The sequence below is a fragment of the Ictidomys tridecemlineatus genome, chromosome 10 (assembly GCF_052094955.1).
Source record: "Ictidomys tridecemlineatus isolate mIctTri1 chromosome 10, mIctTri1.hap1, whole genome shotgun sequence".
Classification (NCBI taxonomy): Eukaryota; Metazoa; Chordata; class Mammalia; order Rodentia; family Sciuridae; genus Ictidomys; species Ictidomys tridecemlineatus.
The window spans coordinates 88,541,073-88,685,251 of NC_135486.1; the positions used below are offsets into that span (position 1 = coordinate 88,541,073).

General features: G+C 34.4%; 1 long non-coding RNA gene across 1 annotated transcript; it reads right to left on the minus strand.

The window, feature by feature from the left end:
• Positions 1 to 25,157: 25,157 nt before the first annotated feature.
• LOC144367039 (uncharacterized) lies at positions 25,158 to 110,406 on the minus strand. Its single transcript, XR_013426245.1, has 4 exons — positions 110,309 to 110,406; positions 86,365 to 86,458; positions 30,123 to 30,264; positions 25,158 to 27,315 (listed from the first exon to the last, which is right to left on the minus strand). It is a non-coding gene; the product is annotated as an uncharacterized LOC144367039 (long non-coding RNA).
• Between the last annotated feature and the right edge of the window lie 33,773 nt (positions 110,407 to 144,179).

Genomic DNA, 144,179 nt, shown 5'->3' on the forward strand with positions numbered 1-144,179 from the left:
GCTCAGTATTTAAGTGTCCCTGGGCTGAAACCCAGGTACAAAAAAAAAGATAAAATGCCACACACCCACTCACACATATTTTCTTCCTCTGAGAAATTTTTATTATCAAGATGCAAGTGAGCAAAACAAATTAAAAGAAGTTTTTTGGTAGTATTATAAAAATTCAGTAGGAAATATTACATATTATATTAACCATGGTCTCTTTATAAGGATAAACCAGTAATTTTCATTTAAAATGCTGGCAAAGATATATGTATTTTAAAAAAAGGAAATTTTATACACTATTAATAAGAACATAGTATGGAGTTTCCTTAGAATGCTAAAACTATAATACAGCTCTCCCACTTCTGAGAATATATGCAATGGAAATTAATCAGCATACCAAAGCACATGCATTTTTATTGCAGTACTATTCATAATAGCTAAGACATGAAATCAGCCTAGGTTCTCATCTACAAATGAAGAAATAAATAAAATGTGGTAGACATGCACAATGGAGTATTATTCAGCCATGAAGAAAAAAATCCTGTCATTTGCAGCAAATGGATAGAACTAGAGGACATTATGTTAAGCAAAATAATACAGACATAGAAGATAAAAAATAAAAATAAAAAATTTGCCTGAATGTAAAATGGTGATTACTAGAGTTTGGGTGAGATGGGAAAGAAGAGTGAGATAAAGGGAGGTTGATTTTGACTAGTGCACACTGTATAAATGTTTAGAAATATCACCATATCACCCAGAACTCATTAATATTTACAATCAATACAAATCAATCAAAAAGTAAAAAAAAAAAACACAATTATTTAAGAAAGAAAATTTTTGTTGTGTTTAGAAAAAAAAGAACATTTTCTTCAGGAAGTTGAACCTAGGCAATATGACATGTTTTTTCTTACTTAGCTGCCAGATGATGGAAAGTCAAATGCAGTAAAGAATTATATTAATTCTACCATTTTAAACATCTAAGAGTATCTTTCCTCTTTGATTCCTTTAAATGGCTTCAATCTATTTTTATTACCAATCTCCGTATTTTTCTTTATATTTAATTCAGTTATTTCAAGTACATTTTGAAAGAGACAAACTCTAGTCATGATGATAATAAATAATAATATAACTAGAAAACAAATCATGTAGTCAAAATTTCCAGTAAATTAAAATATAATATAGTTAATGATTGAATATTAAAAACATCTTGTCATTGGGAAAAAATACCCCCCAAAAACACACTTCTACATATTTTCCTTTCTCTGTATGTCTTTAAACCACAATGAATGTCCAGAAAGTCAACACAGGATTCATATCCTAAGCACTTGAGACCACTTGAGAACCACGTGAGACTCTGAGGTAAGTCAGAGACCCAGAAGGATCACATACCCCAAATTCTAGCCAAAAAAGGAGGAAGACCAGGATAAGTCTACGTAAAACTTGGTAACCAGTGAGGTGATACAAAGATACAGAGAATGAAACAACTTTGAAGTCTACCAGACTTTATTGAACCAGTGCAGAGTTTAGTTAGACCACAAGTGACAATGACCCTTCAGAATCATACATATGTTGATAGCACAGACCTGGGAATAAAAGTGCTCCAATTATTTTTTGCATGAAAAATATGAATGTATAACACACTTTAAAAGGCTGATTAAGGAAGAGCTCCAACTTACATGAACTGAAATAATGATTAAAAACCCAGGGGGAAAATACTATGAACAGAAAGCATGCTAATTTTGACATCCATCCTCTGTCAAGGAGTCATTTACTGAACAATTTACTTTTATTCTTACATGAAACATAAAATTTGCCTAGAAAATATTAAAGACAGAGAAAGTGGTATATAGGGTATATAGAGTAGGTAAAGAATTGTCTCCCTGAAAACAAAATCAATGCACATAGCCCTTTAAATAAATTTTTCTAAAATTCAATCTGATAATGAATTCATATTTAGACAAACATAGGTAACTATAGGAAAAAACAAAGGTGAATGAGACACATCACTGTGCTCTGTGATCTAATCTACGTTGGATGCTTCCTGCATATCCAAATTCCTTCCTTAATTCTTTACTCACTTTCTTCCTTCCTTCCATCTTTCCTTCCCTCCTCTTTCTCCTTCTTCTTTCTCTTTCTGTCTCTCCCTTCTTTCTTTCTTTCTTGGCACTGTTATTACTATTGTTTGTTTTCATTATTCCAACCTACCCCTTTACATTTTCTCCTACTTGTCAAAATATCTTTAATGCTTCAACAAACTAAAGTTTTTTTCTCTCAATTTTAGGGTTTCACTTATTTCATCTCCCCAATGAAAACTGGTCTCCCCAAACCCTCTCTACCTACTAACACTCTACCAGTCTTTCTGGCTCCAACACGAATTGTTCCCTGACATAGACCTTGACATTTGACCAAAGGCATTTAAATCATGGATCAGTCACTTCCTACCTGTGTGACTTCAGATAACTTTTCCAGTTTCTGTTTTCTCATCTGTAAAACAGAGATAACACCCCAGAATGTTGTTTTAAATATTAAGTGAGATAATTAAATAAATTGCTTAACTTGATATGATAAATGGTAAAGGCCTATAAGTATCTGCTACCATCATATCATTTTCTCCAATAACTGGAGAAGTGACCATTTTCTTCACAAAAATCACAAATATTTATTATTTTCTAATGTCTTTTATTAATATAATTTTCCCACTGTTACTTTTCCTACCACATTACATTTTCAGATGCATATGAATTGTACAATAAGCAGGAAATATACATTGAGTATTTCAGTGCATCTTTCAAAAATTAGTATTTCTGTTTTTATCTTGATAGAAATCTGATGTGTGGTTTATCAGAATCCTGTGTGCCTAGATTTCTACTGCCCAGAAAAATCTCACATTGTGCTACCTCTGAAAAATCCTCCCAGTTATCAATCTCTAGCTCAGATTCACCTATTTCCCATCCATAGCCTTTGATAGACATAATTTCTCAATTCATGGAGTATTCATAGGTCGTCAGTTTTAAGTCACTTTATAATAACCTGCTTCACTGTATAGTTAGTTATTCATGTATATTCTTCACATGCTCTAACCCACTCCTTCAGTCTGGGGAAAAAACCTTCAATTTTAGACCATTGCATTTCATAGTTTATCCAAACAATAATTCATCCCTTAATTCTTTCATTGTTCATCCCCTTACTCTCACAGGATACTAGTGACTTAATGCTTATAATTGTTGAGCATCATATCAACAAGTGCAGGACTGACAGATAGGAAATCAGTATTTGAGTCTCAATTCTCCACTTGTTGTCTCAGTATTTCTGACATGGCTTCTTCAACTGTAAATGGTTTTTGTATAGATTGAATTCTACAAAAAATATAGAAATATTACAGAATCACCTAGCAGAATCACTACAGATGCTTAATGAAGGTCAATATTTTTCTCTTATCTTGCTGACACCTTATGTGTTAAAAATAAACACCAGGAATGCTATAAAGTAAACCATTTTTTGCTTTAGTGGAGATCTGAATTGTGGAGAATGCTGCAGAGAATATCCCTGGATCAGTAAAATTTTTGTAAAAGTAACCATAGTGCAGAGCAAGGGCTAGAGAGTGACAAAAATGAAAACCAACACAGCAAACATCAGCTCCCTTGTTGGAAACTGTTGATTACTGTTGCTGTTTTGTAAGGAGAAAAGAACAAGTTCCTTCTTTCAACAAACTTACATTCCTGGTAAAATAGAATTTCCTTCCTGTGACCTCAGAGCAAGCTGTATTCTCCACAGATCCCAATGTGAGCCTGCATTTCTGATTTCTGCTGAAATGTATGTGTGTATGTGTGTGTGTGTGTGTGTGTGTGTGTGTGTGTGTGTGTGGCCTTACAGAACCTGAATTTCCCCCTATTCTTTCTGTTTGCTGTGTCAGCAAGATTGACAAGACCAGATTCACATCCAAAGTCAAGTCTCACTTAATTCAGGGCCTCCAAACTCAAATCTAATCTATCAAAAATAGAATACAGCAAATATTTGCTCTCTGTTTTTCCAACCTAGATTTAAAATTACTTTAAAATATCAGAAAATCCAAAGGTAACCTCTCTGCTGCTAAAATTACATGAAGAATATATAAATTCAGTAGAATCTCTATTTCGTGTTTTGGTGATTCAATACTAACAAATGGGGAAACCTCAAACTCTCATTCTATTGTTAAAGTTCCAAAATCTACTGCTGCCTTTACAGGTCTTGAAATAAATTTACAATTAAAAAATGTACAATAAGTAAAAGTTTTGGCTTCATTTTTCATAGTTTTATAGAGAAAATTTAGATTTAAATAAGTTAAAAAGCAAAACACCAATAAATAATTTTATTTAAAAGCTAGAGTTTAAAGGGTTAGGGATGTAGCTCAATGGTAATGCACTTTCTTAGCATATGTGATGCATTCTGAAAAATTAAAATAAGTGAAAATAAACATTTAAAAATGATTCTTCTCACATGGGAAATCAGATGCACAAATCTCTAAATTTGGTCCTTCTTTATCATATTGCACAATTTCGCAAATTTAAACAGCTTTCAGACACACAAAAAATGTATCCCTCTTCCATGGTTTGTCTATCCAGAGCCATTATATTTGCTTGATATAATTATAATATTAGAGCTAATGTCTAATTTACAAACTGCCATGGTCCAATTGTTTTCTGAAGAAACTCACATGCATTAATCATTTCATATTACCTTTAGCTATATCTAATGTCCTATATTTGCCTTATAATACCATTTCTTAAAGACATGCTTATAGCATGATTCAAGTTTATGAAGGATATATTCATACTGATTTACCAACTAAGCAAAAAACTAAAATGTCAGAAAATTATCAAACCATGATGCTTTTTACTTTTTTTTGGGGGGGGGACATATTTCACCATTTACAGTAGTCATCTGGGCCCTTGTTGTTGTTTTTTTTTTTATTATTAGTTGCTAAAGACAATACAATGATCTTGACATATCATACATTTGATTCATTTTTTTTAAAGTTAAATTGTTTTGTTTTTATGGTTTTGCATAGAACAGAATAGAACAATATATTGTCACATAAGGATTGCTTTAGCTTTCTTCAGAAAGCAAAATAGACACTAAAATATGAATGAGTCATATATACTTATTTATCATTTGCTGTGGTCAAGAGATAATTTTTTTGGTGAGGAGGGTAATGAGGATTGAACCCAGGGGCACAGTACCACTGACCCACACCACCAGCCCTGTTTTGGTTTTTTTTTGTTTGTTTGTTTGTTTTGTTTTTGTTTGTTTGTTTTGTTTTGGTTTGTTTTTTTTTTTTTTTGAGATAGGGTCTCTCTAAGTTGCTCATGACCTCACTAACTTCAATTTATGATCCTCCTGCCTCAGTCTCTGAGCCACTGGAGTTACCATGCATACACCACCACACCTGGCTCAAGTGATAAATTTTTAAATGCAGAGCAAAATATATGCAATTAATTATGAAAAATAATTCTTAAAGGCACTATGGCTGTCTCCCAAATGGCTGTACAACACAATAGCATGAAATAATCACTTTGTATGACCATAGCTTCTGAGAGTAAGGCACTCAGACAAGACATTGCATATACAACTTATCTCTGATCTTGGATGTCAAAGGTGAGGGGCCAGAATCATCTCTAGGCTTGCTTGCTTACATGTCTCACAGTTGATGCTACTTGTTGTAGTCTATCCATATGATTTTTCTCAGAGTGTGAGGGCTGATTTCCAAGGAGATCATCTTAACAAAGAGCCAAACCAACACCTTCATCATTTTATGACTTAGTCTTGAAAGTCCAAGCCCACCCAGGATCAATGGAAATCAGTTTCTTAATTTTGGCTCTTGATGCCAGTAACAAAATTCAGAAAGAGCTTATGGGATTGGAAATATTTCTGTAGCCATTCTTGAAAAGTCCACCAAGAAGCAAACACCCATATTAAAGTAGAGAAGGTTCCCATCTCTCCCAGAAGTTTCCCTCGTCCCTTTTCCAGTCAGTCCAACCCACTGCTTCCCCAGTAAATGATTCTTTTGGTTTAGGCACCATGATAATTTTGTCTTCTCAAAAATTTCATACAAATATAATAATATAGATTTTAGTCTTTTAAGTCAGCTTCCTTCTCTCAGTATATCTTTTAGACTCTTGAAGATTATTTCATATATTAGAACAATTTTTTTCTCTACCTAATGAGAGCAGTATCCCATTAGATGCAGGCAATTTTAGTCTATTAATTTCCATTCTCCTATTTATGGACATATGTGATATTCCTACTTGGGGAATATTAGAGTAATGACACTGTGAATATTCTTTATGTATCCTTTGATGAATATGTGCTTTTATTTCTCCAGAATGAGAAGAAGAATCTAGAAAAATTTACCAAGTCATAAGGTAAGTGTATGACTAATTTTATGAAAAACTATAAAACCATTTCCCATAACAGTTGTGTAATTTTACACAGCCATTAGCAATGTATTCTCAGTCATATTTGCTGTTGTCCATTTTTTTTATTACCATTCTAGTAAATGTGTAGTGATAACTTCTGGTGTTTTGATTTGGATTCTATTAATTACTAATGATGTTAGGCATTTTATGTGCTTATTGAACATTTATATTTCCTCTTTTATGAAATGCCTTTTCTAATTTATGCCCATATTTGTTTGCCTTTTTGCTATCACAGTTCTTTGTTCTGTTAATAAAGGTTTGTTTGTTTGTTTGTTTGTTGTTTGGTAAGATACATGTTTTTGAGAATATTTTCTTCTATTTAATGACTTTTCTTTATTTTAAGGATTGCTTTTGATGAGCAGAGGTTCTTAATTTGATGTAGTCTAATTTCTCAATTTTTCTTCTTTTATTGATTACTTTCTCTGTCCTAGGCAATACTTGCCAGCATTACATCATGAAAATATTATTCTATATATTCTTCTATAACCTTTAGTATTTCAGCTTCTCTAATTTGGTCTATAATTTATGTCAAATGAATTTGTTTATATGAGCTGTATCCCATCGTTCTTACTCCCAGATTGGGATTTACATCAATGGCTCCCCTGGGCAAACAAGCCTTCAAACTAAGGCTGAATTACATCAGTTTACACACAGCAGATTGTGGGGCTTCCCAGCCCCTATAATACACTATTTTAACCAGTATTATGTGTACATCTCAGTGGAATTAAATACTTACACATTGTTGTATAACCATTACCACCATTTACTAGATTATTGAAATGACTAATTACTATTTTATAATAAAAATACTAAAAATGTTTCCCAATTATTTCAATGAATCTATGTCTTGACCTTTGCAGTAACAAGTGTACCAGAAACTGAAAAGGAAACATTTTTTTTCTCATGATCAAGAAGTTAATCTTGCCAGGCGCTGTGGTACATGCCTGTAATCCCAGCATCTCAGGGGGCTAAGGCAGGAGGATAAAGAGTTCAAACTCAGCCTCAGAAAAAGTGAGCCACTAAGCAACCCTAAATAAAATACAAAATAGGGCTGAGGATCGGGCTCAGTGAGTGGTCAAGTGCTCCTGAGTTCAATCCCTGGTACCCATTCCTCCCAAAAAGGAGTTAATCTTAAATGATGAATCATTAGATTTTATTAGATTATGAAATGGTAAATAAATTCAAGTAGATGTATTTTAGATATTAGGAAATAATATTTTGGTAAGTGTATATGTATATACATGTATATCTATATATGTAGGTATGTGGGTGCTTGCGTGTATATATTTATAAAAGTTATAAAACTTATAATTTTAGAATAATTTTTTTAGAATGTATACTCATTTCTATTACAACTATTCCACTGAAGTTGGCATAAAGAAGAAGATTGATCAACGGATATCAGGATACACACACATACACACACACAAACACACACACAAATATACATGTGGGTGGGTGTGTTTTAGTCTGCTTTTTCACTGCTGTGACCAAAAGACCCAAAAAGGACAATATTAGAGAAGTAAAAGTTTATTTGTGGTCACAGTTCTGGAGATCTCAGACCATACATGGTCGACTCCAATACTCCAATCCTCAGGGTCCAAGGTAAGGCAGGATGTGATGCCTAAGAGTATGGTAGAGGAGAGCAGCTGGAATCATGGTACCAGCAAACAGAGAGAGAGACCTCTGCTCAATAAGGAGAAAAAAAATGACCCCAAAGGCACATCTGCAATGACCAACCTCCTCCAACCATGCTCACAGTTAGTACCCACTCAGTTAATTCTTATCAGAGGATTAATGCATTGATTATATCAAGTCTCTCATAATCTGATCATTTCATCTTTAAGCTTTCTTGCATTGTCTTACACATGTGCTTTTGGGGAACATCTCATATCTAAACCATAAAAATATGGAATATTTTATATATATTTTATATATCTTATTTAAATATTTTTTGACCTAGCAGAACATCATTAAACTCATTTCTGGCTTTCATGTTTAATATGAGGACAATTTACCCTACTTTTATAGCAGAATATGTTAATACTAACATGATAAATGCCCTAACTACAGCTCTTTTCCTAGGACTTCATAATCCACCAATTCCTAGAAATTTCACTTGTAATTTTATTGCTAAAACTCTTATCCTAACTGCCCCATTCTTTTGATTTCAAATATCTTATCCACAATTTCAGTATGATCAACTTAAACACATATTATGAACATTTTTTTTATCTCTAATACATCTCCATACACTGGCTCTTGCTTTTCTCCTATGTTAAATTCCCTACTTCTTGGATCCTTTGTTTTCCTGAAATATGTCCTTTAGGAACATTCTATGAAAGGGTAAGAAATCTAGTGTTTTCTGTTTTGTTTTTTTTTAAGGTTTTTCATTTTGAAAAAAAAAGATATATATATATAATCAAACCTCATCATTGACTCTTTATTTTTCTTTCTTGGAAAGAGCTATAAATTGAAAAGAATTTTTTCTTAGAATTTAAAAATACTTAGTTCTCTGTTTTGTAGCTTTCCTTGTTGGAGTTGAAAAGTCTAATGAATGTCATTATGATTCTAATTTTTCTGTGCATTAATAATTTTTTTCCCTCTAAAATTGTCTAGGATCTGTTTCTTACAATAAGGCTCTATGACAGACATTTTTACATTTGCTATATCCTTCAATTGGGAAGCATTTCATGGCAATCACTTTTGGGAATTAATTCATTCTTGGGTAAATTTTTGCTCTCTATTTTTTTTTCTTTCAGAAATGTCTGTCAATTTATTTCTGGGTTTCTTTAGTTTTCAATTGCATTACCTATTCCAAATGGTTTGCTATCTTTCTGATATTTATCTTCTCTATATTTTCAAATTTGTCTTCCAATCTTACTCTTTAAGGTTCTTATTTTTTAATGCTGTTTATTCATATTTTTTCTTCTTTTAAGAATATTTATTTTATAATATTTTCAGCCTTTTTGTGGTGGTGGTGGTGTTCAAGATATATAAATGCATAAAAGTTACTATTTATAAAAATAAGGTATAATATCACAAATATAAGTCAAATGACAGTGAAATATCATCTCATGACTTTTAGGATGGGCTATTATTAAAAATAAAAAAGAAAATATTTATTGGTAAGGAGATGAAAATACTGAAACCTTTACATAGTGTTGTTGGAAATGTAAAATGGAATAGCTCCCATGAAAAACAATATGACAAAAATTTAGGGTGTGGGGAAGTGCCTGCCTAGCATGCATGAGACCTGGGTTCAATCCCCAGAATCACACACACAAAAAGAAAGATTTAAATGAAATAGAAATCCTATATGATCCAACAGTAATTTTGTTGTTGTTGTTGTTTTATTTAGTTTGTTTTAGGGCTTCCTCTGTAATCTATTTCTTTCCTCATGTCTTCCTTCCTTACTTCCATCTTTTCCTTAATTGGTTTGGGTTTTACTTCTTCTAATTTGAGGCTTCCCTTGAGTGTCTGGTGATTGATTGGACTGTCATTTTATTTGAGGCACTAAGAACTGGTTAGAAGACCTATGTATTAGAGTGGGAATTATTACATGGTATGTGTAATATAGGGCAAACAAGCAGATCTCTGGCCTTTTTTTACTGAGGAAGACTCCAGATATCTATGTGACATTTTAATTATTCATTGTTTGTTTGTTTAATCATTCAGCTTCTCCAAATTAGAACTTCCTAGTTTTCTGTTTGTGGAGGGGAGGACTTTGTGTCTGGGTTGGAAAAGGAAGCTCCTTTTTCTTATGCTCCCAATTTTTATTCCACACAGCATCTCTACTGCCTGTTGTATCTAGTTCCACCAAATCTGGAGCCTTTTTGGCTTGTTTCTGCAGAAAACAAGGAAGGCTGTCGTCTCTGACAGGAGTAAGGGCAAAGGTCTACCTCTGCAAGAGCAGGATAGAAAAAAGGACTTGAAAATGGATTTGTGCCCATGTCTTGTTTACAGCTGCCTTCTGAGGGGTCTGTGCAGCTAAGTATTGAACCCCTCAGAGATTGCCCAGAGCAAAATGACCCAACCTTATCAGTACTATTGACTTCCACAGGTCTCAAATTATTTTTCTATTTTGATAAGTCATACATCACTCCCTAAACTTTATCTTTCCAAAACTAGTGTGTTTTCACCTGCTAAGATCTCACCATTCTCTATAAAGTACATTAAACATATTTATGAAAAATTCCTTAACTATCATTATATTGGAGTTTTAGTAGGAAGAAGAGATAAACATATCTTATCAATACTCCATGTTTTAACCAGGACTCTTTGTTTGAAGTTACTTAAGATCTACCCATATGATAATGTCAGTTTATTTTTAATTTGATTCTGTTTATTTTTTGGTGCTGGGGATTGAACCCAGGGACTTTTGCATGCTAAGCAAGCACTCTACTATGGAACTGCACCCTCAACACTGATGATATTAATTAGCTATCCAATGGAGAACTTAGTCCAAGTAGATTGGTATTTTAGCTAATGAAGATGAACCCTAAAGAAGAGAAAAATATGTATAAAGTGACTCCTATGCTCATGAATTTTAAGCATAACATATTTTCTTTACATAAATTCAGAGTATAAGAATGTGTGTTCTCTTTTTAATTATTTTATGTCAAATGTTATTACTTCAGCTATCTAGATGTTGGATAAATAGAGACACATGATAGATAGATAGACAGATAGATGGAAAGAAAGAAAGATAGGGAGCAAGATATATCCACTGCTGCTGAGGGTCTTTAAATGTGACAGAGCTATTCTTAAAAAATATAAATTAAAATGCAAATAAGTGAAGAAATTCTTGTCGCTGCTGTCAGTTTCTTATTGGTAAGGGATAAATATAGCCTAAAAATCAAATTGTTATGAAACTCACTCTTCTTTACCAGTTGAACTGAATATGGTTGGCAATTACAGAATACTACATGGTGGTGGATGAACTTAGAACTGAAAATTCCCTCAGCAGATTGTGCAGCAGTTGCATTCGAAACCCAAGACACACAGAGAACATTGATGTATAATTATTCATGCCTTTGACTCCTTTTTACACGTGTTATTTTTCTTGGCTTAAGATGGTTTAAGAATTAGAATGCCTTTAGTCTTTTATGTACTTATGAAGTTCAGAATTGGCAGAGTTTGTAGATTAAGGACTATAGAAGAAGTGACTATAGAACAAACCCTAGATTATCTGAGCTATTGAACATCCTTCTGTTAGAAAATGAAGTGTTCTATTCTACCCACCAAAACAGATATTAGAAACATTCTTGGTATGAAAGCATTTCACATCTTTCAGTAAGGATGCACAATTAGGAACCAAATCTACTGATGCACTTTTTACGAAGGTAATGTCTATTCAAAGATCAGATATTTTGATGCTAGTAATATTTAAAGTCATTTTTTTAAAAAGTCCAATAAATACGTAGTGTAAAACAGATTCAGAAGTAAATAAACTTCTGAGATACATTTCTATAATAACTAGGCCTTCATCTCAGAACAATGTCACTGTCAGCATAGAAAACTCAAAGTTATCTACAGACCATGGAAAAAAGAAAAAATGAAGATACACTCCAAAATTATTTTTAGAGCTTACATAGAGATCAAAACTCAAGTTTATTTTTTAAATCATCATCTGTCTGTTTGTTTGTTTGTTTGTTTTAATTCATGTAAACAGACCACTCTAGTTTTGCTTTCATATTGAAACATATTCTCAGAGTCAAGTGGCCCAACACTGAAAGAGAATGGAAATTTTTCTCTAAGCATGTTGGACAAGCTAATCTTTAAAGTCCTTATAATCCAGGAGCTATGACCTTTTTCTCTGAAAACAAAATTCAAGTAGTCATAAAATTTAGGCTTAGATTATATTTTTTGTTTTGCTCTTTTAGGTTTTTCTTAAAAATTAAAATAATATATGCAAGTAAAAATACACAAAAATATGAAAACTCTGACCCAATGCTCAGACCTTCTGCTCCAAAATGTTTTTCAACATAAATTCCAATAAACTTCAATCAGATTTCTGTGGAAAAACATCAAGGATACATCAGTAAAATTTTCAAATGGAGGAATAAGTTTTAAATTATATAAATGTAAAAATCACTAAAATAGTTAATACCTAAATTTTATCTTCTGAGAAATAAATGAAGTATTTGAAAATGTTCTTACTTTATCCAAATTAGTTTCCAGAAACCCTGATGGGGTTTTAAGAAACTTACATATTATTCTATATTCAAGCTGACAAATGAATTAGATTTTGTGAGAGAATAAAATGTCCACAGGGTTCATTCCAAAATATTCTACCTTAACTCTGAAATAGACATTCTATCAAGACTCACCCTAGCTACTTTCACTCATGATTAAACAACTCCCAAGTGATATATATGTGTGCCTTTTCAAACATTGACAGGGTTTCTAAATAAGTATAGGGCTGTTTCCAGATTATAAACTACAGAAACCTGTATAAAGTAATAACTCATCCACTTACAGTCAATATTCTTTTCTATTTACCTAAATATTGTTTGCTTAATGATGCTAAGTGACAAAAACCTAGAAAGGAGATGGCTTTGTAAACAAGGTCAGTGTCATAAAAAATTAATAGAGAAGCTTAATGTTTTTTTTTAATGATATTGAATAATTGTTATCATGCTACAGAACAGTTGAAGATAAATGAGAGAGGTCAAACATGTCAAAGAAATTTCATCTCTTCTCCTGCCAAATGACCCAATCTGGGAATGTATCTTACCTGCTCTACACCTCAGTTTCCCAGGAAATGGGAAGTAAATCCAGAGCCACAATAGGGGTTTCTAAGGGAAACAAATCAAATAATGAGTAGAGTGCTTAACTCAATCACTAGCGTCCTACAGACATTGGGGCTATTACTATCATGACTATAAATAGTACTAGATTTACATAAACAAAATGAGTATTTGCAAAGTCATATGGAAGCAAGGAATTGAGCAACAACCTACTTTTCTCAGGTCCTTTAATTTCTGTATCTCCCTCTTTAGAGATCCTTTGTGGGGAAAATTGTGAGACTGGATTTTGAAATTTACCCAGAGGAATTCCTCAGTAGATAACAAAAAGAAAGAGAAAATCTACAAGGATCAGATTAATACTTGCAACTCAGGAGCTGGCACAAGCTACTGCCATGTCCTTGGATAATTTCCAAAACAAGCCAAGAAATTTTGCTAATCGCCCCACCTTCTTTCAGTAACCCCATCCTTCTTATTCCCTGTACAAGTATAGAGATTTCTTTCCAACCAGACTTACCCCCAAAATAAAAATGTACCATTTCAAAATTGAACATGACTAGATTGTTTAAAAAAATTATCTGTGAATTGTCTGGAAAAGTTGGAATGAGGCTTAATCCTTTTGGGATTAAGCTGTTTATAGTTCTCCCAATTCACCATCTGTTTAGACCTTCACATCTTGTGCATGCCAATTTCTCAACATATTCTTCATGTATTTACCTGACCTGGAAATTCCTCAGTATCCCTCAAGACACAATTTGAGTTTTATTTTTCTTCTAAAGTATTCCAGAATGCCCCAGGCATAGTCAGTGCTTCATCTACTGTTTCCAAAGCCCTTCGTTTTGTATTTAAAATCATAGTATTTATTAACTTACTGATTAACATACATATCTCCCCCATTAGACAAAAGGTCAGGTGCTAATTCTTGCTTATAACTTTTCATGTGCTTACCCCAGCCATAGAGGGTAACAGGTCCCCAGTAAGTGGTACGTGCATGAATGCTATTGATTATTCTCTTCTAAAATCAAAACCATTAATTGGCTTTGGACCTTACAAAATATTCACAAAAGCAACATATTCCTTATTTACTATTGCAGAATGAATATAAATGAACCTAAAACCACCTCAAGGCTGGAACAATGGTGTGTCCTTTGTGGATATATTGTGGAAAAGCAGAAACATACAGAGGACAGGATAGAGGTTTTGAAATTGGAGGTAAAAAGTTCAAACATTGTTCCCTGATCCTTCAGCTAAGAGTTGAAGAGTTTTACACATGTTACTTTCCTTTGTGAATACTTAGTTTTTCTCTTCTATACAAGTAGGAAATGAATAGTGCCTAATTTATAGAGATGTTGTGGGCATTAGAAGAACTGATACATAGAAAGAATTGAGCATGATGACACTGAATAAATTCTTTTCTTTTTTTGTGCACTCTATCAAAATATTTGGACTGGATTATTTATAATGAACAGAAATTTTTTTATCACAGTTCTGAGGGGTGGGAAGTACAAGATTAAAGCATTGGCAGATTCTGGTGAAGGTTGCTTTCCACTTCCAAGATGGCACAATGTTTCATCATCCTCTGGAAAGGAGGAATGTTGTGTCCTCACATTATGGAAGACAGAAGTGCAAGATTGAAAACTGTGTGAAGCCTCTATTATTAGGGCTTTATTAGGATTAAGTTTAATCCCACTAAGGCCCCATCTCTAAATATTAACACATTGGAAATTAAGTTTCAACATTTGAATTTTGGAGAGCACATATTCAAACCACTGCAGCTGCAAAGACTCCTCCTCCAGGACCTCAGTTGTGGAAGTGAGAGAATACTTGCTGTGGAGGAGGGGTGGAGATGGAAATTGTATACCACTAACAAGATATGCAACACAGGGCTACACATGGACATTAATTAAGAAAAAGCTATAACATCAACCTTCAATTTTTATTGCCCCAAATGAGAGATTTCCGAAGTGTATCTATTATTAGTAGTCATGAATATGAATATTACATCACTGATTATCCATTGATAAACTGAATTTTGTCATGACAGAGAATTTATTTATGTCATTTTTATCATATTCAGTGAATTGGAAATAAAAGTAAATTTTAGTAATTTATTTTCAAACAAAAATCCTACAGTCATAAAAGTGTTTTAAAAGATCTATATGGCATTACAGTTAAGGAAATTAATTTATATAGTCAACTTGTTGTTATAAAAGTACTGAGTCTTAGTTTTCTACACCAGAAAAGTTGAAATAGTAATGATAGTCCTACCAAAGGATGTTATAGAGATGAACAGTTTTTCAATGTGAAAACAAAAATATATACAAAATAAAAGTGGTGGTGTTAGTGATATGATAGACAGCCACATCTTATTGTGGGAATCAAATTCAAAATTAAATATTTCATTTTACTCAGCAGCTACACACTGATAAGCATCTAAGTCATATGCTCTGTGTGTTTTGTTTCAACTTTTTTTTTCATGTCCAGAAGATAATTTTTTACTCTCTGCTCTATAAAAACTTTAATAGTTTTTGGATAATCGAGCTAAGAAAAGTCATAGCAAGATTATATAATAATTTTATTTGATACTCATGACAATGTTTTCAATTAAAAAAATAATGAACATATTTATTTAACATCTGTATACATTGTGTAATGATCAAACCAGAATAATTAGTATGTGTATCACTTCAAATATTTATCATTTATTTGTGATGAAACATTCAAAGTACTCTCTTCTAGCTATTTTGAAATGCTATAACATTATTGTTAACTAGAGTCGCCCTATTGTGCAATAGAACACTAGAATTTTTTCTTCCTAGCTAACTTTGTACCCATTGACCAACCTCTCTTCAGCCTCCTGCACCCACCAGACTGTGATGACCACTAAACAATCTGTATTTTTAAATAAAGCAATTACTGTAGGGTCAAATAATTGTTGTAGAAAGAAAAAAATGCTTAAACTATCAAAACATAAAAGCAGACTTTTTCAGAATCATTTTAGTTATTACAGAATCAATAACTATTCTTAACCACAGGATTTTATCATGCAATTTGATGCAGCTTGGTGAATTTATTATGTCTCCTTGAGAAATATTGACTGTTTCTACGGTCTACGAGGATTATGATGCTCATATAAGCAGGATGTTTAGTTGAGCATACTGTCTTACATTTTCCATTTTACACACTGGCCATGTTCCTCACCTCTGCATAGTAGAATAAATCTTTTCTTGGCATGCACTGTAGCCAGAGAGCAAGGCTATGTAGCACTGTGCCAATGAGGCCTGGGCTAGGGTCTGACTCCACCAGGGGCCAGTTTGTTTATGTTCTGCTCTACAACCAGACTGCACCCCTACTTTGGCTATGTGTCAAAGAGTTGGAAGAGAAATTCTTCATTGGTGCACACAGTTCCTGCCCATAGGAAAAGCTACTCAGAGCTTGTGCCTTGCTAGAGGAGATTTGGTAGGATTATTTCAAATTACAGGTCATTATGGTATGTTAATATTAATTTACTGCATTGATCATTATCAGACATCCTATTTTAACAACTAATTATGATTTATACCAGAAAAATGTATTGCTAAAAAGGCACCAAATTTCACTGATCTAACAACAATAAGATGAAAATTCAAACATCACTCTTTGAGATAGCTCTTAAAACCCATCTAAGATTAATTCTTTCCCTTTCTTTCTTTTTTCTTTCTTTTTTCCTTCCTTCCTTTCTTTCCTTCCATGTCTCTCTCTCTCTCTCTCTCTCTCTCTCTCTCTCTCTCTCTCTCTCTCTCTCTCTCTCTCTCTTCCTCTCTACCCTCTCTGAATCATTATAAAATTATTTCAGTTTCAGAACCAGAAAGAAATCTTGATTTATTCATGAGACTACTTTCAGTACTTTACCTTTTTCCACGGGAATTAACATTATACCCACAGAGGTCACCTTAGGTTGCAATGCCAGGTCAGGTTGTATGCACTGAATAGAAGATTTTATGAAAGTAAGTTGCTGTTACTATTTTACTCCAGATTTTCTTAATGGGAAACTTCCTAAACAATCATGTATTTATGTAATCATCAAGTAAATCAACACATTTATTGAGCACATTTATTGAATACACCATACAAATGTTTTAGGTGCCAATTTTAGTTGGGATCTTGCTCAAACACAAATTTTGATTCAGAAAAATCAGGGAGAGCATTTCCAATGAGCTCCTTTCCTGGCTCAAGGAACACCTGAAATGTTTTGTGAATTTAAAATAAGCTCAAAAAAGATTCATTTCTCTTTCAGTGCTCATAAGAAAATGTCAGTTTTCAACTAAAGTTTGGATTTCCAATTTCATAACAAACTAGTTGGACATATTATTGAAAGAACTGTATTAAACTAGCAAAAAAAATCTAAAAGTTTTATTTTTTAGATAGCATATAATCATTGTCTTACGACTAGCAAACTGATACCCAGTAAAAGTCTTCTTATACTTGACTACATGAAAACAAAAAATATACCTTATTTATCCCCTTGTATTCAATTGTGTAGTTCAACTTGTATTGCAAATGGACTACAAGGTTTGAATGGCCCTAAAAACACTGAAGCTGTATTTTCTTCCTAAAAATTACATATAGTTGCAGTAAGCTTTTTCTATTGGTATACTTTAAACAACTATAGTGTTTCCTAAATTGCTCAAATAAGTACAAATCCACTCATCAGAAGTTTCACCAGGAGAGATTTCTATCTTGAAGGTGAAGTTTATCATGGTTTATCATGCAAATTTCTAGAGAAGATGTCATGGGATAATATGTGAGAATCCTATTCATCATTTAATTTTCCACATCTAGAAAAAAATTGGGTAGAAACCTACAACCTTAAAATGTCCTCCTAGATTCAACATTGCTAGCAATTAGAGAAATACAAATCAAAACTATTCTAAGGTTTCATCTCATGCCAGTCATAATGGAAGATATTAAGAATACAGACAACGATAAGTGTTTGCAAGGATGTAGAGAGAAACACGCACTCATGCATTGCTGGTAGGACAGTAAATTGGTGCAACCAATCTTGAAAGCAGAATGGAAATTCCTTAGAAAACTTGGAATGGAACTACCATTTGACCCATCTATTCCACTCCTCGGTCTATACCCAAAGAACTTAAATCAGCATACTATAGTAACACAGCCACATCAATATTTATAGCAACTCAATTCACAATAGCTGAACTATGGAAGCAACCTAGATGCCCTTTAATAGATGAATGGATAAATAATCTGTGGTATATATACATAATGGAATGTTTCTCAGCATTAAAAGAAAATAAAATTATGGCATTTGCAGGTAAAAGCATGGAGTTGGAAAACATCATGCTAAGTGAACTAAGCCAATCTCAAAAAATCAAGGCCAAATACTGATTCATAATGGGGGGGGGAGAATATGGGAAAAATGAAGTAGCTTTGATGGGGGAAAGGGGAGGGAAGGGTGGAGAGGGGGAATGGGGACAGGAAAGATGGTGGAATGAGATGGACATCATTACCTGTATGACTGCACATATGGTGCAATGCTACATTGTGTAAAACCAGAGAAATGAAAAGTTGTGCTGTAGTTGTGTACAATGAATCAAAATGCATTCTGCTGTCATATATACCCAATAAAAATAAATTAATTAATTTAAGAAAAATTAAAATGAAAATGCCCTCTGAGTAAGGGGCATAGGTTTCCAGTCTTATTTGGCACCACAAAATCAGGAAGGCCCATATTATCCAGACATAGTCTTAATGTCTGTCACAGACAGCAACTGCATTTCAGCTTGATGAATGATACCTATTTTCTATTTTTTAATACAAAAACTTTGTGTTCTATCTTATTGAAATCTGTGTTTTTCACAAGTCTTCTATGAAGATGTAAAAACGCAAGGTGATGATAGCAGATCTGTCTCTGAGATTAAAAAATGAAGGATACCTCTAGATTTTTTAAGTTGTATAACACAAATTTAAGTATATATGATGGGATTTTTCTCAGGATGCTTTTACATGATTCTATATAATGAATGCATTGAGTTTCCTAGTATATTTTCCACATCTTTGCTTCAAATTCTATTTAAAATGGAAAAGCAGCTCCAAATTTGGAATTTTATGTTTAACTATTAAGTCTATTGATGACTATTAAGCCAAAAAGTGTACATTTTCTCCCTAAAATCCTGCTTTGTGGCATCTACTTATGCCTTTAAATCATATGCCCTGCAAACATTATTATCTTCTTCAAAGAGCACCTTCTGTCAGTTTGTTCTCTAATGCAATAAGAAGAGGCTGCTCCTTCTAAATTCCAGGTTTACATGCAGCTAAATACAATATAAAGCATAGCCATATTTGCCATTACCCTGGAAAATGTTTAGAAAAATTGTTTAATGTCTGAGGGCAATGTTAAAATATGCAAAAAATGATATGCCCACATGTTCCTGCATTCATCCTTGTGAGGGAAAAGTAGCCGAACATTCTTCGCCAGCCTCTTCAATTTTACTGTGAGAATTCCCTTGTGCTGTAGGTTCATTCAAAACCAGCAGGATCACTTTACACAGTTTTTCATTGTACTCCAGGGAAGTTTATGGAAATGTTACAGAAATAAGCTACAAATGGGAACCTGGCTTCCTGCCAAACTGCATCTCTCTCTCTCTCTTGTTCTAACATTTTTGCTCCTTCAGCACTTAATGTATTCTATATTATATACAACATTTATCGAAGACTAATTTCAAAAATACAAAATATTGCAATTATACCTCAAAAGATGTGAATAACTGATGATTCTCTCATACAACATGTCATTTAACTGTGTCCCCGGGCATAGACCAACTCACTTAATCCTCATTATAACCCATGAGATACCTTCTTTCATTGTCCCCATTTTACAAATGAGGACATTGTAGCATGAGGGAGTTAAAAGATTGGCCAGGGACACTGGGCATGTCAGTGACAGAGGTAGAACTAGAACCCAGGCCAGCCACCACCTAGCAACAGAGTCTAGGTCCTCTTCCACCTCAGAACTTTCCATGGATGATCCAGGGCAATTTCTTTCTTTTCCTAAGAAACTTGTGAATCAGAGAACTATTGTGAAATAGGGGGATGATGGGTTTACTTTTGTCTTATTTCATATTATCTAGATATTACATTATAAATATCTAAACAATTACATTACAATTATTCTTTCAATGATGGGTAATTTCTTATAGTTTTGATTTATACAATGGGACCAAAATAACACATACTACAAAATGGTACTTAGATACACAAAGTGTGATATTTGTCTAGCATATTTTTCACTTTATAATCACAAGGATTTTCTTTAAAGGATATCCTTCAAAGATTCCACGGATTAATTTTTTTTAAGGAAAACAGAACATTAGAAAGAATGCAAAGTGAAAAAGGAAGGAAAGTAAAAGCATTTTTCAAAATTCTGTTTCACATGAATGTCTGACATTTTAAATTTCTATATGATGCTTATTAAGGTGCCCTCACTCATAAAACTGAAATTGGAAACAGGAATTCTCGTGAGATTACTGAGCTTTCTAGGATTGATAGAAATGTAAAACCAGGAATATATTCCCATCGTGCTTATCCCTTATGAAGGTAGTTTAGTTGAACAGAAGATTCACAGCCAAAAATTCCTGAGTAGTACTCCCCAGTCCTGACACTGACTTGTTCAGTGACCTTGGCAAACTACCAGGCCACTGTGATTTCATTTCCTCTTGTGCAAAATTAGCAGAACACTTACCTACATCCCAGATGTTGGAAGACTTAATTAATGTCAACGTTTGTGTAAAAATGAAATGCTGTTTATCCAATAAATGCCAAGTAATCCAGACATTTTACTCCCACTTTTGGCAGGCACCATAGAGGAGAGAAGAAAAAAACATTAAAACACTAAAATAGTTGGTCATATTAGAGATTCTCGAGTTTTTGTTTGGAGTTTATTAAAAATTGAGCAATAACTATAGTAATCATCAACAATCAAATAGGAGGTTTTCTGAATATAGTTTGTCAAACTTTACATAAATTGCCCTTGACAAAAATTTACAGCCATGTATACTAGTTCCCTGATGGAGCTATGCTAATAAGGATAAGGTCAAGAGTTTTACCCACAGTGAGCCTGCTATCCCACTATGTTCCAAAGCTATTCACAGAATATCTACACCATCAACCAGACATCTTAGAAAAGCAAGCTGCAGATCACAGAGAGACAAAAAAAAAATGGTGTCAGTATAACTCTGTCCATATTTCTGAGAAAACAACTTAGTGTTTGTGTTATTTTTTGCCTCACTATCTTATAACTACCAACACATGCAATTAATCGTTTGTTCATTCATATAATTCAATAAAAATTTATTGAGTGTCTACTATGTGTGAGGCATTGTCCTACGTATTCACTAGGAATATATTGGTGAGCAAGACAAAAATAGGCCTTGGAATCATGAAACATACTCTAAAATGGAGTGTAGACATGAAGCAAGTATTTATAATCAAATATTAAATCATCATGAAGGGGAGAGTTTAGAGGAACCTAACAATTTATAGAAACCTGTAGATGTCTCTCTAAGGAGATAAATATTTCAGCTTTGATCCGATGATGGAGAAGAGTGTGGTCAAAGCAGAAAAAAAAAAAAGAATATGCACAACAAGCCATGAAAATGAGAGAAGGCATGAAGTTCAACTTGTCTAGCTCTTGTAATGAAGTAATGGGAGGATGGAAAATTTATCTTTTATCCTAAGGAAACTGGTAAGTTATTGAAAGGTTTTATGCCAGAAAGTCAAATGACTAGATTCGTGTTTTCAATTTTGTTTTGTTTTTCTAAATATAATTACTCTAGTTGGAAGATGGCAATTGGATAGGAGCAAAGAACTAGCAGTAAGTGTCCAAGTGGGGAGATAATAAAATAATTTCACCAGAGTCAGTGGTGGGCAGGATGAGGATAGTAACAGAAATAATGTAGAACAGATTGGTTTGACAAATGTTTGGAAAAATAGAAGCAGCTGACCATAGAACCTTGGTGGGTGTTTTGGATGTGGGACTAAGGGAAGGGGATGAGAAAGGAAAGCAGGATGCAATAAATATTCTCAGGTCTAGAGTCTAAATAGGGTTTAGTGAAAACAGGAACATGAACTGAGCAAAGGAACACTAAAAGTAAAATCGTCTCAGAGGAAAGATGTGTTTAGATCCAGAGTCATTAAGTTTGCAATGCCTGAAAGGCATCTTGCCAAAGATATTTCAGAGGAAATTTAACAACCAGTCCACAAGAGCCTTCAGAAAGGAGGTAAGGACTTGGAAGTCTTCGACATATAGATTGGAAGTTGAACCAAAACAGTAGATAATATTTCTCAATGAAAGAGTGTAGAGTGAAAGTAACATAAGGTCTAGAAAGAGATTAAGAAGCATCAGTAGTTAATTAAAGAGGAATAGAGGACTACAAAGGAGGTTGAAGAGGACAAGAAAGCGGAGGACAAGGAAAGCCAGAGAGTTGCCCTCAGAAGGATGAGCATGTGTCAAACAGGTTTTCTCATACCCTGCTGATGGGAAAGCACATTAGTATAATTTTTATGACAGGCATTTTATTGGTAGCTGTCAAAATTAAGAACCCACATATCTTTCAACCTATAATTTAACTTTTCAGTTTTACTTTCTATATAGATATACATTGACAAAGTGATACATGGACATCAATATCTTTTGCATTAATATTTATAATAAGACTGAAAATAACCTAAAACTTATATAATAAGAATCTAGCTAGCTAAATTACTGTACAATCAAAGAAAAGAATATATTGCAACTATTCGAAACTGTCCTTTTTATATGGTCTCAGTTGAATCAAACAAGCAACCACATTTCATTTATTAAGTAGGTTATCACATAATAAATAATACACATTATCTATGAAAGTGAGAAAATGGGAGAGAGAATAGACAGAACTCTAACTATGAAAGGAAAGTGAGAGATATGAAGAAAAGTTGTTGGATAACATGGAATCAAGGGTGGCTTGGTTGAGACGATTAATAAACATATACAAGTGTTGCCTTGAGAAAGGTAGCATAGAGGAAATGTTGCAGATATAGCAAAATATGTGTATGTTAATGTAGAAAGGGATGAGATCCAGAGTACAGAGAGAGAATTACCTAGTAGAAGAAGAAGGACATCTTTCCCAAATGTAATGATGGAAGAAAAAAAATGGATGTGCATGCAATCAAGTTATAGATTTAGTTAAGAGATGTTTAGCGATGAAAAGAAATCACATTTTTTACACTTATTTTTATTACCACATATTTTATTAACATGTTTGAATTTTTCCACTGACTTAATAATACTGAACATTTTCAACATATTTATTAGCCATCTATCTGTATTTCATCTTTTGAGAAGTGTCTATTTAGATCATTTGCCCATTTTTTAATCGATTCATTTTTGTTGTTGTTAAGTGTTCCTTAGTTCTTTAATATTCCGGATATTAATCCTCTGTCAGATGATCATCAGGAAAATACTTTATCTCATTGTGTGGGTTGTCCCTTCATTCTGTTGGTTGTTTCCTTTGCTGTGCAAGAGTGTTTTAGTTTGATGCATTCCCCATTTGTCAATATTTTGCTTTTGCTTCCTACACAGAGTCCTCTCCAGAAAATCATTGTCTCTCTCAATATCTCAAAGTGTTTCCCCAGTGTTTATCTCTAGTAGTTTCAGCGTTTTGAGTCTTACATTAAGATCTCCTCCGATACACTTTGCATTGATTTTTGTACAGGATGAGAGGGAGGGGTCAAGTTTCAGTCTTCTAAATGTAGATTTCCAGTTTTACCAGCATCATTTGATGAAGAAGTTGTTCTTTTCCCATTGCATGTTTCTAGCATCATTGTCAAGAATAAATTTGCTCTAACTATATGAGTTCATTTCTGGGTTCTCTAATATGTTCCATTGTTTCTATGTGTCTGTTTCACAAAATTACATTGTTTAATTCCATATTCTTTCTGGGGAAAACATCAGATACTCTGAATGGGTAAAAATATAAGTGGAAAAATAGGAAATATAACTGAGGAAATCTAGAATTGCTGGATGAAGTCTACAAGCCAATTGAGGTTTTCCTATAATAATTCTTCTCCCTTTATTTATGACTTACCTAAATCCTATTACTTCTAGTTCAAGAAGGTTGATCAAAAACACCCATACTTTTTCTCCCAATTCTCCACTAAAAAAAAGAGTAAAATTTAAAAAAAAAATGTTTTCTGCAGTTCTAAGAACGAGAATGGAGACCATAAATAAACTTAAGATGTTAATTAATTCCTGATTAAGGAACAATAGAATGAACTAATTTAAAAAGCCATAGGGCTGAATAAATAAGAGTCTGAAATAGAAAGGGTAGGGAGTGTAGGAAGTGCTAGGAAAATCACATTTGCTGACTAGAATACAAACAGAATTGGGACATTAAATGAGAGAACTAATTGCAAGATTTTTTATCAACAACTGGGACACAAAGCAATAAGGAAGATTATGGTGGTAGAAAGAGCAAAGGTACAAATAATAAAGTTCACTGTTTAAAGATTTCTCATTAATACTACCACAAGAAAATTGAAGAAATGCCTTCAAAGTCCTCATGGCAGAAATTCTGAACTTAAATTTCTGTATCCCATGAGAGTATCAAGTATGTAAGAAAAATAAAGTTATTTTTTAGAGGAAAAGTAATTTCAATTTGGCACTGATCAGTTAACCTAAATCCAAGTAAAATGTCATCAGGAAGAATTACTTTAGTATAGATGTTAGTTTAAAATTTAAATTTTAGTGATACAGTGAAGCTACCATTTATCAATAAGAAAATGAAAGACAAATGGAAACACCAAGAAAAACAAAAATCTGTCTAAGGAATCATGCCACAATTCAAGGAGAGCAAGAAACACCATCAAAATTTGATAGACAAATAAGTTCTAAAGTTATATTTTAAATTACAAAAGTTATTACTAATAGAAGTACTAAAATATAGTATTAAGAAAAATGAAGAAGCAAGGAAGGGGAGATGAAAATAATTTAAAATAAATTAAAATTCTTAATCTTTCACAGCAGGAAATACAAGATCAGTCTATCTTTCTATATATGTAATAATTAAGCATAAAAGTTCATGCCAAAATCAAGTCAGCTTTCTTTTCCTTGTAATAGTGAAAACACATTTTGGAATAAAATAGGTTAGGGTTTAAATACTGAATGTGTTACTTGTAAACTATGTGTCTATGGGCAATTTACTTAAGCTGTGGGAACCTTAGAGAAGTAAATTGTGGAGTCAAGGTTAAAGAGCCCAGCATAGTGTTTTACATATGGTAAACTATCAATGAAAAAAGCATTACTAATTTAAAATACAAGTTCAGTTGTGTATATTTTAGGCATACAACATGATGCTATGGAATACATACAGAGAGTAAAATGTATAGTATAGTGAAGTAAGTTAACATCATCTCATACAGTCACCCCTTTTTTTGGTAGCGAAAGCAACCAAACCTACCAATTTAGCAAAAATCCCAAATACAATTCAGTTTTGTTAACTTTAGTCCTCATGCTGTACACTAGATTTGCTCACCCTATGTATCTGCTACTTTGTGTCTTTGACTACATACTCCCATTTCTCCCCTCCCTCACTGGACCCCACTGCTTTATTCCTGCATAGTTGATTTTATTCTTGATGCTTGCTATTATTTATAGAATCATTTTGAAACAACTCAGCTCTTGGTAAATTTGATTGCAACTTGTTAAGCAGGATGGTAAATTCATTATGAAAATTGCAGAATGGGAAGGTCTGCTATTTCACATTAACATTTAATGTCATTAATTGCCTGAATAAAAAGGAAAATGACTTCTAAAGAGTGATTTAGTGTCTCCAAGGAAGAAGAGGGGGATGGTGATTCCCAGTCCATAACACCCTGGTCCCTGGAGGGTCACCAAAATAGTAATTAGTTATCACAGATGAAAAATTTCAAAAATACTTTACCAGAAGCTAAATAATATGTCAAATTTCTTTGCTTTTGCTTCAAATAATATTAATTCATTTGTGGGAACATGGGTTAGTTTGGGTTTTTTTTTTTTCTTATTCTAATTGGCTGTTAGTTTTATGTGCCTTGATTAATTAAAATTTGATATTATATTTACTACTTATTAAATGAAGTTCCTTTGGTGAGGAACAGTTCTTTGATCAGATGGAGCCCACATAAGAAAAATAATTGAACTGGCCTTTTAGATTATTTCTTCTCTACACCTCTGGTTATCACAAAAAGGGGTTCCTCTGGACATCCTTGATCCCTTGTTCCATCTTTACATCTTGTGGATGGCCAGAGCTGTGAGCTTTGAAGGGGGAACTAGATGTACACAGTTTGGTCTCTTGTGCTCCTGTCTTGACAAGTGGATACTCACAGTCAGCTTTGTACTCTTAATGCCCTGAGTGCTACAAAGAGACACTCTGGACACTTAGTGCTACCTGCTGTGGAAGGTGAACTCACTTTGCATATTCAGAAACTTGAGAAAGTCACTGTAGCAATACCTCAAAGCTTTTTCTTTTAATCTCAGCTTATCAGTCAGAACTTTACATTGTATCCACCTAAATTTGCTGCAGTCTCTCCCCAACTTTCACCCTATTTTCTTACTCATTCTATCACTCTGTCATTTTTTTTAACTAAGGGGGGAAAAGATTCTGATTTCTTAAGTCTTCTAAAATCTGGAAATAGTACTAGTTGGGAACAACTACACTCAAGACTTAGACATCATCGAAGCAGCTCATAAAACAATTACACACCAAGCAAAAGAGATAAACAGGAAAGTGAAAATTTAAATTTAACATATAAATCTCTGGCTACCCTGTAAGGCAACACTTATAACACATAATTAACACAATTTGGTATCTGCAATAAAATTCTATTGAGAGATAAATTGACATGTTTTGATTGTCTTGGCAACCTGTCTTAGTTTCCAAAAAGTGATAAAGTCAGCAACAAGGCCCCAGATGTCCATCTTCACCTCCTTGCCCTGAACTGTGGAACTTCAGTACTTATGGGAATCAATCCATATGTTTCTCATTATTATGAATTTAATAACAGATCTGTAGCTGCTGTTTTCTATGATTCTTGCAACCTCTTTCCATTTTGACCTGTGGAATAAATATTTGGAGGAAACAAAACAAAATATGTAGGAAAAAAAATGTATGATCAGGTTCAGTCTATAACAACTTTGGAAGATCAAACTACATACTAAAATTTAACATTAATTTACTGATCTTAATACTAACAAAAATGTATTTTTTCTTCATTAGTTACGTTTATAAAATATAACATCTCCTAGATATTCTCTTAAAGTCTACATTATTCTAAGAGCTTCTTAATTTAAAATGTTTTTGATACTTATTAGAAAAATAGAATTGTTCTGTTTAGAGTAGGTCAAGTAGAGTTTAATTCTGTTAACAAAAGCATTTTTAAAAAAATGTTTGAGATATTAGCTAAACTTGTTCAGAAACATTTTTAAAATAATTATATATTATTAGAGCTCAAAGAGGAAAGGAATGGGGAAAAGAAGGAAGGGAGGGAAGGAGGAAGAGAAAGAGGGAGGGAGGAGGAAGAAGGGCAGGAAGGAAAGGAGGAAGGAGAGAGATTTAAAGACAATCCAGAGTTAGCTATAGGCTCTGTTATTCACATTCCCTACTGAAGGCACCATCAATTTTAATTTTATTTTTAGTTTTTTAAAGTTATAATATGTAGTTAGATCTATGTATTCTAACTATTTTTTAATGTGAAAGAATCAATTCAACAGCAAAAATGGTATGGTAGCAATGCTATTTAGAATCAACTTCATAGAGTCTTTTAATTTTTGTCAAGAACATAAATAATTAATCAGTGAACTATGGTCAGTGCCTATATACAACTAAGAACTCAGCTTCTCATAATAGTTATAAAATTATTAAGAATTGGCTGTCATTAAGTTGTTACTTAACCTGCAACCCATATGAGAAGATTTCCTATTTTAAGGAAAATTGTTATATTATATTAGAGGGAAATATCAAAGGACTTCATTATAAGAAGATGATCTTATTGATTTGATAACTTTGAGCCATCATTGTCTTTAACCAATTGTAGAGCATGCAGATTAGCTGCAGGAGTCAAAACACATTTGCATCTTCATTTTGGTTCATTGTTCTAAGTCCTCAGGTTTGCAGCTCCTTGACCTTTTGTGCTTGAAATGAATAAGGTGGCCACTAAACAGTTCACTGTGAGTCTAAGTCCTACTATCAGCAATCGATCTAGTTATTTCTGAGCTCTAGTAACTCAAAATTCAGAGTTAGGGCCACTTGGGCCTTCTTTGTTTATGTAAAATTCTACCCATAAAAATCATTAATTTTCCCTAGGTTCTATATTTGAGTCTCAAAAATAATTTTTAAACATAATGTTGTGTAATTAACTCCATGTCAATTAACAACTTAACTCAAGTATACATTCCACCACATTCATGTTTAGATGTAGTGATTCTTCAATTAACTAAAGATTCTGAGATTGAATATATCTTACTTGGCTTCCAGGTAACATTAACACTTCCTCTGTAGAAGCCTACAATTCTAGCAGGCACTTTGGTCACACATAAATAAACTGTACTTCTTTTTTTACACTATGTTTACTCAAATTGTTTTAAAAATAAGCATTTGCTAATATTTTTAGAATGAAAATTTTAAAATTCCTTTAAGATAATGTCCATTACAATATTTTAAAACTCCTTTTCAATTATTGAACTTCAGTACTATGTGTAATTTAAAGGTATTAAAATGATAAAAACCAGATATGTGTACTTATTCATAAAAGTTTGCAAATTTTCAAGTAACTTAAAAGAGTTCATTACTTAAAATAGTATTAGAATGAATGAAACAAAACAGTTTAATTGGGAGAGAAGATTCAAAAATTTTGCCCATTTTTCTAAAGTTAGATCTATAAAATATTTAATTATATTCTGTTTTGAAGAAAAATTAATTTTGGCTAAGTATTACATTATATTACCGGACAGTGTTAAAGGATTAAATAGAAAGTCCTTTCATATAAAAGCATTTAATTATAGATTTAAAATTTTATTTTTTGAAAGCAGCTTTTTCAATCTGTCTAGATTTACATTGCATCATGAGTATAGCCAAGCATTTATTAGTAAGCAAGAGTAAACTTTTCACCTCCCACCACCATGAAATAGTACCCCACTAACAAACATAGGAGGCTTATACAAACATATTGTGATGTGCTAGTTTAATTGTAATCAGAAACCATCTGAAATTGTTCAAATTGAAGGAAGAAATTCTGTTGATTTAGAACCCCAGAAAGGTAAACCAATTGGTCTTTGAGCTTATAATGTATTTTCATCTAAAAATATTTGTAATCTTAAAAATATAAAAAAATAAAACCAACTCAATTATTTACTTATGTCATCTGCATTCTAGAAAAAAAGTTCAATATAAAAAACAGAAACTGGGTGTTCACACATATGAACCTATTGAACTGAGTAAGAGAAAGTATGAAAGAAAATTCAAATGAAAAGGAAAAAAATAGAATTCAATAAAACAACTTATAAATCACTGGTTTATCCAGTTTTTCACAATGGTTGTATTGGCATTAAGTAGATACAAGGTGTGTGTCTATAACAGATATACAACTTATTTAGCACTACAAATATTTGTTTAATATAAAAGAAAAACAATCACCTAGTTCCACAGTGTGCCAAGTATCCTGAAATGCAGACACAGAATTAACTCCTGGTTTGTACAAAACACTACACAACATGCAAACTGTTATGCATCTCACAATGATCCAACCTCACATAGAAAGAATACAAATAAGCCTTAAAATATCAGAAATTTGTTTGAAAATAATACATTTGCAGCATAAAATTCTGAAGTCCAATAGTTTAAGTAAAACAGTGATTACATCGTACATATGTGGGAGATCTTTCTAGGATTTTCTGATCCTCTTCCTGAAAGGAACACAAAATCATTGTCAATGGCTCATGTCCTTTACTTCTTTCCCAAAGCTTTCATGCATTGGACTTGTCACATCATCATCTTCTTGGTTATGTCCTCAATGGGAAAGAGAGAAAAATATGAAGAAATCCAGAAAGTAGATGCCACATTTCTTGTTGTCTATTATTATCCTTCCTTATTTCTCTGACCGGTGACAGGCTACCTTTACCATCATCCCCTTGCCAATTCCCATATTTAATATGGTGTTAAAAAGTCTGAATTTATTAGAAGAAATTCATATAAAAAGCTAATTTGTAAACACATGAGTTAATAGTTGTTTGGATTACTAAAATCCATTACTTCCATATGAAAATTTTTTTGTTTCTCTACTTTTCATATTTTTGCCATCATATTGTTATATTATCAGAGCAAAAATATCAAACTAGAATATTTTCAACATTAATGAAAGAAAATGCAAACTATTCCAAGGAAACAATAGAAAGTTGGATATTATTAATTATAGTTTAGATTAAATTCATTTACAAGAATGTTATCTCTTGTATTGTTGCAAGTTTTTTTCCTACAAAGTTATTCTTTATTATTTGCTATTATTTGCATATAAACTTATTCTACGAAAGGAATTGAAGCAACATACAAAGCTGTGTATTTAAACAGATTAAAAGAAAACAGGAGAGCAGGGAACAGAGCATGAAATTCAAAGGGTCCCAATCATGTATGTGATATAAACATTTTATGCCTAATTACCAAGTGAAATTATTTATGTCATAGAAACAAGCCAGGTTTTAAAATTCAGCTTGAGAAAGAGCAAAATCTTCCTGAAATTTACATATTCTGAAAGAAATACAAAATCACTGTCAATGGCTTCTGTCCTATACTTCTTCCCCAAAACAGTCATACATCTGAAAATATACACACACACACACACACACACACACACACACACACACACACACACACACGAGGCCAAATCTACTCTGTACCCTGAAGCTAAATCTGGTTTTTAGATCATCGTGGCTAGGAGATAGGAAGAAATGAGACTCTCGTCCTCTAATTCAAACTTATTCCCCTAATAAGAGGGGTACAACGAGGATGTTGCATGCTGTGTAGAGGGAATGTCTGTGTGTGTGTGTGTGTGTGTGTGTGTTTCGGGATTAACATTTATCAGCTTTTTCTAGCAGCAGTAGGAAGACTTGAAGCCTACATTTCCCAAACTGGTTCCAGAGCCCTCAAGCTGCTTCCATACACACATTTCCTAAGACCTCCGCTCCCTGCTTTCCCCTTTGCATTAAAACCCAAGTTCTCACGGAGTTAGATCCCCTGACTCTATAGGTCTTAAGCTAAACTCAATCTCAACCTAATTTCTCCCTTCCTGGCTGAGTAATATCCCCTCGGATGTAAGCAAGGTGAATATAACTTCCTCCTGCTTCAGTCGCTCTGTCTTACCTCCAGGGCAGTGGTTCTCAAATTCTGTGAGATCCTGAGGTTTCAAGATCTGTTTACAAACTTAAATATGACTTCAAGACCCCAAAGACCTTTCATTAATGTAAATTACAGCAATCAATATTTTCCATATAAGAAATTAATGCTGAAAGTGTTTTAAATATTTATTTACTTAGAAACAGCAGTAATAAACCCTCAATAATAAGTGTAACATAAGTAACATTTTTTTTTTTTTAATATCAGGAGCACTCAACCACTGAGCCTCATCCCCAGTCCTATTTTGTATTTTATAGAGAGACAGGGACCAATGAGTTGCTTAGCGCCTCCCAGTTGCTGAGGTTGGCTTTTGAACTCGAGATCCTCCTACCTCAGCTTCCGGAGCCACTGGGATTAGAGGCCTGCACCACTAGTAGCATTTTTTTTTAAAATAACTACATTTTCTAAAAACACAGTAAGTGAAAAAGTGGAACTGTTTTACATTTTTGTAACTCTCTTTAATGTTGGGCTTATCCATCCATTGTGAAATGTAGTCTGGGTGGAAATATACTAAAACCTGTCCTACAGATGTATAGCTAGAAAATTTAAGCAGTTACTCAGCTAATTGTGACTATTCTTTGATAATAAAGGGAAACTTGATAAAGAATAGATCTTGAGGTGGTTGCAATATGAATCCTGAACATAACAATGAGTTTTTTATTTATTATTTAGTTCATTTATTTTACCCACACATGATTTGGTATATTATGGAACTATCAGTTTATTGTGTTCTACGTCTCTTCCAAATGCTACTATATTTTATGATGTAATATTTTAAAACTTTATTCATTAATATCACCATAGTTCTCTTCGGAAAAGTCTTGAAGTATTTTAGGAAGCTGTTAAGATCATGAGGTAGATACAAGTTTTTCAGAAGTCCAATTTTCACTTGAAAAGCTCAAACTTTATCACAGACCACAAATGACTTCAATTGTTTTCCTTGAAGTGACAAGCTCATTGTTTATTTTCAAGAAAATGTCTGCCAAATATCCATGTATGAGTAACATATGCTTTTAGCCTGTCAAGCATACTTCAAAATAAAAAAGTGCTGCATACCCAAAGCAGCTAGTCAGTCCACAATTCAGAAACCACACAAATTGGTTTTCTGGGCACTATCTTAACCCTACTATACAGCATAAGTAAACCATGTGTACAAACCATTCCATCACACAGAATATTAAAAATATAGAGACCCAAGAGTTGCTGTTTGGTAAAATTAATATCTCATCCAGGTTATTCTTTTTTTAATATTTTGATTTTTAGTTGTAGTTGGACATAATACCTTTATTTTTTATTTTCATGTGGTGCTGAGGAATTGAACCCAGCACCCCACACATGCCAAGTGAGTGCTCTAACACTGGCCACAACCCCAGCCCCCAGGCTATTCTTTACCAGAAAAAAAAATTATTTTTATTTTCCTGATTGAAAATGCATACAGAGAAGAGTGAATATGACTATTACACTTTGGTTCTTGATTCAAGAACCTGTAGTCTTTGCCCATCTTTACTCTGTATCATCAGTACAAACAGGCACAGTGGAAAAAAGCAAGTAGCATTTTAGTATTACCATGCAAATAGCTTGACTTTCTGGATCTCAGAGATTCTATGGACCAGGATTTGAGAATCATTGGTCAAGGATTTTCATATCTCAACTTTTCTTAGGATGAAGAAATGGAAAAGAGGGACTTTTCTGTGAAAGAGAAACAGGTAAAGAAGGTCTCAGAAGAAACCTTGGGATTCCAGTCCTGAGGCAGGAGAGATGAGAAATTGTTAGCTGTGCTATGGTTTGCTTGGCTACTCTCCTCAAAAGGTTCCTATTGAAATGTGTGGTCCTTAGCCTACGAGACTATTGGGAACCTAATGTAATAAGGAGTTAGGCCGTGGGGATCTTTGTCTTACAAATTCAAGCCATGAAATCCCCAGGCACAAATGTGAGAGCAAAGTAACAAAATTTATGAGCATAACAGAAAGAAAGCAGAGCTCCCAAAGAGAGGTTCCAAGAGATGGCTGTCAACGGGTGTCTGTTGTCTAGGGAGTGAAAGCGTGTCTTATGGCCCAGCCCAGTTGTTTAGTGGGGTAAGGGATGCCAGCATGGACCAAATGAGCTCTTCAAGCTGTGTGGTTAATAAACCAATCAGAGGTGCATCATTTCAATCCCTTATTTACATAATTAAGAGGAAAGGTCCAACCTTTTGACTCCTCTGTTGAGAGGAAGCACTTCAGGTAGGGGTCTACTTTGTGGTTCGCCACTGCAGAGTAGAAGCAAGTGTAACTAAGGAGGGGTTGCTATAGTGGAAGCTTTGAGGAACAGAAATAGGTGTCTAAACACGATGGAGTCACTTGGTTGAATCTGTCAGAGAGCAGAAAATCACAGGATATTCTTCAGACCTGATGTCTCCTTTCAAGTTGTTATGATGTCTCCCTCCCCTCCTTTCCCTTAACATAATGTTTCATTCATAGTAAGGGCAACTCCATAAGTACCCGGTTAAAAGCAAATACAAGTGAAGGAATACATGTTTTGGCCTATTATTCTTTGTGACTTCTCTATTCAATTTCTCCACTCTCCTAGAAGAAAAATTTCATCAGCAGCATTCATCTTGATTTAGATTTTTTAAACACACTTAAGAATTTTTTTTTGACTTGGAATTTTGTCAGAATTTCTGACTTGATGTGTTTGACCACATCAGATACCTCATGTAAATGGACTTATATAACATTAGTCCTGGGACTGGGTTATTTCACTTGTCCTCAAGATTCATACATGTTGTCACATATTTTAGGATTCTTTCCTTTGTTAAGGCTAATATCCTGACCATTTATGCTGCACATTTTCTTTATTTATTTATTCATCTTTCAGTGGACATTAGATGTTTTCCAGGTCTTGGTTGTTGTACATAGTACTGCAGTGACCCCTGGAATATAATATCAATTAAGATACTGATTTTTATTTCTTTGTATTTATACTCAGAGATGGGAATTCTGAATCATGAGGTAGCTCCGTTTTTAATGTTTCAAAAAATATCCATACTGCTTTTCACAGTGACTATGACACCATTTAGCATTCCCATCAACAATATACAAGAGGTATATATGTCTCCAGATCCTTACCAACATGTTAGTCTTTTGTTTTTTGATAATAGTCATTCTAACAGTGTGAATTTGCCTTTAATTTTCATTTTCCTGATTATTACTGATGTTAATCATCTTTTCTATAGCTATGGGCTATTTGTATGTCATCTTTGGAGAAATAACTATTCAGATTCTTAACTTATTTTTTAAAAATCAATTTTTTAATTTTGTTTTATTTTCATGCCAGTGAGATGCGAGAATTCTTTATGTATTCTTTATGTCCTTACTTGATAAATGTTTCACAAATATTTTCTTCCAGAATATCAGTTGCTTTTTCTACTTTGTGTATTATTTCCTTTGCTATGCTAATTTTTTTGGTTTAATATAGTCCCACTTACCTATTTTGCATTTCTTATCTGTGTTTCTGGGGTCACATCTATAAAATATTGTGAGATCAATATCACAAACTCTTTCACATGCTTTTCTTCTAGATGTTTGAGTTTTCAAGTTGTAGTTTTAGGTTTTCAATTGATTTTGTGTATGGCATAAAACAGCAGTACAATTTCATCCTTTTGTACATAGTTACCCAGTTTTCCAGTGTCATTTATTAAAGAGGCTATCCTTTATCCATTGACCATTGTAGAAACCCTTATCAAAACTCAATTGAGTATAAAAATGTGGATTGATGATTTCTTTTTTTTATTAGTTGCTCAAAACATTACAGTGATCTTGACATATCATACATTTGATTCAAATGGGGTATGAATTTTTATTTTTCCACGCGTACAGATTGCAAGATCACATTGGTTATACAGCCACATTTATATATACTGCCATACTCTTGTCTGTTGTATTCTGCTGCCCTTCTTATCCCCCCCCCTCCACTTCCCTCCCTTCCCATCACCTTTCTCTACCCAATCTACTATGAAACATTTCTCTCTCTCTCTCTCTTTTTTATTCCCCCTCACATCATCTTATATGTAATTTTGCATAACAATGAGGGTCTCCTTCCATCTTCCGTGCAATTCCCCTTCTCTCTCTCATTCCGATGATTTCAAAGCTTTATATTCTAATCCACTGGTTGGTATGTCTATTTTAATGCCACTATCATGTTGTTTAATTATCATACCCTAGTAATATATGTTGAAGTCAGGAAATGGGGTGCTTCCAGGTTTGTTCTTCTTATCTGAGATTGTTTTTTCTCCACTTAGGGTCCTTAGAGGATCTATAGGAATTTTAGTGTTCTTTTTCTATTTTTGTAAAAAAACAAAAAGTTATAAGCTATGCATTAAATCTATAGATCACTTTGGATAGAATGATCACTTTAACAGTATTGCCTTCCATTCCATGAACAAAGGATCCACTTGTTTGCTTTTCTTTAAATTTCTTTTATCAATGCTTCCATAGGTTTTAGTGTAAAATCTTTCACCTCTTTAGGTATATTCTTAAGTATTTTATTGGTTTTGGTGCTATGGTCAATGGGATTGTTTTTCTGATTTCCCCATTTGTTGTTTTCTATATATAAGATTATGTCATCTCCCCAGGGAGAAGTTGAGATTTGAGAGTTTTATTTGTTTGTTTGTTTTGTGTTGTGTTTAGTTGTCATTATATACAAAAACAATGGATTTTGTACTGCAAAAGTTTACTGTATTTATGTATTAGTTCTAGCATTTTTGGGGGGTGGCCCCTTAGAGTTTTCTGTATATAAGATTATGTCATCTGCAAACAGGGATAATTTTCTTCCTCCCTATCTGACTTGGATGTCTTTTATTTCTTTGACATGCCTAATTGCTCCAGCTAGAACTTTCATTACTATGTTGAATGGAAGTACAGACATTCATTCATTGCTGTAGATCTTAAGAGGAAAGGAGTTGAGTTTTTCATTATTGTGTCTGATCTTATCTGTGGGCTTTTAAAATTTAACCTTTATAATTTGAGGTAATTTATCTCTATTCCCAGTTTGTTTAAGAGTTTTATTTATCAAAGTGTGTCAAATTTTGTCAAATGATTTTTCTGTATCCGTTGAGATAATGATGTGGTTTTTATTCTTTATTTTGTATGTCGTATTAATTGATGTTCTCCCTTGGCCATGTGTGTGATCCTTACATCTGCTATTGAATTCAGTTTATTGGGGCTTCTTAATAATTTTTAAATCTATGTTCATCAGGAATATAGGCCTGTCATTCTCCTTTCTTTGTAGGATGGTTGACTTTGGTATTAGAGTAATGCTGGCTACATCAAATCATTTTGGAAGTGTTTCCTCCTCTTCAGTTTCTTGGAGAAGTTTGAGCAGGCTTGGACTTAATTCTTTTTTAAATCTTTGGCAGAGTTTATCAGTGAAACCACCTGCTCCTGAGCTTCTCTTTGATTAAATGTTTTTGATGACTGATTCAACTTCATTATTTACAGATCTGTTCAAACTTTCTATTTCTTCATGATTCAATCCTGGTAGGCTGGGTTTCTAGGAATTTATCCATTTGTTCTACATTATTCAGCTCTTTGGTGTATAATTGTCCATAGTATTCTCTTATGATCCTTTTTATTACGCCAACATCAGTTGTCTCCTCTGTCATTCTGATTTTATTTGAGATTTCTCTCATTCTCGTCTTTGTTCTTTAGCTTAGCTAAAGATTTGTTAATTTTGCTTGCTTATCTTTTCAAGTTTCATTGACTGTTTCTGTTTTTTATTTTTTTCTATTCTCTATTTTGTTTATTTCTGGGGTAATCTTTATTCGCTGCAACTGTAACCTTAGTTTCTTCTCTATTTCCTTGTAGTGTAAGATGATGTTATTTGCATCTTTTTTTTTTCTTTTAAATAGAAATTTTCAGGATCAATGTCCTCCTTCATCCTATGCTTGCCACATTAATTGTAGTATGTTGCATTTTGTTTTTGTTTGTCTCAAAACATTTTCTCATTTTCTTTTGATTTCTGTTTTGATCCTTTGGTTGTTCAAATGTCAAATCCCACATATTTTAAAATTTCCAATTTTCCTTCAACTACTGAAGTCTAGTTTCATTACATTATGTTCAGAAGAGGTACCTGTTGTGATTTTAATTTTCTCAAATTAGTTGACCTATTTTGTGACCTAATACATAATCTGTCCTTCAGAGTGTTCCATTTGTTTTCTTGAGAAGAATGTGTATTCTGCTGCTATTGGGTGGAATCTTCTATTAATGGCTGTGAGATCCATTTGCCCTATAGTGTTGTTCAAGCCTACTTTGCAATTATCATTTTTGCTAATTATTATTTTAACATAATTATTCTATCTATTATTGAAAATGGCATTTTAAACTTTTATAATATTATTGTATTGCTATCTACTTCTCCTATTAGTTCTGATAATATTGTTTCATATAAGTGCTCTGATATTGGGTACATGAATATTTGTAGTTGGTATATTTTTTCCTGTAAATCAATCTTCTCTTCATTACATAAAATTCTTTGTATCTTTTTAAGAATTTTGATTTGAGCCTATTTTGTCTGATGCACTATAGCCACCCAACTCTCCTTTAGCTGCCATTTGTGTAGAATATCTTTTTTCCGCCTCTTTACTATCTATGTATGTCATTATATATAAAGTGAGTTTCTTATGGACAGCATATAGTTATATCTTGTTTTAATTTTATCCATTCAATTACTCTTATGATTGGAGAGTTTAGTGCACTTACTTTGAAGAAATCCTCAATAGGGAAGGACTACCTATTGCCATTTCATTAATCTATCTTGTAGTTCTTTTGTCCTTCTTTCTCTCTGTACCTTCCTTTATATTTCATTGATATTTTACAATGATTTCTTTGTGTATATATGTGTGTGTGTGTGTATGTGTGTGTGTATGTGTTTGTGTGTGTGTGTGTATGTAAATACTATAGGTATTTTCTTTGTTGCTGCCATAAGGCTTATGTAAAATATCTGGTTATAACACTGCACTTTAAAGTTGATATTAGCTTTAATCATACATAAGAATTCTACATTTTACAACAGCTGCAGCACTAACATGTTGGGTATAGTTATTTTAATTTCTTGTAACTTTTGATATTTATATAATACAATTATGCAGTCTTCTGTGCATGTCTCTATTTTTACCTTTACCGATGAATTTTATACTTTCTTATACTAACTTGTTTTTGTTCAACATCCTTTATTCTCAAGTCAAATATTTCCCTTTAGGATTTCTTGTAATACAGATATAGTGAGATAAAATCCTTCAGTTTTTATTTGTCTGACAATGTCTTTACCTCTTGTTTTTATATTTGAAGGAGCTTTTTATCAGCAATAGTATTCTTTTTTATATTTATTTTTTAGTTATAGGTGGAGACAATACCTTTATTTTATTTTTATGTGGTGCTGAGGATCGGGCCCAATGCCTCAAGCATGCCAGGCAAGCACGCCACCTCTGAGCACAACCCCAGCTCTCACCAATAGTATTCTTAATTGGAATATTATTTTCTCCTTTCAAAATTTGATATATCTTTCCACTCTCTCATGCCCACAAAAAAATCTGCTATGGTTATAGAGGTTCCCATGCACATAACAAGTTGCTTTTCTTTCTGCTTTCAAAATTCTCTTGTCCTTAATTTTGAAAAATTTAGTAAAATGTACCTCCGCATTCCTTTCTTTGGATATATTTTATTTGAAATCATTCATGGAACTGGATGCCCCTTTTGCTCCACAGATTTGGGCAATTTTCAGTCATTATTTCTCTGTGTACATTTTCTGGTCCTTTCTCCTGATACTCTCACAATGAATATGAAGTTGATAGTGTTTAATAAATCCTATCAGTTTTCTTCATTCTTTTTTGTTATTTTTAAAATTACTCTTCACTCCTCGGACTGAATAATTTCTTATAAACAGAACTTAAGTACACTGAACTTTTATTTTGCTTAATCTAGTCTACCAGTGAAGATCTCTAGTGAACTTTATAGTTAAGTTACTATCTTCTTAATTTCAAGAATATCTGGTACTTTTATTTTTAATTCTAATTAGTTATACACAATAGTAGAATGCATTTTGACACATCATGCATAAATGCAGTATAACTTATTCTTCTGGGTGTACACAAGTAGAGTTACACCAGTCATACATGCACATAGGATAATAAGGTCTGATTCATTCTACTATCTTTCCTACCTCTATGCCCCTTACCCTCCCTTCACTCATCTCTATATAATCCTAATTACCTCTATTCTTCCCTAGCCTTCCCCTTTATTGTGAATTATCATCTGCATGTCAGAGAAAACATTTAGCCTTTGGTTCTTTGGGATTGGCTTATTTTGCTTAGCATGATATTCTCCAGTTCTATCTATTTACCAGAAAATGCCATAACTTCATTCTTCTTTAAGGCTGAGTAATATTCTATTGTGTATATATTCCAAAATTTCTTTATACATTCATCTGTTGAATGGCGCCTAAGTTGGTTCCATAGTTTAGCTATTGTGAATTGAGTTTCTCTAAACATTGATATGGCTGTATCACTCTGGTACTTTTAAATATTTTATCTTTGTTGAAATTCTCATTTTGTTCAAGAATTGTTCTAGCCTGGTGTGGTGGTGCATGGAGAGGCTGAGACAATAGGATAACAAGTTCAAAAGTTCATGGCCAGCCTCAGCAATGGTGAGGAACTTAGCAATTGAGTGGAACTCTGTCTCTAAATGAAATTAAAAATAGGGATGGGGATGTGGCTTGGTGGTTGAGTGCCCCTGAGTTCAATCCCCAGTGCCAAACAAAAAAAAAAAAGAAGAAGAAAAAATTGTTCTATTTACTTTTGTGTGTACATTTTTGACAGTTATTCTAAATTCTCTATCAAATAAATCATACAATTCTATTTCTTTTGAGTCAGTCTCTTGAAATTTACTTTATTCTCTTTTGGGAACATATTCCTTGATTCCTTAATGATACACATTAGACAAAACAGCCACCTTTCTCTCTTCATGAACTAGCCTCATATAGATGACCCTCATCAATCTCAGTTTGGCCAGAGATTCTATGTGCGTACCCAACCATTCTGAAGTCCAGCTCACTTTTTTTGTTGTTCCTAGTGGCCCCATGAAATCTAGGGTATACTGGATTCTACCTAGAGTATACTGGATTCTTCAGTATCAAATGATACTGAAGCCTAGTTGTTTCTTAGAAAGTCCTCAGAAAACTTGGATCAATGGATATCCTGTCCAACTTTTTCTCTCCCAGGGAGAAGTTGTGATTTGAGAGTTTTATTTGTTTGTTTGTTTTGTTGTGTTTTTTGCCTCTTTGTTCTTTGCTGAGTCATGGAAACTAGTTGCATGCTAATTTAAGTAACCATCTATCTTCTCACTGACCTCCAGTGGATGATCCCATCAGTCCTGAAGGCAGGTTTAACAGAGTGTAGTCTTCTGGCTAGTCCCAGGAAAAGTTGGATCATTGGACATATGGTGAACTTCTTCCCCAGCTCCTAAAAGAAACTTGGAGATTGAACATTCACCATCTCTGTGTTGATCTAAGGGTGGGGATATGAGGCTATTGCACCTGCCAATTTATGCTACCATCTCTGGCTGTAGGCAACTAGACTGTGCCAGGTCACATAAGCACTTTGAAATGGTAGAAACAGAAGCCAGTCCTTATGGTAGCCCGCAGAAAATCTGACACGTGGTCTGTGGCTTTCGCTCTGTAAATAGAAGACGGGAACTCATGTTTATCTGCCAATTATATGGAACCATATTAAGGTTGGGTGGGCACTATGCCAGAAAGTGTTTCAAATTTCCTTACCAGCTCGGATGTATATAGTTTCATACACACCCAGATTGTAGCGGCCTTTCAACTTCTTTTTGGATTTCTCACAAAAGGAATTTTTCTATGCTATTGGCTGGTATGATTGAGGGGAAGGAAGGTCTAGGGTTTCTTACTGTTTCATCTTCCTGATATTCCATTATAATTTTAAATGCAGACATCTTTTGGATTATCAGTTGCACTTTCATTTTTTGTCTGTACGTACACACTTGTAATGATTTGGATGTAATGTGTACCCCAAAAGCTCATGATATGAGACAATGCAAGAAGGTTCAGAGAAGAAATGTTTGGGCTACAAGAGACTTAAGGCAGTAAATGAATCAATTAATTGAGTGGTAACTGAAGGCAGGTAGAGTGTAGCTGGAGGAGATGAGACATTGGGGGTGTGGCTTTGTGGTATATATTTATATCTGGTGAAGGGAGTCTCTCTCTGCTTCCTGATCACAATGTGAGCTGCTTCCCTCTGCCATACTCTTTCACCATGATATTCAGTTTCACCTTGAGCCATTAGGAACTGACCTGGCTGCCTATGGACTGAGACTTCTGAAATCATAAGACTCCAAATAAACTTTTCCTCCTTTATAATTGTGTTGATCAGGTCTTTTAGTCAGAGTGGCAAAAAAAAAAAAAAAGCTGACTAAAACAACACTAATTAAAATATTTAAAATATATAAGATAACAAATAACATGGATTACAATATAATTTATAATAGGAAAAATATGAGATGATGAATATATACATCAGTGGGAACATCTTTAAATTAATATATTGTTTTCATAAACTACTATGTTGTCATGAGATAGGATTATATTGTTATAAAATAGGATTATATAGTCTGATATTGAAAATTTTATGATTTATTAATTAACTTTCAAAAATCCATGTGCAGTGTGGTTAAATAGTTCAATTGCATTTAAGAACATAAAAGGACAGTGCACATACAGATTTATACAAACATATTTTTTCAGTTTGCCTAAGAATGCATACAAATTTATTACCTATGGTAATATTTTCTTAAAAATTATTATGAGGTGAGATTCCTTCATCTTTTCATTTAGTGACTGATATAAATAACTAACATACACATATTGTGAATTTTAGGTCTGAATTTACATCAGGGTTTGGCAATTAGCAGATGTTCAACCAGGGCCCATTGCTTTTACTTTGTCTTTCATAATTAATACAAAACTCAACATATTTTTTAAAATAATGTTATTCATATATTTAGAAAATGTATGAAATTTGATGCATAACAATCTTTATTGTTACTCTATTTTTAATGTGTATATATAGAATCTATACCTCTTGTGCATACAATTTATTATTTTCTAGGTTGAAATTGGTTTGAAGTAAAAAAATGTATTTAAAGTTTTTTTTCTCTTAAAGCATCTTCTGGTTTAAATTGGAGTATATATTTATTGTAGAAATTTTAAAAATAGTCTCACTGATATTATTTCTTTAGATAAAAACACAAAGTTGCTACCAATGATGCTAATGCTGTCTGATTAAGCTCACTTGCTAATATCCCAGTTAATAAAAAATAAGAATGTCTTCACCAAAGTCATATGAAAGAGAAGAAAATAGAAGAAGAGAAGAGAAGAAGGGAATGGAAAAACCCTCTCTTCTTGGGAGGCCAGCATGACATAGGACAGAACAGAAATCAGAAGTGTGTTAGAAAGAATGATCCCTCTCATCTGCATGAACTCTTGCTATACCTGAATTATTGCCTTTCTACTCAAGATGATATTTTCCTTGGTATTTTAAATTATTTAGTCTGGTTTACGTCACCTGTCAAAATCACAGTATAAATTGCCTAATTTCAGAGTATTCCTATGGCAACCATTGAAAACCAAATGTAGCCTAGCATTAAGTTATTCCAAAGTGTTCGAAGAAAAGATTTAGACTTTATAGATACTGACCATGCTGCCATATGTCTGCTGCCCACTGCACCTCATGGCAACAAGGGAGTCATTGTTAAAGGCAGCATAAATTCCTTAGGAGCAAGTCCATAGAATGCTTTCCTGGAATGTAGGTAGACCCTAGTAAATACACAAAGCTTTTAATCAAACTTGAAAGCTCCTTGGGGACTGCCTAAAACTAGAAGTTTCAACTAAACTTGTGCTTAAGACATGTTCAGGCAGAGGGGAGTTTTTTTTAAAGCAGCGAATTAAAATCCTTGTACAAATGGATACAACCTGAATGGTAAGAGTACAGAATCTTACTTGTATAATGCTAAAGCTGGAGAGGGGGGGGGGCAAGAACAGCTACAGAGGAATTCTCTGACATAGCCATTTCATTTATTAATAAGTAAGCATTAAGTTTTGCTGACTTGCCTAAATTGATGCAAGAAGTTAGCACAATATTCAGAAAAAAGATCCAAGTTCTATCTCTCCCATGGAAGCTGCAATAAAGTGAATGAAATGGTATTCATTTGAGAATATATTCATCTTTAACTACTCAAAAGAAAGATAATCATGGAAAACTTGAAATAATATAGAACTAATTCTAAATCTTGTCTGGGTCACTGGACTCCCTTTCATACCAACCATTCATCAGAACCAAAATGCTTACCTAAACTCACTCTTTTTTTCTTTCCTAAATGGATTTAGCAAACTCTCAGAATAAAGAATAGTTTTAAAACACTAAAAGCTCGTGGGTTTAGTGGGGATAGGAATGGAAACTATTAGTGGTCTGAGTAGAGTGATATTTTAAGGCAGTGGAGAAGGACCCATTATGAAGGCTTCTTGGGAGAGATATTTGAATGCATTTTGAAGGAAAAAGTAGGAGATAGCCATGTAGATCAAGGAGAGAGACATCCAGACCTCATGGAAAAGTATCACGAGTTTAATATGGAATTGATACACTAACCTACCAAACATGATAGCTTCTCCTCACCAAACACTGTAGAGTTTCATTCTTTCCCCATGATTACAGGGTTGACCAGTAGTTGCAGCTTACTCCTTCTTCCCAGCATCACAAGCACCGTGATGCATAGAGTTAGCCCAGAAAAAAATCCAAATCCAAAATTTTTTTTAAAAAAATTACTATTAAATAGGCATCATTTTCACACCATCTCAAAGTTGAAAAACTGCAAATCCAATCTGGGATTAAAGAAGACTCACGATATAGAAAGCTTTGATTGCCATGCTGAAATTCAACTTGAGTTGAATGTTGACCACAAGACTTTTAAAGCAGTCAATTCTGTGGCCATGTGAAAGGCAAAGTGAAATAAGTATAAGGACATCTTTTCAAAAATTGAGAAAGTGAGACATTATTAATATAGATTGCAGGCTGCCCAGAGATCTTGGTTAGAAGAAATGAAGAGTTTGGCAAAAGGTGTAGGACAATCCTAGTGACAATCAGAGTTTTTTCTTGCAGGCAATTCATTTATAAGGCAGAAGAGACACAGGGACAGTAGAAGAAAAGCCACCCTCTGTTTATCCTTCCTGTTCAACCTTGAGTTGTAGAACTAGAGGATTTGTCCAGCCAATGTAATTTTCTCAGTCCAGTCACATCTAAGAACTTATGATATTTCAAAGTTTGCAGCATTTTTTTAAACTTTGCATTTTAATACCTTTGTAAATGTTTAAAGAAAAGTCATGGACTATGAAGTTTTTGTAGTATTCAATTACCATTTTGATGTCAACATCATTGTTTATTCTCTACTTAACAATTTCTTAACTTTTTCACATACTTGCAAAAACCTGACTTCAAATTCTTATTATATAGACACAAATATTAAGCAAATTTGTATTTCCACATACTACAGTGATACAGGCAAATCAGTGTTTATAACAGCTCAATTAATAATACCTAAACTATGGAACCAACTTGATGCCCTGCAACAAATGAATGGATGAAGAGATTGTGGTATAAATACACAATGGAATATTACTCGTCTAGAAAGTAGAATGAAATTATGGCATTTTCGGGTAAATAGATGGAGCTGGAGAATATCATATCAAATGAAATAATCCAATTGCCAAACCAAAGACCAAATGTTTTTTTCTGATATGCAGATGCTAATTCACAAGATGGGGGTTAGGGAAGAATAGAAGTACTTTGGATTAGATAAAGGGGAATGAAGGGAAGGAAGGAGGAATGGGAATAAGAAAGATAGTAGAATGAATAGGATATTACTATCCTATTTACATATATTATCATACAACCAATGTAATTCTACATCATATAAAACCAGAAAAATGAGAAGTTATACTCCCTATATGTATAATATGCCAAAATACATTCTACCATCATGTGTAACTAATTAGAATAAATTAAAAAATTAAAATTAACTTGTTTCCAGCATTGCACTTTAGCTAATGTAAGATATTTAAGTCTTTCTTTTTTGGAGGGGGGTGTGCATGGAGATCCAATCTAGGTATTTCTTTGAGACTTTTGCACTGGGACCATAACTAAATGTCATTATACGAAGCATGAAAGTTTTACAGCTGCTAAGTCTTCTCTAGTCATCAGCAATCAGAAAATTTTAAGAGGTTATGTAGGGCCACCTTTATCATATTTGTTAATTGTGTCAAGCTGTAGAGTAGGTGTTTGTATAAATTGTTTTACATTAATTGATCATTTTCATTCACTCAGATTAATTCCTATTTTCAGAAAACTATTCTCATGTTCATAAAAGTGAGCTCAGATTTTTTTTTTTTGAAAACAGGGAATATAATTTTGAAATAAACTCTATATAACAAAGAACTTCTTCCCATTCTGCTTCACAGAAGTAATGAGATTCCAATATTTCCAAAGAAATTTCCTGGACTGAAAGGAATAATTAACTGAGTTTGCTGAACTTGTCCACTTTTCACAGATTAGTAATGCTTCTGCTTTTCTCCTTAAAGTCTAAATCTTTCTCAGTTTAATGGGGTTACAAATGTTACCATTAGGCTTCCCATCTTGAGTCTACTAAATCACAATGTAAATAAATATTTATAATGCTACTTTGGGTCCTGGTGGAGGCATTAGAAACAAGGGAGAAAATGATATCTTACTTTCCAAAACATAAAAATAAGATTAAATAATTAGTATATTTGGCCACTGAATATTGACAGAGAGCCTTCTCAGAGTCACAAAAGGTCTACCTCTAATATGAACCAATTAATGAGTTTTTCTTCATCTGTTTCCTTCCCTACTTTTCTCCTTTTTAAAACAATTAGTTAACTCTAGTGGATGGTCTGGCACACCACCAAGATTCCCCTTTCTGAACTGAGGCATTTGTTTTCCCAGCTACTTAAAATGTGGGAGCTGATGGCTATCTGCTGGATCTCCCTTCAGGAACTGATCTCAGCTTAAAACTCCTCAAAGGTGACAGTGGAAGTCAAGAAAAATAGACTGGTGTGCTCAAAGTGCTGAAAATAAATAGAATTCTAGAATTCAACAACCTACTAAGCAAACATTTAAGGGTGGGACAAAAGAATCTGAGATAAGAGAAGATACAGAGAATTTGCACTTAATTGCTAAAAGAACTATACAAGGAAACATTTAAGGAATTTGAACCCAGAGAAGGGAGTGAGATGCAGGAACTAAGGAATGATAAGCCTGTTAGAAAATCTGTACAACACAACAGTAATCATAAAGACCTAAGTGTAGAAAAACATAGTAAAATTGCTGAACAATGATATTATAAGATTTGATAGAAGGTGATCTGATTTAAAGTACACCGAGATTCCTATGTCAACTGGGAGGACAAAAGGAGTAGAGATTAACTTCAAACACAATAAACCAAGTATTCATATAAAAAATGTAAGGGTACCACTAAAAATATTGAATGTATAATTTCTAGACAAATACTAGGAAATAAAGTGGATCTTCATCAATCCACCATATGGCATAAAAGGAAAAGCTATGATGAAAAACTAAGTACTCTGAAGGTCACCATGAGCCCTGGGACTACCTGAGGTCTTAATTTCCCCAGGGACCAGGAGTGTTAGCTACTGATGGCCCATCCTTGATGGTAGATATCTTGTTCCAGTTGAATCCCCCTCCCCCACGCTCCCACCTCCGCAGTTGACAGTATACATTAACCGATGCAATTGCTGGTGCCCAGTTCAGTTGTGTTACAATGAGATGGCTCTTCAGAGCCATATCAACTCCAGAGCTCCTCATGGGACTAGCTGCAGTATTGCTGCAAATGCATCACAAGTTCAATTTCTTGCTCTGTCAAGTCCTACTTCCTAAATATCTAGTCTTAATTGCAAAATCAGCCTTGACATGTATTATCATGTGACTTTAAACTCATTTTGCCTCATTTTCTTTATCTGTAGAAATAGATTGCCATGGTAGTTAAATAGGAAGTGTACCAATAATGTTAGATAATGTTGTTCATGCTACTGAAAAACCAGCCTCAATTTCAGAACAAAGCCTATCCAAGGAAGAGACATGACCTTTGTCCTTGGAAAGACCCACAGAGCCCTCCTAGGCACATTCCCACCCTGCAAAGTTGTTTATCTACAAATAACAGGAGTGATCTGCTGCACCAGGTAACCCTGACTCAGTCAGAATAGGTGGGGATCCATAGCAAGCTCCTAGCAGCCACCAATCAGCATGAGACAGGGAAATACCTGGGATGCCAGATGACCCTCCCAGTAGTTTATGGTGTTGAGAAACCATGTAGTTCAGCACAAACACCCCTCTTGGCTTAAGCCAATCAGTTCAAATGAATACCCCTTTTGTACTGACCAATCAATCACCCCTACCCAACTTGTTCCAGCCAGTGAATGTGCTAATCATGTTTTAGAGTTGTTATCTGATTTTCCTGCGGTGTGTGATGATTTGCTAAGAGATGTTATGATGTATGTGGGGGTCTCTGCCTTCTCCAAAGAATGTATAAAACTGCTGGAAACCCTGGGCTCAGGGCCTCTCAGCATCACCAGTTGCTGTGTGTGTGCGCAGAGGACCCAGCTAGCTCGCAATAAACACCTCTTTGCTGTTTACATAGATCTTGGCCTCTGGTGGTCTTTTGGGGGTCCCAAATTCGAGCATAACACTACATGGAAATACAATACTAAGAAAATTGAAAGGACAAAGACTAAAGTAGAATAGCTTTGTTTTACCTAAGACTTTGAAAAGAAGTAGTAGTGAAGTTTGAGCTTGGAAAATGAGAACAGGAAACAGGTGAAATATTATATTGAATAGAGGAATGACTATGAGCCACATCACAAATACATAACAAACTACAAATAATTTGCTTGAGATGGTCTATAGACAAAAGTGGCAGGAAGTAAGGATGGAAAGACTGGGCTTGCCAGTGTAACTTGGATTTTATTCTGAGGTATGCAATATGAGATTATAACGACTTTATAAATAAAGGAATGACATCATCAGACTTGAATTTTTAAAAATCTATAAGCTAACCACAGTGGGAAGGACGTATTTAAAAACTGCAAAAAAAAAAAAAATCCAGAAGCCAGAAGATATGCATAAAAAAAAAAAAACTATTGCTTTGGTCCAAGCAAAAGAAAGAACCAGGCTGAACTAGGTCAGAAGTAGAAAAAAGACTGGATGACAGAATTCATAAAACATCCAAGGCAAAGTAAAAAGAATTTGGGATGCATAAGTGGAAAGAAAGGGGAAAAAAGTGTCAAAACCAGTCTCCAAGTGTCCCAGCTTAAGTAAGGGATTGAAAAATGAGAAAGACAAGTTTCATTTTGAACATGATCAATTTTTAGATATTAGATTAGCAAAATATTATGTAAGGGGATTAGAGTGAAAGAGGCTTTAAATTAAACTTCATACAGGACAATACTGAAACAGTGGTGTCATTGTACAAGGAGAAATAGTCATCTATCAGTGTGTCTGCAAAATAATTTTCTTACCTGGTAAGGTTAGCCTATTCCTTTCCCATGGAAAGCAAGCACTTAGACATTGAACACATAACAAGTCACAGTACTTCATTCCAAATACCTGAATAGAGATTTCAATGGACAATTCAGACTGCTTTCCACGCACTGCTCACCAATAATTTATAATATGCACAAACAGTCTTCTCGATTAGATTTATATCCATGCATTTAAATTAAGATCCACTTAGTCTGATGCCTCAGAGTCTAGCTGAAAAGATGCCAAAAGTTTGGCTTTTAAGTTTTCAGGCTTTGGGGGGATTAATTTGTCCACCAGAAGCACAATAATTCCATATGTCCAAGTTTGGATGTATTCACTACTTCCGAAAGAAACAATGATGACACTATATTGACTTTGAAAATGAATCAAATAGAAGGAAAAATCATAATGCAAAGCCAAATTCGGATTCATTTGCACATATTTGGGACTTAAAAGATTTTTGTCATCATTTAACTGGAGCCCTGATGGAAACTATTTATGAGTCATTTCTAGAAAGCTCTTTTCAGGATGCTCAGCTTTGAATTGCACCAAAGCCCTGTTTTGCTTTCCCGGATCATATAACAGATTGCCTGACTTTCTGTAATTGTGTCGCTGAAGCCCCTGTCAGCAGGACAACTGTAAAACCATCTTTAAATCTACTGAAAACATGAAGCCCAAGATGAAATTTAGTACTTTAACTCTCAACTGAAAAAGACTTCGATGTAGAAGTAGGCAGACAAGAATGAAATTTGAAAAGTTCATCTGGATATAAAAATAATTCATTCTTAGACCTTAAAATGTTAGCTTATGAGAATCTGTGCCCCTAAAATTTTCAATAGTACTCTTAAATATCAAATAGTTCCAGTGGCAAGTTTGTAGAAAATATTATGTGTATTTCATTACAAAACTGAACTTTATTGTCAAAGTATATTTATTGCCACTTTCCACTAAATCAACAATAGACCTGTCTCTTGAAAGTTCATATTGTACCATTCTTATTGATATTTCTTCAACTAATCAGCAAACATTCACTGAGTTTGTAGAGATGCTGAAATGTTTTCAATAAAATGAAAGTAAAATATTTTTATAACAAATGTCTAAACATTTGTGTTTCAAGAATTATAGAATGTGTCAAAAACAAAAATGGGGCCATTCTGGGAAAGATGAATTATGACTAACACTACTTATGCACCTGACCTAACGTGATCCCCAAAGATCAATATGCCCAACAACAGTACTGTTTTTTTTTTTAAACAATTCTGCTCATCCATTTAAAGTTTCTAAAAATAACTTCTTTTATTCTATATTTCTCTGATTTTCTGTGAGGCTTGAAACATGTCCCCCAATTTTTTTTTTTTTTTTTTTTTTTACCACTGTTCTCTTTGAGAGATAGGTAAAAACTTCTCTTTAGAAATCGAGCTCTGGTTACCTGACCAATGCAATATCAATAGAGGAGACGCTTTACCAATTTCTGAATCTAGGCCTTACAAACCTGGAAACTTCCACCTTCTCTTGGCATAATCTCTTTTGGAATTCAGCCATATGTTATGAAGAAATCAGGTTGTTCTGAGGAGATGAACATGTAGAGAAAAAAGCTACAGCCAGCCAAAGTCAAGTGGAATTAAGACGAGTCATTTACAATGAGCTATCGAATTGAAGATTCACACACAATAAAGGCAATCTAAATACCCAAATGGCCAGAATCATAAAAACAAATATTTAGAATTTATGTATGTATTATATTTTGTGTTATGTATTATAAATCATCATATGTGTGAAGTATCACATATATATGCATTATATACAGTGAAATTTAAATACATATGAAGAAGTTTATAACTGATTCCATACAATTAAAGATAAGTTTAATAAGCAGGAAGTTAAATGGGAAAATTTGCATCAAATTTAACACAGAAGCAGAGAGGTATAGAAAGTATGAAGGAAAGGTGAAGAGAAATGGAGATTTGCTATGAGGAGTAAGCTTTTCCAAATCAGCAAATTGGAGGAAATAATCTCAAGCCTCACATCACATCAGGGACAAGAGGTTTTCTCTTTGAAAACCTCAATCCTTGAAAATAAGACTAGGACACATGGGAAATCCAAAGAACTAAATGTAAACTGAATTAGAAGCATAAGAAAATGCCATCCTTCTTTGAGTCAATACAATAGACAAAAAGTTTTCCCTGGGAGTGTAGTGTTTTTAGGGGATAAAGAGAACTGGAGGCAGATATACAGATTCCTTAGCATTCTCAAGGAGTCCAGTCTGGCATCACCATATGGGAGATATTGTGGGAAAGGGCACACATAGACAGCCCATGGTCAAAGAGAAACGAAGAAAGTTGTGAAAGGTCATGAACGAATCTTGGTGGTACAGGAATCTCTGTGTTCCTGCCAGCTGAGATCCGGGCCAACTTCATAGCCTCCGTGCAAAGCTGAACTGGTTGCCTTCAGAAATGTAAGAAGAATTTCAACCATTTTGAGCTACTGGTTAAAATAAGATCTCAGAATACAGTATTGCCCAACTGCAGATCCCAAATAGTGGAATCTCCCAGCCAAATGAATCCATCACAGCCTGACCAGAAGTCATCACCTATACCCAGTCAATAGGTCCCTTGACAGCAGAACCCAGACAGTGGTCTTTCCAGACAACATAGCCCATCCAACAGCCACATCTTACATCAGAGCAAAGGAAATATCCCAGACAATTAGAAAATTCACAAAAAGTTCTGTCTGTCTGGGGTCATCAATAGCAGGCCCTTCTAGATGAACAGGCTATAGTAAATAATGAAAGTCTCCAGTATGTCTATCAGAGGATTACTTAGCAGAAACCCTGCAGTCCAGGAGAAAATTGGATGATATATTCTGAGTCCTGAAGGAAAAATGCCAACCAAAAGTAATTTATCCAGCAAAGCTGCCTTTTAGAAATGAGGAAGAAATAAAAACTTTTCCAGATTGAAAAAAAAAAAAAAAAAAGCTAAGGAAGTTCATCACCACTAGTCTTGCCCTATAGAAATTGCTAAAGGGAGTTCTTTAAGTAGAAACAAAGGGCCACTAATTACTAAACACAAAAAATCTAATGTATAAGTAAAACAGAGCTGTATTTAGAGTATTCTATGGCTATCATATGTATGTAAAGCAATTTTATTGGTATTATCAGAATTAAAAGACAAAGCTATTAATAAAAACTGTAACTAAAAATGAATTGTCAAATGATACACATTAAAAACATGTTATAAATTCTGACATTTAAAAACAAAATGTGGGACTTAAGACTGTAGCATTGTTTTATGCAATCCAACTTAAGTTGTTACCAGCTTGGAATAAAGTGTTACAAATCCAAGACATTCTAAGGGATCCTAAGGTATCCACAAAACATAAAAAAAGAACAAAGTCAAAACATACTTCTATAGAAAAACATCAGGTCACAAAGGAAGATGGTAAAAGAGAAAGTACCTACAAAACAACCAGAAAACTTAACATAATAACCCTAGTCCTTACCTCTAAATAACTGCCTTGAATGTAAATGGATACACTTTACCAATAAAAAGACATAGAATGACAGAATAAATAAGAAAATTAAGTCCCAACTATATTCTGCTTATAAAGACTCACCTCACTTTTAAGGACACACATAGACTAAAAGTGGAGGAATGAAAAAAGATATTACAAGCAAATAAAATCAGAAAACATTGGGGGTAGGTCGCTATACTTACATCAGACAAAGTCTTAGAAAAATAAGAAAGATTGAAAGTACATCAAGTATCTTTTTTACCACAGTGTTATTCATCTTGAAATAAATAATAAGAGGAGTTTCAACAAACTCATAAATACATAGAAATTAAACAAATTTGGAACAACCAACCAATGGATCAATGAACAAATTAAATTTAATTTAAAATTGCATTTAATAAAAATTTAATAAAATTTGCATTTATGATGAATCAATGAACAAATTAAATAACATCTTAAGAAAATAAAAATAAAAACATAATATATCAAAAGTTATAGAATAAAGTAAAAGCAGTTCCAAGAGGAAAGTTTGTGGCAATAAACATATACATCAAAATTAAAAAATAGAAATAATTATTTTTTTAAAAAAATCTAAATCAATAAAGAAGTATCTTAATTTAATATTGCTATTCAAGGAACTAAAAATGAAGAAATTAAACCTATTTTAGCAGAAGGAAGGAAAGAATAAGATCAAAATAGAAATAAATAAAATAGAAACTGGAAAAATAATGCAAAGATTAACAACACTGAGACTTGAGTTTTTAAAAAGATTTTAAAACTTGAAAAAAAACTTAGACTAAGAAAATAAGAGAGAAGGCTCATAATGTAATAAAAAAAAAGAGATGACAACTGATAGCACAAGAAATATGAAGGATCATAAAAGACTACTATGAACACATCCATCAGATTGGATGACCTAGAAGAAATAGATAAATTCTTAATTAAATACAACCTACCAAGACTGAATCAGGAAGAAACAGGAAATCTGAACAGATTAAAATGAGTAAGAAGATTGAATAAATAATAAAAGCCCACCATCAAAAAGCATATTGATGGCAATCTGACTGAATTTTATAAAACACTTTAAGAAGAACTAATATTAATCCTTCTCAAACTCCTAAAAAAAAATGAAGAGGAGGAAGTACTTTCAAACTCTTTCTTAAAAATCCAGCACACACCTAATACCAAAACCATACAAGGACAACACACACAAAAAAATAAAATTATAAGTCAATATACTTTAACATCATAAATGCAAAAATTCTTAAGAAAATACTGGAAAACTAAATTCAACAGCAAATTAAAAGTATCCTTCATCATGATCAAGTGGGATTTACCTCTAGGATGGAAGATGGTTTAATATACACAAAGCAATAAATGGGACACATCACATTAACAAGAATGAAGAAAAAAGTGTATGTTCATCTCATTAGATGCAGAAAAGAAATTAACAAAATTCAATATTCTTGCATCATAAAAATTATCAACTCTAAAATATCAATGAAAGAAATTGAATAAGGCACAAATATATCAAAAGATATCTCATTTTATTGTAATGGAAAATTTAGTAATGTTAAACTACCTGTACCAAAGTGATCTATAGACTCAACACAATTGTTTTCAAAATTTCAATGTTATTTTTCATATAAGTAGAAAAAATATACTAATATTTACTTGGAATCCCCCACACACAGAGACATACACGCACACAACAACAACAACAAATTAGCAAGGTAATCTTGAGGAAAAACAACAAAACTAAAATCATTCTGCTACCTGGTTTCAAATTACACCACAAAACTTTGCAAATTAAAACAGCATGGTACTAGCTGATAAATGATAAATACATCAGCCAATGAAATTAAAGAGAGCCCAGAAATATACTTACCATGAATGGTAAATTGGATTTCAACAAAGATGACAAGAATGTACAAAAGGAAAAAGATAGTCTGAAATCAGACCCTCATCTTACATCATATTCCAAAAAAAAAAAATTAACTCACATCATATTCCAAAAAAAATTAAATATTAGATATTTAAATCTAACACCAGAAAATGAAAAACTATTAGAAGAAAACCTGCCATTGGTCTTGGTGGTGGTTTTGGTTATAACCCCAAAAACACAGGGAACAAAAGCAAAAAAAGACAAGTGGGGTTGCATTCAACTAAAAAGTTTCTTCTAATCAAAGAAAATAATTTACTGTGAGAAAGGAGAACCTATGAATTGGTACAGAGTATTCACATGTCATACATCTGATTAGGTATCAATATCCAAAATACATAAGCAATGGAAATAGCTCTATAGCAAGAAAAAAAACAAAACCAAAAAAAACCTTAAAAACGGGTTAGGGACATGAATAGATTTTTCTCAAAAGAAGACTTACAGAGGGCCCACAGATAAATTTTTAAATGCCCAGCATCACTAGTAATCAAAAAATGCAAATTAAAATAAAATAATATCTTATTTTACATCTGTCAGAATGACTATTGTCAAAAAGATGAAAGATAACACATACCAGCTAGGATGTAGAAAAACATATGTAAATTAATTCAGCCATTATAGAAATCTGTATGAATACTCCCCCAAAAACTAAAAACAGAATTACATATGACTCAGCAGTCTCACCCCTGGGTATTTAGCTAAAAGATTTGCAAACATTTTGTCAAAGAGATGCCTAGACCCCCATTTTCATTGCAGCACTATTTATAATAACCAAGCCATGGAATCAACAATTAACAGAGAAGTGGACAAAGAAATATGGTTTATATACACAGTAGAATAGTTTTATCCTTTAAGATGAAGGAAATTTTGTCATTTACAACTACATGGGTATAATTTGAGAACATCATGGGAAGTGAAATAAGCCAGCCACAGAAAGACAAATACTTCATATTCTCACATGTGGAATTGAAATCAGTGGAACTCAAAGAAGCAGAAAGTGGTACGTTATGATGGGGGACAAGGAAAATGGGGAATTGTTGTGAATGTGCTGTGATTAACACAGATCAAACACATTTGTGTCTTTCCACAGTGTCAGAATTTATTGAATAAATTCATAGGCTACACCACTTATATCAGTGGCAGTTCACTAAATACTGTGGGTCGCCTGGTTGTCACAGCCAGATAATCATCGGTTATTTTATTCCAATTTTATTTTTTAATATTTATAACACACTCAAGTTACACATCAGATTTTACAATTATAAATACATATATGTATATATATGTACACACACATACACACACACACACACACACATACATTACAGAAAGACTAAGAAAAGTCAAGGCAGTCACAAGGTTCAGGAGATTGAACTGCAAGGAAAGGCAAAGAGCAGATATCAGAATGCAAAGAATCACTGTAGCTGGTCAGATAAGATTACCAAACAGTCAAAGAACTTGTTCAAGGCACAGAGCTGTCAACGAGCCAGAGCTTATTCTAGGACAAGATCCAAAGGAATGGCAGTTTCACAAGTGTCAGCTTGGAGTGTCAGCCTGAGATGTCAGCTTGAAGTAGGACTTCCAAGGTCATCACAGGCAGTAGAAACTATGCTCTGGCCAAAGCCCAAGGCCAGCAATCTGGGGATTTGTCATGTGGTCATTTTCTCAGGGAAGACTCATGATGAGTGACCAAGTGATAGAGTCAGTGTGCTGCCATGTCTGGTCTTAGAGTGCCTGTCCTTTAATGGATCTCACGTGAGGGCATTGTGTTATTTGGTCATCTGATATTGATAAGTTCATAGGCTGGTTTTTCCAATATGAGTGTGATACGCCCACAAACCCATGTGCTTCTGATTAATTTGATAAATTTCCTGGTAGTCATTTTTATTATCATGATTAATATATTTGTCAGTTTGTGCCTTATTATTATGCCAGGTGGATGGTCATCATTTACTTCTACAAATGAGGTGTAGAGACATTCCACCTCAGCACTTAAACTCAATATGGAGCAGCTTTTGGCAAACTCTACTTTACAAACTGGAGTGACTAAGGTTTCGGTACAGCCTTAAAACTGCTTTCTATGCATTATGGTGTAATTCAGACCAGAGAACAGCCAGTTCTCCATAGAAGATAATGGTCAGAAGACACGAATTCTCACACAAACAGGTTCTTTTTTTCTTCTTCTTCTTTTTGTAGCTCTATTGCACAGTGTAGTGCATATAGTAAATGATAGTTTATTGTACTTTTCAAAATTTGCTAACAGTTATTTAAATGTTTTCCCTACAAAAAAATAATGATAGGTACTTGAGATGATAGATATGTTAATTACCTTGATTGAATCACCCTACATCATATTCATATATCATAATATCACTTTGCACCCTATATATATATACAACTATCATTTGCCAATTTACATTTTTTAAAAAAGAAAGAGAAATGGGTAATATTTTAATTGACAATGGCTGAAATATCCAGAATTTTAGAAAGACATGTATTTCTGTTGAAAACTCCAAAGTATTTCCTTCTACTTAAACCTCCACAACATTTCAAGGGCAAGCCAAGAAAGACAACAAGGAAATCCTAAATGTAGCTCAATGAAAAATACCGTTTACCTGCAAATAAACTCAAACTGGTAACCTATTCAACATAATAGTTTCATCATCCCTCAAGTAAAATGAGATAGTAAAACACCATGTCCCTGAAAGTCCCCTCTCTGTTCCCCAAAACCTAGACCAGTTAAGGAAGGGAATGATGAGAGTTAGCCCAAGCTGAAAAGTCCAGGTACATATTAACTTAGAGGACACTGGCTTTCTCTTGAGCACACTGGTAAGTAGGGCAAATTGGTGTTATCTTTAGAAAGCTACTTTCTTGCATGGGCTTCATTACTGTTACTATTTATGATACTGGTCATACAAGCTAATTAAGCAAGCTAATGCTGATGGCATCACTGCTACTGCAGACTACGTGACATATAAAATAAATCCTTCTCTGACTGGGGATGTTAGGTAGCTAGTCAGCCATGAATGAATGAGCAGGAAAAGGACAATGAAGGGCCACTGAAAACCACAGGCAGCCTTACATTACAGACAAGCACCTAGAAGATGGGGGTTGGGAATGTTAAAGCCTCCCCCAACCACAAGGGCATCTTAATTTAAAAAGCTACTGTTTCAAGATCAGTATATACCCTATCAGGTGGCCTGGACCCCCCCTTATCACAAACCCCTACCAAACTACCATCCTGGCAACAAAAACAGCAAGACCCTCCTAAAGAAAGCTTGTTGTCTGTGGGCTATTCAAATAACAAACCATTTAAGGGGGCAGGAAATCGAGACACAAAAGGGGAAACTCAATTTCCTTAAAAACTCCTACTCTATGAGCAGCACTCTATCCTGTCCCTAAGGTAGTCCACGCAGTTCCTATGTGGTTGGTCAGAAGTCTAGGTTCTCCCTGGGTGGGACATCAGAAACCTCCTAGAACCCCCAATAAAACTGGAGGACTGAAAGGGCATGCCATCCTTCTCTCCCTCAAAGTGTCCCGTTTTCCCATTTCCTATCCTTTCTAATATATATATAATGTGCCTGATACTCTGAAGACATGTCTTAAATCTTTTTGGCATTTTTGTAAGAACCAGTGAGAAAGGACTGCCTTGCTGCCTCAGCTCCCTGGTAGGTCTCATGCCCCACAACAGGAGTGAGTGTGGAAATGAGGGTGCTGTGGAAAGAATATGTGTCATTCATTGAGCAGCCTCCAATGGACAAAACACCATGAAGGAGAGGAGGGTTAGGATTCTTGGAGGACAGGGGGCTATATGTCAGCCTGTCCCCACTGAATTCTTAGAGCAGTCACTGATCTCTTGAACTTCCCCCATAAATCCTATAGCTCCTGTGCTGTCTCCAGGCACTTTCTTTGGTCTGTTTATAACCTACCCCATGGCCCTGGCACAGTGGGTTGTAGATGAGACAGTGGAAAAATCATCTTCCACATACTGAGCAAAGAGAGCCATCATCTAAAGTTCCCTTCTCAAGATAACCATCCTAAAACCAAAAGGAAATAAAGGTAAGTTAACTAAATAAGAACAGAAAGGGCTTATTGCTATTAAAGAGGGACACAACTTCCTCACTTGCCACATATCAGTCAAGAGAGCTTCATCTTAAGGGAAATGAATTAGTGTAACTCTAGTCCCCTCTTTTCCTCTTAATTCAAACAAATTCAACTATGAAAAACAACTTTACAGGAGATCCCTCTTTATACTTGGGAGTAAGCTGCCCACAGAATGCATATGCTCTGTTCAGCCTTCTAAGGACAGTATCTCTACCCACCATCACACAGTCTGTCTCACAAGTAATGGGAATGTTGTTCCCCTTATATTTATAGAGTAACCCCTTTCTGAATTTTCAAAACATGGGCAACTTACAAGGGTACCTTTGAAAACTCCAATAATGACCTACCGATCCTCACTAAATAGTAAAGGATAAACACAAGGAAGAAAAAATGACCCCTGAAGCAAACTCTTGGATTGTGGAATGAATTGGGAAAAAGTTAAGTGATCAAAAATGTAAGAATAAACAAAAAATGGTTGTATAGCTCAGTTATAATAATGCTTAATTGGTTGAAATTTTTGGAACTCTCCATAGAGGTTAAGTCTAGATGACATAATGTCCAAGATTGGAAAGGGAATGATGATCTTAATTAAAACATTTTCAGGTCTTCAAATAGCAGAGAACAAAAGAATTAAGAGAATAAACATCTTCAAAGAACTGTAAAACTAGAATGAGAAAAAAATGATAGATCTAAAACAATGGTGAAAGAAAATAAGCCTAAAAACATAAGCAGAAAATAAATAAATAAATAGAATAAATACTAAATATAATAAATATAAAAATACTTCAATTACCTTAACAGAGTTAAACTAGACATCAATAGCAAAACAGTGTCGGATAAATCTCCTTAATATATGAAATTTAGAAAACACTTTGAATCAAATGAAAACAAAGATACAAAATAGTAAAATTCACAAGATGGCCATGGAGACACAGATGAGATACACAAAAGAAGGTGATGTAAAATGAAGGCAGAGATTGGACTGATGCCCCTATATGCCAGGAATTCCAGCAATTTCCAACAACTAGGAAGCTAAGACACATGGGTTGTTTCTCCATCAGAGCCTCTAGAAGATACCAACCTTTCCAAGTTCTTGGTTTCAGACTTCACACTTCCTCAGCTCTAGCAAGCCCATTTGGGTACAATCATGAAAATATTTAATAGCTGTAAATAACTGTATGTAGCAACTGGGGAAGGTGGAAGAAGAACATTGCAAATGGTCCCAGAGTTGAACAGACTGATATGATTGCATGGAGAAGACTTTTCTGGTTTTTTTTTATTCTAATTTGTGATATATGACAGCAGAATGCATTACAATTCATATTACACATATAGAGCACAATTTTTCATATCTCTATTTGTACATAAAGTATACTCACACCATGCATGTCTTCTTACATGTTCTTAGGGTAAAGATATCCATCTTATCCCACTATCTTTTTTATCCCCATGTCCCCTCACTTTCCCTACCACCCCCTTTGCCCTATCTAGAGTTTGTCTAATCCTCCCATGCTCCCACTCCCAAACCCAGCATGAATCAGCCTCCTTGTATCAGAGAAAACATCCAACATTTGTTTTTTGGGGATTGGCTAACTTTACTTAACATTATATTCTCCAACTCCATCCATTTACCTGCAAATGCCATGATTTTATTCTCTTTTATTGCTGAGTAATATCCCATTGTGTACATATACCACAATTTCTTTAACCATTTATCTACTGAAGGGCATCTAGGTTGGTTCCACAGTTTAGCTACTGTGAATTGTGTTGCTGTAAACATTGATGTGGCTGTGTTCCTGCAGTATGCTGTTTTTAAGTCATTTGGGTATAAACCAAGGAGTGGTATCGCTGGGTCAAATGTGGTTCCATTTCCAGCTTTCCAAGGGATCTCCATACTGCTTTCCATATTGGCTGCACCAATTTGTAGTCTCACCAGCAGTGTATGAGTGAGCCTTTTCCCCCACATCCTCACCAACATTTACTGTTGTTTGTATTCTCAATAGCTGCCATTCTGACTAGAGTGAGATGAAATCTTAGAGTAATTTTGCTTTGCATTTCTCTAATTGCTAGAAACGTTGAACACTTTTTCATGTATTTTTTGATTGACTTCGTACCATCTTCTGAGAGGTGTCTTTCAGTTACTTAGTCCATATATTGATTGGGCTATTTGTTTTATTGGTGTTTAGCTTTTGTTGTGGTATGAACTGACAGATGCAATCAATAAGAGTCTAAGTTATAGGTTATAGATTAGTAAAAATTTAGATTATAGATATAAGATTTTTATAAATTAAATAAGAAAATTATAAAGTAAGAACATAGACAAGCCTAAGACTCCATTTTGCTGCATTCTACTAAAAAAAAAAGAAAGAAAGAAAACTGTTACAAGAGCTGTTTCTGAGAAGCTGCAATGAAAGCTGTTTTCTTATAAAAATTGTTTTTTTGTACTTTATACCCCACAAATTGTACCCTACTCAGGATGCAGTGGTGGTCATGGTGAGCTCCATCCTGGGTTTGAATGCACTTGTGGGTTTACATGACTTTGAGATAGATTCTTGCCCCAGCTGACCCCTGCTCTAGCTCAGGATACACTTGTCTATCACCTGCTTGAACTTGGGAATGTGGTTAACTGAATTGCAAATGTGATTGCCTTTTTTCTAGCTTCTGTACTTGCTTGCTTGCTAACTGGAAAATTCCAGTCCTGTGTAGGGCTCGCTAATTTCTGTGATTGGCTTACTTGCATGACGCTAAGTAAACCCCTGGGTTGTGGTTTTCGTCTTTAAGTTCCGAGGATACAGGCCAGGAAATTGTTGTTCTCCCATAGAGCTTCAGTCTGTATGGTGACAGTCCCTGACCAGGTAAATAAAGCTCTCATTGATTTGAATTTGCACTAGAGTGTTTCCTAAAGTGATTCCCCATAACACTTTTGAGTTCTTTATACACCCTAGAGATTAATGCTCTATTTGATGTGCATGTGGTAAAAATTTTCTCTCAACAATCACCTCACTGATTGTTTCTTTTGCTGAGAAGAAACTTTTTAGTTTGAATCAATCTCATTTATTGATTCTTGATTTTAATTCTTGTGTTATAGGAGTCTTATTAAGGAAGTTGGGGCCTAATCCAACATGATGGAGATTTGGACCTACTTTTTCTTCTTATAGGCACAGTATTTCTGGTTTAATTCCTAGGTCTTTGACCCACTTTGAGTTAAGTATTGTGCATGGTGAGAGATAGAGGTTTAATTTCATTTTGTTGCATATGGATTTCCAGTTTTCCCAGCACCATTTGTTGAAGAGACTGTCTTTTCTCCAATGTATGTTTTTGGCACCTTTGTCTAATATAAGATAACTGTAATTCTGTGAATTACTGTGTCCTCTATTCTGGACCATTGTTATACAAGTCTATATTAATGCCAATACCATTCTATTTTTCTTACTACTGCTCCATAGTATAGTTTAAAGTCTGATATAGTGATGCCACCTGCTTCCATCTTCTTGCTAAGGATTGCTTTAGCTATTCTTTGTCTCTTATATTTTCAGATGAATTTCATGACTGCTTTTTCTATTTCTATGAGGAATGTCATTGTTTCTGGTTGGAATTGCATTAAATCTTTTTAGTGCTTTTGGTAGTATGGTCATTTTGACAATATTAATTCTGCCTATCCAAGAACAAGGGAAATCTTTCCCTATTCTAAGGTGTTCTTTAATTTCATTCTTAAGCATTCTGTAGTTTTTGTTGTAGAGGTCTTTCATCTTTTTCATTAGGTTGATTCACAACTATTTTACTTTATTTTTTTTAAGCTGTTGTAAATGGGGTGGTTTCTTCATTTCCCTTTTAGAGAATTTGTCATTGATATACAGAAATGCCTTTGATTTATAGGTGTTGATTTTTGTATCCTGCTATTTTGATAAATTTATTTACTAGTTCTAGAAGTTTTCTTGTGAAATTTTTTGGGTCTTCTAGGGATAGAATTATATCATCAGCAAATAGTACTAATTTGACTTCTTCTTTTCCTATCCATGTTCCTTTAATTTCTTTTACCTGTCTAATTTCTCTGGCCAGTGTTTTAAGAAATATGTTAAATAGAAGTGGTGAAAGAGAGCATCCCTGTCTTGTTCCAGTCTTTAGAGGGAATGCTTTCAGTTTTTCTCCATTTGGAATGAAGTTGGCCTGGGGCTTAGCATAAACAGCTTTTAAGATGTTGAGATGTCTTCCTGTTATCCCAAGTTTTTTCTAGTGTTCTGAACATGCATGGGTGTATTTTGTTGAATGCTTTTCTGCATCAATTGAGATGATCATATGATTCTTATCTTTATGTATATTGATGTGATGAATTATGTTTATTGATTTCCATATGTTGAACCAACCTTGCATCCCTGGAATGAACCCCACTTGATTGTGGAGCACTATCTTTTTGATATGTTTTTATATTTGATTTGACTGAATTTTATTAGAATTTTTACATCTATGTTCATTAGTGATATTGGTCTGAAGTTTTCTTCCTTTGAGGTGTCTTTCCTTGATTTTGGAATCAGGGTGATATTGGCCTCATAGAATGAGTTTGGAAGTGCTCCTTCTTTTTCTATTTCACAAAATAATTTGTCGAGTATAGGTATTAGTTCTTCTTTATAGGTCTTGTAGAACTCAGCCGTGTATCCATCTGGTCCTGGGCTTTTCTTGGTTGGTAGGCTTCTGATAGCGTCTTTTCTTTCCTTGCTTGAAATTGATCTGTTTAAATTATGTATATCAACCTGAATCAATTTGGGCAACTCATATGCCTCTAGAAATTTGTCAATGCCTTCAATATTTTCTTTTTTATTAGAGTGCAAATTGTCAAATAATTTCTAATTATCGTCTGTACTTCTGTAATGTCTGTTGTGATATTTCCTTTTTCATCACATATGTTAGTGATTTGAGTTTTTTCTCTCCTTCTCTTTGTTAGCATCGCTAAAGGTTTGTCAATTTTATTTATTTTTTCAGAGAACCAATTTTTTGTTTTGTCAATTTTTTCAATTGTTTCTTTTGTTTTAATTTCATTAATTTCAGCTCTGATTTTAATTATTTCCTGTCTTCTGCTGCTTTTGGTGTTTATTTGTTCTTCTTTTACTAGGCTTTGAGATGTAGTGTTAGGTCATTTATTTATTGACTTTTTCTTCCTTTAAGGAATGAACTCCATGCAATGTACTTTCCTCTTAGTACTACCTTCATAGCATCCCAGAGATTTTGATATATTGTATCTATGTTCTCATTTACCTCTAAGAATTTTTTAATCTCCTCTTGGATGTCTTTGGCAACCCATTGTTCATTCAGTAGCATATTATTTAGTCTCCAGGTGTTGGAGTAGTTTTTATTTTTTATTTTATTATTGATTTCTACTTTCATTTCATTGTGATATGATAGAATACAGGGTAGTATCTCTATTTTTTTGTATCTGTGTATTTGCTTTGTGACATAATATATGGTCTGTGTTAGAAAAGGATCCATGTGCTGCTGAGAATAAAGTGTATTTGCTTGTTGAAGGATTAAATATTCTATATATGTCTATTAAGTCTAAGTTATTGATTGTATCATTGAGTTCTATAACTTTTTTTTTGAGGATACAATATGTGTTTATTTTCCTCAGTAACACAAATAAAAAAGAATGTATGCAATCAAGTAAAGCTAAAGGGTATACAAACATAATTTGTTTAGACTAGTTGAAGTAGATCAGGTCACTTTTGTTCAGCTTTTGTTTAGACAATCTATACAGTGGTGAAAGAGGTGTGTTAAAGTCACCCAGAATTATTGTGTTGTGGTCAATTTGACTCTTGAACCTGAGAAGAGTTTTTTGATGAACATAGATGCTCCATTGTTTGGGGCATATAAATTTATAATTGTTATGTCTTTTTGGTGTATGTTTCCCTTGAGCAGTATGAAATATCCTTCTTTGTCTCTTTTCATTAACTTTAGCTTATAGTCTACTTTATTTGGTATGAGGATGGAAACTCCTGCTTGATTCTATGTGAATGCTATGATTTTTCACAACCTTTCAACAGACAGTCTGAATATATCTTTTCCTATGAGATGAGTCACTTGGAATCAGCATATTGTTGCATCCTTTTTTGATCCTATCAGCTAGTCTGTGTCTTTTGATTGGTGAGTTTAGGCCATCAACATTCAGGGTTATTATTGAGACACAATTTGTATTCCTAGCCATTTTTGTTATTTAACTTTACTAGGTTTTTCCTTTGATTAGTTTTTCCTTTAGTGTAATACCTCCCTCTGCTGATTTTCATTTCCTCTTCATAGAATATTTTGCCAAAGATGTTCTCTAGTGCAGGTTTTCTACCTGTAAATACTTTCAACTTTTGTTTATCATGGAAGGTTTTTATTTTATCATCAAATGTGAAGCTTAATTTTGCTGGATACAAAATTCTTGGTTGGCATCCATTTTCTTTCAGACCTTGATATATGTTGTTTCAGGATATTCTAGCTTTCAGAATTTGGGTTGAAAAATCTGCATGTAACCTAATTGTTTTCCCACAATATGTAATTTGATTCCTTTCTCTCATGGCTTTATTTTTCTCTCCTTATTCTGTATGTTAGGCATTTTCATTGTAATGTGACTTGGTGTAGATCTGTTGTGATTTTGTACATTTAGTGCCCTGTAGCCTCTTGAATTTGGTTTTTCCAATTTGTTCTTCATTTTTGAAAAATTTTCCAGTATTATTTCATTGAATAGATTGTCCATTCCTTTGGTTTGAAACTCTATATGCCTTCCTCTATCCCAATAACTCTTAAATTTGGTCTTTTCATGCTGTGTCATATTTCTTGAATATTCTGCTCATGTTTTCTTACCATTTTTGCTGTGTGGTCTACATTCTTTTCAAGATTATATATTTTGATTCATTGTCTGAAGTCCTTTCTTCCAAGTGATCTAATCTGTTTGTGATGCTTTCAATTGAGCTTTTAATTTGGTTTATTGTTTCTTTCATTTCAAGGATTTCTGTTTGGTTTTATTCAGAACCTCTATCTCCCTATTATTGAAGTAATTTTTGAAGTAATATTTTGTTTCCTGTATTTGCTTATGTAGCTCTTTGTGGAAATGATATTTTGCTACCTGTATTTGCTCTCATATGTCATCCTTTAATCACAGAACATTTTAATTATGTACATCCTGAACTCCTTTTCTGTAATTTCATCTACTGTGCTGGTCATGGATTCTAATAATGTGGTATCTTGATTTGTTTGGGGCACTATCTTCCCTTGTCTTTTCACGTTGCTTGTGTGTCTTCCTTTCTAGCTCCATGGATCCGAGGCATTACCATTTTTACCCTATAGGCTTATAGTGCCCCTATAGGGTTCCAATACATCACCTAGTTATCCAGTGTTCCAAACTGGTTGCCTGACTAATGATGGTGATGGAGGTGACCCAAGATGGAGGTTGCTACTTTCAGTGATGGAGTGTGTTAGGTTGGGTGGAGAAGCCAGGCTATGGTGTTGTGTGATGCATACAGAGATGAGCTTTGTGGCATGTGGTGGTGCAGCTGTCAGCTTTCTTCAGAGACTGTGATGTCTCCAGGTGCAAACAGGCTACCATGAGTAGGGAACTATGGCAATAGCTGCCAAGTCCCAAGATAGAGGTGACTGGGGAGCTCCATGTTAGTAGATGGGGGTCCAAATGGGAGTGGTGGCAGGAGTTCCTGCATGTGGGTAGTGGCTGAATGTCCTTCATGGGAATTCCTGCTAAGGGACCTGCAAGATCTGCATGGGTGAGTAGTTGAGAGTCAGGAGTTCTTTTCTAACGTTGAAGCCCAGGTCCCCACATGGCACAGAGGTTGTGATTCCTGCACAGCATCAGCTGTGGAGGGGTCCCCTATCACTCTCAGCAAAGCAACATTCCCACTAGTGGAGACCCAGGTCACAGATCAACACAGATGCTGCCTCCTCCTAGCCCACCATCTTGGATCCTCTAGAGAAGACTTTTCTAGAAACATCTTTAAATATGACAAAAGAGTTGCCATATGTGGAGGAGGAGTTTGTTTCTACTATTACAATAATCCATTGGATTTGCCTTTGGAAAAAAATGCTGTAAATGGTTTTGACATGTAATAGCCACTCTTCCTTGTCTTTCTGAGTTATGTGTCAGAAGACTGTCAGAAATCATCAAGTATCTAACTACAACAGTGAAATAACATAATAAAAGATCTAGTGTGACATTTCCTTTAAAAGATATCCTTAGAAAACTGAAAATTTGTAATCCTCCCAAATTGGGGTTACACCATGCTTTTCTTTATTCAAGATAAAGAATGAATATCTGTAAAAATAATTTTTGTGGATTAATTTAAAGAAGCTTATAGAGAAAGAACTACAGAATTAAATTATTGTATTGGGGGAAAAAGAAGAGTATCAAAAAAAGTAAGTTTCTATTTTAGGAAACCAGAAAGAAGAAAGAAAGAAAGAAAGAAAGAAAGAAAGAAAGGAAGGAAGGAAGGAAGGAAGGAAGGAAGGAAGGAAGGAAGGAAGGAAGGAAGGAAGAAATCCAAGTAAGGCAGAGGCAAGAAAATAATAAAAGAACATAAAACAGTGAAATACAAAATTATCATCATTATCATCATCATAATTATCATCAAATCAAATCTGGCTATTCAAAAGGGACCATAAAAAATAAAGAACATAAAAAATTATCAATGTCAAGAATGAAAGTAAGAATACTACTACAGGTACTACTGACATTAATAGGATAATAAGAGAATGCTAAGGATAATATCATGCATAGAAATTAGACAAGTTAGATGAAATGAGCCAGTTCCATCAGAGACATAAAGTACATAAAAACAAAACAAAACAAAAAAACCTCACTCAAAAAGAAATACATAATCAGAATACACCTATCCTTATTACATTAATTAAAACTGTAGTTAAAATTCTTCCCAGTTTAAAAAAGTTCTTTCATGGATAGGTGGTGTTATTAATGAGTTGTTAAAAATATTTATTGAAGAGTGGGTGTGATAGTACCTCAGCGGGAGGATCATGAATTCAAAGCCAGCCTCAGCAAATTAGCAAAGCCCTAATCAATTCAGCAAGACCCTGTCTCCAAATAAAATATTTTTTAAAAGGATTGGGGATGTGGGTCAGTGGTTAAGCTCCCGTGGGTTCAAACTCCATAATAATAATAATAATAATAAATTATGGAAATTCTAACACAATCACTTCCAGAATGAAAGTAGATAAAAGGGTAAAGTTCCCCAACTTATTTTATAAGGCCAGCATTATCATAATAACACAGTGCACCAAAGATGACACAAGAAAACATCAGACAAATTTTGTTAATCTATACAAATACAAAGCTCTTTAATAAAACCTTAGGAAATCAAATTCAGCAACATAAAACAAGAACTAAAATATCATGACTAAATTGGATTTATGTTGAGAATCCAGGCCTGGTAGAATATTGAAGATCTCTGTGATTTTTATATATTAGACACTAGAGTAGAAAAACCTAAATGATCATGATACTAAAGTATTTAAAAAATTGCCAAACTCAACATCCATACATGACATTTTCAGCAGAGTAAAAATTAGAGGCCATTCTTAACATCATGAAGGGCTTCTCTATAGTACCTACACATAACACGATAAGATCAAAACAAGGCAAAAATATCACTGTCACATTCTTATTCAACATCATTCTAGACATCCTAACAAGTGCAAAAGGCTACTAACACAAATAAAAGATATACAGATTTGAAAAGAAGAAAAAAAAACTTTAACCATTCACAAAGGATATGATTGTTAAAGAGGAAAGCCTCAAAGAATCTATAGGTAAATTCCTAAAACTATAATTGAGTTTAGCAAAGTTACAGGATACAAGGTAAAAATATTAAATCAACTTATAATAATAGATAGCAAAAAACAATTGAATTCAACATTTTTTAAGTATTATCAACCATTGTATCAAAATATGAAATAGGTATAAATCTAAAACACTTTATATATAAGAAGAAATTAAAACATTATGTAATGTCAATAACAACAAAAATGATCACAAGAGAACTGGCTAAGATTTAGGTACTGCTTGCCCTACACCTGCAACTATGCTATGTAATTTGCTTAGATTAGTTCGTACAACAACACAGTCCTATGGGGTCAATACTGCTATTTCTTCACTTTACCAATGAGTACACAGAAACACACAGGAGTGTGTGGTGTGTCTAACTTCAGATAGTAAGGCTAGAGCCAGGCTGAACACCAGCTGTCTGCCTCTCATTGCTCTTACTCAGTGTGGTGTGCTGCCTTAATGACTCACCTTGCTTGTTCCCTATCTTTGATCACATAACAGCACACAATGTCTTCATTCAAATCTGTTCATTTAAACCAAAATTTAAAATTTCATTTTCTTCCAGAGTACCAGCTGATAAAATATTTCAACATGAATGACCCTTTGAAACCAATTAGGCAAAGAACGTTATGGCAATATTTTCACAAATTCAAAATGCAAAAATTGAAATAACATTGTTTAGGGATGTAAGAGATAAAATTCAGGCAATGTTTTTAAAATATGAATTCAGGAGTATACATAGAAATGGGAGCTGAGGATTTGGATCAGGATGCAAAAGGACTCCCAGTTTGGGTGATTCATTACTGAAATTGGGTGATGTGTTTATAGATCCTACGTTCCTTATTGTATTTCAGGTTATTTTGTATGTATCATATATTACATACTAAATGAGAAATGTATAAAAACTTCCCACATTCAATGTGATTTTAAAGCTTACTGCGTAAAAACTAAGGTAAAGATCACCAGTTCATTGATGCCATACGTATTTATTACATACATGCCATGTCCTAAATATGGTTCTATCCACTGGGGACTCAACATTCTGGAGTAGGTAAAACACAAATAAACAATAAGTTACATATGTGCTATTGTCAGATGGTAGACAATGCTGTGGAAAACATGGAGCAAGGAAAAGATACACAGTGGTGCTCACCTATAATCCCAGCCATGCAGGAAACTGAGACAGGAGGATTATAAATTCCAAGCCAGTATGGGAAATTTAGCAGGATCCAAAAAAAGAAAGAAAGAGAGAAAGGAGGAAAAAGATGATGAGGAGGAGGAGACAGAGTCTCTACTGATAATATATAATCATACCTTTTAAAGGCAGTTAAGTAAATAACTAATAACTTTGAAAACAGACTCAATAAGAAGGAAGGAAATTAATTAGAAACGAAAAGACAAAGGCATTAATTTTTGTGCATTATTTGAGGCACTTTACATGGTTATTTTTCCTTGTAGTTTTTCAGTCTGTGTACTTGGCAGAGAGAATATCAATTCATTAGAAAATAAAATGTGGCATGAATTTAGATATAGCATATCTAAGTCAGACAGAAATTGAGATTTTTATGTTTTGTTTTTTTTGACAAAGGGGAAAGAATCTCCCATTTCACTAATATTTATTCATACATCAGTTCCTGTAATAAACACTGGAGATAAAATGACCAGAAACAGATCATGTCTGGCCTTGAGAAGCTTCCCTTCAAATGGTGTAGTAAGACATTTGTTAAATAATCATATTCACGTGTAAAAATGTTACAGAGAAGTACAATCAGTTAAGACCTCATAGCACTGCAAGATACTGACAAAAGTGCAGGTAGACTTTCCTGTAGCAGGGACCTTGCAACTGAGGTCCAATGAAAGAATAGAAAGATCAAGTGGCTGAACACGACAAAGAGGAATCAGGACAGGGGCAAGGGACTGAAAGAGAGTTTTGTGTGCTGAGCAAAAAGAGCTCGTGATCAGGCTGGAGACATGCACAGTGAATGCTGTGTCATTGAAGAATACTGAGACCTTGCCCAGGACTATGCCTAACACAAACAGGCTTGCATAATTATTCCTCCTATAAGGGAAGGGCCACATGAAACTGCACACTTGATTAATATGGGTTTTACCCTTCATTCTAATACCAATTGGAAAGGTGTTATCTGGGAGGTGTGTGGCCAGATTTGCTTTCTTCAACATTTATGCTGGTGTAGTGTAAAGAACAAAATGTAAAGAGGCTTGAATGCATTGATCTTGAGTCTCCCAGTGACCCTCCCCAAGTTCAGATAAACAGGAACGTAGTAGGGCCAGGAAGAGTAATAGAGAGAAAGACGTGAACTGATGTGAAAACACTAATAGATAAAATTGATGGAGTTTATTTATTATTTTTGCAGTATTGGGGATTGAACGTTTAGTTTTACCACTAAGCTACACCCTCATCACTTTTTATATTTTATTTTGAAACAGGATCACACACTACATTGCTCAGCCTGGTCTCGTGAACTTCCAATTCCATGTCCTCTACCTCCTGAGTAGTGGGATTACAGGCGTCTCCATTGTGCCTGGCTAAAATTGACAGAATTTAGAGATGAATTTGCAGCATTCATCAATCATAAAACCAAGTAATCAATGAAAGAAGGACCTTTTTAAAAAACAAATGTACTCAATGTTGTTATTATCACAGTAAAATTTCACTTGCAAGGCAGGTGGGGGGAAAGAACGAAATCCGGACTATATCAAATGGTAATTCGAGGAAGAATACTGAGTAGGCTTACATATCTTCCTGACCCAGAGCCCCTCCTAGAGTTCATAATTACATTATGTTGAATATACACCTTCAACCTAGACTGCTTATCACTCACCAGAATTTATGCCATGGCCTTTTCACACAGTTTTGTCTATCTGCTGCACTGCAAATAATCACAAGATGTAAATCACTCCACTGTAGGTGAACATTAACAGTTAACCAGCATCTTTTACCGTGGTGACTTGTGGGTTCAGCCTAATACATTAGATTCCCCCTCAAGGGTAAAAGGACATTACTTCAGACTGAGAGAAGGTTAGTACTCTAAACTCTGGAAAAATATGAGTTCTCCACTTAAAACATTAGATAATACAAATTTGATTCACTAATGGACAAAACAGAAATACTAAGCGAAAGAGGGCAAAGCCCTGATTTTTCATATCTTGTTCCCTTACAAACACATAAGCTCTGGTGCTAATCTAATAACTTTCACCCAGGGGCTGAAAAATATATCTTACTGTGCTACAAATAAATAGCACACACAGTCCACAGACTTGTCAAATCTCTGCTGCAGAACAAACAAGGCTGTGATTGTACTCAGTAAAATAAAATAGCACCCAAGGAATGAGCTATACAGAGGTAGCTGCAAGTGCAAATCTGTCAGGAGCCTTAGGAAGCAGAACTCCAAACTTATTATTTTATTGGGGTTGAGTGTCTTGGGGAATTTGGGATAAAAGATTTATACCTCCAGGTTTTCTAGTTTAAATCAACTGAAAGCAGAAGTAACTTTTTAAAAATCAGAAGACAGATTGTGTTGTCCTAACACTTATTTAAAATTGTTTTTTGGAGAAAGTGTGTTTGTTAATAATCAGGTAGTTCCCTGATAAATATAAGAAATTAAAAAGCTGCTTTTAAACTAAAAAATATTCAAAAATGTTGATAATCCCTGTTTATTGCAACTAAAGCTATTCTGTGTTTGTGGAAACAAGGAACTCTGATGTATGGAGTTTTAAATTTTGAAACAAATGGGCTAAATCATGTCTTTATCTCTCTCTCTCTCTCTCTCTCTCTCTCTCTCTCTCTCTCTCTCTCTCTCTCTCTCTCTTTCTCTCTCAGTGATTTTATTTTTTTGACAAAAATAATTGCATACATTTGTGGAGTATGATGTAATGTTTTGATATATGTTTACAATATAGAATAAATCAGGCTAACTAATAAATCCATTAAATTGTAAAATGGCTATTATCAAAAGATAGAGTGGGGAGAGTGTGGAGAATAGGGAACACTTTCACACTGTTGGTGGGAGTGTAAATTATTTTATAGGTATTATAGAAAAATCTATAGAGTTTCCTCAAAATTATTAAAAATAGAACTACCATTTGAAATAGCTATTCCATTTTGGCGTACTCTTCTAAAGGAACTGAAGTCAATATACCTGCATTTCTTGTCAGAAAAACATTTGAATATGAACCATCATACTCTCAAACACCCAAGCCCACCAAATTTAAGTTCCCTTCCTGTGGACTATCTACCCAATATTCCTAAACCCTACTCAATTATGATCATAAGATAATAAGAAAAGATTATAAAAACTTGGGAATATTCTATGGCTCTGATCAACTTGGAGAACAAGCACCCTTTGCTGTTTCTGGGTTGCTTATTTTGGGAGGGCATACCAAGATTGAATCCAGGGGCACTCAACCACTGTGTCACATCTCTAGCCCTATTTTATATTTTAACTTAGCACCTTGCTTTTGATGACACTGGCTTTGAACTTGAGATCTTCCTGCTTCAGCCTCAGGAGCAGCTGGTATTATAGGGATATGCCACCGTGCATGGCTGAGTTGCTTTTTTTTTTTTTTTTGATACATCTGTGTCTTTAGTTTTTTTCTCTGTCCCCAACATAGGTTTTCTTTTTTAAGCACTAAACTGTTATCTATCTTTTCAGTATGTTTTCTCTGCTATTAATTGTAGACTCATGATAATTTTTAATAACACTACTTTTTTCTTTCTTTAGAGCCCAAATGAATAAAAATGATTAGTCTGTTTTATTTTTTTAAGGCAGAAACACCAGGTAAAACCAATACAATGAAGACTAAATAGTCACACTAAATATGAGGAAGAATGCCCAGTCTTAATGACTAAAGAATATGAATTCTGAAATACTTTAAAAAATACATAGTACTAATTCTTTCAATGCATACTGTTTTAAATTGGGTAACAAAGTAGTATCTACATGACATTTTTAAGGGATATAGAATGTTTTGTGAAAACCTGGGCCACCAGCACAGGTCCTATAGGTTCCATAGACATCTCTCTTGTTAAATATTGAACCACATTATCATCTTCACATTATCTAGTTCTGTGATTGAAAGTATTCTACACACTAGTATTTATGTGTAGTAAATAAAGCAAATTATTATATGAAAGAATATTAATATTTTTATTTTAACAATTTGTAGTAGAGAGAATATTCCAATCAAAATCCCAATGGCATTCCTCACAGAAATAGAAAAAGCAATCATGAAATTCATCTGGAAAAATAAGAGACCCAGAATAGCTGAAGCAATTCTTAGCAGGAAGAGTGAAGCAGGTGGTATCACTATACCAGACCTTAAACTATACTACAGAGCAATAGAAACAAAAACAGCATGGTATTGGCACCAAAACAGACTGGTAGACCAATAGTACAGAATAGATGACACAAAGACTAACATACAAAGTTACAATTATCTTATATTACACAAAGGTGCCAAAAACATGCCCTGGAGAAAAGGTAGCATCCTCAACAAATGGTGCTGGGGAAACTGAAAACCCATATGCAACAAAATGATATTAAACCCCTATCTCTCACCATGCACAAAATTTAACTCAAAATGGATCAATTAAACTAGAGACTCTGCATCTAATAGAAGAAAAAGTAAGCCTTAATCTCCCTCACGTGGGATTAGGCCTCAACTTCCTTAATAAGACTCCTGTCGTGAAAGAATTAAAACCAAGAATCAATAAATGGGATGAAATCAAACTAAAAAGTTTCTTCTCAGCAAAAGAAACAATCTGTGAGGTAAACAGAAAGCCTACATCCTGAGAGCAAATTTTTACCCTCACACATCAGATAGAGCACTAATCTCTAGGGTATATAAAGAACTCAAAAAGCTAAGCACCAAAAACACAAATAATCCCATCAACAAATGGGCCAAGGACCTGAACAGACACATCTCAGAAGAGAATGCACAATCAACAAATATATATATGAAAAAAATTCTCAGCATCTCTAGCAATTAGAGAAACACAAATCAAAGCTACTCTAAGATATCATCTGACTCCAGTCAGAAGGCAGCTATTATGAAGACAAACAACAATAAGTGTTGGCGAGGATGTGTGGGAGAAAGACTCACTCATAGATTGCTTGTGTGACTGCAAATTGGTACAGCCAATTTGGAAAGCAGTATGGAGATTTCTTGGAAAACTGGGAATGGAACCACCATTTAACCCAGCTATCCCTCTCCTCGATCTATACCCAAAGGACCTAAAAACAGCATACTACAAGGACACAGCCACATCAATGTTTATAGCAGCACAATTCACAATAGCTAAACTGTGGAGTCAAACTAGATGCCCTTCAGTGAATAAATGAATAAAAAAAAATGTGGCATACATACACAATGAAATATCACTCAGCAATAAAAGAGAATAAAATTATGACATTTGCAGGTAAATGGATGGCGTTGAAGAAGATAATGCTAAGTGAAGTCAGCCAATCCCCAAAAAACAAATGCTGAATGTTTTCTCTGATATAAGGTGGCTGACTCATAGTGGGGTAAGGAGGGGGAGCATGAGAGGAGTAGATGAATTCTAGATAGGGAAGAGGGGTGGGAGGGAAAGGGGGGAAGGTGATTAGCAAGGATGGTGGAATGTGATAGACATCATTATCCAAAGTACATATATGAACACTCAAATTGGGTGTCTACCACAATTTTTCATATCAATGTTATATACAAACAGAGATATGAAAAATTGTGGTATATATGTGTAATAAGAATTGTAATACATTCCGATGTCATTTTTTAAATCAATAAAAAAAATAAAAAATAAATAAAATTTTTAAAAAGAGAATAAGACAAAAGACAAAAAGCAGATATAGGGAATTTTAGATGTGGAAAAGATTTCCTAGATCAGGAGGTCAAGTATACTTTTTGTAAAGAGCCAACTAGAATACATTGCAAACAATGAGTCTCTGTTGCAATTACTCAGTTCTTCTAGAAATGACTGAGTTATGTTCCAATAAAATTTTATCTATAGTCACTAAAATTAGAATTTCATAAAATTTTATATGCAAAGAAATATCATGCCTTGATATTTTTAGCCATTGAAAATGTTAAGAGAAAAAAACTCTTAGTTCATAGACTGAACAAAACAGGAGCTGGGCTGGATTTGGCCTGCGGGCCATTATTTACCACAGACATCAGTATCTTTATATGTATAAATTTCTACCATATTAGAAACAAGAGATAATAAAGATCAATAAAGAGCTATAGAAAAGTCAAACATTTAATTATTAGGTATAAATGTGCATATCAGAACTATTGAATTTTATTAAATATATGTGAACTTTATTCACATTTCTGATTTTTATTTTTTGTATTAAGATGATAAACATTTTTTTACTAGCAATTGTAATCGTATCAAACTATTTTAAAGATCCCTCAGAAACATTAGTAAGCTCAATTTTTAAAATATGTTTAGTATTTTTAAAAGAAAAAATAATTGCCAGCCAGATACTGGTGAGTACAAATGTAATCCCAGCATCTCAGGAGGCTGAGACAGGCGGATTTTGAATTCAAAGCCAGCCTCAGCAAAAGTGAGGCACTAAGCAACTCAGTGAGATCCTGTCTCTAAATAAAATATAAAATGGGGCTGGGGATATGACTCAGTGGTTAAGTGACCCTGAGTTCAATCCTCAGTAACAAAAAAATAAATATTTGCCAAATAATATACTTCTTTCTGTGAAATTCAAATGAAACTCCATTTGATGAGAAAATGCAAAGTTGTTTTAATTCTCCTGTCCTCTGCAATTATGTCTTCCATCTTCATCTTTTTTGTAGAAAACAAATTGAGAAGTGGACCCCTCTGCCCCAAGAGGAGATGCTGGGGTCTCCAGTGGTACTCATGTACATTTTTCTGGTCTGCTTTTTTTTGTAATTTTCTTTAGAGAAATGGCAGATAAGTCCCTCTCAAATAAGGGTCTCTAGAATTTAAAATCATTCACAAAAGTAATTATGCACAGAAATAATTGATTTGTGACATACACTGTAGAACTATATAAACTATAGATTAAAACTGTTCTTAATGGTTATTACCTGAACCCTTATTTGCAAATCCACACAGGGGTACTTTCAGGTAAAAATGAAAAAGCTAAGACATGCAGAAACTAAGCGACTTGCCAAAGGTCATAAAATTATGAGTGGAATGACTGATATAGCTTTATATTCTCAGCTGAGAAGGAAAAGGGCTGGACAGAGTAGAGTCCACTCTTCATGCATCACCTGAGGATGGGTTTTTGGAAAGCCTGAGGAGTTATATATGTTGACCCTTTAGGTTTGCTCTGAGTGGTATTGAGTCACACTCTGGGTCATGCTCCACATTCCACTTCACAGTGACCTTAGGAACACTCTGTAATGAGCTGCCATTGCCTTCATTATCATCAAGTCATCCGTATAAATCTTCCTTTCCAATGCACTTTTTGAGAAACAACCTATGGTTGCTATTTGTAAATCTAGTTAATAAGTTCTCACACTGGTTGGGGTCCAGGAGAACGCCGCGTGGGTCGGTCGGCAATTTTCCTGGAAGCATAAGGGGCATTGGCGGCAGTTTCAAAAATAAAGTTTGTTCCCTCTTGAGTGGCTCCTGATTTTGTGCCCAGCCAGACTGCGGCAGGAAACCAGGACAGAAAGTACTTCATGGACCTAAAGGGAATCTAAACTGCTTGATCACAACTTCAGAAAGGTAAATAATATAGGGGATCCAACATGGAGGCAGATGGAGAGGCAGCACTTTCAGTACCTCCTCAGTAACAGGGGCAGAGAGACGCATAAATACACTTGGATTCTACCCGTTGAGAGGCTCCTGGCAAAATTCCACTGAAGAGAGACCTTCCTGCAATTGGTAGGATTTTTGGAGGTGACAGTTTGCCCCAGACAAGAGAATCTCTGACACGTAGCGCAGCGCACAGGTCCGGACCTGCCAGCTGCTGCCCGCGCGACTCGACTCAGCGACCGCCTGCACACTGCCCTCGTGACTGAGTGGCTAGAGACCGCCCGCCCGCCAGCGACCACATGGCTAGACCCCGAGGCTAGGCCCAGCAGGTGCGGCGCAGGGACTCTAGGAAGAGGTCTCTAGCCAGGCCTTCATGAAGTAGGGAACCGGGAGCTGAAACCAACCAGAGACAGACCAGTCCCACCCCTCCCTTCAGGACACTCTGGCAAGGAGCCTGGGGGGGGCCGCCATAGCAGAGAGGTGACGTCACTGGAGTTTGGCCTATGGAATTCCTTCCCAGTGGAATCCACTTTAGCAGGTGTGTGACTCCAACCCCCTCCAGATACAAGCAGCCAGGAAACCTCAGGAATATCCCTGGGGGTGTGTCTGTAGGGAAGCAGAGGGGATTCCCAATCCCCAACTCCCCTTACCACCAACGGAGACACCCAAGGTCTTAGCCGCCAGTTTCCAGGGGCATGCCCACCAAAGGGGTCCCAAAAAATTAAAACTATTGGTCCCCAGATCACCACACCACAGCACTGGGGCTTAGATGAATGACAGAGAGAGTGCTTAGTCGTTCGGGAATTAGGACACGTGGTGGGGCTGCAAGTGTAACAAGATCTTTGGGGAACCGCCTCTGAACAGGACCTGGCTGGCTGGCTGGCAGGAGGAAGGGCGGGAGGGGCCAGAGAAGTGAAACAGCTCTGGACTAACAGGACTGAGAGACTCTCAGGAGCCACCTTACAGGGATTGCTATTGGCAGGTAGAGGGCAGAAGCTCCACGCAGAGGGCACAGCTCAGCCTACTGGAAGAGAAGAAAATGGATCTCTAAGACTTCAATTTTATTTTATTTCTTTTTCTCTCTTTGTTCTTTTCTCCCCTTTTCCTTCTTTCTTTCTTTCCTGTTTCAAGTTTTATTGTTTTTTCCATTCTCCTCTAATCTATCTATCTCTCTCTCCTTCTTTCTTTTTAAAAACATCTTCCTTCCCCTACCCCCCAACTTTCATCCCAAGCATTAAGTCTTCCATTACGTGTAATTGTCTAAATGCAAATAGGTGAATGTTTCAAGGCTGTCTATAGGGCTCCTAAATACCTAGATACTACCAACACCCTGATCCAATTGCCTGTTAGTATCCCCCTTCAGTAGAGCAATCTTCTAAAGTAGCCAAGACATACTAACCCTCATACCATCATAGCACCTAACCTAAACATAAAGTCCTAAGAACAAACAACAAATCACTATATGCATACAGAATCCGGAATCCTTTTATAAATTGAATGAATCAGCTTTAAAGTACAATAAAGCACAACATTTCTAGGCATAGTCTACCACCACAAAGGAGAGACAACAGAGATATACAAAACCAAAACAAATTTATAGGAGAGAGCAGAAACACAGCAGTCAAACAGAGCTGGAAAGTAACGTGAACAACATGAAAAAACAAGGGAAAAAAGGATTACAAACAATGCAGGACAACTTAAATCTACAGGAGGACCTAGAAGCATCAGAAACATGGACAGGGAAAGAACTCAAGGCATACCTAACTCAGATGGAATGGAATAATAGAGAAGACATGAGACAGCAAGTGCAAGCAATGAAAGTATATTTTGAAAACGAATTAAACAAACAAATTCAAATGGCAAAGAATGAGCTTTACCAGGAGATAGAGATTTTTAAAAAAATCAAACAGTAATCCTAGAAATGCAGGAAACCATAAACCAAATTAAAAACTCAAATGAGAATATTACAAATAGACTTGATCAAGTAGAAGTCAGAACATCAGATAATGAAGAAAAAGTTTATCAACTTGAAAAGAATATTGTCAACACAGAAAGGATGCTTAAATCTCATGAGCAATCTATCCAAGAGATATGGGATGTCATAAAAAACAAAACTTGAGAGTCATTGGGATAGAAGAAGGTATAGAGGTTCAAACCAAAGAAATGGACAACATATTAAATGAAATAATCCTAGAAAACTTTCCAGAGATGAAAGATGGAATGGATTGCCAAATCCTGGAAGCCTACAGGACCCCAAACATTCAAAACCGTAATAGACCAACTCCAAGACACATAATTATGAAGATATCCAACATACAGAACCAGGAGAGAATATTAAAAGCTACAAGAGAAAGGAGACAGATTACATTCAGGGGTAAACCAATTAGGATAACGGTTAATTTTTAATCACAGATGTTGAAAGCGAGAGGATCCTGGAACAACGTATTCAAACGCTGAAAAATAATGGATTCCAACCAAGAATACTGTATCCAGCAAAATTAAGCTTCAGATTTGACAATGAAATTAAAATATTTCACGATAAACAAAAGTTAAAAGAATTTGCAGCCAGACAACCAGCACTGCAAGGCATTTTGAGCAAAAATAATTAAAATCAGAGTGGAAATCAATGAAATTGAAACAAAAAAAAACCATTGAAAAATTGATAAAACTAAAAGTTGGTTCTTTGAAAAAATAAATAAGATTGACAGACCCTTAGCCATGCTAACAAAGAGAAGAGAGAGAGCTCAAATTACTAACATACGAGATGAAAAAGGCAATATCACAACGGACACCACAGAAATACAGAAGATAATTAGAAAGTATTTTGAAACCCTATATTCCAAAAAAATAGAAGATAGTGAAGATATCGATAAATTTCTTAAGTCATATAGTCTGCCTAGATTGAGTCAGGACACACACAATTTAAACAGACCAATAACAAAGGAAGAAATAGAAGAAGCCATCAAAAGACTACCAACCAAGAAAAGCCCTGGACCGGATGGGTATACAGCGGAGTTCTACAAAACCTTCAAAGAATAATTAATACCAATACTTTTCAAATTATTTTAAGAAATGGAAAAAGAAGGAGCTCTTCCAAATTCATTCTATGAGACCAACATCACCCTGATCCCGAAACCAGACAAAGACACTTCAAAGAAAGAAAACTACAGAACAATATCTCTAATGAACTTAGATGCAAAAATCCTCAATAAAATTCTGGCGAATCAAATACAAAAGCATATCAAAAAAAATTGTGCACCATGATCAAGTAGGATTCATCCCTGGGATGCAAGGTTGGTTCAATATACAGAAATCAATAAATATTATTCACCATATCAATAGACTTAAAGATAAGAACCATATGATCATCTCGATAGATGCAGAAAAAGCATTTGACAAAGTACAGCATCCCTTTATGTTCAAAACACTAGAAAAACTAGGGATAACAGGAACTTACCTCAACATTGTAAAAGCTATATATGCTAAACCTCAGGCTAGCATCATCCTAAATGGAGAAAAACTGAAGGCATTCCCTCTAAAATCTGGAACAAGACAGGGATGCAATCTCTTACCACTTGTATTCAATTTAGTTCTTGAAATACTAACCATAGCAATTAGACAGACAAAAGAAATTAAAGGCATAAAAATAGGAAAAGAAGAACTTGAATTATCACTATTTGCGGTTGATATGATAATGTATCTAACAGACCCAAAAGGGTCTACAAAGAAACTTCTAGATCTAATAAATGAATTCAGCAAAGTGGCAGGATATAAAAATCAAAGGCATTCCTGTATATCAGCGACAAAACTTCTGAAATGGAAATGAGGAAAACCACTCCATTCACAATATCCTCAAAGAAAATAAGAAACTTCGAAATCAACCTAACAAAAGAGGTGAAAGATTTATACAATGAAAACTACAAAACCCTAAAGAGAGAGATAGAAGATCTTAGAATATGGAAAAATGTACCCTGTTCATGGATAGGAAGAACTAAGGTCATCAAAATGGCAATATTACCCAAAGTTCTCTATAGGTTTAATGCGATACCAATCAAAATCCCAATGGCATTTCTTGTAGAAATAGATAAAGCAATCATGAAAACATATGGAAAAACAAAAGACCCAGAATAGCAAAAGCAATTCTAAGCAGGAAGTGTGAATCTGGAGGTATAGCAATACCAGATTTCAAACTGTACTACAGAGCAATAGTAACAAAAACAGCATGGTACTGGTACCAAAACAGGCAGGTGGACCAATGGTACAGAATAGAGGACCCAGAGACCAATCCACAAAATTACAACTTTCTTATATTTGATAAAGTGGCTAAAAGGATGCAATGGAGGAAGGATAGCATCTTCAACAAATGGTGCTGGGAAAACTGGAAATCCATATGTAACAAAATGAAACTGAACCCCTTTCTCTTGCCATGCACAAAAGTTAACTCAAAATGGATCAAAGAGGTTAATATCAAATCAGAGACTCTTTGTCTGATAGAAGAAAAAATTGGCTCTGATCTACATATTGTGGGGTTGGGCTCCAAATTCCTTAATAGAATGCCCATTGCCCAAGAGTTAATAACTAGAATCAACAAATGGGACTTACTTAAACTAAAAAGTTTTTTCTCAGCAAGAGAAACAATAACAGAGGTAATAGGGAGCCTACCTCCTGGGAACAAATTTTTACCCCTCACACTTCAGATAGAGCCCTAATATCCAGAATATACAAAGAACTCAAAAAATTAAACGATAAGATAACAAATAACCCAATCAACAAATGGGCCAAGGACCTGAACAGTCACTTCTCAGAGGAGGAAATACAATCAATCAACAAGTACATGAAAAAATGCTCACCATCTCTAGCAGTCAGAGAAATGCAAATCAAAACCACCCTTAGATACCATCTCACTCCAGTAAGATTGGCAGCCATTATGAAGTCAAACAACAATAAGTGCTGGCGAGGATGTGGGGAAAAGGGTACACTTGTACATTGCTGGTGGGACTGCAAATTGGTGCGGCCAATTTGGAAAGCAGTATGGAGATTCCTGGGAAAGCTGGGAATGGAACCACCATTTGACCCAGCTATTGCCCTTCTCGGACTATTCCCTGAGGATCTTAAAAAAGCGTGCTATAGGGATACTGCCACATCAATGATCATAGCAGCATAATTCACAATAGCTAGACTGTGGAACCAACCTAGATGCCCTTCAATAGATGAATGGATAAAAAAAAAATGTGGCATCTATACACAATGGAGTACTACACAGCACTAAAAATTGACAAAATCATGGAATTTGCAGGGAAATGGATGGCATTAGAACAGATTATGCTAAGCGAAGCTAGCCAATCCCTAAAAAACAAATGCCAAATGTCTTCTTTGATATAAGGAGAGCAACTAAGAACAGAACAGGGAGGAAGAGCATGAGGAAAAGATTAACATTAAACAGAGATGAGTGGGGGGATGGAAAGGGAGAAAGAAGAGAAATTGTATGGAAATGGAAGGAGACCCTCAATGTTACACAAAATTACATCTAAGAGGTTGTGAGGGGAAAGGGGGGGACAAGGGAGAGAATTGAACAACAGCAGATGAGGTAGAAAGGGAAGATGGGAGGGGAGGGGAGGGGGGATAGGAGGGGATAGGAAAGGTAGTAGAATACAACAGTCACTAATATGGCATTATGTAAAAATGTGAATGTGTAACTGATGTGATTCTACAATTTGTATTTGGGGTAAAAAATGGGAGTTCATAACCCACTTGAGTCAAATGTATGCAAGATGATATGTCATGATATTTGTAATGTTTTGAACAACCAATAAAAAAAATACGTTCTCACAAAGTTTCTTAGGTTCTTTCTGCATCACTAAAAAACATAAAATCGTTTTATAGATATTCAAACTTCCCAGATACATTTAACTATTCCAATTTCAGCTTCAGCTAAATGGAACATGAAGACTTCTAATTTTATTCATTGTCTGAATGCTTACACATGTAGTTATTAGCAGAAACGGATTAAATTTTGAATAAAGTAGATGAGTAGACTCTAAAGAAAAGACTGCTTGGGGCTGGGGTTGTGGCTCAGCAGTAGAGCCCTTGCCTAGCATGCGTGAGGCACTGAGTTTGATTCTTAGCACCACATATAAGTAAATAAAATAAATGTCCCCTGACAACTAATGTCCATTGACTGCTGGTGTATTATCACAAGAACAAAATAAATTGAGCAACTGTTCATTTGCCAAATAAATGTATCCCAACAATACTGAATTCAACATTGACTATGACATGAATCTGGTATGTATGATAGAGGGAAAGAATAGGTTTCTTTGCTTCCCATATTTGAGGCATTCAAAATATCTTATATATTTTTAAAAATGCATGAAAATGTGAAGAAGCTACTTATCATTGACCACCGGGTAGATTTAGTTACTAGAAATTATCAGTAAAATAATAGGTCATTTGAAGAAAACAAAATTATTACATGCACTTATCTTCCAAGTCATCAAATGAAATTATTTACAAAGTATTTTGGACTTACATTCTATATCCCCGAGATATTGGGAGGATAAAGGAAAATATTAACTACAGACTAAGGCTTACCTGGGTTCAGTTGTTGGACCTACATTTTACTGTCTGATTGACTATGAAAAAGTTACTAAAATCACTTCAACTCAGTTTTCATATCTGCTCAAATAATAATAAACCTACTTAAGAGAGTGCAGTGAGTATTAGAATATTAAGTTTAATATATTTAGGAAATAAAAATGTTCTCCATAAGTGATAGCTGAAATGTATCAAATAAAGACTATGTGTTAGATGCTAAGGACTCACTCAGTGTTGTTGAATCACACAGTAATTCTACAAATTTTAAAACAATTTTCATCCACACTTGTACATTATAGAGTAGTACTAACGCTTAGAAAATTTTAGTACTTACCCAGCTTTGTACAATTAGTGAAGGATGAGGCCAGGGTTTAAACCTAGGCAGTGTGACACCACTGCCCTTATACAAAAAGTACTACCCAGTGTAAAAAAAGGATCTTCTAAAAAGAAATATAATCATTTGATTCATTTCTGAGGCACTTTCAAGCGTCTCCAGAAGTATTTTAAAGCAGTGAGAGATCTGACTCCCTCTTATTATGCTTTATACATGCAGCTGTTTACTATGATTGTGCCAGTCCTGAAAAGCAGTGCTGCACATTATCCTGACTCTTTCTCTTAGTACTAAAGGGCCTGAAGGTCAACAGGTTGCACTACAAAGTAAAGAGGAACACTAGGGGAGAAAACCTCCTGATGATCCTATTAATGTGTGCACTGGACAACTGTTCCAACAGAGTAAGAAAGATGGGCCCTGTAACATGGCAATTTTACAATGTCTGGCTAATTACCAACATAAGTGTTTTTTATGCAACAGAGGTTACTTTCCTCTGACCAGTTTGCTATTTTTTATAAAGTTGATTTTTAAACACGTATTACAAAACAGATGTTTGCTAAAATCAGTTAGCCAAAAAAGTAGATGAAGAAGGGACTAGGTCAGTTATTTGCACATGTGGGTGTGGGTAATAAATAATTAATCAGAAACAAAATATTTATGATTTTAGGGTAATTTAAGCTGAGAAAATATTAAATTTATAAAATAAAGGGAGGTAGGAAAAGGAGAGAGAAAAGAAAGAGATTAGGATAAATAGGTAGAGTGTACACAGGAAATGGTAGGGGAAGGAGTCTATATACACAGTTGGAGGGGGGGCAGGTAAGAAAATAATGGGTTCAACAGTATATGAAAAAAAGCAGCTTTGAATGTAACCACTTTGTTCCTGGAATTCCAGAGAAGAGAGTATTTTGCTGCCAAAATTCGTACATCCTTTCAACACCCTGGGAATTCATATTTCATGGATTTTCACGATTTAGGAACAATTATTTATCATTTATTGATGGAAATAAACACAAAATACTTTTATCTTTACAATCCTTTTCCAAATCGTCAGTGTTCTCCATGACTTTTCATAACTCAACTCCTCCCCTCCCTCCTCTCCACACACTGTTGCTTCCATAATGTTCTTGGTCATAGCAAATGGCACTATCATTCACTAATTTACTCAGACCTGGTTTATCTCCTCCTCCCACCTAACACTTCTCATCAGTTGCACATTCTTGAATCTGCCATCTTCTCACCACCCAACCAGCTTTCCATGTGCTGCAGTATGGAACCCTGTTTCCTCTGACCCAAGTATCAGCATAACCTCAAATGCAATTCTGTGCAATGTTCTTCCTCCTCTGTCCTCATATTCCGCCAAAGTGATTCTGTTGGTTGTTAATGGAAATATTGCATCGAAACTCCCAAATTTAAACTGACAGAGACTTTGTTTTGGTTGGAAATGAGGAGGAATATCTTTTAACACAGTGCACTAACTGCTCCCTATTTCTCTTTCCAAACATGTCTTTCCTTTGTTTTTTGTCACTCCCAGATATAATGAACTGAACTCCGTGAACATGCCATGTTTCTTCGCTCAGGTCATAGATTTTCTATTTCACTCTCCTTTGCTCACTCATGCTCATTTTTCATAAATTTCACTGTCATTTGGGTCAGGGAGGATATCCTTGATATTCTTATGAGCAACTATTCTTTCCTTCTTCCATAGCACCTTTGTATATATAATTCTGTTCTTAGTTAGTTTTAGATATATCTTATATGATCTTCCATCAAAACAATAATTTAAAGTCAGGGACAATATCTCTCTTTTTACCAAACTAACCAAATAATTAGAACACAATAGCATTTTTTTTTTTTTTTTGCACCAGGGATTGAACTCAGGGACACTTCACCACTGGGTCCCATCCCCAGCCCTATTTTGTATTTTATTTAGAAACAGGGTTTCACTGAGTTGCTTAGCACCTTGCTGTTGCTGAAGCTGGCTTTGAACTTGATATCCTCCTACCTCATCCTCCCGAGCTGCTGGGATTACAGGTGTGCACCACTGCTTCCAGCTACAATCGTCATAAATAATTCTTTCCAAGCTGGGCTAATGACATCTATAAAGAGTAAAAGAGGGACACATAAAAACATAGCAAACTGAATGGGTTCAATATGTTTGGTTTAGTTTAGGACGATTTTTGGTTTTGTGGTGGTAAGAGTACATAAGAGTACCTGACTTTCTGCTTTTGTTGACTTCGGGACATTCTATTAATGATAATGGAAATAATCCCCATAAGGAACAATTGTGTTCAATTTAAATTGGGAAAATGAGGAGAACTTGCAAAGTATAAGATAAATGTAAGTTGACATTGGATTTTGTTTGGTCAAAATAGAACACTAACTAGTGTGTGAGTTTTCAAATATTATGCCAATAATCATAAGGAGGACCAAATTTGAAACATAATTATGTGACTACATCAAAGTAGAGTAATTAGTAGTGGGCCATATATTAGTACATATTGAATTATATTGCAAATAACTAGCATCAAAAAACACTTATTACACAATGACATGTGCTAGTGGTGTACTATTCATTAGGTGATACATGTTAGACTCAATAGAATAATCATTAAATAATTAAGGTGTGCTAAGCTTGGGAATAAATCATTATAATGAAGAATGCCACTTTATTTTGCTTATTTAATTATTTATTCACTTCAGTGCTGGGGATTAAAACCAGGGCCTGGTATGTGCTAGGCAAGTACTCTCTCACTGAGTTAAATCCACAGTCCCAAGAAATTTTTGTTTGATAATTTTTTGGGGGGTGGGGGACTGAGGAATGAACACAAGGGTGCTCAACCATTGAGCCACATCCCCAGCCCATTTTTAGAGACTAGGTATTACTGAGTTACTAAGTGCCTCACTAAGTTGCTTAATGCTAGCTTTGAACTCTAAATCCTCCTGTCTCATCCTCCTGAGCCACTGGGATTACAGGCGTGCACCACTTGCACCCAGACCACTTTGAAACATTGTATCTAATAAACCCCAATTTCAAAGATTAATAACCATAATATTTTCTTTGATTAGATAAAAGTTTACCATATTGATATTTAAAACATAATAATTAATTCACTGATTGTCAAATATAAAACCGTTTCAAATTTAGTTATGTATTATTTGAATGAAAGTTAAACATTTTACCAAATGGCAAAGTATTGTGAATACCAATTGGAGAAAAACAAAATTTGACTGTGGGTGTGAATACCAATGGATAAGTTTAGATATATAGGTATGTATGAAATCTGACATGGCATACAAGATGCTAGATTATTTCTAAATAATTATACCTGGGCAATTTCAGTAAAATCTTTTAAATTTAATCTTATTTATTGAGGTAATGTTCAGTATAACAAAATATTTTAGTTGAAAACCTTTAAAATTTTAAAAATCCTTAAAATAACTAGAAATAGTAAAGAAATAAGATTTCTTACTATTTAATCCAAGAAAAAAAAATTTTTTTAATTTTGTTAAAAAGCAGAATTCTATTATGGCCATTAACTGAAATCTAAATTAGAAATCTGAAATTTGTTTTTGTTAGCATGACCAGTGACTGATTATACAATAGTCCAACTATGGATGTGTATAATATACCCTAAAACAGTGATAAGCAAAAAAAAAAAAATTGAGTATTAATTTTTTCAGTTATCACTACTGGGAACATCAACATTCTACTCAACATTCTATCCTCCTACCTTATCCTAAGGAACTGATAGAACTATCAAACAAAAAACTACAAAGTTATAGAACTGAGCAATCTTATCAATTAAAAAAAGATAATTAAGATAATTAGCATTTATTGGACACTTCACTCAATAATAACAAATTACATAGTTTTTTTAAGTTTCCAAAGAGTGTTCACCAAGTGAATCCGCCACCAGTAAAACAAACTCAGCAAACATAAAAAAATAAAATCATATAGAATATAGTTCCATAACCATAAAGAAATCAATTTAGAAATCAATAACAAAAGAAAACAGGAAATCTTTGCTGGGTATAGTGGTTTATGCCTACAATTCCAGTGACTCAAGAGGCTGAGGTAAGATGATCACAAATTTGAGGCCAATCTTAGCAATTTAGTGAGCCCTTGTCTTAAAATAAAATATTTTAAAAGGCTGGGGATGTAACTCAGTGATAGAGTGTCCTGGGCTCAATATTCATCACAAAAGGAAGAGAGACAGAGAGAGAGACAGGTAGAGAGACAGACAAACACAGACAGACACACACACACACACACACACACACACACACACAGAGAGAGAGAGAGAGAGAGAGAGAGAGAGAGAGAGAGAGGGAGGAAAATCTGAAAACACTTGAACATTGAACAATGTACTTTGAAACAATAATGGATCAAAAAAAGAAATTTCAAAGGAAAATAAAAATACATATAACTTAAGAAAAATGAAGACACAATATATTAAAATTTGTGGAAGACTGTTAAAGCAGCACCAAGAGGGAAATTTATAGCACTTAAACACTTCCATTAAAAATGTGTAAAATCTCAGTTTAAATAAGTTATGTTTGTATTTCAAGAAACAATAAAAAGAACTAAATGAGCAGGCAGAAAACAAAACAACAACAAAGTTAAGAGCATAAATCAATGAGGCTAAAAATTAATTTTAAATGATTCTGTTTAATTTTGGTTTACAAATGCTTATTTTTAAATAAAGAAAAATGCAGAAAAAATGGGTTAATTGAAATATATTAATAAAATTGATAGCTATTAGGTAAGTCACACAAAAAATAAAAGAAAAAAAATAAGGAGATACCAATCATCAATATCAAGAATCAAATATGGGATATCAATATAGGGTCTCCATTTATTGAATGAATAATAAAAAATACTGTAAAACTTTACAGTCATAAATTAAACACCTTAGAATAAATAATCAATTCTTTGAAAATTACAATCTAACAAACTCAATCAAATAAAATAAATGACCTGAATAGTCCTATAACCAAATACAATATCTATACATAATGGAGTATTACTCAGCCATAAAGAAGACTAACATTATGAAATTTTCTGGTAAATGGATGGAAATGGAAACAATCATGTTAAATGAAATAAGCCTGTCTCAAAGAATCAAAGATGAAACTTTTCTCTGATATTTGGAAATTAATCCAAAATAGGGGGAAGTAGGGATAAAAAAGGAGTGGGAGAGGGAAAATAGGGAGAGGGAATTTCATCAAAATAAAGGAAAGAGTAGACAGAGGGGATTGTGGAGGAAGAAGAAGAGAGTGTAAAAGGGAAGAGCAGAAGAAGGCATCTGATGGAATTTTCATATGTGCATGCATAGATGTGTCAAGTGAGTCCCAATATCAGCTGTATCCACAGGAAACTAATTTTAAAAAATGTAAACTATATGGGCTGGGGCTGTGGTTCAGTGGTAGAGCACTCGCTTGGCACATGTGAGGCCCTGGTTTGATTCTCAGCACCACATAAAAATAAATAAAACAAAGGTATTGTATTTTTAAAAAGTAAACTATAAATGAATTGAAAGGAATAAGTGGAGTGAAGGGAGAGAAACTGGAGATTGTATTGGAGCGCCCTGAGTTCCACACCTTTGTGATAACGTCAGAGTGTATCCTGATGTTATATGTAACTAAAAAATAATAAACAGACAGTTGCACTCATATAGTAAAATAAGCTGCACATTGATTGACTCAAACAGTCAGTCAGATTTGTTTATGTATATTCAGAATGACAAGAGAAAATATTAATTTCAATTTATAAGTCTTCAAAAAGTACATTGTGGGTCACATAATAAATAGCCCTATATTATACTGTTAGGTGTACAAAATGTACCAAATACAAAAGAACAGCAATAACAACAATAACAATAAAAAAACTCCTAATCTAAAAAGTGATTATAGCAAAGTTTCAGGATATAAGGTTAGTATGTAAACTTAATTTTCTTATGTAACACAAATGAATAAAGTTTGAATTCAAGAACACATTGCTGTTTATATTAGTATCCTCAAAAATTAAATCCTTAGGTTTAAATCTAATTAAATATGTATAAAATCTACATAAGGGAAATTTAAAAAACTAATGAAAAAAATTGATTAAAAAATGAAGACCCCATGTTTATGAACAGAAAGACTCTATATTAAGTGTCAGTTTTTCCCAGCTTGATCTTCAAATACAGAACAATCTTAATCAAAATCCCAGCAAGTTATTTTGTGGATATTGACAAACTGATTCTTGAATTTATATAGAGAGTGAAAAGACATGGAGCAGTCAACTCAATACTGAAGAACAATTCAGAGAACTAATACTTCCCCAGCTTTAAGACTTACTGTACAGTTCCAGTAGTTAAGATAGTGTAGTATTGTTGAAAGAAGAGACAAATGGACCAACCTAACAGGATAAAGAGTTTAGAAATAGGCTCACATAACTATAATCAACTGGTCTTTGACAAAAGAGAAAGGACAATATACAGAAAAATGATAGTTTTTTCCAGCAAATGTGGTAGAACTAGACAGGCATATGAAAAATATGAGTATTAACACAGAACTCCCACCTTTCAAAAGTTCAGTTCACACTGAAGTGTGGAATTAAATATAAAATGCAAAAGTATTAAACTATTTAAAGATGATAATATGGAGGAAATCTTGGTGACATTAAGTATGATGACACTTTGTAGATACAAAAAAAAGAAAAATTCATGAAAGAAAAAAAAATGATGAACTGGGCCTCATTAAAATTACAATCTTCTGCACTGCAAAAGACACTGTCCAGAGGATGAGGATATAAGACAGTTCATGAAAAAAAACCTCTCAAAAGACGTATTTGATAAAGGACTACATTTAAAATACACAAAGAAAAATTAAATCTCAATGATTAAAAAAAATGAACAACCTACTAGAATGTTTTCTTTCATATGTGGAAGCTATTAAGATATAAGGAATTTTTTCTAAAAAGGATCTCATAAAAATCCTTTCTAGAGAGAACCACAGAGTAGAAGAAGGTGATTTTTGAGAGAAAGGGAGGAGGGGAAAGGAAGAGGAAGAACTATAGAATGAAATCAACCAAATTATGCTAAGTCCATGTAAGAATATATCACAAAGAATCCCACATTTATATGTAAGTGTAACGTGCCAATTTAAATAAATAAATAAATAAATTGAAGGAAGACCCCCTCCCAAAAAAATACAGGAAGGGGATCAAGGAGAAGGAAAAGAGGAGCGCAGAGGAAAGTATTGGGAAATGAAATGGAGCAAATAATGTTACGTGCCTATATGAATATGTCACAATGAACTCTGTTGCTATTATTTATAATTACAATGCACTAATAAAATAGAGAAAAAAACAAACAAAATAAACAGCATTATTTATAAAAGTGGACAAAGGATGCCATCAAAAAATATATTCAGATCACAAGTATGCATCTGAAATATGCTCTATCTTATATACTATCATGGAAATGAAAATTAAATCTATAATAAAAATTACAATGAGATATCACTGTGTACCTATTAGAATGGTCAAAATTGAGAATACTAATAGCAACAAAAGATGACAAGGATTGAAACAACAGAAATTCTTATTCATTGCTGGTGGAAATGCCAAGTGGTACAGCCATGTTTGAAGACAGTTTGGCAGTTTCTTATGAAACTAAACATACTCTTACCATCGGATTCAGTGATCCCACTCCTTGGAATTTACACAAATGAACTGAAAACTTATTTCTACTCAAACACCTGCATGTGGATACATTGGCAGCTTTATTCATAATTGCCAAAGCTTGGAAACAACCTAGAGGTCCTTCGGTAGGTGAATAGATAAATGAATTATGCTGGATACAAACAATGGATTATTCACTGATGAAAAGAAATGAGCTATCAATCAATGAAAAGACATGGAAGAACCTTAATTACTAACAGAACCATATTGCTCAATGACTGAAGCCAATCTTAAAAGACTACATACTGAATGATGACATTTATATATGACATTCTGAAAAAGACAAAACTAAGGAAACAGTAAAAGGATCAGTGTTACCAGAGGTCAAGAGAAGAAATGAACAGGAAGAACACAGAGAATTGATTATGTATATTACATTGGTGGATACATGTCATGACACATTTGTTGAAACCCATAGAATCTACACCACCAACAGTGAACTCTAATGTAAACTATGGACTTTGGATGATGATGCTATGTTTTGTTTTCTTATTATTATTATTGGTTGTTCAAAATATTACAAAACTCTTGACATATCATATTTCATACATCTGATTCAAGTGGGTCATGAACTCCCATTTTTACCCCGTATACAGATTGCAGAATCACATTGGTTACACATCCACATTTTTACATATTGCCATACTAGTGACTGTTGTATTCTGCTACCTTTCCTATCCTCTACTATCCCCCCTCCCCTCTCCTCCCATCTTCTCTCTCTACTCCATCTACTATAATTCATTTCTCTCCCTTGTTTTTTTTCCCTTTCCCCTCACATCCTCTTATATGTAATTTTGTATAACAATGAGGGTCTCCTTCCATTTCCATGCAATTTCCCTTCTCTCTCCCTTTCCCTCTCACCTCTCATCCCTGGTTAATGTTAATCTTTTTCTCCAAATGTACTACTTTTATAAAGAATGTTGATGGTGCAAGAAGCTATGTGTGTAAGGTGGCAGAGGTTTATGTGAACTATGTCCTTTCTGCTCAATTTTGCTGTGAAATTAAAACTGCTCTAAAAATAAAGTCTATCAGCAATACAAAGAACATCCTCAGATATCTATCAAAATGGCTAAAATTAGTGACACCATCAAAAGCTAGTAAAGATGCAGAAACACAATCATTTGTACATTGCAGTAGAACTACTAAGTGTTATAGCCACTCTGGGAAAACAGCACAGCAGTTTCTTTAGGAGAAAAACCAACATACAGTTGCCATATGAACCATTAATTACATGCTATTTCATTCCAGGTAAATAGTTTATGTTTGCACAAAATCCTATACATGAATGTTCTTAATAGCTTTAATCACACTAAGTAAAAACTGGAAATAATCTAGTTATCCTTCAATTGATGAATGGTTTGACAAACTTTGATTCATTCTTATCATAAAATATTATTACTCAACAATAAAAAGAAACAAAAACTAGAGATACAAAACTGAACTTGAATGAACCTCCACTGATTAGCGCTGGGTGAAAGAGTCCATTTCAAAGTTTTACATATAAGAAAATTATACCTGTAGAAATTTTGTGAAATGTTCAAAGAGAAATAGACAAGATTAGATGGGTAGATTAGTGCTTGCCAAGGTCAGAGGTGGGAAGTGTGGTGGTAAGAAGGAAGAGCACACGTCTGACATAAATGAGCTGGACAAAATGGCGCCTGTATATTGGTAAGTTATTTACATCTTCAAAATCGAAAAGACTCACTAGCTCAAAAGCCTGCCAGCACCAAATTCAAAATTTTACACATCCAGTGGTTTTAAATGTAACTCAGATAAGCAGATTTTGAGTCTTTTAGAGCCTGCCTGTTTTTCATACTGCATCCAACATCTGTTGGTCATAGATAAGATAAGCCCTCATGCTATAATGATTGCAAGCCACCACTGTCTTTCAGAGCTCTGGGAACTAGAGACTCCTCTCTGTGCTACTAAGGGATATGATCTGGACATATAAACCCTTTGGAATTCCACTTTTTCCTGGAAGTTCCCTTTCTGTCCTTCCCTCTGGGTAGGCCTCTGTATATTAATACCCCTAGTTTCTTGTCTTTTACAGTAAGGGACTTGCCCACCCATCAAAACCTTGTCAAAGCAATATTTAATGAACTCTGTGTTGTCAACTGCCTTGTGGTCATGTTCTTTCCCTTGATCAGCCTCCAGATTTTTCAAACCCACTACAATGTGGTCAGGAAAAAAAAAAAAGGCAACATGAGCAATCATTGTAATAATAAAACTGTTCTCGTTGTTGACTGTAGTGGTGGATGCACAAAACTACAAGTGATCAAATTGTATAGCCCTGAATTTGCACACAAAAAATAATTCAAGTAAAAGTGAAGAACATTGAATCAGATTGAAGGACCAACTTGACATCTCCTGGTTGTGATGTTTAACCATAGTTTTACAAGTATTGTTAACAGAGAAAACTACTTGAAGAACACACAAGATTTTTCCTGTATCATTCTTACAAGTGCAAACAAATGTTTAACTATATCAAAAGAAGAGTTTCAACTTAAAAATCATCCTGAGAAAAATTTTGGAGTACTTCTTCTAGTTTAGTCATATTTCAATTTCTTATATTTAATAAAACACGAACCCTTTTTAAGTAAGTTTGAATGGGTACATATTTTGGCAGCTCTACAATTTTTTTAAGACTTGGGGGTCTCTGAAGGTTCTTAATATAGAGCTAGGTTGTGCAGACATTTAATTTTGCAGGGAAATACATATACAATCCCTGAACTGTAGCATAGAAAGTGAAAGAGATGCACTTCTCCCACTTAAGCCTTGGGTGCCTCTCTTGGACACAGGGTACAGTTGTCTTTGCTTTGAGGGGACTCAAATATTTAACCACTATTTTCTTTTCTTTTCTTTTCTGTTCCTGTTTTTATCAAATTTTTATTTGAAATGCTTTTATTCAAGATATTTTACCTATTTTTTTCCATCGACTTTTTTCATTTGTGCATATTAATTATACAGAATGGTGGGTTTCACTGTGGCATATTTGTTCATACATAAAACAATTTGATCAATTTCATACCTTAATACCTCCCATCAATCCATCATTCCTCCCCAGATCCTCTTGCCTTTCCCTAATGGATTCTCTTCTAATTTCATGGAGTTCTTTTTATGTTGTTTTGTTTTGTTTTCCTTCTAGCTTCCACATATGAGAAAACATGACACTCCTCTCTCCGAGACTGAATTATTTCACTCAGAATTTGTCTCCTGTTCCACCCATTTTCTTGCAGATGACCTAATTTTGTTATTCTTTATGGCCAAATAAAACTCCATGGTGTATATATGCCACATTTTCTTTATCCATTCATCTGATGACTGACATCTAGGCTGATTTCATAACTTGGCTATATGTTTCTCTTTTATTGATTTCTTTATTTCTATCTGTTCTCTTAACTTAGTTTCTTCCTCCTGCTTCTCACCCACTAGACTTCTCTTGAGTGAGATGAAGATTCCCTCCATTGCTCTTACCCTGCCATTTTCAAAGCTGCAACCACTGCTGATTCCCTAGTGGTTCCAGTCCAGATCCAGGCGATATTCCTTACATCTGAATACAGCTGGGACAGATATGGGACAGAAAAGCCCCGGCTCCAAATTAGCTGATAGAATTTCAGGATTTGAAACCATCACTTCAATGAAATCAGTAGTCCAATTTGGTGTCCTGAGCTTACCCATCTCACTTTTCTAACCTTAAGACAGGAGACCAAAAAGCAAGAGAGAACAAGAAGAAGAATACCTAAACAAGCAATAAAGGGGGGGGGAGATAATTTCTAGTGGTGAGAGGCATTTGAAGCAAAGAAAAAAAGAAAAAGTAAGGAAGATACCATGATGGTACACAATATGAGTGTGTCTTGAGAGAACAATGGGGGATAAAAAAACTTTGTATTTGAAATGAGATGTGAAACTTACAGACCCAGTCAAAAGAAATGGGCAGAGAAGGGGCCATGAGGAAGGAGAGATGGAGACACAACAGCAAATAGACAGTGTACAAGGACAAGAGTGAAGGAGACAAGATGCTAAGGATGTCAAAGGCAAGGAAGTGTCCATTCCCAAGAGTTGATCTGTGTTTCCATGTTACCAAGAATAAGTGTCTCTGTGAATTCTACACCTCACACAGCTGACTCTGAAGGAGCACTAACTACCAGGGTTGTCAGGGCAGGGAGACTCCCAAAGCATGAACACCTTGCCTCTTTAAACTTTGTAATCTTGCTCCAATCCTAGCCATGGGTAAGGATGCAATGGTGAATTTTAGGAACAGAATGAAAGCCACTGTGCCTTGAGAATTAACAAATTGTTGCTGAAGGCTAGGCAGGATCCAGATTGAATATAGGTTGAGAATATATTCAAAGAAAAGAGTTTGTATTTTATTTTATGTATAATACAAATTCACTGGAGTGCTTTAAGCAAGAGAATGTCATGATCTAGTTTATGTCTTAAAAAAACCTCACTCTAAAAATCCAATTAAATACAGACATGTCACCAAAGAAGATATACACTTGGCAAATAAGCACACGCAAAGATGTTCCATATCATGTGCTATCAGAAAATTCAAACTGAAACAATGAAATACCATTATATATCTATTGAAATAGCTAAAATATGAAACTCTGGCAACAGCCAAATGCCAGCAAGGTTGTGGATTACCAGTAGATCTCATTCATGCCGAATATACAAAAAGGCACAATCACTTTATAAGAAACTTTGACAGTTTTCTTATAAAACTAAATATATTCCTACCATGCAATCTAGCAATTGCACTCTGTGGTTCTGTATTTATACAAATGAGTTGAAAAATCATGTCCATACAAAGCCTGTGCATAGATATTCATAGAAGTTTTATTCAAAAATGCCCAAACTGGAAGCAAACCAGGTATCTTTCAGTAGGTAAGTAGATACACATGTATATCCAGACAATGGAATATTATTCAGTAACATTAAAAACTGAGCCACTAAGCCATGAAAAGATATGGAATAATCTTAAATATACATTATTAAGTGAAAGAAGCCAATAATAAATCGCTACAGGCTATTGGTTTCAAATATTTGACTTTCTGAAAGAGGTTAAACTATGGAGACAGCATAAAGATCAGGGTTGTCAGGAGACTGAGGGGAGGAAAGGATGATCAGGTAAATCATGGAGGATATTTTAGGGCAGTAAGAATACTCCATGAGACACTATGATGGTATACACTTAGGCAACACCATAGAATGTAAGATATCAAGAATGAATCCTAATGCAAACTATGGACTTTGGACAATAATGATATCATCAATTTCAATAAATATAAAATGCAAATAAATAAAAATAACTGAATAAATAAATACAGATTTTTTTCCCAATATAGACACACAGAGGGTATATGTGTGTGACACACACCCATCTCACCTTTCTAACCTTCAGTCATACACACACACACACACACACACACACACACACACCTTTCAGTAGTCCTTGCCTTATGGGACAGCACTATTTCTATCCAACTCTTTTCAACTCAGGTGTTCCCAAGGTTTCCTCTCTTGCTCTGTGGATCACAAACTATGGGCAGTGGTTGCTTTTGTTCATATTTCATTCTTGCCCTATCTCCTTATGCCTTGTGAACATTTTGTTTATTTCTTTAGGAATTCAGCTGTGTATTTCAATTGACTTTTTAAAAATATACTTATCTAAAGTTCCTAAATATTTCAGCAGGAAGTGTTTGTGTAATTCAGTCCCTTGAAGGGCTATCTTCAGATTAGCAACATCTCTGAGATGCTTGCTAGGCCTGCAGGATCTGGAGCCCCACCACAGATCTGCTTCATCAGAATCTATATTTGAATGAGACTCACAGGTCATCTGAAGTTCAACAAAAAGCACATTGCCAAAGAGACAGAATATGCTTCTTTGAGGGCTAAATCTGGTTATGACTGGACATTACTCAAAATGTAGGAATATCTGCCCATCACTTGCAGTAAAAAAGTTTGGATTTATAACAAGCACTATCTGTAAACTTTTGCTCTCTCTGATGAAGCTGTGTTCTCTGACCTCTCCCAAGTTCTCAGCCTCTAAGATACAGCACCAAGACTGCTTTCTGAAGGGGACCTCCCTGTTGCTAAGTTCGGTGCCTCCTGTCTTCTCCCACTGTGTCCTGTATAGCATATTTCATCTCCTGAAGCACAGTGTGATAATTCTTTTCCTCCTCAGTTGGCTACAGCTTCCTGTATGACATGGACTTTCCTCCAGGACAGAAATTGGCATATTGAAGATATTTGATACATATGTGCTAAACATTTAAATGAATAACTGAAAAAGATGACATAGTTAGTCAAAAAAATATAGTATGGAAAATTAAGTATAGAATAGGCTCAAATTAACTATTCCTATATGGTTGGTAGTGTAATAATTGCTATGTCAATCCATTCCTCTCCCATAACCACATCCAAGAAAGATAACTTTGTGTCCAATAGAATCTTTATTCCTTTGATACACATTTTGAAAGGTGAAAACGAATGGTCTATGCATCTTTGAGATACAACACTGCTGCTTGCATGTTACTGTAATACAGGTGAATGGGGACCACATAGGGAATCTACAGGAAGGAGGGGAAAATGGCTCAAAGTTCTTGGCTCACAAATATCCCATCTCCCAGACATACATCTTCAAGAAGACTTTATGTTTGAAGTCCTCCTTCCACCCTCCAGCTCTTTTCCCAAGACTACTCTGTGGAGTAAAGATATTTTTCTTCCTTTCTTTCCTTCCTTTCTTCCTTCTTTTCTTCTTTCTTTCACTAAAATATATTCTGAGTCCTCTTAGAAAACTTTTCTTGCATCACTTTCTCATTTGTGTTATTGCTTTCCATCAGGATATTGGTTTTAACTTTCACTGGGGGTGAACTTAGACGTTGTTAACTCTGCACTCTTGTCATCTGTGCAGTGCTCAATTATGTTTTAATGACTGTTTTGCAATGAGGTAATATTCCTGTTTCCCTCCTCTGGGGGGACAAAAAAAATTCTGTAAGATTTTCAGAGGCCAGCTATCTTACAATGGATTTGCTTCCTCTCATTACCCTTATCCTGTCACCATATTTTCACTGGGTTGTTCAGCGTTCTAACTCTGTGTGCCAAGGTAAATAAATAATACTTCGGAATATCCAAAAGCTCCAGCTTAATAACCGCATAGCCACCCAATTAGAGAATGCTATTTAGTAGACACAGCAACTCTCTCTTTTCTTTTCTTTAATTTCCATAAGGTCTTTGGCAGATCAGTCTGGAAAAGTAAAAGCTCTTTACCCAAAAGGCATTTAGTAATTTTAAACTCCCCTTTCAGATGGTCTCCTGCGAGAACCAGAGGGGAGGTGGGGAGAAGGGGAGGGGTGCCTGCTCCAGCTGTTGGAAGCAATCTTGGCTTGTGTCTTCCAACCACAGCACGCTGGAAAGGTTGGAGCCTCGGTATCAGTGGAGCAATTCCACAGACAGCCAAATTCTCAACTGCCCAGGCTCTTCGTGCACAGTCTCATCATTTTTTTTCTCTGTTAGGGGGTTCCTGTCAGCAGGGGATGGGATTTATACAACTAAAGGCACTGTCAGCAACAGCTCAGCCCTGCTCTTCAAATCACTGCTCTCCCGACCCAGGCAGCCCTCAGCTGAGGTCCTCTGCTGCTGACCCCAAAGCTGGGAAGCCACAGAACGCTCCTGCAATGGCAGCTTTTATATTTGGAATCTGGTATCCTTATTTTTACTTTTTTTTCCCCTTCCATTACATTCAAGCTACTCTTTCTGAAAGGCAGATTTCAACATTCAATCAACTGCATTTAAGGAAAATTCCAGGTAATTCCAATTTAAAAACCAAGCAGGCTTTGGGGGAGACGCCAGAAGGACTGCCATTGTGGCTTCTTGAAGAAGTCGATTCCTGGTCTCTTTTGGCCCTGGTACTGCCCAGCTGGTGAAAGAGCCCCTGCCAAGCCCTGAGAAGTTACCATGTTACATTCTATTACTCTCAGCACTTTTTTAAGTCATGCAATTAGAGCGTGTTTGGGGATGTAAGTTCTTGGGTTTCTGCATCCTGTTTCTTCTATCAGCTGCTTTCACTCTCACATCTGTGATAACCAGCATTGCATCAGGGAGTCTCCCGAGTGAAACTGAGCATCCAGAGGAAGAGCACTTGTGATTGAGAGCCAAAAGACCTCAGTGTCTTCCAGTGGAAAAATGCTTCTGTCTAAGGGAACCACATTTAGTCACAGATGTAAAACTCATCTGTTTCCTCAAGGGTCTGACAAAAACAGCAAAAGTCTCAGCAGCCTGGCAACATTTTCACCCAGCCCAGCTCAAATAGAGGAATGTGTTCACGTAGATTGAGAGCTAAATGGAGAATGTCTTTCCCATTGGTATTCTCCCCTAATATCTTTGACGGGGAGAGATCTCTCATCTACCTGCACAAAGTCAGAAAAAAAGGAAGGAGGGAAGGAAGAAAGGAAGGAAGGAAGGAAGGAAGGAAGGAAGGAAGGAAGGAAGGAAGGAAGGAAGGAAGGAAGGAAGGAAAGAAAAGGTGGTATTTTATCTGGTAGATTCTGCTGTAGCCCAATTAATGACCTACTTGAAGAATGTCAGGAAAGTAAGGAAGGTGAGATTAGAGGAATAGAACTTGATTAATTATTTATTAATTAAACATTTATTAGGGGTGTGTCATATGCTAAGAGGTATGCTTGCTTTTGGTAGGCTTCAAAGACTCAACATGATTATTTTATTTAATGTTCAAAATTGAACAATTTATTTAATGTTCAAAATTACCCGATCTTCTTGTCATGAGTCAATGGTAGTTAGAGCCTCCAGTGCTATAGATAAGGAAACTGAAGTTCTTCTGGGCCACCTACCCAATTTGCAACAGTGAGAATCTGAAGCCCAATGTGTTTTCACTTCAGCAAGGTCTGTGCAATTTCTAGCTCAATCTGATCCTCTTATAATACCATAAGAAATAATGTAGAATAATTAAATTTATTATTTCACTGCATTGAAATGGCAATTAAATACTAAAATCATGATGGTGACATAATCCAAAGAAGAGCTCAAGGTTAGAAATACAGGAAGTTAAGTCTTCAATGCTTCAGTCTTTATTGCTTTCTGGTATTGATATACAAGTAAGAAAGAAAAGAAAATGGTATTAATGATATTTGTTGTGAAGTCTGTTCTGTGCAGTAAGAATGCTGCTTTGAACAATGTGTTCTTACCAAAACAATGAACTAGGAAAGACATACAGCCTTATACATAAAAACAAAATCAATTCATCAAAAACGATAATCACTGCAGATATGATGTTACACTCCTATAATCCCAGCACTTGGGAGACTAAGACAGGAGAACTTCAAAAGAAACTATCCTGGAGAACTAACAAAATCCTGTTATTAAAATAAAATTTTAAAAATTTCTGGGGATATATCAATGGCAGAACACTCATCTAGCTGGTTTGAGGACCTGGGTTCAGTCCTCAGCAACACACACACACACACACACACACACACACACACACACACACACACAGACACACACACACACACAGAAAAAAAATAATTAAATCAACAGCTTGAATATATTGAATATTAAAAATATGTATATATCTAAGTCTAGGTGCACCTAATAACAAAATCTTAATAAATGATTTTTATGTCTTTAACTGAAAATGATATAAAATATTCATTTAAAATATTTCATGGATCTTCTACTTCATATCAAGATCTATCTGATATAACTTCACAAGAAAATGGTTTAAATTGTCATTAATAAAGGTTTGGTCTTAGTTGTCACAAACACTATTACCCTGGGCAAATTGAGGTAGTAAGGTGGAAAGGCTGCCTGAGCCAGAGGACTTGGAGTTTAGACCCTGACTTCAAACCTCACTAGTGCTCATGAATTAGTGACCATCCTAATGATTAAAAGTAACTCCTTTCATGTGTCTTGATCACAATTGTCTCATCTATAAATTGAGAAGTTAGGTTGTCAGGAAGGGACTTTTTAGCTCTGGTATCTGTAATTCTTTGAACCTATATTTTGAAAAGTAAGATTCAACCCATAGCAAAATTGGAGACTGTGTCACAGTCCGTCACAGGTATGAGAGAAAGAAAGGTGAGTGAAGACTAATTTTTCTACTGCAGCTACTATCCCTACCAAATATAGAATTCATTTTCTCCTCTCTGCCCATTTTACCTCCATAGAGCTGTTAACCAGACTTCAACTTGACAGGTTTAAAATCCCATCTCATTGCCAGCCCACCCCAAGCTCAAGTAGCTAATGAGCAGAAAAATGACCAGAGAGGAGAAAGAGGATAAAAAGGAAACTACTTGGATGATAACAAAGAATGTGACAGCTGAGAACTGACTGTGACTTGTTGACTTCCCAAAGAGTTTCCTGAATAAATAGATGTGCCTTAATTTTTTAACAAGGGTTATTTTTCAAGACCTTTCCCCACCAGGAGACGGGGAGGGGGTAAATCATTATTTTATTAAAATAATGTCAAGGATTCAAAAATCAGAAAAAAAGAAGGGTGAAACTTAAAGAAAAAGTTGGACACTTTCTATGAAGACAATGAATAGTGAGGGATTGAAAACCTCTAAGTTATAAGGCCTCCATAGGCTAAGCACAAACTACTGACCTGTTACAGCCTCTAGGATGGCTCCTGTTGGTGGCACGCAGCAGCCTCTCTGCTATAATGTGAGTTGGTGTCCTCCAAAGGCACATCGGCTAAAGGCTTCATCCCCAGCCTGTGGCACAATTTACCTTTAAGAGTAGGGCCTAGTAGGAGGTGTGAGAGTCTGAATAAATGACCCTAGTCTCTTTATCTTTCTTGCTTTTGCTTTCTGCCCCAAAAGAGAGCCATTTTGTCCCACCATGCACTCTTGCCATGACATGTTGTCCCACCACAGGCCCAAAAGCAATGGTCCAAACCAAGCATGGACTGAATCCTCCAAAGCTATGAAACAAAATAAACCTTTTCCTCCTTGTAAGTTGATTATCTTGGGTGTTTTATTTTAATAATACAATGCTGATTAACACACCCTCTTAGCTGTGGTCCTAGATGGAGCCTCCCTGATGCAGATCTCAGTAGCTGCCACTCACCTCCAGGTGGTCCTAAATGGTGACCCTGGTGGTTATGGACTCTCTCAGCACATATTCTTCACACTGTCACTACAACTCACCCTCTGAAGTTGTGTTTCTGCCCTGTGCAATCATTCTCCACATCTACACCACCTCTGTAGGGGCAGCTCTTTCAATAAACCTAGGATTTCAGAACACTAGTTCTGGAAATAAGCTGGAGATCTAGAGATCTACTTGCTCCTCTTATCTCACCTTCTCCATTGCCAGCCCAACATGCCACATACTCATACAGACACACATACACACACACACACACACACACACACACACACACACACACTCATAGGAGGATAAGAAATACCTTCACTCAGAGCCCACTGATGAGCAAGTACATGGCCCCTGTGTTCTTTCCCTCATGTGTGTCTCCTGAGGATGTTAATTAAAGGAGCTGCATTAGAAAATACGTATATGCATGGTGCCACACGTCACTCTCCCCTTCACTTTCATTCCGCTGGAAGGAAAAACGCCCTTAACTTGCCATAGTAAGTTTTCCTGAGAAAAGTTACTATCAGGTCATTTTGCTAGGGCTATGTCTGAAGTTGGGCCCAAAAATACAATGACAAAGCAAGAGTAGAAAGATCATGGTACTTAGCAAGGGCAGGTTATGTCATTTCTTCTCATCAATCTCACAACTTTATGCAAGTCATAAACATTCTCATGTTCTATGGTTAAACTTGGTGTGTGAAAATAATTTGCAACCAGTAACCAGGTTGTAAATAGCTGGGAACAGGGCATTAGCCAAAAGTTTCTCCATTCTTTTCATACACAATCCCCTTCCCACTTACACCAAAGTGTAAGTTTGGAAATAAGTTCAAGTTATAGTCCTCAATGTCATGCATCCTGAGCAAACTGACCTCTAAAAGGGACTCAAGTTTTTTTAAAAAATATTTTTTTCCAATCCCATCAGTTTGTCAAATGCATTCTAATCATCATTTTGGCTTGCACAGTACTTCATAGTTTACAAGGAGCTTTTTTCCTTAATGAATGGCAGACATAGAATTATTAAACACTGAGTCTGGGTTTGAACACAGGTCTCTGAACTCTTATTCCAGTGACTTCTATCATTACCTAAAAATTGTGTGGTGAATATCCAATAGACTATGAAAATAAGAAGGGTGTCCATGTGAACTATAGACTGTGCTATTTTGGAGATAACATAATCAAACATAATGATAAAAGTTGGAAGGACTGTAGAGTACTAAGAAGCCAGTATTACATTTTATACACAGGCAAATGGAAGAAAATGTGAACTTCTTAGATTTAAAGGCAGTCTGATTATGATATCTTTGGTTACCCAATAGTCCAGATGCCCACCTTACCATCTATCCATGACACATACACATGCTTCTGCGCACACACCAAATCCTAATTTAAGCAGACACCCAATTTTCTCCACCAGGGAAGGCTTATTGATCAACTCCTCTGTAGGATATCATTCCCCTTATTAATAAGGAACAAATCCACTGGTTAATGATATAAATCAGGCCAATGGACATATGGTGAAGGGCTTCCAGATGAGGTTTCCTTGCAATAATGTAGAAAGAAGATGGAAGAAGCACTTTCCTCTGCCTCCAAATGTTGTTGGATGTGGATGTGAGGCTTGCTCTGCTGCAGCAATAATGTAACCTTAGGATACATCCTGCATTACATTAAAATTTGGAAAAAAATGAATTAATTAGCTTCACCTCATTTAAATTTTGTGCTTTGTATAAATGAAATAATACATTCAATTTCAATGCCAGTCATTCTACTTAAATAAAGGATAGTGAATAAAATATCCAGAGAGTTGGGTATTATGGATGAATGAGTAGACGTGTAGATTAATGTAAGTCTATAACAATAATCATCTATTATTTGTCCTCATAACCATCCAGAGGAAAAATTATTATTATTATTATTATTATATGCAAATTACAGATGAGAAAGCTTAGGCTTAGAGAAGTTAAAAGGTTTGTTCAAGGTCACATAGATGTTGAGTGGCATAACAGATTCAAACCCATCCTAACTGACACAAAATCCATGAATTCTTTTACTTTCTAACACCACTTAGAGATATGGGGAATATCTGAACAATAATGAATTGTTTCTATTCCAGTCATGAATCTTCCCCATTTTGACAGTAAACTAATTGCAAAAGAAAAACAGAGGTCTTTGTGAACTCTCAAAACAAAATAGGAACTAATTTTTCTACTTATGGAGCAGTTACCCAATAGTCCAATGAGAGAGAGACAGCTAGGGTGACTTCAAGTTCTGCCATTAATTCAGACCACTTTTGAGAGTGAAAATACATGCCACTAATAAGTAAGCCAGGACAAGAGGCATAAACCCCTACTGTTACAGGTTAAATGGGAAACATGGCCAACTTGGAGACTGCCAAGGAGCACACCCCAGGTCTTCCTCTTCTGCTGTCCTGAAGCAAAAGGAAAATACATATGAATGCTGAAAATTGTTGCATCTTTTCCCTTTGTCACCGAATTTATTTCTGCAACCCTGCCACGTTACATTTGTTCTGAAATTAAGAGGAACAAAGAGAGCTCAAGAGTTTGGGGTGGGTGCTTTGGGGGTTGGAAGCAGTAATAAGGGTACTTATCATTTTTACCAACTGACAGGCAGAGAAGAACAATGTAGGAGAGGGGAAACTGTGCCATGAAAAATTGAAATAAAGAAGAAAACAAAATAGAGAGAAAATACAAAAGAGCTGGTCCTGAAAGAGAGCTGGTATCCAGGAGCGTATTTTACTTGCCCTATTTCACCATAACCCTGGGATACTTTTAATTACTTGGCTCTTTTACAAACAGCGTCTGACTATTTTGTCAGAGGGTCAAGGATAACAGCAGGACCTGCCCTTTCCTTGTGCTTAAAGGGACACCACCCCCATATACTTTCAGGGACACCCAACCTAGAATGTCTCGTCAAGAAGGACGCGTAGTTTTCCTAAGCGATCTTTCCCCCCAAAAAAAGCCTCTCCTGGAGGCTGTGCTTCCTGAGCCGGTGAGAAGAAGTCGGCAGCATCAGACACTCAAATAACCTAGAATAAGATTTTGTCTGAGGTGCAGCAAATGCCTAGCTGATCTCATATTTAGTTCTCACACTGAGCTATGTCTAGATAACAGAATTAAAGGACACAAAAAGAAAAATCAGTGAATAAAATGCTGATCATAAAAAAGAACTGAATTTTGGAGGAAAAAGAAGACATGAGATATTCTTTTGCCTTTTTTCTTCCTCTCATGTTTTCCTAGATGATATCAGTGTAACCACTTTGCTCACTAACTCGTTTAATTAAAATACTCATTAATAAGCTCCAAATGAGATTTAATTGGGGAATACATTCTATACCAGAGCTAATTAAAAGGATGATTATGTGGAAAATTCAGCCTGTTTCTATATAATAAAAAACATTATGTCTACAGTGGGGTTAAAAATGGCTATCATTGTCCTATTTGTCCCTTGTCCTTTAAACGTTTACATTTTGCTTGTCTCCTTAACTGTAAATCTTTAAAATTGCACAATTCTAATTAAGAAAAATAAAAAAAGCAAATCAAGAGTCAGTTTTTATAGAGGAATGTTGTTGGCTGAGGCCCCAGATATTTTTCATATCTCTTGTGAATTGCTTTGTAAAATTTCCAGGAAGTTTGGGGAAACTTTGCATTGACATCACTCAGAAAACCTTGGAAAAGCTTTACCAGGGGAATGACTGGAGCCTGAGCTGACTGTCTGGGGTACTAGTCTTGGGATATTTGTAGGCTCACTTAATGCTGATGAATTTTGCAGAAATCTATCTTTCCCCTTTGCATTTATAGTCACTTAACTGAGGAATGTTTTAACAGCTTACATAGATTTTTTTTTTCCTTCTCAGCTTTTGGTTGTTGTTGTTTATTTTTAGTAAAATAAATCTTTGCTTAAATAAACTATAGTTAGGATATAGAAAAGCAAGTTAAATTTGGGGTTCATTTGACTCTTAAAAAAGGCATTAATCAACACCATTGATAGAATTATGCATAAAAACATTATGGATTATTTTCATATTTAAAATAATTGTGATTTAGGGGTATGGCCTATTTTATGTGAAAAACAAAATCATTTCAAATTGTCATTTTAATTGGATTTTCCCCCCTCCTACATTTCCATTTAATTACTATAGATTAATGTTATATTTCACAGGAACACTTTCAGAATTTTATAATAATCATATAGATTAATACAAACTAATAAAATAAAATAGTAGGGAGAAAATTTTAAAAATATATTTTGTGAGAGAAAAGAGGAAAAAATAAAGAAAAAGAATTGTCCCCTTCAAAATTTATTACTATTACTAGTAGTAATAGTAGTATTTTGGTATGAGGGATTGAAACACAGGGGCACTGAGCCACTGAGCCACATCCCCAGCCCTTTTTATTTTTTTATTTTATTTTGAGTCAGGGTCTCTGCCAAGTTTCTTAGGGTCTCCCTAAGTTGCTGAGGCTGGCTTGGAACTTCCCGTCCTCCTGCTTCAACCTCCTGAAATGCTAGAATTACAGGTATTCACCAGGGCCTGGCTAAAATATTATTTTCAATGTGATTCTCACAGAGAAATGCTCTATTTATAAATATACATTTTTAAGGAAAAAATTGAGAGAGAAAGAAAGAGAGAATCACAAGTGTGTACACATTATGGGATTAGCTACACTATTTTTTAATCAAAGACTTACTTGTAACACCTTTATTAAGATAGTCACATATGACATAATTCAACTATTTGAAGTGTGCTATTCAATGCTTTTATTTTATCTGCACATATGGCCAGGCATGATCAGCCCTCACCAAAGCCAAATTGAAGACATTTCCATCAACACACAGAGAAACCCAATAGCTTTTTGCTCTCTTCTCCCCTAACCAGGCAGCCTCTCTCCTCACCCTCCAGCCCTATGTAACCACTAATCTATCACTGTATCTATAGACTTTTCTATGCAGTTTTTATATTGACATTTTATATAAATGAATTTCAGCAATATGTGATCTTTTACACATTTTTCAAATAGCATAATGTTTTCAAGTTTCTTCAGGGCTACAACATGTGTTTCATTCCTTTTTATGGCTGAATAAAAAACTTAGCTATCTGAATTTAAATAATTTTTAAATGGCTGAAAATGAAATTCTTAAAGAATCTTTTCATCTTGGTAGACAGTGGTTTTCCTAAAAATATATTGATTTTAAATGTTAAAATTTTAAATTATTCTTCATCTTGCTATATTTTTCTTTAAAAATGATAATGTAGTCAAGTAAGATATCTTCTCATTCTAAAATCAATTAACAAAAATCTGAGAGCTTAAAGTATATAGGACTATTTGTCAAAAAGAATTTATCAGGAAAGATTTATAATATGTATTCCGGGAGAAAACTTAAAACTGAAAGGATTCTAAGAATGTTTTATGCCCTTACATGATAATTAGTGTTTACTCAAGACTTACTGTAACATGTGTATATGTACAGTACTTAGCAATGTGTCTGCCAGACAACTGAAATCTCTTTACATACTCATGTTTATTTAAACTTTCATGTTTATCCAATTCACAATTTGTAGATTAGATGTCACTATCTCTCCCAGTTTATAGATGGGGGACTAAGGCTTAAGAACATTCTATATGCTTCTCCTGATCTTATAACCAGCAAACAGAAAAGCCTAGTTTCTAACCCTTGTTTTACAACCGGAGCTTAAACGTTTTGTTTTCCAAGATTTTACTATAAAAATTTCCTAATATATATAAACATTGTAAGAATGTCAGAGAAGACATAGCACTTGTAATTCATATAAAGATTGAAAGAATGTTAACCACCTATTTTCTACAATTATTGCAGCTAGTTTATTTCTTATCTCTCCTTTTACCAATCCCTCTATTCTTCACTAATCTCATAATTTTTTTAATTTATTTTTTATTTATGTCAAAGTATATTATAGACATGTTCCTCAAACTTGTTATTCTGTATAATATTAGAGTTCAGTATTTGTTAAAAGTTTTTTTTTCATTTCAGGTAAAATTTGCAAATAATAAAATGTACAAATCTGAAGACTGCCAACAAACACATCTGTGGAACACATTGTGCTGATGAGATACTGAGCATTAACATGTTCTTGTGCCTAGTCTCTTAAACCCTATGACTCTCTAAAATACTACGTAATAATCTGTATTTTTAGTATTATTTAGGAGAAGCTATATATGTGGCAAGGACTCAGGTTCTGGTGTTAGGCAGCTCAAAGCATAAACCAGGTCCCGCTTATTTTATATGCTCTTAATCTAAGCCTCAGTTTCCTCATCTATAAAGCGGAAATAATGTAGTATGATAGATTATTTATTTGCAAGTAAGAACACAGCACCCCTTTTGGTTATATACCCTGTTATAATGTGACTTTACAGTTCTTCCCCTTACAAGGTGGAATCTATTTCTGCTCCTATGAATTTGGACTGTCCTGTGACTTATGACTTGAAAGGCTATAGAAAAGACAACAGACACAATTGTGTGCCAGTTCCAAACCCAGACTGCAAATATCTTGAGTATTTCAACTCCTTCTTTTAGAAAACTGTCAGGTGAAGAAATAGGCTGGAATGCTACAGATCAGGTACCACACAGAGCCAAGGGAACCAACATACCGAGGCCATTCCAGCATGGCCAGCCGCTGGCCACAGACTCACCAGGGAGCCCAGACAAACCACACAGTTGACTCCAGCTCATCTTACCAACCCACAGAATCATGAGCTAAATAAATTGCGGTTGTTTAAAGTGAGCAAGTTTTGGAGTACATATCAATAGAAAACTGATGAAAGTATCTACTTCGCAGCAGTGCTGTGAAGCATTTTAAAAGTTAATACCTCTAAAATGCTTTGAACTGTCCCTGTGCCCCATAAGAAATTACCAGTAAGCATAAACTTTCCCGGTCTTCATCATCATGCCAATCATTATTATTATGAAGGTACAAACTGCTGTAGCTTCTAAATGGCAACTCTAAGATCAACTTCCTCCCTGAAGGTAATGTTTCCCCATTGTTTCTTCCTCTCCTGGAATATTTCATGGTTCAGCTCCAATGTCATATCCTTGGAAAAACCTTTGGATTACTCACCAGAGTAACTCTGTCCAAAGGATTTTGTTCATTTCATTCATAACATACTATGATATACATATTCATGGTAGTTTCCCTTCCAACACTACATTTTGAGAATACAGAATGTGTCTCATTCACCTTTGTAACTCGGCAGTAGCACAGTACTTAGTTAATATTTATTGACTGAAAGGATAAAAATTAAAGACCTATTACATTTGGTGCCAGGAGCTCAAAGACCACATTTGTTTTGGCGTACTTGTTCTGTGCATATCAGATGTCGCCGTACTCGGTTCATTTTTGGTTATTTCCAAAACAAATGGCTTCTTCAAAATCACAACATATAAATTCCAATCTATTCTTGGAATCCTGAATTTACACAAATATCACATGCTATCTAAACTCCTCATTACAATCTAGTCCTACCTTAAATTGTTTTAAATGACTTTCCTATGAGATTTAGGACATAATACCCAACATTCAAAGTTGAAGGCGCTCATGGACCAGGGCTAGCAATGTGTTTGTGTATTGTTAAGTTGATCACTCATGCCAAGGAAAATATTGGTGTATTTACAGTTATATCTGACCCACTCTTCTCTGGAAAAAAAAGATGATTTGGTCATTTTGCAAATATTTAGTGATAAAAATTATTGAAAAAGAAATATGATCGAGGACATTAAGGCCCTGGTAGAAAATATTACAATTACAAATCACATACAGCTCATGAATATTCTGACGTGTCATTCCATCCGTGATTCTGTGCCTTCCTTTACCTTCTTCCTCCACTGCATATTGTCACATGCAACCATGGGCACTGTGGAACAAAGAAAAGACAATTTAAAGCAGAATTAAATAAGAAGGAGGGGAGGGCATTCTCTATTTTGATTAATTAGCTTTGAAGGTAAGTTTTACAACACCTTCTATATGTAATATGTGCTCAGTAGTTACGTTTCATCACTATTATTCAAAAAACATTTTGGTAAATCATGAGTATGATAGAAAGTAAGAAATCTGGAGGCAAGGAGTGTAGTTCTAACTTTCAGGCTGTCTTCTCCTCAGGACCTGGGTAACCACCATAACTTTTCTGTGGTTGCATCTCATTACATTCACTAGTCTGACTATTCTTACTTATCCTTGAGATCTGTCTGGGTTTTATATCCCCCAAGAAAACTATTACCAAACTATTCTGGATTAAACAGGACTGCCTTGAAGCACCCTTTACTTGCCTCTATTAAAGTTCCAATAGAACTATAATTGTTTGTCTTTGTCTTGCTTTCCCAAGCAAGAGATTTGGAGATCTTGTTTTGTTTTGTTTTGTCATTTTTGTTTCCATATCCTTCATTCCACATTCCAAGAAAAAAAAATAATTCAGGAAATGCTGGGGAAATGAATAAGTGAAGAATATTTCCTAAATTAAGGCATCATGATAAGCAGTATTAGGGATCCAAAATTGTTCCTATCTTCCACCTGGGGAATGTTATAGTCCACTTGGGGAGAAATGTTATGCATATCCAGAATATTAGACCACTTCATACATGTATCTCTCTTCACTATCTTGATGTTTACCTGATACATTGCCTAGGATGTTATTATTTTCAAACGATTGTGATAGATGATAATAGTTGTATCCTATAAAGTTTTAAAAGATATTTTGACTTAATTGGCCCTAAAACTGTAGTCAAGATCTATAGTCTTTGATCAAATGTACAGATTAATTATTTAACTGGACTCACTTTATTTTTTAATGTAGGTTATTGACTGGTAAGTTAAGTCAATAAAATCAATATCATTATAGCAGGTGGCATAGTCTCATGGTCAACATGCAGCTCTGATTTTCAATACACAACAGTAAAAAGTGGATAGTTAAGCATTACCTGCTAAAATTAAATAAATAAATAAATGTAGTATGTCTTCAAAAAATTTCCTTTGTTTCTTTTATATATATATATATATATATATGCATTTAAAAAAACTGTTGATACAATTTTAATTATATGATCCTGTCACTGAGTACATTCACAATGTTGTGCAGTCATCATCATTAAACATCTCTAGAACTTTTTCATCATCCTAAACTGAAATTGTGAGCATATTTAAAAATTCCTGCCAGGTCAACAAGAATACAAAATAAATAAATAAATAAATAAATAAATAAATAGATGTTGGAGAGAATGTGGAGAAAAATGAACACTTTTACATTGTTGGTGGGATTGTAAATTAGTAAAACCACAACAGAAATTAGAACACAGTTTCTTCGAAAGAGTAACCCTGGAACCACCATATGACCCAGCCACACCACACTTTGGCATTTGTTCTAAAGAAATAAATCAACATACTACATTGATACATGCATACCCATGTTTGTAGCATCACATAGGCAAACTGTGGAACCAATGGATGAATGGATAAAGAAAAAGTTGTATATATACACAATGGAGTTTTATTCAGTCATAAAAAAATAAAACTGTATCAATTGCAGGAAAATGGGTGAAAATTAAGATCATTTTGTTAAGCAAAATAAGCCAAACTCAAGAAGTCAAGGGTCATATGTTTTCTCTAATATGTGGAAGCCAGGGAGGAAAAAGGAAAAAAGAGGTCGGGGAGGGGAGAGGTTCTTAAATCAAAGGGAGATCAGTACAATAGAGGAGAACGACCAGGGGGTAGCAAGAGGAAAGAAGAGGAAGTGCTGGGGAGTGATGTTGGTCAGATTACATTTTTATATTGTGTGCATGTATGAATATGTAACAAAAAATCTCACCATTGTGCACAACTATAATGCACCAATAAAAAAAATGTAGGAAGATACGAGGTGGTTTATGCCTTTAATCCCAGCAATTCAGGAGACTAAAACAGGATTGCAGGTTTGCATGTTCAAAGCCAGCCTCAGTAACTTAGTAAAACAGTAAGCAAGCTAGTGAGATCTTGTCTCAAAATTAAGAATAAAAAAAGGCTGGGGTTGTGGGATGTGGTTCAGTGGTTCAATTCCTGGTCGAAAAAAAATATAGGGAAAAAATTCCTGCATGGCTCATGTTTAAAATCCCAGCTACTGGGAAGACTGAAATAGGGAGATTGTAAACTCAAGCCCAGCCTAGGCAACTTAAAGAGATTCTGTCTCTAATTCAAAATAAATAAATAAATAAATAAATAAAGGTTGTTGATATAGCTCAGGGGTAGCAAGTCCCTGGGTTCAATCTTCAGTACCATTAAACAAACAACAAAGAAAATCCTGATTCCCTTCTCTTCTGGCTCTTGACATCAACCATTCTAATTTGCCTATTTTAGCTATGTTGTATACATGGAACCATACAATGTTTGTGCTTTTATATCTGTCTTGTTTCACTTAATATCATGTCTCAAAAGTCCATTGCCAAAATTCTGGATTTTTTTTGAGGTTGAATATATACACATTTTGTTTTTTCTGTGGAAGGACACTTGGATTGTTTGTTACTTTGAGCTATTGTGAATAATTTTTCTACAATCATTGGTGGAAAAGTATAGAATCATTGGGCCCTATAGTAATTATATGCTTAACATTTTGAAGAAGTAACATGCTGTGTTTTTAAAATCGTTGAATCATTTCATATTCTCAACATTGTGATATGTAAGAACTTCAATTTACCCACATCCTCACCAGCACCATTTTAGTTCCAATTTTTAAAATAATAACCATATTTATAAATATGAAGTGATAGCTCCTTGTGATTTTGATTCCCATTTCCCTTGTAACTAGTGAAGTTGAATATCTTTTCATGTACTCATTGGACATTAGTACATCTTCTTTGGAAAAATATTCAGTTCTTTTGCTTGTTTTTAGTTGAGATTTTTGTTGTTGTCATTGCTCAGTTGTAGAAGTTTTTTTTTTACATATTCTGGATATTAATTCCTATATGCTTTGCAAATATTTTGTTCCATTCTGTGGATTATTCTTTCATCCTCTCAATAGTGGCCTTTGTTTTACAAAATTTTTAATTTTTTTTTGAAGTCCAATTTATTTTTTCTTTTTTTTTTGGTAACATATTCAAGAAATCATTGCCAAATCCAATGTCATAAAGGTTTCTTTCATATTTCTTCTAAGAGTTTTGTGATTTTAGCTTTCATATTTAGATGTTTGATCCAAAATTTGGATTAATATAAGGGAAGGATCCAAATTCATTCTTTTGCAAGCAAATATCTAGTTTTCTAAGTGCCATTTGTTGAAGAGACTATATTTCCCTCATTAAAAGGTTTTGGCACATCATCAAAAACTATCTGACATATATGTGAAGATTTATTTCTAAGCTGTTTTACTTATATCTTTTTGACTACTTTTCATTGCACCAGAAACTACATATTCTAGTAATATACATTATGCAAGAGAGATCATAGAGGAAAATTAGAAACTTTGAAAGATGCAGACCTAGTAAGTGAGAAGGGTGGCTGTTACTTCAGTCTAGGTAATACACCCAGAGCAAGATCAGCAACTATTTTATGGACTAGAAGCAATAGAGAGGTAACTCTCACTAAATGTTATGGTTAGATATTAAGTGTCCCCAAAAGCTCATATGTGAGAAAATGCAAGAACATTCAGAGGTGAATTGATTGATTGTGTTATGAGAGCCTTAACCCAATCAGTGAATTGATTCCTTGGTGGCCATGTTTCCAACCTGCTTTCCTCCACCACACTCTTCTGCCATGATGTTCTGCCTTATCTCAAGCTCCAAGGATTGGAACTAGCTATCTGTGGACTAGACTTCTGAAATCATGAGCCCCAAAATAAATTTATCCTCCTAAAATTATTCTTGTCAGGTCTTTTAATCACAGCAGTGAAAACGCTGACTAAAATACTTCAGAAATAACTCTTCAAGAAACTATTAATGATTGCCAAGTATCCAGTCCTTGGATCTGAACTTACTGTTCTTCCTATGCTAATTTTTCATATTCTTTCATGGACAATTATCCAACCACAAACTATTCTTTTACTCTTTTCTATTATTTGCATACTATATTTTTATGTATTATAAGAAATCTCATACCACCTGTCTGTCAGTAATTCCAATGAAAATAAGATATGTAGATGGAGTGACACCAAAGTTTAAACTATCTGTGGATATCTTCATTTCTTCTTGTAACTATCAAAATTTTTATCCTTTATATATCTTAAGCAGTTGTGCCTATGAAGATAACAAAGAAAAGATTTTATTCAGTCTAATGCAGATCATTTCACAAAGAACCCTAAGGCTACAACTTGAGAAAAGGGCTGAATTTCTCAGAATTCCATTTAGTAGGGAAATTCTTAATGTTATAGTATTCATTCATGTCCTATATCACAAACCACCCAGATTGGGAATGGCAGTTTGATTAATTGAAGCCAACTCCTCGTAAGGTTTGTGCTTAGGATCTTCATCATTATTCACAGGATCCTTCTCTCAGTTTTCTAAGAATTTCTTATCCATATAATTAGCACTTTTCAAATATTAACAATAACTTCATCCTATATACTTGTTCTAAGCACACTTTCTTATAATACTGACTAACCTTCAAGTCTTACCATATGCTTTCCAATATTTCAGGAAAAAAAACATTTCTCCAACATTTCCCATCTAAACCCATTGTTCAAAGCCCACAGGTGGCTTGGCACTCACCACTTAGTGGAATTCTAGACTCTAGCTTACTTCCTTCCCTGGAATGCACTCTTGACCCAGGCCTGGGCAGAAAGCACCTCAAGGCAGGGATTGTGTTTGTCTTTGGCACAATTTCATCCATTGTGCTTGGCCCTAGATGTCTCTTCCCTTATATAAATATCAAATAATAACAAGACAATGACTGTTCTTTCCTTTGGAGGGAAGGGGATGTTTTCCACTGTTTACTTTCACCTTCCTCTCTTCATTTACACATTTCAACTGAAACCTGAAATTAAAAAAAATAATAATTAAAAGACACGCATGTTTGAACTGAATGAATTTTCTACACATCCTTAAACTACCTTGAAGAACAACTCTGATGTCTATTGCATTCTGGCATACCATTGTTCATGGTGCTTTGCATACTTATAAAAAAAGTATTAGGAAACCAAAAATGAAAAATGAAATGCAACTTTTTCTTATCCATTCCATGAACACCCCATTCATTCTCATAAGCCCTGCACATAGGCTGGCAAGTAGAGTAAAAGGAAAATTACAAGGTGAAGTATTCATTTTGTTAACTATCAAGAAAAGAAAGCAGTCCAAATTCAGAGAGGGAAAATGTGAGCATTGTGAAATGCCACGTCTTTTTGACTGTGGGATATTTATTTATTGGAAATTATATTGCAAGGAAAAAGTCTAAATAAATGAAGTCCCTAGTTATTATGTCACATGTAGCTGCGTTGTAGCATATAGCCACAATTTTGCAGTTATGTAAACTAAGCTGTCAAACATTTGTTATTTTAAAGCTGGAACCAAAGCAGCTCCCCTGACAGCCCTGTGGTCCCAGCTCCCAGTCTGATTCATGGCCGGTGCTGAGACACAGGAAGTTCATGTCTGCTATAATCTAAACACCATGAAAATGGAACATAAGAAGCAGTGCAGAAAGGTAAAAATAGGCTAAACCCCATAACCCAGACAAAAACCATACAACACACTTGTAGGAAAAAGAAGAGAAAACTTGAGCCTGCAAACTAAAGGACTAGCTTATATATAATTAGGGATACCCAGGACTGTAGGCCACAGTGCAAAGTGAAAATGAAGGGACCCTTGTTCAAAAATCATTAAGAATGTCAAGACAGTGATGCAGGGCATTAATCTAAGGGTAGGGACCTTCCAAGTGTTAGGCTCTTATGACTGCCCAAGTTACACCTCCATGAAGCTAGCTCTGGAAATTCCTTTTGAAACAATTCAGGAATAAAGTAGCAGTGAATTGGAAATAATGTTCTTCATCTGTATTATCTTTAATACCACTGTGCATTTAAATCTGCATACATAAAGATATTCATTTTTAAATTATAGGGTTGTTTTAAATATGTGATTGCATAACAAATGCTATGGCCAGTATAATTCTTGCCTTAATTGTCTGCTCAGACACAGTAATCTGAATTGTGCAACAACCCAGCATCAATAAAATCTGTACTCATTGTTTAGCAAGAACTTTGACAGTGTTCACTCCTCCATAATCAACCACTGGGGAAAAAGGAAGATCTAAACTATACCATTGTAAATTTGTTCCATTTTTTTTTTCTTTTTTAAAAAATTTTTGTTTCTTTTTTTCCCTAAGATAAGCTGTGATTTATTTACAATAGCAAACAAAAAAAATAGCTGTCCATATTTCTCATTTAAGAGGAAATTACAGTTTGTACTCTGTACAAACAAAAGACAAAAAAATCTTTTCTTCAATAAAAAACAAGAATTTAGAATGAAGAACAAGAGATTATAGAGGAAGCAGAATTAACCAGCAAGAACAATCCTTCAGGTGCCTTCTTTTTATAAAAAAAAGGATGAATATTTTTCAAAAGACCCAGAACTACTGCCTTCAGGGTCCTCTATTTAGCTCAGCTCAGCTCAGTTCAGAGCAGAGACCACGGTGCCCCTCAGGAAGCTCATTGCAACGGTAACATTATCTGCCATAATTTGCCTGCACCAGAGCCTTGTCAACAGGCAATGGTAGCCATTCGTTTAAACTGGGGTAATTAAATCTCTCTGCTCTCATAAAAAAATAAAGTAAAATAAAATAAAAATACAACTGCCTGCTGCTGGTCAGTGGAATTACAATGAGCGGAGGTGAATTTTAATTTCATGGTGCAAGTGTTAAATTATTGCCGTCTAAGCTGACTGCCAATTCTGCGTGAAATCTCACCACATTTTAATAATTCACCTTTTGTTTAGAGTGGAAAGAAACTTAGAAATAGCACATATGTTATGATTTGGAAGGAGATTTTATGTGCAATTAGGGTCTTGAGACCACAATAACATAACTACATTCAGGTTCCCTAATTGGGCCAAGAGGAAACTATCATTTCTGAAATGATTTGGAGGCCTTAACCTTTGTTCAACTTTTCTAAAATACTTGGAAATATTTTGATAGGGTCTGCTTATTTTCAACATTTCAATTTAATGTGAAAGCTGTGCATTTTATAGATGTGCATCTCTGTTATTATGTGAACATTGTTAATGATCAGTCTCTTTCATTACATTGTGAAACTGTCAAGCATATTGCATTTATACATGCTTATATGTAAGTTTTTAAAAATTGTTATTAATGTATCCTTAACAGAACCCTACTCTCTGCCAAGACTCAGAGCCAAATTAGTATCAATAGAGAAATTATTTCTGTACAGCCCATCAATAAAAAGCTGAACACTTAGAAAAAGTCATTTTTGAAACAATAATAAAAGTCTCATAGGTTCTTACCAATGGCCATCGAATGAGTCCCTAAATAGCCTCAAATATTCCCTTAATTTTTGTATAACCCCATTACTAGTGAAATCAAAGTGTTAAATAAAATAACTCTAAATGAAAAGAGTAAGAGAAAATTGGTTTGGTTTGTTTTAATCAATATTTTATTTCTAGCTAAGCCCTATGATGGCTGTGTTCAAAATCAATGATTCAATGCATCCCTTGTAGTTCAATTGACTTTCTGCTCTTAGACATTCTGCATAGCTATTAACGTAAAATGGAATTAAAATAGAGTGCTGTGCAGTCAGACCTGAATAATCTATACATAGTTTATCCCACACCCCAGGGTATCTGAAAAATTATGCCAGGAGTGAATCAGTCTAACATCCTCCATATGTTATTGACTTGTTGAATCCTAGATACTTTAATCTGAATAAAAATAGCATTTTCAAACTGACTCACATTGGAGAGGTCCAGCTACTTCCAAATCAATAATTCCTTAGAGACCAAGTAGAAAATGGTATACAGATAGAGCTGGGGCACTATGTGTATTTATAGTTATACATAGATATATAGAGATTTATGTTATACAGTTTTTATAAATTCAGTTCTGGTTAAATAACCAGAACTGAATTTATAAAAACTGTATAATTAGAGTAAGAAAAAAAATACAATGAGAAATTAGGAATGGGGGCAATAGTCGAAACCTAATAAATCAATTCAGAGTAAAATGTCTATAACCATATGATGAGCTTATTCAGCAGTTTTGTATTTTTGAGCAAAAAAATCATAGCTTGTGCTGATTTCATATTATCAAAATGTATATGCACAAAAATATCCATTTTTCACATATATTTTAAATTTTCTTATTCACTGTAAGATTTTCTTTGAATTATCTTTATTGCTTTTTTGTCTGTTTTATTGAAGTAAAATTGGCAAGTAAAATTTAAGGTATATAAACTGATGTTTTAATATCTGTATACATTGTGAACAAAATACCACAATCAAGCTAATCAACATATCCATTACATCATATGATTGCATTTTTTGTGTGTGTATGTGTGTGTGTGGTGACACCATTAACGATTTACTCTTTGCAAATTTCAACTACAAAATATTGTTAAGTGTAATCACCATGCTATACATTAAAACTCATGAATTTATTTATCCCATTCAGCATAGTTAACTATTATAATCATACTACTTATAAGAATTCCAGGCTGACAATCCTAGTCTTCTGTCTCTCCTTCCTCCCTTTTCTCTCTCATATTCTCTAGCTCGCTCTCGCTCTCTCTCCCTCTCTCTCTCTCTTTCTCACTCCATACTCAGATGTGCTTCATTGTCAAGTGCATACTTAGATTAGATTATTGAATTGTAATGTTGATCTGCTGTTGTTTTTAAATACAATTTGACTAAAAATGTTCAAAAAAAAAAGAATTCCAGAATTTATTCATCAGACATAACTAAACCTTTGGACCATCTAATCAACATCTCTTTCAGTCCTTGACAATCATCACCCTATGTTCTGCTTTTATAACTGACTTTTAAAAATTTCACATTTATGTAAGATCCCATAGTATTTGTCTTTCTGTGGCTGAGTTATTTTAATTAACTTAATGTCCTCCAGGTTCATGTGCATTATCCCAAGTGGCAAGATTTTCTTCTTTTTTGAAGGCTGAATAATAAATGTATCCCACACTTTCTTTATGCAATCATCTGCTGATTGGCACTTAAGATGTTTGTATATATTGGCTATTGTGAATAATACTGCCATGAATGGGGAGGGGTGTAGATACCTCTTCATCCTGGTTTCATATCCTTTGGATTTACATCTAGAATTGAGATTTCCAGGTCATATGGAATGGGATAAAATGGAAACCATATATCTAAAAATAGATTAATAGCCAATAACTCAATACCAACAGAACAAAACAAAGCAAAAACAATTTTGAAAATGTGTCATATATGTATGTAAAAAGGTGCTCAATATCACTAATTATTAGGGAAATGCAAAACCCACGATCTCATACCTATTAGAATGGCTATTATCAAAAAACCAAAAATACCTTTTATTGGAAAAGATGTGGAGAAAAGGGAGACACCTGTATACTGTTGGTAGGAATGTATAGCCATGATGGAAAACAATATGGAGGTTTATCAAAAAAATTAAAAATATAACTACCTTCTTTGCTTTTAATTTCAGGAAATTCAATGACAAAAACTTAGAATGGTCGTAATTCTAAATCTAGTTTATCTCCTGTGATTCCCTAGAGAAAATCATCTCTATTATTCAGTTTCTCACAATAAAATAAGATTCACAAAATATAAACATAAATGTACATATTTACACAGAAATGTGTATATGTTTAAATACATACATAAATATCTGTACATGTAGTGTATATGTATGTGTGAGTACAGATATCCAATGCCCATCAAAGCAACAAATAGTAAAATGTAAGATCCAGAAAAAGTATTAAAAAGTCTTATGGTCCTATACCATACCTATAAATCACTTTCTTGAACAATTTCAAAAAGGAATGGTGGACATTGGCTATCAATGATATATTTATGCTAATATCATCATTTCATTTTTCAAAGTAAATTATTCTCTACTGTTTTATGACTACTATGCAAAATTGCTACCACAATTATTTGACCAAATTTTATCCAATCTCAGATGCCTATAAGATAAACCATTGTTTTGTGCATCCCTAAGAAAAATTAACTCTGCCAATTAAGCTACTGAAAATGCTCTCTCATCCCTTTATATTTCATGTTAACTTTTATTTTATTAAAAGCTCTTTTAGATATTGAGATATTTTGTTTACCACATAACACTCTAAAATATGCATAAATGGGAAGCATAAGCAAAATAAATTTGTTAAACTATTTCTACAAATTTTTTCACGTCTCAATCAGATTAAGAGTTGTTGATAAGTTGGTACACCTGCCATCTCTATTCAGGAGGCTAGATGGGGTAGAAGGATCTCTTGAGCCCAAGAGTTCAATGCCAGCCTGAGCAATACTGTGAGACCCCTCCCTGCCTCTAAAAAACCAAAGTGGGTAATGTCTGTTCTTCTCCACACAGTATTAATCTCCATCCATTAAGAACATCAATAACACGAGAGTGCACCACAATTGTCTATAGAATGTTTTTCTTTTTTTTCCCCCCAAGCTGCTGACACACATTTTTCAAGCCTGTGTTTATGTACCTGTGTATGTTCTACATAGATATATTATTACTTCTCCAGTTTTTTTTACATTGTAAATTATCAAGCCTACTGGAACGTTAAAAGAATTATACAGTGATATCCATAAACCTGATAGAGAAATATATTGCACAATTGCTTTGTTGTTCTCCCTCTATTTGGACTTTAATGAGCCATTTGAAAATACAGACATCATAACACATGACTCCTAAGTCTTTTAATGTGCATCTCCTATGATAAGAACATTATGCAACATAAACACAATGTCATTATCCTATTGAAGAATAGTTACTTTAAATCAATAATATATGCAATCCATATGAAGCTTCCCCAGTTGTCCTAAATTTTTTTTTGTAGCTTTCCATTTCTATGATCTAAGTTCTAAAAAAGTTGATTATTATATCTCTGAGTCTCATTATTTGGGATAATTCCCCACATTGTTTTGTGTTCACGTTTATTTTTATGTGTGTGTGTGTGTGTGTGTGTGTGTGTGTGTGTGTGTGAGAGAGAGAGAGAGAGAGAGAGAGAGAGAGAGAGAGAGAGAGAGAAAGACATTGACTTTTTGAGAAGTTCAAATCTTTATTCTTGTAGAATGTTTCACATTGTAGATTTGTTTGAAGTTTTCTTTGTAATTACACCCAAGTTAAACATCTTTGGCAAAATGTTGCATAGACAATATTGTATATGTCCAATTGCATCACATCTGTTGGCTAATAGTGTTAGTTATACTATTGGTATTGCTAAGCTTAATTACCTGGTTAATCAGATGACCATTACATCTCCTTTATAGATGCAAAAGTTTGCATAAAATTAATAAAGTAATTAATTAAGAAATGGGGCTGGGGTTGTGGCCCAGCGGTAGAGTGCTTCCCTAGCATATGTGAGGCCCTGAGTTTGATCCTCAGCACCACATATAAATAAAGGTATTGTGTGCAACTACAACTAAAAAATAAATAATTTTTTTTTAAAAAAGAAATGCTCCCCATCAATGTCCTATTCCCCCTAACAAACTCAATGCTTTTCAAATTGATTAATGACTTCTATAAATAAATATTAATACATTATTAAGTTAAAAGATACAAACGATTCTGAATGTTTTGATGCAGTTGCTTGCTTTATCTTATCAAAAATACCCTCAAGATATTTAATGAACAGTCAGGATCACATTCCTAGGAATAGTCTCTAAGCAGTCAACCAAATTATTGGTGCTTTTCAATTTTCCAGCTGACCATCAAGAATAACAATCAAGTTTATACTTTCACAGGCAATGACAAATACTACATAAATTTGTTTGGCCTGTATGAATGGGAAGATATCATCAACTAGAAGATGCATTTTTACCCCAGAGATGACATAATGTAAATGAAAATGAAAATAGAGCAATTTTGACTATAGCCAAGTAGTGGCACATAGTTTCTGAAATACCAGATAAATTCACACACAAAAAAATAGCAAATTAACAAATCAGATGAATTAGTGAATAAATAACCACATCAGTGATAGAATGTGTGTTCAAAGGAGTACATGTGTATTATAAAAAGCCAAATATGTTGTTAATATGGAAGTTCAATTACAATAATGATTTGTGGACTGAATACATGCTATACAAAAGTCTGTTCAAGAAAATGCCAAGGAATTAGCATGTATCAGGAAGAGCATGTGGGATTAGCACTTGTGAGAAAGGGAAAGACACCATATGGGATTAAGCAGAACCAGGCAGCCTTGTTGTCTCCAGGAAAGGCTCCATAGAACCTGAGTGCTCTGAGGCCTTCAGGTTGTCTTGAATTGGAAGGAGCAAGCTGAGATTTTAGTACTAGACTTGACCAGTTATTGGATGCAGACCTCCTACATATGATCTTAAGTGGTTTTCTTCTACTTAAGACAATTTCTCAAGAGATCAGACTGGGAAAGTGGTGCTTCAGTTCCTTAAGAGGATGTGGGCAGAAGCACGTTATCACATTTACTACAATAAATTTGGATACTACCTATACAAGCATTTGAATATGAATTTATTCATAAGACTGTTTATAGTAGATTACTTGATTTTGTTCATTTTAAATGCACATATCAGTAAATATAAAACAGATAAAACCATACTACATAAAATCAAAGTTGTATGCATTAGTTTATACTCATGACAAAATATTAATAATGTAATTTCTATTATGGATCCATTAATATACCATATAGTCTAATATTATGGCATATACTTAACAGAAAAAGACTTATACTTGTTTGTCTATTAGTTAATTTTCTTAAGACTTTTGCTACTGGTGGTATCCTATTCGCTTGACTGTTTGAATGATCTATTAAGTTGAATATCTCATAAAAGGTAGATCAATAGCTATCACTACGAAGTCTTATAACATATGTTAGATTTGTTTTCAAAATCAAATTTTGTGTCATTTTGTTGAGTACTCACTGATTTTCATCTACTTTAGGAAAACAAAAGTATAATTAAATTAATTAGTATAGGGGAAGACAGTTTCAGGTTTTATTTTGCCATTATTCATTAGTGCATTCATTCATTTAATAACATTTTCTCTAAGTAAATTTATTAGACATATGAATTCTATAGCTGAATAGGCAATAAAAATTAAGATGAAAGAAAGGGAGAGAGAGAGATTGAATTTGACAATTAAATCAACAGTGGAAAAAAACGTTGGATCAGTTCAATGGCCCTGGGTAGAAACACAACAAAGGATGCATCAAAATCCATCTAGCATTGAAATTGAGGATTCCCAAGGAGTTAACATCTTAATCATCTTGAGAGAGACCAGGAATTAGCCAGGCAAACAAGGGGGAAGTGAGGAAGACTGAAGAGTATATGCCGAAAATGAGAATTTATTAAGCATTCAGGCAACCATTTGTGTGCTTTTACATATGTCATCCCATTAATTGTCAAAACAACCTATAAGCCAAGTCCTCTGTCCTTTTCTTACAGATGAGTTTACCAAGACGTAGAGAAGATAGAGAACAAACTCCCAGGCATACACAGGTAAGAAGCAGATCAGGCGTTTGCACCTGTGGGGAGAGATAGAGGTATGAAATGACAACGCATTAAGAGAACTGCTAGCTTTTTAGTCTGGTGGCATAAGAGAGAATGTGAGAGAAGATCAGTAAATAAAATTTAAAAATCATGAAGAATCTTTAAAAGAGTGACAAGATTAGGTTTGCATTCTAGGAAGACTTCTCCAATACTGCTAAGGTGGTGTAAATTCTATGTCGTACGTGATGAAACTGGAACTATAAAGTACTGGCAGAAATATGAAGAAAAGGAAACATATATTTGAAATAATTGTGCTATGAAATCAACAGCATTGGTGGCCAGTTATCAAGGGAGGACAAGTTAAATCCTAACTTGAGATATTGAATGAATAAATGGATTCCCTAAGTAATACAGATATCAATAGAATTTGCAAGAAAAATTTGTAAAGTTTTTAAATGCTACGTATGAAAAGTAGCAGACTTCAATGAAACAACTTCTCAAGATCTTTCACATCATTTAAATTTGAGCTCAGGCTCCTATTTCCATCACTCACACTCTTTTCGTGTTTCAACGTGTTTGTACACTTTGCTTCTTTTTCTTCCACTCTTGTACCTTTTTAAGTATATTTCATAAAATCCATGTAGTATTAGAGTTGTAAGGAGCTGTTCTGAGAAAACATCTCTTCTGATACAAATTATCCTGAAACTAGAAACTCACCTAGCAACTTATTATCTCAAGTAGTTTCTGTGAATTTGAGAGCATCTCTGCTAAGTGGTTGGGCTTCAGGTTCTCTCATGAGGCTGCCATCAACATGTTATCCAGGGTTGCCACCATTTGAAGACTTAACTAGGGCTGGAGGGTCCACTTCTAAGATGACTCATTCATGTAGCTCTTGGCAGGAGGCCTCAGTTCCTTGCCATGTGAGTCTTTCCATAGAGATGCTCAACATGGTGTTCTCAGGACTTGGCTTCTCCCCAAAGCAAGTGATCCAAAAGAGTGAGCATGGAGGAAGCTACATGCTGTCCTTTTACAGTCCAGTCTTAAAAGTCACACTCTATCACTTCCAACATGGTCTGTGCCTTAGAAATGACTCACTATATCCAGTCAACATGCAAGCGGAAAGAGAATTAATATAAAAACTTAGGGACATTATTAATACCACCATATCTTATAAGTATTTTAATTCTATTATTAATTAAAAGTAATTCTTAGTAACTATAATAATAATTAAATGAATATTATTACAGTGCAAGTTTTCTTCCCATGTTATGAACATAACACAAAGCCAACATATTTTATATTATGCTTTTACTCATTTAGACAATAGGGCATCCTAGAGCTGTCACAGGTTTGGAAACAAGAATGAATGGGTTAATTACCAGCCCTCATACTTATCAGATTTGTGAATTGTATGTTTGAAATGTTGGAAAAACTACTTATGGAATGATTATTATAAGAATTAAATGAGATAATCCACATAAAGTATTTGGCATGTGTTGATTTAGTTCTTCAACCAGTATCATGCTATTTTTCTTTGTTTTTGTGTTGGAGGAAAAGGACAAATGATTTGGCAAATGACCCTTTTTGAGTGGTTAAATATAAAAGTTATATATGCATATAGTTTATATCAATTCTAACAATAACATAGTGTTGACATGGAAATAGATTCATGTCATAATAACTGAAAAAGGCAGATCACAAAATATTATGTTTAGTGTGATTTTATTTTTACAAATACATGTTTCTGTATCTATGTACATTTGTATATATATTTGCTAATATCCTATGGTTACTATAACAAATGAACACAAGTCAGTGACTTACAGCAAGACAAATTTATTATCTTACAGTTCTGGAGGTTTTAATTCCAAAATGGGTCTTGCTGCTAAATAAAAAGCATTGATAAGACTCCATTCCTTCTGGGGCCTCTAGGGAAGAATTATTTTCCTTGTTTTTTTCCTAATCTAGAAGTTGTCCATACTCTTTGATTTGTGGTCCTTCTTTCATTTCAAGCCAGCACAGTCTCTTCTACTCCTTCTCTCTCTGACACTTCTCTCTCTGACACTCTCTCATTTTTTTCCCTGATAAGAACAGTTGTGATTACTTTGGATCCATCAGATAATCCTGGAAAATCTCCCTATCTCTGATTCAGTTGATTAACAAACATAATTTCTTCTGAAACCTTAGTTCCTCTTTGCCATATAATATTATATGCTTACAAACATGGAGATTAGGATACAGATATTCTGCAACAATGTGTATATTTGTGTGTACATAAATATACATATGTATACATATATATTGGATACATCACAATATTATCAATGGCTTCCTCCAATTGGTAGTATTTAGTTTAATATTAATTAGTTTCTTTAATCTAAATTTTATATTTTTCTGTAATAAATGTGAGTCCATTTAATAGAATAAAAAAAATTAGGAGAACCAAAAGAGAAGCCATGTACAAGGAGAAAAACTTTTGTGAAACACATTATCTGATAAAGGGTTGGAAAGTAAAACATACAAAGATCTCTTAAAACTTAACCATAACTAAACAACCAACTGAAAAATGTGTGAAAGAGTTGAGCAGATACTTCACCAAAGAAGAAATACATTGGAAATAATTACCAGTGGAATACACATCTGGAACACTGACACAACCACATGGTGACAAGAACAGTAACTCTTATTCATTGCTGGTGGTAATGATTCTGCCACTTTGGAGGACCATCTGGTAGTTTGTTACAAAACTGAACATACTCTATCATGTAATTCATCCACTAGGAGCCTTGGCACTTACACTGTTAGAGTCTGTAAACAAGTCAGGATGGCGCCTGCCATTTGCCGGGGGGAGTGGTTTGTGAGGTGGCGCCAGGGAGCCATTAAGTGTGGAGATTTCTTATTGGTTGACTGCTGTATCTAGTTTATGTTAATTAAGATAAGCTGTGTGGAATGTATATATATATATACCCCTCCTGTCTTACAATAAATGGCTCCCACTCCTGCTGTATCAATGTACACAAGTTGCTCGTCACCCCCCGGTTATTTTGCTGCAGCCGGACTGCGGCATACACAAATGAGTTGAAAACTCATGTCCATATTTAAAAAACTACACACCAATTATCATAGCAGCTTTATTATAATCGCCAAAACTGGGAAACTGCAAAGAGGTCATTCAAAGCATGAATAGATAAACATTGGTACATCCAGATAATGAAATATTTTTGATATGATGACATGATAAAAAAAAAGTGAGCTATGAAGTCATGAAAATAGAGAGGAACTTTAGAAGTATATTGCTAAACGAAAGAAGCCAATCTGAAAAGGCTACATATTGCTTCATTAAAACTAAGTTATATTCTGGAAAAGGCAAAAGTGTAGTGACAGTACAACCAAAATAAGGGTTTAGGAGGTTGAGGTGAGAGAGAGAGGGATAGTAGGTAGATCACAGAGAACTCTTAAGGCAGTGAATCTATTCCATATTGCTGTCATGATTGATGTATGCCATGCATTTGTCAAATCCCATAGAAAGTATAATGCAAAGAGCAAACTCTAATGCAAACTATAAAATGTAGTTAATGCATAAGGAAGTGAAGCAATTGAGCCAAGTCCCATATATGGGCACCCTGATCAAACAGAGAAAACTACTCTATGTTCTCATCAAAATCATCCTCTAGACAGGCTGTTTATCAATTTTATCAAATGTACCACACTAATGCAAGAAGTTAAAAATAGGGGAAATTAGGTGAGAGGGGAGAAAAATATGGGAACTCTCTGTACTTTTGGTTCTTTTTTGGGGAGACTCTAAACCTAAGGTTGCCATAAATAATAAAGTCTAATAATGAAAAGTAAGAAAATGAGAGTTACAGGTGAATTCTGCACAGAAAGTAAATTAATGTTAAATTATAAGATAGTAATGAAATGAAGAAATGCTGCTACCTTTTGATTTTTAAAAATTGTTCCCCTAGACTAAGTTCACCATAATTATATATATATATATATGCATTTAACTAAAATACTAGTGTATATGACACAAATTATATGGTGAGTGCCTTTATTATGATTTAGATATTAGCTTTCCCCAAAAAATCTCACGTGTGAAACAATGCAAGAGAGTTTAGAGGTGAAATGATTGGGTTATGAAAGTCTTAACCTAATTGGTGCATTAATCCCCTGGTAAGGATTAACTGGGTGGTAACTTAACTGTAGGCAGTTAGGATGTGACTGGAAGAGATGGGTCCCGGGACATGACTTTGGGCTACATTTTTTGTCCCAGGGGAGTAGAACACACTTTCTCACTCTTTCTCTCACTCTTGCTCTAGCTCTCTCTCGTTCTTGCTCTCTCTGCTTCTTGGGTGGCACGTTCCCAGCTGCCTTCCTCTGCCACAGACTTCTGCCATGATTTTCTACCTCACCCTCCAACCCCCCAAAATGGAATAGGATATCTATGGACTAAGGTCTCTGAAACCGTGAGCCTCGAAATAAACCTTTTTCTCCTCTATTTTTGTGAGGTCTGTCGATTACAACAGTGGAAAAGCTCATTAAAACAATCTGTGAGGTCTAAAAGATATTCCAGTGGACCAAGGCGGTATCTCACTGCCTCAGTATAACGTTCTATCTCCACCAATTTACTGTACAAAGGAGTGATACTATTTGGTACCATTCTATCTCTAATTACTGCTTGAATCAGTCTTCACCACATAATGAGCACTTACAGTGAGCTACTTCAAGGGTTTCACCATTAACCCTCAGTATTCACCAGATTGAAAAAAGTGTCCATTTTAAATTCCCTAACCATGTCATCCCTAGGCTATTTCTAATGGAAATCTTTTCATTAATGTGGTTCCCATTTAGAGAACTCCTTGTTATTTCAAATTAAATATTTGATTTGATATTTCCCAGTTCCTCAATAAAAATAGTTAATTTTTTAATCTGCATCATCTTTCTCCTCTTATTACAGAAAATTGGAAATATCTATTTTTCCATAATTATGGCTAATGTGGGAGACAAGACTACTGTAGCAGGATCCACATAAGGAAGTGAAGCAATTGAGCCAAGTCCCATAAATGGGCACCCTGATCAAACAGAGATAACTACTCTATGTTCTCATCAAAATCATCCTCTAGACAGGCTGTGGAAAATTAGATAATTTAAGATTTGAGGGAAAATATATTTTCAAGAATACTAGCATTCCACGATTACATATATTTACCTGCAAAGATTTCAACCTTTGATAAAAGTACTGAGCTCAAACTCCCAAGAATACTGGTCATGAAAAGCAAAACACATCTCCAATATGAGTTCTTCACATTTCAGTTTTCTAGTTGTATCAAAAAACCCTGAATCCACAAATTTTAACGATTGACATTATGAGATGAGTGGCATTGGTTATTTTTCTAATTTTCACTGAAACAGAACTAAATATTTTTCCTCTTTCCTTGAACAGTCTTGCTCTTACTACCTCACCTTAGGTATTTCTGAGATAAATGATTAAAGTGTAGGGGGAAAATACTACCTCGTGATGCTTCAATTACAGAAACACAGACATGGCACTTTTTTTTTTTAAGATTGAAGTTACTGAAAACTCAGAAGCTATTAGTTGATTATGTCTCTGACTGTCCCACATAGACCTAGACTGCCTCTGTTAACTATTTTAATAACATCGGATTAAAAAGACCATGTATTCCTTCATAGAAAATACATCAATTGTTTCCATCTGTGCACAACCAAATGCATCTTACTTTTCTGGAGCACTCAAAAGAGTCTGATAATTCTCTGCAAACTGAGTTGCCAAAGCTGCACCAGAATTTTGATGTTTCCATTAATAAAAGATATATGCCTGCAGGAGGTACAGATTTGTGATCTCAGGATCCAGAGTTTAGGGGCAAAGTGAAAACGGCTAGCATCTGTACAATGATTAAATGTATGTTCACAGAAAGGAACTCTAAAGTCGCTCTACAGATCTAACAAGACCTATTTGGACCTGGGGCTTACCCCTGCAGGGTGTTTTTGATAGCTTTATCTGTGTCAGACACCGGGTCTCTCACCATTCTTACTTGTCGATAGGTCATGGGAGCTTAAGAGCTGAAAATGAGAAGATGAGGGGCCACCCAAAGGAAAACCTACAGGTCGGGGACCATTTAGCCAAGCCTATGCCTGGCATGGCTAAAATACAGAGTCAGAAAAAAAGACAAATTATGACAACCAAGTCCAAAAGTAGAGTCTATAAACAGCAGAGAACTGAAACTGCTGAAAAGAAAACCAGATGGAAACATACTTAAGAATTGGAAATGTGTCCTATATGTGTATCTGCTGCATAAAATAAAGGGGACTCTACCCTAAGAATACAGACCTAAATATTATTCATAAAAATCTGGAGATTCTGCTATGTGAAGCTATGTGAAGTTCTGATTTTAAGAGTCATTTCACAAAAACCTGACAATTAATACAATCTGGTTTTTAATTGTTTTAATTAAATTTCTATTGTGCCTTTTCTATGTGTAAGGTACTATTCTAGTTGTTACAGAAGAGAAACAGGAATCCAGTGATTATTGAGTTTGTTTCCTTTCAGTGCAAATTAAAACAGTTTCATTTTCATTATTATAAAAATGTGATAATTATAATATGTATTTAAAATACTCTAAAAACTACTGTATAAAAATAACCAGTGTTGACACTGTAGAATTTCAGTCTTCAAATATATATGAAAACATTCTATGTCTCTATATATGTACGTGTGTGTATATATATTTATTTATTTACACACACACACACACACACAGAATATCAGTTTGCTAGGGCTGCTATAACAAAATACCATAACTGGTGACTTAACAAGCAGCAGTTCTGGATTCCGAAAGTCCAAGACCAAAGTATCTAGATCTTAGTGTCAAGATGAAGCAGGTTGGGTTTCCTTTGAGGACTTTCTTCATGATTTACAGTTGGCTGTCTTCTACTGTGTCCTCATATGCTCTTTTTCCCTGTCCTGAAGAACTTTTAATGTGGCTTTGTCCTAATTTATAAGAATACTAGTGAGATGAGATTAGCATGCACCCTAATGACTTCATTTTAACTTAGTTACTTCTTTAAAATTTCTATCACTTAAAATATTCACATTCTGAAATATTGGAAGTTAGAGATATGAATGCGGACACAGTCCATATGTGCCTTATTACATAAATAACATATTATATGTATGAGGCATTTCTATTCTCATGTAAACATGAAATCACATTGATATTCTGCTTTATAATCTGCTTATCAAACTGTATCTATTGGGCTGGGGTTGTGGCTCAGTGGTAGAGCACTTGACTGGCATGTGTGAGGCCCTGGGTTCAATCCTTAGTACCACATAAAAATAATAAATGAATGAAATAAAGGTATTGTGTCCAACTACAACTAAAAAATAAATATTTTTTTAAAAAACTGTTATCTATTGACTGTGTGCTCTATCATTGAATAAATGTAAGGTAACCAATTTAGCAAACTACAGTTACGGACTTTTAGATATTTTATAATTACTCAATACCTATCTATTGACCTACCTATCCATCCATCCATCTAAATTCCATAATAAACATCCTACTTTGCACATTCATAGTAGGGGACTTTTGAGTTATTTTTCCTAAGGATAAATTCCTACAAATAAAATTTCTGGATGAAAGGATTTGCCCATGACACCTTAAATTGCTCTTGAAAAATCTCTGCTCAATTTACAAAGGAAGTTTGTCTGTTTCCAACATCCTTAGTATTTATTTTAGTGGAAAATCTCATAGATGCAAAATGCCATCTCAATTTTTGTATTTGCTTTTCTTTGCTCACTGGTGAGTCTGCATAACTTTTTATAACAGTACATTAGTTTGTTGTTCACTCTTACTTATTCATTTTCAAAATTACATGCTATATTTTTTGTTCAATTTTCTATTGAGATATTTCTCCTTTTCTTGTTGATTTGAAAGTATAATTTTATACATTTCAGATTCAGCCATTTGTCTATATCACACTGGAAATTGTTCATATTTGTGGTTCACTTTCCAACATTGTTTGTAATTGCTATCTGCCATTCTGAAATCTTTCCTTTGGCTCTTTTTGCTTTAATTGAGGTTTTGGTTTTTTTGGCTATTGCCAAACTATGAACATTTCCCTATGGTTTTACAGTTGACTGTGCATAGAAAGGTCTGCCACATAGGAAAAATATTAAATATTCACCAATTTGCATCTAGTATTTTAGGGATTGTTTTCCAGAGTTTTTAATATTATTTTCTTTAGTTTTTTTAATGAAACTATATTATTTTAAGTATAACATAATCTAACATTGTTCATAAAATATGATTGACATGCTTTCCTAATGATATTTAATTAAAAACCCCAACTTTTACTTAATCACTTGAAAGACTATATGGTCACATATTAAAATTTTATCTATACTTATTTTGATTTATCTTAATATTGTAACTATTTCTTCAATTCAACTAAATCTGGTTATAGGACCATGTTGTTTAAGTATTGGAACTTCATAATATGTTTTAATATACAATAGGACAATTTTCAAAAATTTTGCCACTCTTTACCCATATTTATTCTTCAAGATTATGCAGGAATAACTTTCTCAAATATTAAATTTCTTTTAGATTGTTTACTAGAGTTTCTAGCATTACATTTATAGATTAATTTTGAGAGATTTACTTTTATTTATTTTTATCATTCAGAAAAATAGAGTATTGGTTCTTTCCTTCTCTTTCTCTTCTTTTTTCTTTCTTTATCTCTTATTTATTTACTTTTATATACAGAAATTAATTTAAAATTTTGCTTCTTCTTTTAAAAAAGGAAAAAGCCATGAGAGCAGCCCCTCCCCTTTCCCCTGAGGGTAGAAATTGTTGAGTTCTCGTTCTACAGTTTTATAATTACACAGCTTTTACATATCTTTTATTAAGGTTATTGCTGAAAAATTAACAGATTTCTGATGTGAATATAATGCTGTTTTGCTACAGTTTTTTCTAACTGGTATATAAGAATGCTATTGATTTGGAGTATGTTTACTAAATAAAAGGCCAATTATTATTTTTTTACTAGTTCAAAGGATTTTGCAATTATATACACTATAACATCAAAACCCAATAACTAATGGCAATTCCATCCCCAAGTGAATACCTTCAATTCTTTTCATTCTGTTATTAGGACTTTCAGAACACTGTTGATCAGCAAAAGAGATCGTGACATAAGTGTTTTGCTTTTGTCATTAATTGGAAGTCCTTGGGTATGAAATCTGTTCCTACTTCTGATAAAACATCTTATCATGTAACCACCTGGTTTTCTTGGTCCATTTATAAATGTCAATGCTGACCTATATTTGCTTTGTTTTCAATTATTTCAATTATTCACAATGGCAATGCATTTTTTTCTCTTTCATTAATATGAGGCATCACAATACTACTTTTTCCAGCCTTAAATCAATTTTATATTCTTAGACTAAGTAAACTGTGCTGTGCAGAATCTTCTTTTGTTGATTCTTCTATATTCAATTAAGATAATATTTGATATGTATAAAGGAATATAAATATTATGTAATGTTATAAAACATATTATCAAAAAGAAATCTCCACCCAGTCTAGGAATAAGAGCATCTTGATTACATTGCATCTATCTATGAGTCTCTCCCTTATATCAGTCTCCTGTTTATCTCCATCAAATTAATGCTGAATTACATTATATATTATTTCTTTTTCGTGGGGGTGGGCTAACTAGGGAAGGACTTCTTTTTTATTTGTTCTTTTAAAATATACATGACAGTAAAGTGTATTTTGACATATTATACATACATGTAGTATAACACATTCTGATTGGGATCTCATTCTTGTGGTTGTACGTGATATGGAGTTACACTGATCATGTATTCATATATGAACATAGGAAGTTATGTCCAATTCATTCTATTCTTATTCTCCTTCCATACCCTTCATTCCCCTTTGTCTTATCCAATGAACTTCTATTCTTCCTTACCTTTCCACTTGTTTTGTGGTTAGCATCCACATATCTGAGAGAATATTCAATCTTTAGTTTTGGGGAATTGGCTTATTTCACATAGAATGATAACCTCCAGATTCATCCATTTACTGAAAATAGACAAAATCATGCTTTTTATGGCTGAGTAATATTCCAGTGTGCATAATATTCCATTGTACCACATTTTCTTTATCCATTCATCTACTGAGGGGAACCTAGGTTGGTTTCATAGCTTAGCTATTGTGAATTGAGCTACTATAAACATTGATGTGGCCGATTCACTATAGTTGCTAATTTTAAGTCCTTTTGGTATATACTGAGGAGGGGGATAACTGGGTCAAGTGGTGGTTTCATTCCAAGTTTTCTGAGGAATTTCCATACTACTTTCCAAAGTTGTTTTACAAATTTGCAGTCCCACCAGCAAAGTATAAATGTGACTCTTTCCTTGCATTCTCCCCAGCATTTGTTACCTGTACTCTTGATTATGGCATTCTGATGGGAGTGAGATGAAATCTCAGCATAGTTTTGATTTGCATTTCTGTAATTGCTAGAGATGTAGAACACTTTTACATATATTTGTTGACCATTCATATTTCTTCTTCTGTGAAGTGTCTGTTCAGTTCCTTTGTCCATTTATTGATTGGGTTATTTTGTTTTTGGTGTTAAATTTTTTGAGTTCTTTATATATATCCTGGAGACAAATGCTCTGAGGTGCAGGTGGCAAAGATTTTTCTCCCATTCTGTTGGCTCTCTCTTCGCATTCTTAATTCTTTGCTGTATGAAGAAGCTTTTTAGGTTTGATACCATCTCATTTGTTGATTTTAAATTTTACTTATTTCACTTTAGGAGTCTTTTTGAATTAAATCCCATTATATAGTTTTTCTTAAATACTCGTTGAACATGCTAATGTGTTTTAGAAAAGTTTTTCTGATTCCTATGTGAGAATAGTTTGTAGTTTTTAATGCTGTTTACTGCCATGTTTAGAAGTATCAGGACTGAGGAAATTGGAAAGCTTTCAAGAGTATCTTAATATCACAGGACTCATGTTTTCCTTGAAAGTTTGATAGAACACATTAAAAATAAGGCTCTGGAGTAATTCTTTTTTAGTTTTGATGCTATTCCAGAGTGCTTTATTTTTATTACGTGCTGCTTTGTTTGGGGGTTTTCTTTTCTTTTAAACTCTATTAATTAACTTTTAAAATAAAATCTCATACATATATATAAACCACAAATACATTAACCTAAAATTTAAACTAATGTCTGCTATTTATTAACAATGTCTGTATAATTTCTTGTTAGAAAAGAAATTTTTACTGTTTCCTAGCTAAATTTTCTAACTCTACATTTCAGTTATCCTTTCTACATTTCTCAAATGATTTAACCTCAAATTACTGGGTTTTTAGAAAATTACCATATTTTTATTTCTGGATTCTGGACATAATTCTTATAAGACAGTCCCTTTATTTAAATGAATTGATATCAATAACTTCAATATACAAAAACACCTGGCAGAGATGTGCTAGTAGAAACAGGATGGAATGATCAAGAGCCACTCAGAGGACACAGAGTAAGAATGGATTCCCTATTTATGGTACACTTCGCTCCTGTTGCTGAAAACGTTTAAATGAATCGAAATGTTAATTTTATTTGATTGTTGATGCACTATATAATTGAAGAAGTTTTAAAAATTATATACCATATGAAGATGTTCTTGCTGTATTTAAGATGTTGTTTGCAATTCTGTTGTTGTGTTAGAGAATACAGTCTACACATGTGCCACAGCTGTTTGTAAATTTCAAACTATACATTGGAAAATGTCTTTGTTTCCTTTATTAGCATTTTTTTTGGTAAATGTCTCATAAATATTTGATCCTAATATGTGTTTTCTCAGTGAAGTAGTCTCTCTTCACGTTTATCAATTTAATTGACTATTCAGATATATAGCTGAGGTTTTTCAACTTGTGACCTGCCACAAACCAGTGCTTGTCCTATCAGATTGAACAAAAATTTGACAAAAATTTTATTTACATAAATGTTATCAGTTTAAGAAATAATTTGATTTATCTTGAAACTTTAACACTGGAAGAGGTTATAAAACTCTTAAATTTATTGAATGGGAAAACTGATTTTAAAAGTGGTGAGAGCGAGGTTTCAAGATGGTGAAACAGAGTAGGTCTCTTTTCTGGATGCGCTGCTACATGAAACCAAGAAAGCAGACAGGCAGCCTCTCAGCAAGTTGGATGGACCAAAAAAAACAAGAGGATTACTTGAATTGAATACCAGAAATTCAAAGCAGATTGAGGATTTAAGAGGTTGGATATAATAAAATAAGGAAGAAATATCCAGAGCCACAGCCTCAGCTGTGGCCAGAGTCACCAGCCAGAGCAGTCCCACTTTGAGCACAGTGGGGGGAATGAAAGGAACCCATATTTTAGAGGATTGAGGCACGTCTGGGTACAGAGAGTTTAGAGATCAAACACACACTGCCTCACTAAACGGAAAGGTGCACTGCACAATAGCATTGTTTAGAAAAGAAACTACATCTCTCCCAGCAACAAGTGGAGGACAGAAGTTGGAACCATTTGGTAGCCATGACACAGGGACCAGCACTGAGCAAGCCAAGTCCTGGCAAACCCAAGTCTGGCCCAGAATATAGGCCTGGTAAAATCACACGGCATGACAGAGAGTGTGTCTGAGTGACCAGGAGAAATTAAACATGGAGAGTAGTTTGCACAGGAGACAACTAATCATGAAAACCCACCTGGCTAGGCCCCTACCCATCCAATCCAATGGCTTACAGGATAGAATGGGGGAGATGCACCTGACTGGGAATTCAAAGGGCAGGGGTGGGAGAGACTGAATCCAAGGAAATTTGGCTTCCCAAGGTGACTTAATGGGCCAAGAATTGACTCCTCCACCAAACAAGTGGAACCCAGGGGAGATCCTGGGTGCAGTCTTCCAGCATGGACTGGTTACTGCTAGGCCCTGATTTTAAATCTCCAGATCAACTGGCATCCAGGGAAGAGCCTCGAGCCTACTGAAGGCTAAATCCTCCCTCCAGGAGTTCTGCCTACTGGATAACCTCTCTCACCCTAGCAACCCCACCCTGAGGGTGGAGCAAGTATCATCCAGTTGAGAAAGAAAGCTGAGAATCAACAGAAATAATACTTTATATTTTCATCAAGATCTTCTTTTCCCCCATTTTTTTCCTTTTTTTTTTTCTGCTTAATAGTGACTTTAATAGTTCATGGACATTTATACATTTTCAGATTTTTTTCTTTTCTCATTTCTAGCATTTGAAGTCAGTTATTTTCCATGTATCAGTTTTTTGAGGACTAGGAAATTTAATTAGTATATTTTAGCTTTGTTTTGTATTATTTTATTAATTTAAAAAAAATTTACTTTATATATTTTTCTCTCACTTATCTGTTTTTCTTGAATATCTTTTTTCTCTTTCCCTCAGCTAACAGACAGTATCTATTGTTCTTTCACTCTTCCTTTAATTTTTTACTTCTACCCTCTCTCCTCTTCCCTCCTAATCATCACATCCTCTACATCACTTCTCTTCTCTCCCTGTCCACCATTTGAAATGATAAAACACTTTGTAGACTTGCTGTTTCTATTGTAGGCAATAATTGATCATATAATTTTGTTTATTGTGATAATTAATATTATAGATGTCATAGTAGAAACTATTTGGTTTAATTCTGTACATTGTTTGCATTGGTTGTTATTACTTGTCTGCTCCTGAATAGTGATGTACAGGAAACCTTCAGGGACACTATGAATCTACAGTGTAGAAACTCTACTGCTTCACAGTTATACTGTTAAAAGAGTAGAGACACAAACAATATGAAAAAGCAAGGGAACAAAGCACCCCATACAAAGATACTCCAATAACAGAATCCATTAACACCACAGTGGAAGAAATGTCAGAGAAGGATTTAAAATGTACACAGATAAACTGATCTGCAAAGTAAAGTGTTGCATTTCTTATGACTAAAACACTCAAGGTCACTCCAGGTGAACTGGCTGCACGAAATAATCACACAAGAGACAGAGATATCATTTTCTTTGGGTCCTGTGACAGCTCCTCTGACCTCAAGGGTTCGTGGAAAGAGAGAGCAAGTGCTGGACTCTTTTATTGGGGAGAAGCCATTCAAATGAGGCAAGGGGTCAGGTTTCAGGGAGTTGAGTCTAGCTTCATGATGTCTTCTGTCAGCAGGTTGACTGACATTGAGGAAGGCCACACCCAAGGGCAAAGCAAGAGAAGGGGACAAACACACAAAGGGAGTTTCCATGGAACATTCTGTCCCAAGCAGAGTAAATGGGTAGGATTACAAAAAAATAGGTGAGTGTACAAATCATGGCACTAAGAAACCAGACTACAGTGATCTTTCAGATCCCCATGGTGCATTAGGACTGGAAGGCATGGTAAGTCAGTGTGGCTCCCCAAAATAAAGGTCAGTATAAACAGTAAAATCAGAGAGAAAATATAGGAGGTGGAAGATCACTTCAATAAAGAGACAGAGATTATGAAAAAAAAAAGAAGTAGAAATCCTCAACACGAAGGAATCAATAAACCAAATTTAAAATTCAATGGAAATCATCACCAACACTCTTGGAAGACAGAGTTTCAGGCAATGAAGACAAAATATATAATCTTGAAAACAAAGTTGACCATGGAGAAAAGATGTTAAGAGACCATGAAAAGCACTTCCAAGAAGTGCAGGATAACCAGAAAAGATAAAAATTTCAGATTTATTGGGATAGATGAAGGCTCAGAGATACAAACCAAAGGAATGTATCATCTTTTCAATGACATAATAATAAAACATTTCCAAAATCTAAAGAAGAAAATGGAAAATCAAATACAGGAGGCTTACAATACCCAAAATATAAAAAAATTACCGCAAAACCACATCATGGCACATTATGATGAAAATGCCTAATATACAGAAAACGACAGTTTTAAAGGCTGCCAGAGAAAAATAATAAGTATGTTTAGTGGGAAACCAATTGGAATCTCAACTGATTTCTCAACACAGACACTCAGAGCTAAGAAGTCTATAATAATATATATCAAGCTCTGAAAATAAATAAAACTATAATAATATATATCAAGCTCTGAAAGAAATCAGATGCCAGCCAAGAATATATACAAGTCTATAATAATATATATCAAGCTCTGAAAATAAATAAAACTATAATAATATATATCAAGCTCTGAAAGAAATCAGATGCCAGCCAAGAATATATACAAAATTAATCTTCAGAATTGATGATAAAATAAAACCTTCCATGATAAACAAAAAACAAACACAACTAGATAACCTGTACCACAAAACATACTGAATAAGATATTTCATGAAGAGGAAATAAAAAATAAAAGTGAAAAACAGCAAGAGGAGGAGATACACTAAAAAATCAGTGGATCAGTGGAGAAATTAATTCAAATTAATAACCAGAAATAAATAAAAAATTACAGGAAATAAAAATCATGCCTCAATAATAGCATTGAATTTAAATGGCCTAAACTCATTAACAAGAAGGCATAGATTGGTAGATTGGATTTTAAAACAAAACTCAACAATATGCTGTCTCCAAGAGATTCACCTCATAGGTAAAGACATTCACAGACTGAAGGTAAAAGGATGATAAAAAACATATCATTTACATGGATCTCATAACAAGACAGGGTTTCTATCATTATATTAGATAAAGTGGACTTCAAGCCAAAGTTAATCGGAAGGGACAAAGAAGGACATTTCATACTGTTTAAGGGAATTAAATATCAACAAGACATAACAAACATAAATATTTATGCCCCAAATAATGGTGTATCTACAAACATCAAACAAACCCTTCTGAATTTCAAGAATCAAATAGGCAACAACACAATAATACTGGGTGACTTTAATACACCTCTCCCACCACTGGATAGATCCTCCAAACAAAAACTAAATAAAGCAGATATAAAACTAAAAAACACAATTAATAATTTAGACTCAAAATATATAGGATATTTCATCCACCAATGACTCATACGCTTCCTTCTCAGCAGCAAATGGAACCTTCTCTAAAATAAACAATATCTTAGGCCACAAAGCAACTCTTAGCAAATACAAAAAAATAAAAATAATACCCTATATCCTATCAGACCATGATGGAATGTAATTAGAAATCAATGATAAAATAAAAATTTGAAGCTACTCTCACACCTGGAGACTAAATAATACACAATTGTATGATGAATTGTTAGAAAAATAAATCAGGGATGAAATAAAAAATATTTAAAAGATAAATGAGAATAGTGATAAAATAGATCTCTGGAACACTGTGAAGACAGTGTTAAGAAGTTCATTGCATTAAGCTCATTCATTAAAAAAAATGGAATGTCAACAAATAAAAACATAAAGATTACATCTCAAATCCCTAGAAAAAGAATAAATCAACACCAAAAGTAGTTGAAGACAGAAAATATTTAAAATCAGAGCAAAAATCAATAAAATTGAAACAAAAGAAACAATCCAAAAAAAATCAACAAAACAAAAAGTTGGTTCTCTGAAAAAAAAATAATAACACTGATAAACCCCTAACCATGCTAACAAAAAGAAAAAGAGAAAAAATTCAAATTGCTACAGTTTGCAATGAAAAAGGAAATGTCAAAATGGTCACTATTGACATATAGGTGATATTCAGAAACTATTTTCAAAATTTATACTCTAATATAATAGAAAATCTTGAAGACATCATCAAATTTCTAGAGACATAAGACCTAATCAAACTTAATCAGGAAGACATAGAAAAATTTAAACAGATAAATTTCAAGCAATGAAATTATAGAGGCCATCAAAACCTCCCAAGAAAGAAAAGCCTGGGACCAGGTGGATTCTCACCCAAGTTCTACCAGACCTTCAAAGTATAACTCACACCAATGCTCCTCAAATTACTTCATGAAATACAAATGTATCCTTACAAACTCATTCTATGAAACTTGTATCAAGCTAATACCAAAACCAGACAAAGACACATCGAGGAAAGAAAATTTCAGACTAAAATAGATGCAAAAATTCTTCATAAAATACTGGCAAATAACACATAAAACATATATAAAAAGACTGCACCATGATCAAGTGGGGTTGCAAGATGGATTCAATATATGGATATCAAGAAATGTAATTTATTACCTCAATAAATTTAAAGACAAGAATCATATGATTATCTCAATAGATGTAGAAAAAGCATTTGACAAAATACAGCATGCATTCATGTTCAAAACACTAGGAAAACTAGGGATAGTAGGAACATACATCAACATTGTAAAAGCTGTATATGCTGAACCCAAGGCCAATATCATTCTAAATGGAGAAAAATTGAAAGCATTCACTTTAAAAACTGAAACAAAACAGGGATGCTCTCCTTCACCACTTCTTTTTAACAGTTCTAGAACTCTAGCCAGAGCAATTAGACAGACAGAAGAAATTAAAGGGATAAAAATAGAAAAAGAAGATCTGTAGAAGACAAAAAAAACTCCACTAGAAAAATTCTAGAACTCATAAATAAAGTCATCAAATTAGCAGGATATAAAATTAATATACATAAATCAATTGGATTCCTGTATATCAGTGATGAATCAACTGAAAGAGAAGTTAGGAAAACTATATAATTCAGAGTCACCTCAAAATATTTGGGGATCAATCTAACAAAAGAGGTGAAAGACCTCTACAATGAAAATTACAGACAATGAAGAATGAAACGAATAATTCCTTAGAAGATGGAAAGATCTACCAAGTTCTTGGATAGGCAGAATTAATATTGTCAAAATGGCCATACTATCAAGAGATTTGGCCATACTATCCAGATTTGATGCAATTCCTATTAAATTTCCAATGATGTTCTTTATATAAATAGAAAAAAATCATAAAATTCACCTGGAAAAATAAGAGGCCCAGAATAGCCAAAGCAATCTTCAGTAAGAAAAGTGAATCATGAAGCATCACAATACCAGACCTTAAATTATTCTACAGAGCTATAGTAATAAAAAATGGCATGTAATTAGCACCACAACAGACATGAACCAATGGTACAGAATAGAAGACCCAGAGACAAACCCACATAAATACAGTTATCTCATACTAGACAAAGGCATCATAAACATATACTGTCCTCTTCAAAAAATGGTGCTAGGAAAACTGAGAATCCATATGTAACAAAATGAAATTAGACCCATATATATCACCCTGCACAAAACTCAACTCAAAGTGAATCAAGGACCTAGGCATTAGACCAGAAACCCTGCACCTACTAGAAGAAAAAGTAGGCCCAACTTTTCATTATGTTGACTTTGGAACTGAATTCTTCAACAAGACTCCTAAAGCACAAGAAATAAATCAAGAATCAATGAATGGGATGCAATCAAACTAAAAAGCTTCTTCACAGTAAAGGAAAGAATAAAAAACCTGAATAGAGAGACTGCAGAATGGGAAAAATCTTTGCCACGTGCACCTCAGATAGAGCACTCATCTCCAGGAATTATAAAGAACTCAAAAAACTTAACACCAAAAAACAAATAACCCAATCAATAAATGGGCAAAGGAACTGAACAGAAATTTCACAGAAGAACTATGATTGGCCAACAAATACATGAAAAAAATAGTTCAACATCTCTAGCAATTAGATAAATGCAAATTAAAACTACACTGACACATCATCTCACTCCAGTCAGAATGACAATAATCAAAAATACAAGTAAAAATAAATGTTGGCAAAGATATGGGGGAAAAGGTTCACTCATACTTTGCTGGTTAAACTGCAAATTGGTGAAATCACTCTAAAAAGCAATATGAAAATTCCTCAGAAAACTTGGAATGGAACCACTATTTTACCTAGTTATCCCACTCCTTGGTATATATCCAAAGGACTTAATTTCAGCATACTATGGTGAAACAATCATAATAATGTTTATAGTATCTCGATTCACAATAGCTATGCTATGGAATCAACCTAGGTAGCCTTCAATAAATGAAAAGCTAAGAAAAATGTGGTACATAGAACAATGGACTATTACTTAGCCATAACAAAGAATTACTTTATGTCTTTTTCCAGTAAATGGATGGATCTGGAGACTACCATGTTAAGTGAAATCAGTCAATCCCAAAAAATCAAAGGTGGAATGTTCTCTCTGATATACAGATGCTGACTCATTATAGGTAGGAGAAGGAAGGGAGAAGGGGAGGTTCACAAGATTGGACAGGAAGAGAGGGGGGATGTGAGAGGGAATTGGAATGAAAAGGACAGTAGAATAAGTCAGACATATCTTGCCTATGTTCATATATAAATACACA